This window comes from Gopherus evgoodei, unplaced genomic scaffold, assembly GCF_007399415.2.
Source record: "Gopherus evgoodei ecotype Sinaloan lineage unplaced genomic scaffold, rGopEvg1_v1.p scaffold_40_arrow_ctg1, whole genome shotgun sequence".
NCBI lineage: Eukaryota > Metazoa > Chordata > Testudines > Testudinidae > Gopherus > Gopherus evgoodei.
The window spans coordinates 283,715-417,517 of NW_022060061.1; the positions used below are offsets into that span (position 1 = coordinate 283,715).

General features: G+C 58.8%; 5 protein-coding genes across 6 annotated transcripts; 3 read left to right on the top strand and 2 right to left on the bottom strand.

Moving 5' to 3' along the window:
• Positions 1 to 24,660: 24,660 nt before the first annotated feature.
• On the top strand, positions 24,661 to 36,726 carry LOC115642398 (intercellular adhesion molecule 5-like). The gene is made up of 8 exons (XM_030545833.1): positions 24,661 to 24,734; positions 26,793 to 26,947; positions 29,165 to 29,437; positions 29,972 to 30,289; positions 31,742 to 32,023; positions 32,975 to 33,253; positions 33,918 to 34,160; positions 34,843 to 36,726. The coding sequence occupies exons 1-8, from the start codon at positions 24,661 to 24,663 to the stop codon at positions 35,058 to 35,060; spliced, it is 1,842 nt and encodes a 613-aa protein (XP_030401693.1). The 3' UTR covers positions 35,061 to 36,726.
• An 8,256-nt stretch (positions 36,727 to 44,982) lies between these two features.
• Positions 44,983 to 63,606, top strand: LOC115642422 (intercellular adhesion molecule 5-like). Of its 2 annotated transcripts, none has more exons than XM_030545880.1 (8): positions 44,983 to 45,086; positions 52,865 to 52,942; positions 53,281 to 53,553; positions 55,317 to 55,634; positions 55,957 to 56,238; positions 57,192 to 57,470; positions 61,377 to 61,619; positions 62,602 to 63,606. In XM_030545880.1, the coding sequence occupies exons 2-8, from the start codon at positions 52,867 to 52,869 to the stop codon at positions 62,817 to 62,819; spliced, it is 1,689 nt and encodes a 562-aa protein (XP_030401740.1). In that variant the 5' UTR covers positions 44,983 to 45,086; positions 52,865 to 52,866; the 3' UTR covers positions 62,820 to 63,606. The 2 variants fall into 2 exon arrangements, with proteins under 2 accessions (XP_030401740.1, XP_030401739.1); XM_030545879.1 differs by lacking the exon at positions 44,983 to 45,086 and adding an exon at positions 50,492 to 50,572.
• A 10,498-nt stretch (positions 63,607 to 74,104) lies between these two features.
• Positions 74,105 to 106,275, top strand: ICAM5 (intercellular adhesion molecule 5). The gene is made up of 12 exons (XM_030545881.1): positions 74,105 to 74,210; positions 74,870 to 74,947; positions 75,286 to 75,558; positions 77,128 to 77,445; positions 85,048 to 85,320; positions 85,964 to 86,278; positions 96,372 to 96,653; positions 97,372 to 97,647; positions 99,018 to 99,260; positions 102,319 to 102,561; positions 104,693 to 104,956; positions 105,428 to 106,275. Exons 2-12 carry the CDS (start codon positions 74,872 to 74,874, stop codon positions 105,625 to 105,627), a joined length of 2,763 nt encoding a protein of 920 aa, XP_030401741.1. The 5' UTR covers positions 74,105 to 74,210; positions 74,870 to 74,871; the 3' UTR covers positions 105,628 to 106,275.
• A 9,549-nt stretch (positions 106,276 to 115,824) lies between these two features.
• On the bottom strand, positions 115,825 to 122,666 carry ZGLP1 (zinc finger GATA like protein 1). The gene is made up of 5 exons (XM_030546102.1): positions 122,553 to 122,666; positions 120,277 to 120,389; positions 118,787 to 118,880; positions 117,796 to 117,927; positions 115,825 to 116,214 (listed from the first exon to the last, which is right to left on the bottom strand). Exons 1-5 carry the CDS (start codon positions 122,618 to 122,620, stop codon positions 116,166 to 116,168), a joined length of 456 nt encoding a protein of 151 aa, XP_030401962.1. The 5' UTR covers positions 122,621 to 122,666; the 3' UTR covers positions 115,825 to 116,165.
• A 4,655-nt stretch (positions 122,667 to 127,321) lies between these two features.
• On the bottom strand, positions 127,322 to 132,828 carry FDX2 (ferredoxin 2). The gene is made up of 5 exons (XM_030545834.1): positions 132,723 to 132,828; positions 130,196 to 130,247; positions 129,281 to 129,387; positions 128,610 to 128,697; positions 127,322 to 128,128 (listed from the first exon to the last, which is right to left on the bottom strand). Exons 1-5 carry the CDS (start codon positions 132,826 to 132,828, stop codon positions 127,972 to 127,974), a joined length of 510 nt encoding a protein of 169 aa, XP_030401694.1. The 3' UTR covers positions 127,322 to 127,971.
• Positions 132,829 to 133,803: the final 975 nt, after the last annotated feature.

The window sequence follows — 133,803 nt, forward strand, 5'->3', positions numbered from 1 at the left end:
CAGGCACCTGCTCCCCTACTTGGTGTAAACGTTGCTTGTACCAATCAGAAACGAACACACACAGTTTTTGGGCCCCGTTCCCTATGACACTTCTATGATGTCATAGTGGGTATCTTAGGCTGGTCTGCCATGTGCAGGCAGAAGAGGAGAAAGAAAAACGAATCCTGTGTACCTTGTGCACACCCGTAACCGAGCCTGGTCACCTCGAAGCCTCTCTCAGCTCACGTGTTTTAAGCAGAGTTTCTACGTTTGCCGGTCGTTCTGAGTTGGTTTGTATTCGTAAGTATTGGTTATTACTAAATGCTGCATCCGTGTTTATAAATGTTGTTTACTGCATCTTTGTTTATAAATATTGTTTAATAGTAAATACTTTAGCCATTGTATGTTTTAAGTTCCATTAACCCTATTAGCTAATCATATGCTGCTCCCCTACCCCTTGTAACTATCCCCAATAAAACTTTTAAATAATTAATTTTAGTTGTGTGCGTGCCTGCAGTTTGCATCGTGACCCAGACCCTCCTTGTATCCCTTACCTATACAGTCTATTGCCACGTGCAGCCTGGTAAATAACAGCTCTGCATTTTTCTTTCGCCCCTAAAAGTACGTGGCAATCTACATACCTAAGGTCACACAAGAAGTCCGTAGCAGAGCAAATAATTGAAGCCAGTTGCCCACCCAAGTCCCAGTCTAGGCCATCCTTTCCCAGCCCCTGGCTGCCTCCTTCCCCCCCCACCCCCCCGGGCCACTCCCCAGTGCCTCACAAGACACGTCCCCCCCCATTGCTGGGACACGCAGGGTCTGGTGGTAGGTGTGGAGCAGACTGCAAAGGCTGGGGCCTGGGTGGGTGGTGTTTGTCGAGGGTCTGCGAGAGGGCAGGTGCTAACAGCTCCTGGGAGTCTCGCTTCGGAGCCAGGCTGGGCCTGGAGTGGAGCAAACGTCAACGAGTTTTCAGCTCTGTTGCTAAATCAACATTTTATAAACACATGCGGCGAGGGAGGGGGGAGGAATTGTGCTGATCTGGACAAAAGCTGTGAGCAGCTTGGCAAGTCCCCAGTCAGTGCCCTGCGGGGGATGCAGCTCGGGAACTTGCTTCTTCCTGCTGTCGGAGGGTCACGGACAGCTGAGCTGGGAGGAAGGGGCAGGAGCCAAGCTCGTCTCATCCCCGAATGTCCCTCTGGGGCGCAAAGCCAGCTCGCCGAGCTCCGCGAGGCCGGGGGAGGAAGGCTGGCGCAGGCGGGTGCCTGTTATATACTGTGTCCTTTCTAGCAGGTTGCCCCCTTCGGCCCCAGCGTCTCAGCAGCCTCGGGGCCTTCCCAGGGTCCTTACCCCTCAGAGAAGAAACTGACCCTACAAGCCGGGTCTATTCCTGGGGAGCAGTGGTGCAAGTAGAAATCATTTCTTGCTGGTACTGCACTCATGGGAGGGACACAAAGGGGGGGCCACATGACCTCCCCACGTGACCCTCCATGTTACTCCTCCCTGCCCCCAGCCCGGGGCTCCCGCACTCTCCCCATTCCCTCCGACGCCCCCCTTTGTACATAAACACTTCAACATGCTCAGCTACTCACTTCCCGCCTCGTGTGTACTAGTCAGTCTGTTTCTGTGGGAGTTGGACTCCCATTCAGCCTATGTAGGACTTATTAAAAGACAATTTTTAAGTAGAACTGGATCCTAAACTGTATTATGGTATCGCACTCAAACACTGCATTTCAATGGGGGATTCAGCTTCCTTTATAGGAACAGAACAGACTCCTGAAACTCTTACTGGCCCACAAAAAATAGTCCAGACTCATGCAAATAGCTCCATTGTCTTCAATGGGATTGATCAAGTGATTGAGGATTTACAGGATTAGGTTCCAAATTTGTAAATTGTTCTGGATGAAACTGATAGTGCCTGCGCTGTCAGAGCAGAAGGAGCATCGTTCGAACAAAGGTGAGCAGATGTGTGATAAGTCTTAGCTCCGTTGCTAAGATGAGGAACACATTGTCAGCAAAGTTCTTGGCAGATTCCTGAGGCAGCTGGTTTAAGGCTGTCAGTGTCCGGCGTTATAATCTTCACTTCTAGTTCTCTCACCCACAAAGCTGGAAAACGAGGCATTTGTTTTCTTTGTTTTGCTGCTCCAGTTCCAGTTAACAAAATGCGTGTTAGACTAGTTTGGATGCAAAGACGAATTCTGTGTACACTGGGGACAAGACCTGATTCCTCTCAGGCTGCAGAACTGGGCTGACAACAGAATCCAAACATCCTCTGGTGCAAGCAGAGGCATTCCTCGAATGATTTGGACTTGATGTGATGCAGTATGGACGTCATGGATAATTCAGACCAATGGGGAGAAACAGAATCAAAACCATTGTTTAAACATCTTCCATCCCCTCTGTGGTTGCACTCCATAATGCTTTATAGAAATATGCTTTTGAGTGTAAATATGGCATAGCTGGAACGCGTTTTGTGCTGGATGTGCCGTGTAACAGATCTCTGCAAAGATTATGATCTACTGAATACGTTCATCCTGTCTGTACGCAGGTATCATTTTTGTACTCAAAGTTATGACTATTGGCTCTGTACTTGTTTGATTTTAACTAGCCCCAGTGAAGTGTCTGGTTGGCTTCTCGAGAGGAGACTGTTCTCAGGAAGTGCCCAATCAAGAAACACTTAACGGACAATGGACTTTGGGAGACGCCGACCCACCTCTGAGCTTTCCTGGGAACGTTCAGGCTAACATGTGGGCAATGGCATCGCCCTGTAGGGAACTGGGTCATGCATGGACATGTGACTTGCCCATGTGACTCCAAACTCCATCTTGGAGCTATGATTCTGCGTAGGAAAACACAGAGGGTTTCCACCCACAAGGGAGACTATATAGGGCCCTGGGAAACATCTCCATTTGGTCTTCAGCTGTCTCAAAAGAGAGCCTCTCCACCCCAAAGAGATGCCTGAAAGAAACTGGGAAAAGGGACAGTAACTACTGGGATGTGAGTGACTGCTGGCCCCAGACTAGGAAGGAGTCTAGTCTGTGAAAGAGGCTTATCGGAACATCTCTGAGGGTGACATTTACCTGCATTTAGTTTCTAAGGGTATGTCTACACTATGAAATTAGGTCAATTTTATAGAAGTTGATTTTTTAGAAATCTATTTTATACAGTCGATTGTGTGTGTCCCCACTAAGCACATTAAGTCGGCGGTGTGCGTCCACAGTACCAAGGCTAGTGTCAACTTTCGGAGTGTTGAACTGTGGGTAGCTATCCCACAGTTCCCGCAGTCTCCACCCCTCATGGAATTCTGGGTTGAGCTCCCAATGCCTGATGGGGCAAAAACATTGTCACGGGTGGTTTTGGGTACATGTCGTCAGGCCCCCCTCCCTCCCTCCCTCCCTCCATGAAAGCAACGGCAAGCAATCATTTCTCGCCTTTTTTTCCTGGGTTACCTGTGCAGACGACATACCATGGCAAGCATGGAGCCCACTCAGCTCTCCGTCACCGTACATCTCCTGGGTGCTACTGGCAGACATGGTACTGCATTGCTACACAGCAGCAGCTCCTTGTCTTCGTGGCAGCAGACGGTGCAATACGACTGCTAGCCACCATCTCCTGGGTGCTCCTGGCCAACCTCAGTGAGGTCGGACAGGGGCGCCTGGACAGACATGGGTGCTCCTGGCAGACCTCGGTGAGGTCAGTCAGGACTCCTGGACATAAATGGGGGTCACTCCAGGTCATTCTCTTCTTTAAATTTCATCTCATGGAGATTCAGTCCTGCCTGGAATATCATGGCAGCTGGAGGCTTCTGCCTCAGGCTGCTCTCCCACCGCGCGGTCACACCTACCCCAGCCTGCCCCTTGCTCCCATGGCTCATGAACCTGGAGAGGAGTAAGGAGCTGTTCAGCTCTAGGCTGAGCGAGTGCAGAATGGCGGTAGAATGTGCCTTTGGATGTTTAAAAGCGCACAGGTGCTGTTTGCTGACTAGGCTGTTTGCGATTAGAAGAGCACAGCAAGGCGCGCTGCGCATCACAGAGGCTTTGAAAACCAGTTTCATGACTGGCCAGGCTTCGTGTGACAGTTGTGTGTGTTTCTTCTTGATGCAAACCAGCCCCATTTGTTGATTTTAATTCCCTGTAAGCCATGTGGTCAGTCGCCCCTCCCTCCGTGAGAGCCACTGCAGACAATCGTTTCACACCTTTCTTCTGCGAAGACACCATACCATGGTAAGCACGCAGCCCACTCAGCTCAGCCGCCGCTGTTGTGTCCTGGGAGCTGCTGGCAGCAGACGGTGCAGTAAGGCTGCAAATTATCATCATCGAATGACCGCTTCTGCTGCCACTCTGCTCTCCTGAAGATGCCATACCACGGCAAGCATGGAGCCCGCTCAGATCACCGCGGCAGTTATGAGCACTGTAAACACCACATGCATTATCCTGCAGTATATGCAGCACCAGAAACTTCAAAAAAGAGGCGACAGCAGAGTGGTGAGGACATGGACGCAGGCTTCTCTCAAAGCACGGGCCCTGGCAATTTGAAGTGTAAACCAGCCCCTAGTCCTGGCAGGGGTGGCTGCAGGCACCAGCACGCCAAACACGTGCCTGGGGCGGCAAGCCAAGGGGGCGCTCTGCCGCCGACACGAGGGCGGCAGGCAGGTTGCCTTTGGCGGCTTGCCTGCGGAGGGTCTGCTGGTCCCGCAGCTTCGGCAGACCTCTTGCAGGCAAGCCGCCGAAGGCAGCCTGCCTGCCGTGCTTGGGGCAGCAAAACACCTAGAGTCGCCCCTGAGTCCTGGGTCTCTCCTGACCTTTACAGCTGTGGCTGAAGCTAGTTCTGAGGGCAGCCGCCGCTCGGCTCCTCCTTGCTTGGCTCGAGCCTGTCTTAATCCGCACGTGCCAGGACAGGCCCGGTCATTTCCAGGTACCCAGCGCCAGGCTGATAATCTCCATGGAGACACGGCGGTTTGCTTTGGCACTCTGGCTGATGTTAGTGGTGGAGGAAGAAAGGTCCTCGAGAACTTCCTCTTCTGCAGATCCAAGCCCGTCCCCACCCCAGAAAGAGCAGCAGAAACCTTGGTTTTGCACTGGTGCCAAGAGGGTGTTGTCATGTGTCATAAGCAGCAAAAGGAGTGGGAGCAGGACTCCTGGGTTCTATTCCCAGCTTTGGGGAGGGGAGGCTAGTGGTTAGAGTAGGCGATGCTGGGAGCAGGACTCCTGGGTTCTATTCCCAGCTTTGGGGAGGGGAGGCTAGTGGTTAGAGTAGGCGATGCTGGGAGCAGGACTCCTGGGTTCTATTCCCAGCTTTAGGGAGGGGAGGCTAGTGGTTAGAGTAGGCGATGCTGGGAGCAGGACTCCTGGGTTCTATTCCCAGCTTTGGGGAGGGGGGGCTAGTGGTTAGAGTAGGCAATGCTGGGAGCCAGGACTCCTGGGTTCTATTCCCAGCTTTGGGGAGTGGAGGGCTAGTGGTTAGAGTAGGCGATGCTGGGAGCCAGGACTCCTGGGTTCTATTCCCAGCTTTGGGGAGGGAGGGCTAGTGGTTAGAGTAGGCGATGCTGGGAGCAGGACTCCTGGGTTCTATTCCCAGCTTTGGGGAGGGGGGGCTAGTGGTTAGAATAGGCAGTGCTGGGAGCAGGACTCCTGGGTTCTATTCCCAGCTTTGGGGAGGGGGGGCTAGTGGTTAGAGTAGGCGATGCTGGGAACCAGGACTCCTGGGTTCTAGTCTCAGCTTTGGGGAGGGGGGGCTAGAGGTTAGAACAGTGTCTTTCAGGAGGTTATTTTGCATTTTAAAACCTGGGGGGTGTTCTTACAGCTTTAGCTGGGGGAGGGGGAAGCCCAGGGTTGTCTTTCTGGGCTGGTAACAGGAATTGTCTGTGCTGCTCCAAGTCCAGTGGGCAAAGGCACCCTGTGTCAGCCGGGAGGGTCGCTCCTTCGGGCAGCAGGGGCAGCTGGCAGTTCCAGCCCCAGCTCGGGGGAGCTCCCCGCTTTCCTGAGCCCTTCCGCTCAGCAGGCGCTAGAGCTGGCAGCACGTCAAGCCCCCGCCCCGCCCCGCTCTGCTGCAGGCCCTGGCTTGCTCTGCTGAAATTAGCTCCAGAGGCCCAAGGTCTTCACAGGAATGCAGGCTCATGCCATGCCCATCAGGATCATTGCTCCTTCCCGCTAGAAACAGCTGAAGTGATTCATACGGCAGAGGCAGAGCCGGGGACAGAACCCAGGAGTCCTGGCTCCCAGCCCCTCCCACTCTAACCCACCAGCCCCCACTCCCCTCCCAGGGCCAGGGAGAGAACCCAGGAGTCCTGGCTCCCAGACTCCTGCTCTAACCACTAGACACCACTCCCCTCCAGAGCCAGGGTGAGAACCCAGGAGTCCTGGCTCCCAGCCCCTCCCACTCTGACCCAGCGGCCCCCACTCCCCTCCCAGAGCCAGGATAGAACCCAGGAGTCCTGGCTCCATTGCTCTAACCCCTATGCCCCTGTAATGAAGGCCAGGCAGTGACCCCCCGGGGCTCAGGACTGGGACCTGCGAGAATAGGAGGCTTAAGTAGCTGCTCCTGGTGCCAAGCAGGAGACCTGAGAGGGGTGTGTGTCATGGAACTGTCTGGGTCACTGTGGATGGGCGGGCAGGACACGGGAACTGAGCCAGGCTCCGCAGGGGGAGACGATGGCCCGAGAGGTGTCAGGGTGAGGCCGGGTCTGTGGAGGGCTCAGCAGCTCTCACCGGGACTGACAGAGCCAGAGATCCAGCCCAGAGGGTGGCCGGGTGGAGTCCTGGCTTGGCCGCATGGCCCATGTCGGAGCCTTCGCTGCTCAGCGCCAACCAGGGGCCGTCCCAGGGCCGGGGGCTAAGGAGCCTGTCTCTGCTTGGGGAACGCGGCCGGGGGTCGCTGCCAGTCCTGGCTGAGCCGCGTTGGTCCCTGCAGAGGGGCCAGGGCTGGGTCCGGCGTCGGGCTCAGCCGGACCCACAGGGCAGAGCTCAGGGCGGGCAGCAGGAGGACTGGAGCCCAGAGGCTCAGCCTCGGAGGCGGTGAGGCGCGTGGCCAGGCCTGCGGGAAGAGCAGGTCCCTGGGGGCTCTGGCAGGCCGAGGGGCTCCTGCTCTCCGGCAGCCTCAGCTGGGGGCCAGCACCTTCCCCGCTGCCGCTTGGGCTTTATTCCTGCCCTGCGCCGGCGCTGCCCACAAGCAGCAATGTGGTTTCCCTGCTCCCTGTGGCGCCCGCCACCAGAAACCCCAGAGCTGCTGACTTCCTCCTGGCGGTGTGGGGAGCTGTGCGCAGAGGCCTCTGGACTTTCCCAGCACCAGCCCACCCGGAGAAAGTGCTGCGGCAACGGAGAGTCCTGCCCCTGCCCCCCCGGGGAATGGGAGGAGCTGGGTGCTCCGCGCTCGCCGTCGGGAGGGGCTGGGGGGCTTGAGGCATTTGACCTGTGGGAGTCCAAGCAGCGGTTTATGAGCTGCATTCCTGGCAGGGGTGCGGGAGCGCGCGAGGCCCGGGGTCCACGGGAACTGGACTTTGTGTGGGCGAGCGCCAGGACGAGGGTGTGTGGAAGCTGCAGGGAGAGGCAGAGCCCAGAGAAATGCCACCCGGGCAGCGCCTCGGCCAAAGGCAGCTGTCAGCGAAGCTCCCCCAGCCCCTGCCTTGTTTTCCCCCTCCCGGCTCTTCCCCGGCACAGACGGAGCCGTGGAACAACCCCCCACGCCCGGCAGGATCGTCTTCCCCATTCCAGAGCTTCCTGAGGAAGCCCCAGCTGGGAAAATGTGCAGCGAGGAGCCGAGCCCCGAGCCAGCCAAAGGACAAAGAGCTTGGGCTAAGGAACGTGCTGCAATTGCCGAGCCAGACTCCCAGGAGCCCATGCACAGGCTCTTGTGCAGCGCACCAGAGGTGCAGCGTGGCTGGCGTCCCGCTCCGGGAGGGGTCATGCCTGGTTCTGCACAGCCCGGCCAGCTGGAGCTGCGAAAGCAAACAGCCCTCTGCACCGCACACATCCACATGCTCACACTTACAAATGGACATGTTCACCCACATGCACACGTGCACACCAACGCACAGCCACACTCACCTTCACCCACACACACGCATGCACCAACACTCACCTTCACCCACACACACACGTGTGCATCAACACTCACCTTCACCCAAACACGTCTGCACACCAACGCATAGCCACACTCACCTTCACCCAAATGCATGAGCACACACCAACACACACCAATACTCACCTTCACCCAAACGCATGCACGTGCACCAACGCACACAATACTCACCTTCACCCAAACACACGCGCATGCACCAATGCACAGCCACACTCACCTTCAACCACACACACACACGCATGCACCAACACTCACCTTCACCCAAATGCACGTGTACACACCAATGGACAGCCACACTCATCTTCACCCAAACGCATGCGCACACACCAACACACACCAATACTCACCTTCACACAAACACATGCACAAGCACAGCTGCTTTCACACTTATCGGGGCACCATTTCAGATTTTGGTGGGGAGGGGCAACTTTGACCGAGATTCCAGGGGCTACAGAAGCATTTGAAAAAACTGGTGTTTTGACAGAGAACTTAGCAATTAGCTGACAGGAGCCCTGGGTCTAATTCCTATAGAAAAGAAAGAAAATTCAGTAACTATGAGACCCAATTGGCCCTAATGCGAACATGTTCTGACATCCTGTGGCAAGTCACTTCAGGGACGCTGGTGATATTTAAAACTGTAACATCTGTTCTTACTTTGTTACTAACTGCAGAGAGGGAGCCCCTGTCAGGACTCCTGGGTTCCATCTCAGCTCTGGGAGGGGAGGGGGAAGATACACCTGGGCTCTATATAAGAACATCAGAACGAGCTGGGTCAGAGAAAGGTCCAGCCAGGTGCCCCAGAGGGAATGAACAGAACAGGGAATCATCACCCATTAGACTGTGGCAAACAGAGGCTCAGGACCCCATCCCTGCCCATCCTGGCTGATAGCCATCGATGGGCCTGTCCTCCAGGAACTGATCTAGCTCTTTTCTGAACGCTGTTATACTCTTGGCCTTCACAACATCCTCTGGCACGGAGTTCCACAGGTTGACTGTGCGCTGTGGGAGAACTTCCTTTATTTGTTTTAAACCTGCTGCCCAGGTCTCATTTGGTGACCCCGGTTCTTGTGTTATGAGGAGGAGTAAATAACACGTCCTCCTTTACCTTCTCCACACCACTCATGATTTTATAGACCTCCACCGTATCCCCCTTAGTCGTCTCTTTTCCAAGCTGAAATGTCCCAGGTTTATGAATCTCACTCACATAGCAGCCGTTCCCTACAGGGCTGGCGAGTTGTATGGGCCCGTGGTGCCCGTGCCCCACCAGTATGAGAGCAGGGGGTCCCGGCTCCACCAGAGTTCAGGGCCGGGTCTCTCCCCCATCCCCGGCTGCGGCCTCCATGCACCTCCCCTAGCCGTCCCCCCCCGGTCTCACCTGCTGCCCCCAGGAGATTTAAAAGGGCCCAGAGCCCTCGCCACCATCACCGGTAGCATAACAGGGTACGGTGGCTTCCTGCCCACCTGCTCCACTTCCAGAAGCGGCCGGCATGTCCCTGCAGCCCCCCGGGGGGGGGGGGGATTTGTCTCTTTGCGCTGCCCCTGCCCCGAGCACCGACTCTGCCAACTGTGGCCATTGGGAGCTGTGGGGGTGGTGCCTGCGGGCACCAGAGTGTAGAGACGCCTCCAGCCCCCCGCCTAGGAGCTGCTGTCAGAGGAGAGTGCGCGTCACTTTCGGGAGCTGTCTGAGGTAAGCGCTGCACCCCTCACCCGCTCCTGCACCCCAACCCCCTTCCACAGCCCAGACCCCGAACCCAAACTTCCTCCCAGAGCCCACCACCTGCACCCCCTCCTGCACCCCAACCTCCTGCCCCAGCCCAGAGCCCTCCCCCTCCCCCCTCCTGCACCCCAACCCCCTTCCACAGCCCAGACCCCGCACCCAAACTTCCTCCCAGAGCCCACCACCTGCACCCCCTCCTGCACCCCAACCTCCTGCCCCAGCCCAGACCCCACACCCAAACTTCCTCCTGGAGACTCCTCCTCCCCCCTCCTGCACCCCAACCCCCTTCCACAGCCCAGACCCCGCACCCAAACTTCCTCCCAGAGCCCACCACCTGCACCCCCTCCTGCACCCCAACCTCCTGCCCCAGCAAAGACCCCACACCCAAACTTCCTCCTGGAGCCTCCCCCTCACCCGCTCCTGCACCCCAACCCCCTTCCACAGCCCAGACCCCGAACCCAAACTTCCTCCCAGAGCCCACCACCTGCACCCCCTCCTGCACCCCAACCTCCTGCCCCAGCCCAGGCCCCACACCCAAACTTCCTCCTGGAGCCTCCCCCTCACCCGCTCCTGCACCCCAACCCCCTTCCACAGCCCAGACCCCGCACCCAAACTTCCTCCTACAGCCCACCACCTGCACCCCCTCCTGCACCCCAACCTCCTGCCCCAGCCCAGACCCCGCACCCAAACTTCCTCCCAGAGCCCACCACCTGCACCCCCTCCTGCACCCCAACCTCCTGCCCCAGCCCAGACCCCACACCCAAACTTCCTCCCAGAGCCCACCACCTGCACCCCCTCCTTCACCCCAACCTCCTGCCCCAGCCCAGACCCCGCACCCAAACTTCCTCCTGGAGCCTCCCCCTCCCCCCTCCTGCACCCAAACTTCCTCTCATAATCCAACCCCTGCACCCCCTCCTGCACCCCCTTCTCCAGCCCAGACCCTGCACCCAAACTTGCTCCCAGAGCCCTCCACCTGCATCCCCTCCTCCACCCCAACCTCCTGCCCCAGCCCAGACCCTGCACCCAAACTTCCTTCCGGAGCCCACCACCTGCACCCCCTCCTGCACCCCAACCTCCTGCCCCAGCCCAGAGCCCTCCCCCTCCCCCCTCCTGCACCCAAACTTCCTCCCAGAGCCCACCACCTGCACCCCCTCCTGCACCCCAACCTCCTGCCCCAGCCCAGGCCCCACACCCAAACTTCCTCCTGGAGCCTCCCCCTCACCCGCTCCTGCACCCCAACCCCCTTCCACAGCCCAGACCCCGCACCCAAACTTCCTCCCAGAGCCCACCACCTGCACCCCCTCCTGCACCCCAACCTCCTGCCCCAGCCCAGAGCCCTCCCCCTCCCCCCTCCTGCACCCAAACTCCCTCCCAGAGCCTGACCCCTGCACACCCTCCTTCACCCCAACCTCCTGCCCCAGCCCAGACCCCACACCCAAACTTCCTCCTGGAGCCTCCCCCTCCCCCCTCCTGCACCCCAACCCCCTTCCACAGCCCAGACCCCGCACCCAAACTTCCTCCCAGAGCCCTCCACCTGCACCCCCTCCTGCACCCCAACCTCCTGCCCCAGCCCAGACCCCGCACCCAAACTTCCTCCTGGAGCCTCCCCCTCCCCCCTCCTGCACCCCAACCTCCTGCCCCAGCCCAGACCCCACACCCAAACTTCCTCCTGGAGCCTCCCCCTCCCCCCTCCTGCACCCCAACCCCCTTCCACAGCCCAGACCCCGAACCCAAACTTCCTCCCAGAGCCCACCACCTGCACCCCCTCCTGCACCCCAACCTCCTGCCCCAGCCCAGACCCCACACCCAAACGTCCTCCTGGAGCCTCCCCCTCACCCGCTCCTGCACCCCAACCCCCTTCCACAGCCCAGACCCCGAACCCAAACTTCCTCCCAGAGCCCACCACCTGCACCCCCTCCTGCACCCCAACCTCCTGCCCCAGCAAAGACCCCACACCCAAACGTCCTCTCAGAGCCACCCCCCTCCCCCCTCCTGCACCCCAACCCCCTTCCACAGCCCAGACCCCGAACCCAAACTTCCTCCCAGAGCCCACCACCTGCACCCCCTCCTGCACCCCAACCTCCTGCCCCAGCCCAGACCCCACACCCAAACTTCCTCCTGGAGCCTCCCCCTCCCCCCTCCTGCACCCCAACCCCCTTCCACAGCCCAGACCCCGCACCCAAACTTCCTCCCAGAGCCTCCCCCTCCCCCCTCCTGCACCCCAACCCCCTTCCACAGCCCAGACCCCGCACCCAAACTTCCTCCTGGAGCCTCCCCCTCCCCCCTCCTGCACCCCAACCTCCTGCCCCAGCCCAGAGCCCTCCCCTCCCCCCTCCTGCACCCAAACTCCCTCCCAGAGCCTGACCCCTGCACACCGTCCTGCACCCCAACCTCCTGCCCCAGCCCAGACCCCACACCCAAACTTCCTCTCAGAGCCCTCCCCCTCCCCCCTCCTGCACCTCAACCCCCTTCCACAGCCCAGACCCCGCACCCAAACTCTCTCCCAGAGCCTGACCCCTGCACCCCCTCCTGCACCCCAACTTCCTGCCCCAGCCCAGAGCCCTCCCCCTCCCCCCTCCTGCACCCAAACTCCCTCCCAGAGCCCAGCCCCTGCACCCCCTCCTGCACCCAAACTCCCTCCCAGAACCCGACCCCTCACCCCTCCTGCACCCCAACCCCCTTCTCCAGCCCAGACCCCACACCCAAACTTCCTCCCAGAGCCCTCCACCTGCACCCCCTCCTGCACCCCAACCTCCTGCCCCAGCCCAGAGCCCTCCCCCTCCCCCCTCCTGCACCCAAACTCCCTCCCAAAGCCCTCCCCCTCCTGCACCCAAACTCCCTCCCACAGCCCTCCCCTTCCCCCCTCCTGCACCCAAACTTCCTCTCATAATCCAACCCCTGCACCCCCTCCTGCACCCCCTTCTCCAGCCCAGACCCTGCACCCAAACTTGCTCCCAGAGCCCTCCACCTGCACCCCCTCCTCCACCTCAACCTCCTGCCCCAGCCCAGAGCCCGCACCCAAACTTCCTTCCGGAGCCCACCACCTGCACCCCCTCCTGCACCCCAACCTCCTGCCCCAGCCCAGAGCCCTCCCCCTCCCCCCTCCTGCACCCAAACTCCCTCCCAGAGCCTGACCCCTGCACCCCCTCCTGCACCCCAACCCCCTTCTCCAGCCCAGACCCCACACTCAAACTTCCTCCCAGAGTCCTCCCCCTCCCCCCTCCTGCACCCAAACCTCCTGCCCCAGCCCAGAGCCCTCCCCCTCCCCTTCTGCACCCAAACCTCCTGCACCCAAACTCCCTCCCAGAGCCCTCCCCCTCCCCCATCCTGCACCCAAACTTCCTCCCAAAACCCGACCCCTGCACCCCCTCCTGCACCCCAACCCCCTTCTCCAGCCCAGACCCTGCACCCAAACTTCCTTTGAGAGCCCACCCTCCACACACCCCCTGCACCCAAACTCCCTCCCAGAGCCCACCCTTCACACACACCCTGCACCCAAACTCCCTCACAGAGCACACCCCCCAGCACCCCCTCCTGCATCCAAACTCCCTCCCAGAGCCTGACCCCTGCACCTCCTCCTGCACCCAGACTCCCTCCCAGATCCTGCCTCCAGCATCCCCTCCTGCACCCCAACCCCCTTCTCCAGCCCAGACCCCACACCCGAACTTCCTTCCAGAGCCCACCCTCCTGCACCCAAACTCCCTCCCAAAGCCCACCCCCCGCACCCTCTCCTGCACCCAAACTCCCACCCAGAGCCTGCCTCCAGCATCCTCTCCTGCAGCCCAACCCCCTACCCCATCCCAGACCTTGCACCCAAACTCCGTCTCAGAGCCTGATCCCTCCCCCCTCCTGCACCCAAACTCCCTCCCAGAGCCTTAGGCAGGTCGGGGGTGTGGACTTGGATCCATTTTGGGCACCAGCAAAAATTATACAAACCTGCCTCCCCTGGTTCCATACCCCTAATCATTTTTGTTGCCTTTCTTGGTACCTTTTCCAAGTCCAATCTATCTTTTTTGACATGGGGCGATCACATCTGCAGACAGTATTCAAGGTGTGGGCGTCCCATGGATTTATATAGAGGCAATGTGATATTTTCTGGCTTATTAACTCTCCCTTTCTTAGTGATTCCCAACATTCTGTTTGCTTTTTTGACTGCGCTGCACATTGGGTGGATGTTTTCAGAGAACTATCCACAATGACTCCAAGATCTCTCTCGAGTGGTAACAGCTCATTTAGACCCCATCATTGTATATGTACAGTTGGGATGATGTTTCCCAATGTGCATTACTTTGCATTTATCAACACTGAATTTCATCTGCCATTTGGTTGCCCAGTTACCCAGTTTTGTGAGATCCCTTCTTAGCTCTTCGCAGTCTGCCTGGGACTTAACTATCTTGAGTAGTTTTGTATCATCAGCAAATGTTGCCATCTCACTGTTCACCCCTTTTTCCAGACCATTTATGAATATGTTGAACTGCCCAGGGCCCAGTACAGACCCCTGAGGGACACCACCATTTACCTGTCCCCATTGTGAACCCTGACCAGTTAGTCCTGCCCTGGGTTCCTAGCCTGTGCCTGGCACTGCTTTCAGGATCATCTAACCAGCCTTAATCTGCTTTAACAACAAGTCTTTTGTTATCTTAATCACCAGCCTCTGGTTATAAACAAACTCCTGCCCCAAAGGCTGTGCAGCTTCTGGACTCATCCCATGTCACACACACACACACACACACGCTCTGTTGCAGTTAAAAGCTCCGTCTGGGCTCTGGTGAGCTGATCTCTGGTACAAAACCCAGGGGAGGGGGGCGGGTGCTAGAGCCCCCTGTCCCCTAAATGGCCTCCTTTTACTGAGACTGACACACACCCTGAATTTCCCCAGCACCCGCCCCCAGTTTTGTGAACTAGTTACATGCCAATTTAGTGACTCTTTGGAAATTTGAATTGAAATTGAAACATTAATACACACTTTAAAAGCATATACAGTGTATGATAAAATACGTGTGTCTGAAAAAGCGTAATAGGTTTGAAAAGTATGAACATAGACTAGCTTCCTTATACAGCTGTTGTTTTTTATGACAATGCCAGTGCATTCATTGCGGTGATGTTGGCCAACCTAATAATTTCAAATGATTTGTAAACAAAGGCTAAATGAGCTCTCCCTGGCAGCTAGTGATGAGCTGGGGCTGCGGGGAAAGGCTTCAGGGCCAGATTGTATTTACATTCACACCTAATCTACCCAGGGATCCAGCAAACAGAGCTGTGTTGTCCAAGTGATAGATTTTGGCTGGGGTTGGGTTACAAGCCACTTGAATATATTGGGGCGAGGGGGGGATGAAATGTTGTTCTTGTTGTATGAGTAAAGGGCAGTAGAACTGTACTTGGCCTGTGCTGACTGAGGGCACCAAGAGAGAGGGTGGGGACCTGCCCCTCTCCACTGTTTAAAGACAGAGCTGATTAGGCTCCATAGAGAGTCTTTTGCTCTGTTAAGTGACCACTGCAGCTGAAATCACTGACAATCAGGTCTGAGTGCTTAGTCCTGTGGTGGGGCCAGTGTTCCTGTGGAAGAGACGGCCCCGTCTGCACTAGCAGCAGGACCAGCGCCAGGGTTTCTCCCACCCTAGGCACACGGCCATTTCGCCGCCCCGCGCGCTGCTCCCGCAGCTCCGGTGGAGATGCCCAGCCATTTCTGCGGAAGGTCCGTTGGTCCGTGGCTCCGGTGGAGATGCCCAGCCATTTCTGCGGAAGGTCCGTTGGTCCGTGGCTCCAGTGGAGATGCCCAGCCATTTCTGCGGAAGGTCCATTGGTCTGCGGCTCCAGTGGAGCTGCCCAGCCATTTCTGCGGAAGGTCCGTTGGTCCGCGGCTCCGGTGGAGCTGCCCAGCCATTTCTGCGGAAGGTCCGTTGGTCCGTGGCTCCAGTGGAGCTTCCCAGCCATTTCTGCGGAAGGTCCGTTGGTCTGCGGCTCCGGTGGAGCTGCCCAGCCATTTCTGCGGAAGGTCCGTTGGTCCGTGGCTCCAGTGGAGCTGCCCAGCCATTTCTGCGGAAGGTCCGTTGGTCTGCGGCTCCGGTGGAGCTGCCCAGCCATTTCTGCGGAAGGTCCGTTGGTCCGTGGCTCCAGTGGAGCTGCCCAGCCATTTCTGCGGAAGGTCCGTTGGTCCGCGGCTCCGGTGGAGCTTCCCAGCCATTTCTGCGGAAGGTCCGTTGGTCTGCGGCTCCGGTGGAGCTGCCCAGCCATTTCTGCGGAAGGTGCGTTGGTCCGTGGCTCCAGTGGAGCTGCCCAGCCATTTCTGCGGAAGGTCCGTTGGTCTGCGGCTCCGGTGGCGCTTCCCAGCCATTTCTGCGGAAGGTTCGTTGGTCTGCGGCTCTAGTGGAGCTGCCCAGCCATTTCTGCGGAAGGTCCATTGGTCCGTGGCTCTAGTGGAGCTGCCCAGCCATTTCTGCGGAAGGTCCGTTGGTCCGCGGCTCCGGTGGAGCTTCCCAGCCATTTCTGCGGAAGGTCCGTTGGTCCGTGGCTCCAGTGGAGCTGCCCAGCCATTTCTGCGGAAGGTCCATTAGTCTGCGGCTCCGGTGGCGCTTCCCAGCCATTTCTGTGGAAGGTCCGTTGGTCCGCGGCTCCGGTGGAGCTTCCCAGCCATTTCTGCGGAAGGTCCGTTGGTCCGTGGCTCCAGTGGAGCTTCCCAGCCATTTCTGCGGAAGGTCCGTTGGTCTGCGGCTCCGGTGGCGCTTCCCAGCCATTTCTGCGGAAGGTCCGTTAGTCTGCGGCTCCGGTGGAGCTTCCCAGCCATTTCTGCGGAAGGTCCGTTGGTCCGTGGCTCCAGTGGAGCTGCCCAGCCATTTCTGCGGAAGGTCCGTTGGTCCGCGGCTCCGGTGGAGCTTCCCAGCCATTTCTGCGGAAGGTCCGTTGGTCCGTGGCTCCAGTGGAGCTTCCCAGCCATTTCTGCGGAAGGTCCGTTGGTCTGCGGCTCCGGTGGCGCTTCCCAGCCATTTCTGCGGAAGGTCCGTTAGTCTGCGGCTCCGGTGGAGCTTCCCAGCCATTTCTGCGGAAGGTCCGTTGGTCCGTGGCTCCAGTGGAGCTGCCCAGCCATTTCTGCGGAAGGTCCGTTGGTCTGCGGCTCCGGTGGAGCTGCCCAGCCATTTCTGCGGAAGGTCCGTTGGTCCGTGGCTCCAGTGGAGCTGCCCAGCCATTTCTGCGGAAGGTCCGTTGGTCCGCGGCTCCGGTGGCGCTTCCCAGCCATTTCTGCGGAAGGTTCGTTGGTCTGCGGCTCTAGTGGAGCTGCCCAGCCATTTCTGCGGAAGGTCCATTGGTCCGTGGCTCTAGTGGAGCTGCCCAGCCATTTCTGCGGAAGGTCCGTTGGTCCGTGGCTCCGGTGGAGCTTCCCAGCCATTTCTGCGGAAGGTCCGTTGGTCCGTGGCTCCAGTGGAGCTGCCCAGCCATTTCTGCGGAAGGTCCGTTGGTCTGCGGCTCCGGTGGCGCTTCCCAGCCATTTCTGCGGAAGGTCCGTTGGTCCGCGGCTCCGGTGGAGCTTCCCAGCCATTTCTGCGGAAGGTCCGTTGGTCCGTGGCTCCAGTGGAGCTTCCCAGCCATTTCTGCGGAAGGTCCGTTGGTCTGCGGCTCCGGTGGCGCTTCCCAGCCATTTCTGCGGAAGGTCCGTTAGTCTGCGGCTCCGGTGGAGCTTTCCAGCCATTTCTGCGGAAGGTCCGTTGGTCCGTGGCTCCAGTGGAGCTTCCCAGCCATTTCTGCGGAAGGTCCGTTGGTCTGCGGCTCCGGTGGCGCTTCCCAGCCATTTCTGCGGAAGGTCCGTTAGTCTGCGGCTCCGGTGGAGCTGCCCAGCCATTTCTGCGGAAGGTCCGTTGGTCCGTGGCTCCAGTGGAGCTGCCCAGCCATTTCTGCGGAAGGTCCGTTGGTCTGCGGCTCCGGTGGAGCTGCCCAGCCATTTCTGCGGAAGGTCCGTTGGTCCGTGGCTCCGGTGGAGCTGCCGCAGCCGTGCCTGTGGCAGCTCCACCGGAGCTGCGGACCAATGGATCCTCTGCAGACACGACTGCGGCAGGTCCACCGGAGCCGCCTGCCACCCCTTCTGGCAAAATGCCGCCCCCTAATAATGCTGGCGCCCTAGGCGATTGCCTAAGCTGCCTAAATGCAAGTGCCGGCCCTGACTAGCAGTGAGGTTCCCCCACTGAGAGCTCAGCTGAGATCACTGAGAGCTGAGTGGAACCTCAAGAGACCAACTTGCAGAGATCACAGTGGCAGCAGAAGATGACTGCGCAGGGCCATTGGCAACAGAGTGGTGGAGTGAACAGTGGCACAACAAACAACAGTGGCCAGAGTGAACAGTGAGCAGCTGGAGGAATGAGCAAGGTGCCTCCCTGCCCCCCACCTGGGAGGTGTACTCATGTGAAAGCACCTCTGAACTCTTGAGTCTCCACTGACCAAGGACAACACGGGTGAGTGTTAATGAGGCTGTTGAGAATGCTGGAGACACAACACAGTTCATGCAAACAAACATGGCTGTGGCATCCTACTTTCTATTTAAGCAAGAGATACCACACACTACAAACTAGAGGCCAATGTTAAGTGCGTTGTCACTTATTCATCCTCAAGTTGAACACTGGTTCCGAACAAGACCAGCAAATGCAACAGTGAACCACTCAACAATTGAAAAAGTGAAGAACTCCCTCAACACATTTAAAAAATTTGCATATACGCCTGATGAATGCACCGATGCAGATGGGCATCAAGTATTAAGTCACTGTGTATGTTATCTTGATGTCAGGGGTAGGCCAGTAGATGCATTTCTAGATGTTCAAGTTATAGAAGACACATTGGCTGCATCTGTAACAACCCATATCTTAGAAGAATTAAATGCTTGTCAATTGGACCTGCAAACAGATTGCTGCTTGTGCATCTGATAGAGCTGCAAACTTCTCTGGAAGACATGGTGGAGTACAAGCTTTTTTCAGAGAAAAGTGTAACCCTAATCTCTCCTATACACACTGCAGAGGCCATCTACTCCAACTAGCACTAGCACTGCAGAATCTTCAAAAGACATTACAAAAGCTATAAATTTAATGTCTTCATTATATTCTTTTTTCAGCAAGAGTCCAAAAAGACTGAATATCTTGGAAAATATAGAAGATACACTGAGACTGAACTTCAAATTAGTCCAACTTGGGAAAACCTGCTGGCTTTCTCATGAGCGATCCTTGGCTGTTTCTTAAAATTACTCCAGCCGTTATTACTGGCTTTGGAAAGTATCTGCCAAGATGGGATGGATCTAAGCAGTGAGGCTGGTGGACTACTTTTGCTACTACGTTCAGAGAAGACTGTTGCCATTCTCTCTCTCATAAGTCTACTGTTGAAATCACTTGGGTCTTTAAATAATGCCATCCAGGCATCTGCTCCAACAGTAGTAGATCTTTGTCCAGCAATAGAAGCTACATTTGGCTCAATCAGAGAACTATCCATTGGAAAAGTACTGGAAGAGGCAAAGACTTCTGTCCAGAAGTTGACTAACGAAGGCATTTCTACTGAATCCTTAAGTGACGAGGACAAGGAGTGTTTGTTAAGACAACTGAAAAAGTACAGACTTGATTCTTAAACATCTATAACAGCGACTTCTAGATTCTACTCAACCTCTGTGTAGCTTTCACAGACCCCTGTCCTATAAAACACCAACATTCGAGCGGAGTGAAGCACTACCAGCAATGGGGCTGCTAGGTGTTCGGGACAGAATAGAGAATCTGAACACAGAGTGGAATATCATACAATGAACAAATGAAGATTTGACTTCAACTTCTTTTTTATCATCGCTAGTGGCTGGACCCGATCTCTGTGTTCTGTTTCCTGGGGTGAAAGAAGCAGGAATTCATCTCTTGCTACTCCCAGTCACAACGGCTACAGCTGAGCGTCTTTGTCCTCACTGAATAGAGTTTTGTGTCCTGAAAGAAGTCGTCTTCTGCCTGATCATGTGACTGAACTAATGAGCAGATCAATCGGAATGGAAGTACCGGAGGCACGAGAAGCCATCAAAGATGCATTCAAGCAGTTTATTAACAGAGCTGTGCTAAATTATAACAAGAAACCAAGAAGGACGTAGACGTCGTGCTTCATAGCAGGCTTGAGTAGCCAACTTTAATTTGTGTGATGATTTCAAAACATGAGTTAAATCTAATAAGATGGTCATAAAACATTTTTCAGTTTTACTATGGTGCCATATAGCCCGCCTTTGCCCTCACGGTCTGACACTCCCCTCGCCCTGAAAATTCAAACACCCCTCCATTTCAATTCCTGGGGAAAACACTGGATGGATGGATGGATGGATGGATGGATGGAGGAGGGATGAGGGGGAGGGAAGGATATAGGGAAAGAGGAGAGATAGGGAGGGAGAGAGGGATGGAGGGAGGGATATGGAGGGAGGGAGGGATATAGGGAAAGAGGAGGGATAGGGAGGGCTGGAGGAGGAGGAATAGGGAAGGCTGGATGGGTGGACGATGAGGGCTGGAGGAGGAGGGCTGGCCAGCTGGCGGGCTGGAATGAGGAGGGATAGGGATGGAGGACTGGATGGGTGGAGGGGGAGGGCTGGAGGAGGAGGGCTGGCCAGCTGGCTGGCTGGACAGAGGAGGGATAGGGATGGAGGACGGGATGGGTGGAGGGGGAGGGCTGGAGGAGGAGGGCTGGCCAGCTGGCTGGAATGAGGAGGGATAGGGATGGAGAACTGGATGGGTGGAGGGGGAGGGCTGGAGGAGGAGGGATAGGGATGGAGGACTGGATGGGTGGAGGGGAGGGCTGGGGGAGGAGGGCTGGCCAGCTGGCTGGCTGGACAGAGGAGGGATAGGGATGGAGGGACTGGATGGTGGAGGAGGAGGGCTGGCCAGCTGGCTGGAATGAGGAGGGATAGGGATGGAGGACTGGATGGGTGGAGGGGGAGGGCTGGAGGAGGAGGGATAGGGATGGAGGACTGGATGGGTGGAGGGGGAGGGCTGGAGGAGGAGGGCTGGCCAGCTGGCTGGAATGAGGAGGGATAGGGATGGAGAACTGGATGGGTGGAGGGGGAGGGCTGGAGGAGGAGGGATAGGGATGGAGGACTGGATGGGTGGAGGGGGAGGGCTGGAGGAGGAGGGCTGGCCAGCTGGCTGGCTGGACAGAGGAGGGATAGGGATGGAGGACTGGATGGGTGGAGGGGGAGGGCTGGAGGAGGAGGGCTGGCCAGCTGGCTGGCTGGACAGAGGAGGGATAGGGATGGAGGACGGGATGGGTGGAGGGGGAGGGCTGGGGGAGGAGGACTGGCCAGCTGGCTGGCTGGAAGGAGGAGGGATAGGGATGGAGAACTGGATGGGTGGAGCGGGAAGGCTGGGGGAGGAGGGCTGGCCAGCTGGCTGGCTGGACAGAGGAGGGATAGGGATGGAGGACGGGATGGGTGGAGCGGGAAGGCTGGAGGAGGAGGACTGGCCAGCTGGCTGGCTGGACAGAGGAGGGATAGGGATGGAGGACGGGATGGGTGGAGGGGGAGGGCTGGGGGAGGAGGGCTGGCCAGCTGGCGGGCTGGAGGAGGAGGGATAGGGATGGAGGATGGGATGGGTGGAGCAGGAAGGCTGGAGGGGGAGGGCTGGGGGAGGAGGGATAGGGATGGAGCACGGGATGGGTGGAGGGGGAGGGCTGGGGGAGGAGGACTGGCCAGCTGGCTGGAGGAGGAAGGATAGGGATGGAGGACGGGATGGGTGGACGATGAGGGCTGGAGGAGGAGGGCTGGCCAGCTGGCGGGCTGGAATGAGGAGGGATAGGGATGGAGGACTGGATGGGTGGAGGAGGAGGGCTGGAGGAGGAGGGATAGGGATGGAGGACGGGATGGGTGGAAGAGGAGGGCTGGGGGAGGAGGGCTGGCCAGCTGGCTGGCTGGACAGAGGAGGGATAGGGATGGAGGATGGGATGGGTGGAGCGGGAAGGCTGGAGGAGGAGGACTGGCCAGCTGGCTGGCTGGAATGAGGAGAGGCATAAGACTATCCACAGTTACCCTCAGCCAGGCCGGGTTTCACTCCCCAGAGCCGAAGGGGGTCTCCTCACTGCGTGACGCCCTTCTGCAGCCGGAGCTCCCCCAAAAGGGGCTGAGAGTCTCTGGTTTCTCTCTGGAAGTCGGGGAAGGGACGAGTCCCCCCTGGGACCGTGCAGCAAAGCCGAAGAGGAAGTGTCATTTCCCAGGCTCGCGTCTGTTTCTCGGTGTTGGCCAAAGCAGAAGCCCCGGACTTTCCTGCCTCCCCGTTCACACAGCTCCCCACCTCGCCTTGGCCATTGACAAAACCTCACACAACTCTCTGCTCTGCCAGGGCGGGGTGGGGGAGCCGAGCGCAGCCTCCCATGTGATGCTGACATCAGAGACAGTTAAACCACAAACCAGCCCCAAAATAACCCTGAGCACATGAGAATTTCCCACAACACCAGGCCTCCCTCTCGCCCTGACGCTGCAGCGGAGGCAGGGCCGACGTGCTCCGGAAGGGCACGGGGTGCTGCGACGTCACCCAAGGTGCAGCTTGGCCTCTGTGCAAAGGGAGCAGCAGGAAGCTGCAGGCTCCAGCGGGACTGCAGCTGGCACAGGGGGAGGGTGCGGGAGTGAGACTCTGGGGAGCTGGGTGCTTGTCCCAGCTCTGTCACTGGCCTGGGGCAGGTTCTGTCCCCTCGCTGTGCCTCAGAGCCCTTCAGCACAGGGCCCCCTGAGGGGAGGGATAGCTCCGTGGTTTGAGCATTGGCCTGCTAAACCCAGGGTGGGGAGTTCAATCCTTGAGGGGGCCATTTAGGGGTTTGGGGCTTGGTCCTGCTTTGAGCAGAGGTTGGACTAGATACCTCCTGAGGTCCCTTCCAACCCTACTATGCTATGACTGTCTCTCGCTCTGTGTCAGGGCAGCACCTGGCACAATGGGGCCCTGGTCTCAGTTGTGGCACTACTATAGCACAAATCATAATGAACCTAACGACTTGCATTGACATTAACTGTAACCACTGTTCTGTATTTGCAGCAAGTATCATACAACAGTTGTTGTGTGAGGTGTCTATGGAAAGGTTACGATGATGGGGTGTGTGTGTGTGTCATTTGTGTAGTTGAAGTTAGGAATATTGGCTCTGTACTTGGATCTCAATGTGCTTTGATTCTAAGTGGCCCCAGTGGAGCATTTGGTTGGCGTCTCGAGAAAAGGCTGTTCTCAGGAAGTGCCTGGTCAAGAAACACTTAACGGACAATGGACCTTGCGAGACGCCAACCCACCTCTGAGCTTTCCTGGGAACGTTCAAACTAACATGGAAACAGTGGCATTGGGCAATCTGAGCTTTCCTGGGAATGTTCAAACTAACATGGAAGCAATGGCATCGGGCTGTAAACTGAGTCATGCAGGGACATGAGACCTGCCCATGTGACTCCAGACACCATCTTGCTGCTGTGATTTTCCACAGGAGAACCAAGGGGTTTCCACTCACAAGCGAAAGACTATCAAATGGCCTGGAAACTCCTCCATTTTCTCTTCAGTCCTGCTTCTGACCTCTGGAGGGACCTTGCTACAAGCTGAAGCTCTGAACAAAGGACTGAATGACCCATCCCAGCGGGGGATGTTCCAGAGACGTGATTTAAACCTGCAGTTTACTCCATCACTGCTACAAGCCTGAACCAAGAACTTTGCCATTACGGGATGTAACTGATTCCATTTAACCAATTCTAGCTGTCAGCTAGATCTTTTCCCTTTTATGAATAAACTGTAGATTATAGATTCTAAGGGATTGGCACCAGCGTGATTTGTGGGTAAGATCTGACTTGTATGTTGACCTGGGTCTGGGGGTTGGCCTTTTGGGGTCGGGAGAGCCTTTTTCCTTTTAATGGGGTGTTGGTTTTCATAACCATTCGTCCCCATAACGAGTGGCACTGGTGGTGATACTGGGAGACTGGAGTGTCTGAGGGAATTACTTGTGTGACTTGTGGTTAGCCAGTTGGGTGAGACCCAAGGCCCCTCTGTCTGGCTGGTTTGGTGCCTTAGAAGTGGAGAACCCCCAGCCTGGGGCTGTGACTGCCCGGCTCTCAGGAATTCATCCTGAGTTGACACTCTCAGAGGTGTCCCGCCAAAGGCAGCATCGTTACACTTGCTTTGCCTAGTTAGTGGTAATCTTCATGCCAAGCTGGTGTCAGTTCGGAACCATTGGGCAGCCCTCACCCTAGGCAGCCAGCGCAAACTTCTGTAGGGTCTGAGCAGCCCAGGATATAGAATAGCAACAACCCCTCGAGTCCACCTGCAGCTTTCAACCTGGAGGATCCCAAAGTACCGGGCAGACCGAGTCCTGCCTTGGCTCCACCGCTGCAAACCCAGGGTAACTCACTGTCACCCGCGGAGTCACTGCGGATTTGGATTGATGGAGCAGAGGCAAATTTGGTGCATGAATGGCAGGATTTCAAAGCAGGTTCCCAAAGGCTCAGCAGCACCCCCAGACTGGGCCAAACTTTCCGAAACTCCATTGCCATTTAGCCACCTAAATGAGCGGCCAGATTTTCAGACCCAGCAGCCTTGGTCAGACCCCAGTGACCAGAGCACCGCAAGACTCCAGCAGTCGGTGCGCGCTCCTGAGCAGATCTTCTAGTTACGTGCCTAACTGGGCACTGCGCAGTCTGGAAAGTCTGCCCCGAACAGGAATGCAGCCACCTCTGGGGTGGAACACAGCAGCTGCTCAGCTCCAGTCCTGCTGCCCAACAGGAAGTGAAAACAAGCCCTGAAATGGCAGGAGGGGAGTTTAGCTATTTACCAGAACCTCGTTGGGGGGGGAGGGGGCTGGGGCTTGGTTTTAAGTGTGATCCTGAGCCCTGGTTTTTAGGTGCAGCATTTTGGAGAACTCCCCAGGGGCCGGGGGCTGGTTCCGTCTGTGTGGGAATGAGGCTGATGAGCATAGCCTGGAACGAGGAAGCGAAACCCCCAGTGCTAACGCCTGGGCTCGGCGTCCCCAGGCAAGGCTCTGACACTTCTCCATAAATGGAAGAAATGCTTGGCAGATACACAGGTCCAAAGATCTGCAGAGTGTCCCTGCCCTGCACTCCTGTGCCACACAGGTCAGCTCGACTAGGCCCCAGGAATATGATGGGCACTTTGGGGGAGGAGTGGGGCTTTCAAATGAGGGGAAGGGGCCCCTGAGACTGCCCAGGGCTGGGGGGGGGGGGTCCAACACCTGCCTTGCTCCCAGCCCCTGGTGTAGGCAGGTTGTGCTGACGGCACATGGTGCTGGGGAGTGGGGGAGTCAGGCTTTGCGCTGGGACTCTGTACACCTGGGTTTGATTCCCAGCTCTGCCACAGATGCCCTGTGTGACCTTGGGCAAATCCCTGCATTCCTCCAGGCTGAGATCCCCACCTCTGACTGGGGATAATGAACCTTCCCTTGTATCAAAGCGTGAGCTGTTGGGACAGGGGCTGGGCAGCACCGGGGCCCCGATCTGGGTCAGGCTCAGGGCAGGGCCTGGATCTGGTTCGGGTACCTTAACACAAACAATGAGCGAACAAGTCCCGCAATGTTTCCTCTCTTTAAAGGCTCTGCTATCTCCAGCAATGCTTGGTGCCCCAGAGGCCGAACAGGCGGCCTGTGTATGTCACAGCACCACTCTTGCCCTTGGGGTGTCCGGTGGGAGGGTGTTGTGGTGTCGTGTGCACTCAGACAGTCACGCAGCCCGGCCCTTTGGCCTCCCAGCATTGCAAAGGAAAAGAGCACCCGCAGACAGCCCCGTGTCTGCCTGCAGGGCTGTTCTAAGCCAGCGACGGGGCTGTCACACACTTCTGATGGGACAGCAGAACCAGAGCCAGGTGTCCTGGGACCCGACACAGTGCTCTGCCCACTGGGCAGCATGGACGTGTTTGTTTTATTACCCTGCTCTCCAGATGGGGAAACTGAGGCACAGAGTGACTCAGGGATGTGCCCAAGGTCACACGAGGAGTCAGTGGTGGAGCTGCAAATTGACCCCAGCTCTCCCAAGTCCCAGCCCAGCACCCTGACCATAAGGCCAATGCCCTCCCCCCCCTTTGGCAGCAGAGAGTTTTGACAAGAGTGGTTATTTATGCTGCACGCTCACCCCGGGATGTAGCAGCCTGGGAATGCAAAGGGGCTGCAAAGGGGGGTGGGTTAAAGGTGACCCCTGCGTGGGGGGGGTTAGATGCGTGCATGTGCAGCAGGATTTATTTTATTTTTGTTCATGCAGCATCCGGAATGGGCCCTAGTTCTGACGGGGCCTCTGGCTGCTGTTCTAAGAAATAAACAACAGCGACCACAGTGTCTTGCCCTCTGTACCATCTGTCCCCCGCCTGTCCACCCATCTGTCCGCCTGTCTGTCTGCCTGTCCCCCCGCCAGTCTGTCTGTTCCCTCGTCTGTCTGTCCGCCCATACACCTCCCCTCTATCTATCTATCTACACCCCCCCCCAGCCCTGATCACCCCAGCTGTGCGGGCAGACACTTTGGAAAAGCAGCTGTTGATTGTGGGTGCAGCCAGACACTTTGAAGGGTTCTCAGCCAGCGCCGAGCACTGGGCCTCTGGCAGTCAGAGCCCTTTACTCTGTCTCAAGCTGCGCTCCCTAGATCGTAAGGAGGCTCCGGCCCCCTGCTGCGGGGTGTGACCCCCCCGGAGCGAGAGCAGGGGTCGTTTCAGAGCCTGCGGGGCTGAGGAGCGTTGTGTCAGCGATGGGGGGAGGCGGAGAGACCCAAGGGCGGGCGGGGCGGTCCCCCCCGGTCCCATAGCCAAGGAGGCCCCTGGTGCGGGGGGGCGGGGATGACCCCGGCAGTGCGGGACGGGAAAGTCCCTGTGCTGTCCCTTTGCCACATAACCAAGTGCCAGGGCTCGTTCCAAGCCCCCCGCAGGCACCGGGCGGGGGGCGGGGGCCTTTCCCCGGGGAACCCCGCCTTGGAAAGCCTGAGAAAATCAAAAGTCCCTCTGGCAAAGCCGGGCTGGAAATCCCCCGCTCCGGCACAGCCCGGGGGGGCCGCGGCTTCCGGGAACGCGCTGGGAGGCCTCCCTCGAACTTAAAGCAGCGCCCGGCGGCTCATTCAGCGCCTGCCTCCCACACGGACGCTGCTGCCCAGGGAGCGGTCCGGCCCCGGAGGGGTCCCAGCAGCGCCATGGCGCAGCCTGTCCGGCTCCCGCTGCCGATCCTGGCCTGGTGCGCGCCTTGCAGCTCTGGCAGGTAGCCGGCGACCGAGCCCCGAGCCCGCAGCCCCCGGGGCCTGAGCGGCCCTGTCCCGCAGCCCCCGGCCTGAGCGCCCCTGTCCTCCCGCAGCCCCCCGGCCCCTGTCCCGGCAGCCCCCGGACTGAGCGGCCCCTGTCCCGCAGCCCCCGGCCTGAAGCGGCCCCTGTCCCCGCAGCCCCCCGGCCCTCTGTCCCGGCAGCCCCCGGCCTGAGCCCGGCCCCTGTCCCGCAGGCCCCCCGGCCCCTGTCCCGCAGTCCCCGGCCTGAGCGGCCCCTGTCCCGCAGCCCCCCGGCCCCTGTCCCGCAGCCCCCGGCCTGAGCGGCCCCTGTCCCGCAGCCCCCGGCCTGAGCGGCCCCTGTCCCGCAGCCCTGACCGGCGCTACCCGCCGCACCCTGGCACCACGGGTTTGGCTGAGTGGATCGTGGAGCAGAAGTGTGTGTGTGTGTGTGTGTGAGACACTCCCCAAGTTATACACTGTGTGTGCGCGTCTCCCAAAGTGATTCTCGTGCCGAGAAACAAAGTGTCCCTAGTGATCTACCCGCACTGTGTGTGAGTCCCCAGTGCGTATACAGTGTGTGTGTGTGTGTGGGGAGGGTGTCTCTGTGTCCCTAGTGCATACAGAGTGTGTGTGTGTGTGTGTGTGTGTGTGTGTGTGTGTGTGTGTGTGTGTGTGTGTGTGTGTGTGTGTGTGTGTGTGTAAAAGTCTCTAGACCCACAAGTCAGTTTCCACCCTCATGCACCCTGCTGTGACTATTCCCCCTCCCCTCCTCCGGAGTGACTCCGGATCGACGCTGGGGAGCTGAGATTGGGATCTGCCCCATGCCTGAGGCTGATGAAGGGGGCCTGCCTCCCAAGTGCGAGGGAAGCGCTGCCCCCATTGGCTCTAGGAGTGTTTCATGCTAACTTTGCATGGCGAGCCAGGGGTGGGGGGGCCGGGGGAAGGGATCAGCCCCTAAATGTCTGGGGGGAAGCTGGGGCCGGATTCTGCGGGGATCTCGCAGACTGGAGTGACCGCGCACTGCAGAGAGAGAACCTGCTTTTCCTTCTCCTGGCCCACACTGCACCCATTGCCCGGCTGCCCGGGGGCAGGGACCAGAGCAGGTCTCCCAGGGCTGGGACGCGACATGAATAATTTAGGATTGTTAATTCTGCTGCCAAACTCCGGTCCCTACTGGAGCAAAACTCCCCCTGGAATCAAGAGCCTTTTCGCTAGCGTGAGCCCCCGAGTTCGACCTGTGGAGTATTAAACCCAGCCCTGGGCCGGGCCAAGTTCTGCAGGGGGTTAGAACAGGGAGACGCTTGGCCCATGTTTATCTGTGTCATTGCCAAGTTCCTATTATGGGCTTGGTGCCCGGCTGGTGTTAATCAGCCTCACTCCACTGAGCCGAGGGAGCTGGGTTGGTTCCCGCTAGCTGAGGATCCGACCCTGCATTCTTTGCGGCAGGGGCTGGGGCTGGGGGAGCCCGTGAAAGGGGAGACCGGGCTCCTGCCCGGGGCTAAGTGTTTGGCTGGGGCAAGCGAGGGCAGAGTCCTCTGCGGACGCACTTTGGAATTCTTGTACCCAGCGGGCATGGCTGGCTGGGGACGAGGCCAGGAATCCCCCACCCCAATGACCTGGGAAAGCAAACGACTCAGTCCCAGGACTCGGCAGACTGGTGCAAAGCTGTGGGCCTCGCTCGGACCCCAGTGCAGCCGAGGGCAGAGTGCAGAGATGAGGGGGCACCTGGAAGGGTGCAGTATTCAGCCAGCTTCGCGGTAACCGAGAGAGAGAGAGGGCGCGTTGGGCGCCGGCGGCAAAGGGCTGCTGGGAGCAATGGGCTGGGTGGGGATATTCTCCTGGATCCCTGCAGAACCAGCCCCGGCCAAGCTCCTCCGGCCCTGGGAAAGGCACCTCCTTAGCACCACCTGGTTCTCTGGAGGGCCGGAGCCCCTTTCCACTGCGCCTGGGGCCAGGAGCAAACTGAACCCCGGACTTTCCAGAGCCAAGGTGACGCTGTGGCTGTCGCTTGCCCGGCGCCTGGCAAAGAGCAGCAGCAAGGTCCAGCCCCCCTCGGGCCGCAGTGCAGACCTCCCAGCCCCATCCAGCCAAAACACCCTGCGCCTCGGCAAGGGGTTTCCAGGGGCTGCGCTCACCCATGTGGGCTGTGTGTCTCGCACCCTGCTTTGCCGTGAGCATGTCTCGGGCCAGCGTGACAGGGGTGTTTGCTGTTTCAGGGGCTGCGCAGGGCTCGTTTGAGGTGACCGTTTCGCCGGAAGCTGCCATGGTGGAGCACGGAGGGTCCGTCTGGATAAACTGCAGCACCACGTGCCAGGATCCTGGAGCCAGGGGTGGCCTGGAGACCTCGCTCACCAAAGCCAATAGTAAAAGTGGACCCAGGTGGGCAGCCTTTCACCTCGTCGCTATCACGGAGTGGGTGTCGGCCCCTCAGTGCTACTTCATCTGCAGTAATGATACGAAGGTGGCGGCTGCAAACATCTCCTCTTACCGTAAGTGCCGCTGGCTCCCAGCTGCAGTGGGTCTGGGGCGGCTTTTGTGCCACTGACACTTTCTGGTGCAGTGTAGCGCTAGAGAAAGGGAAAAGTTGCTGACGGACAGCAGGGTACAAAGCTGGGCTCTGGCCCCAGGGCAGGGGACTGGCTGGCTCGGGAGGGGGGGCAGGGAACGGGACAGGGGCCTTTCCCCTCTGGGGACACTGACTCTGGTCCATTAAGCCAGGCAGCACCCGCGGGTAGTTATCCTCGGCAGCCGTTGGGTGGGAGGAGTTGCGGGGGCTCAGTCTGGCTCCTGGCAGGGCAGGAATTCACATCAACCCCCTGCCCCACATAGAGCCCTGGCTGGCCGGTCAGCGAGTCTGAGCCTGGCTCCTGCCGCCAGCAGGGTCCCCTCCGGGGCAGGGCTCAGCCAGCCTTGGGTGCAGGGATACAGCTTCCAGGCTCTTCCCCCAGCAGAGCCTTTCAGCAGCACCCGGGTCAATGGGATCTGATTAACTGACCTTCGGGTGCTTCCCCCTCTGGCTCCAGGGGTGCCGGAGCGAGTGGTGCTGGAGCCACTCCCCAAGATGGAGCTGGGACGGGCCTATAACCTGACGTGCTGGGTTCTGAACGTGGCTCCCGTCACGCACCTCACCGTGACTCTCCGCCAGGGGGCACGGACCCTGCACACGGAGACCTTCCAGAACCATACTGGGACTGGACCCAACGACATCCCAGTGACCCATGAGATCACCCCTCGGCGCTGGGACCACGGGCAGGAGATCACCTGCCACACAGCCCTGGACCTGACGCCACACGGGCCCCACTTCGAAAACAGCTCCTCTGCGGTGGAACTCAAGGTTTATGGTGAGTTTCCACACGCTCCATGTGCCAGACACACCATGCTGTGCACCAGAGACATCGTTCCTCTGTGCACCAGAGACACACTCCATGTGCTATGCCCACTGCTCCTCTGTGCACCAGAGACACGGTGCCATGCACCAGAGACACGGTGCCATGTGCTATGCCCACTGCTCCTCCATGCGCCAGAGACACGGTTCCATGTGCCATACACACTGAGCCATGCACCAGAGACACTACACTGTGCACCGGAGACACTGTGCACTAGAGACACCATTTCATGCACCATAGACACTACACTGTGCACCAGAGACACACTCCATGTGCCATGCCCACTGCTCCTCCATGCACTGCAGACTCGCTTTGGGTGCCAGACACACCGCTCTGGGTGCTGGCAGTTCAGGGGACACAGGGGCTTTGCCTGACTGCCCAGCTCCCTGCAGTCCCCACTGACTGGGCCTGTCGATGGTTGGGGGCTGAGATCTGTTCTCCGAGGTGGCCAAGATTCCAGAGCTACCCCTTTGGAGGCTCCCCTAACGCAGACCGATGTGTCTCCTGCCCTTTACACAATTGCGGCGTGAGTCCCACGCACCCTGTTTGCAAGTTCCCCCCAGCCCCACCAGGCCCAGCTCAGGCTGGCTTCTGACCCGCAGAACAGAGTGAGCACCCGCGGAGGGGTCACAGCTATTTAAAGCAGCAAAGAATCCTGTGGCACCTTATAGACTAACAGACGTTTTGGAGCATGAGCTTTCGTGGGTTTCGTGGAGCATGAGCTGTTTAAAGGGATGCCCTCCATCTCCCATGCCCTACGTAGAGGGGGGACGTGTAGTCACATTGCCCAAGTGCTGGGGTGGGAGCCAAGGGCCGAGGGTACTGTCTGAGCCCAGGGGGGCCTCCGCCCAGCCGTGAGAGGGGGGGTCCCTAGGGGGTGGGCTGTCTCACTCCTGCAACATGCAGTCGCTGTGGGGTTGTGCCTCGTGCGGCGTGAGGCTCCTGCTTCCCCTTTGGGGTGATGGTTCCTTCCCCTTTTTCAGCCTTCGGGGCCTGGCCTGGCCAGAGCAGAGGAGGGCAGAGCGCTCTCGGGGCTGCTACGGGGGAGTGGTGGAATGGGGCCAGGAACAGCAGCAATGGGTCCATCAGCTGGGGGCTGGGGGGTGGGGATGGAGGGAGAAGTGTGTGGGGGCAGTCTGGGGCTGGACAGGAAGATAGAGGGGTGAGTCTGGGCAGGGGATGGACAGACAGCTGGAGGGGACAGTGGGGGGATAGAGACACAAGATGGGGAGAAGACTGGGGGGGGGAGCACGGGGCTGGATAAACAGGTTGGTAGTTCGATCGGGAGCAAACTGCCTCTCAGCCCCCGTTGTCGCCGCCTCTCTGGATTTCCTCACTGGGTCCCAAGTGGTTCCCTTTGCTGATGTTGCCCTCATGCCCCGCGATGGTTTTTCTCGCCCGCTGCAGATCTCCCAGAGGAGCCCCAGCTCCTAACCTCCCTCTATATCGAGGTGGGCACCAGGGCACCCGCCCGCTGTGGGGTAGCCGGGGTCTTTCCAGCTGCAGGAGAGGCCCGGTTCACCCTGTCCTTTGGGGGAGAGAGTCTGAACTTCACCGTCACCACGTCGGGCGACACGGCCACCGCCCAGGGCGAGGTTTGGTCCCCGTTCCCGGGACAGCGCGAGCTGAACTGCACCGTGACCATGGGGCCCGTGTCCAGATCCGCAGGGCGGAGCGTTCACATTTACAGTGAGTGTCTGGGGGGCTCCCGGCCGCACCCAGAGCAGGGCCTGCCCAGATTTGAGGGCTCGAGGGGCTTGGCGGGTGACGTCTGCACTGTGGGCCGGGCTGGCACGGAGGCTGGGCAGATCTCTGTGGGTTCAGCTCCCGCGGGGCTGGTTTCAGTTCACATCGGTTCCTCCCCCTGGACTTTCCATTGGCGTTTTCAGGCTGAAACTCGCCCCAAGCCCAGAGCAGAACTCAGCCCCCCCCCCGGGCCCAATTTCCCACGGGTCCCTCGGCACCAGATCCCCTCCCTGCTCCCACGCCCAGTCCTAGCCTGGCCTGCGACTCGTCCCCCAACAGCCCCTCTGTGGGGCTCTGACCTGGCTCCCCTTCCACACAGGCACTCCACTGAGCCGGGGACGCTCCCAACAAACCATGCTGCCATCGCGGCCGAGCAGCTGCGTAGCCCAGGCCAGGGAATTCCTCCCAGCGGCTCCAGAGAGTCAGAGCTGCACTGGGCTGGAAGGGAGAGGGTGAGGCCATTGGGCCCCCCAGCCATGTGGAGACTGGGGTCAGTCTGCCCCTGGCCCGGCCTGCCCCGCTGGGGAGAGGCAGGTTCATACCCTGACGCAGGGCATGAGGAGCGGGCGCTGCCAGAGAAGGGAGCCCTCGCCGGCCGGAGCTGGAGGGGAGAGGTGGGGTAGGGGGGAGCCATGGGGATTTAGGTACCAGTCCATGCGTGGAGCAACCTGCGGGAGGAAGTAGGCGCCTAACTCCCATGGGATCTGGGCCTAACTCCATTCGGGATCTGGGGGTCAACTGGAAGGGGCCAGGTGTGTCCAGCCCCCAGCTGGCTTCGACCATCTCACCCGTCTGGTCTCGAGTGAAGCGTCCTGCCGGGGTGCCAGCATGCGGCCCCTCGGAGGGGGATCAGCAGCCCGGGCCAAGCAGCAGCTCTGTCCTGGTCCCTTGCAGGTCTCCCCAAGCCTGTCCTGGAGGTAACTGAGTCCCGGACCCTCGTTAACAGCAGCGTGACCGTTACGTGCCGTTCTCCTGAGGCCGAGCCCCTGGGCGTCCTGCTCCAGCTCAGAGATGCCAAGGGAGTCCTGGTCCCCAGCGCCCCCGCCCAGCCCCCTGTGCAGTTCCAGCTGACGGCTGGCGAGGAAGACGACGGGAGGGAGTTCACGTGTGAAGCAAGGCTTCACTCAGGCATCCCGGCTGTGAAACACACGTCCGCCAGGCTCACTGTCCTCTGTGAGTAGAGGGGCCGCGGCTCAGTCTGAGGTGCTGCTCCGGCCTGTCACCACCGGCTGCGCTCGAAGCAATTCCCCCTTTTCACATGTCCACTGAGCCCCCCAGAGCCTCGGCCAAGGACTCGAACCCAGGGCTCCCGGCCCATCCTCCCGCTCCACTCCCACAAGCTTTTCTTCAGACCCACTCGGCTGGGACAGTAACTTTCCTTGTGCCTGCAACCTGGGGCAGCCATTCCTGTGCAGCAGCAGTCAGAGAAATCCACTGGGTCCAATCGGTTCTTAGCATTAGGGTGTTAGGCCCCCATCGCACTGGGCACTGCCCAGACCCCGACCAAGATCAGGGCCCATTCGCACCCGGCGCTGCCCAGACCCCGACCCAGATCAGGGCCACATTGGCTCAGACCCAGGGTCACACCGGGCGGCCACAGCAGAGGCAGGGCTTGACCCCAGAGCTCCCAAGTCCAGGCTGTTGCCTTGCCCGCAGGGCCCCCTGTGCTGCCCCAGAGCAGGGCTGCTGGTGCCAGGCAGGGCAGTGGGGAGAGCCCAGCGAGGAGGCTCCTGTGGCAGGGAAGAGCCGCCGTCCTTGGCAGCAGCCCCAGGGGACGGCAGGAGATGTGGCTACACAGCACTGGGCAGCGTAACCGACCGCCCCTTCTCGCTTCCAGACGGGCCCAGGATGGACGACTCCGGCTGCCCCAGGGAGTGGATCTGGAAGGAGGGGACGGAGCAAAACTTCTCCTGCCTGGCCCGGGGGAACCCAGCGCCAGCCGTGGAGTGCACGAAGGACGGGGTGTCCATCAGCATCGGGGTGCAGCGGCAGGTCAGGAGAGAGGATGCTGGGACCTACCACTGCAAAGCATCCAATGCGCATGGCTCAGCCAGCCGGGATGTGACCGTCCAGGTGGAGTGTAAGTGGCCTTTGGTGGAGCCTCCAGCAGGCGACCCAGGGGGGGGGATTCCAGAGCACCAAGGGGATTTAGGAGCACAAGTGAATGGGTCTCAGGTAAAACCCCATTAACTTTCCATGGGATTTAGGATCCCAAGTGCCCCCCAAAGCTGTGGGGCTCAGTACGGGGATCCGGGCTGCCATTCTCTGGCCTGGTGTCCTGCTGGAGGTCAGACTGGCAGAGTCCTGCAGCCTGTCGATTTTCAGGTGCATCTCTGTCCTAACTCCTACTGCTACTAATTATGTGTAATATGACAGAACAGCAACTGAGACTAGGGCCCCTTCGCGCCAGGCGCTGCCCTGGCCCCAGCCGAGATCAGGGCCCCATAGGGCCGGGCGCTGCCCAAACCCCGGCCCAGATCGGGGCCCCGTCGGGCCGGGCGCTCTCCAGACCCTGGCCGAGATCGGAGCCCCATTGGGCTGGGTGCTGCACAGACACAGTGTGAGGGACAGTCCCTGCCCAGAGAGCTCACCATCTAAAAGGCAAAGAGTTGCAGGGGAAACTGAGGCACTTGCCCAAAGCCAGTGGCTGGGGGGGGGGGGGGAGAGAGTAGAACCCGGGTGTCCTGAGTCCCAGCCCACTGCCCACCCCACGAGGCTGAACCAGCTCTTTGTCCTTCTCAACCTCGCTCCTTCTTTAACAGACTTCCACATCCTGCCGTTGGTCCTGGGGCTGGTAGGTGCGGCTGCTGCTGGGGCCGGACTAGCCGTGTGGGGCTACATGTACTATCGCTCCAAGAGAATCCGCAAGTACCGCCTGAGACAGCAGCAGGCCAAGCTTGTCGAGCAGGGCAAGCCGGCCGAGCAGAGGAGCCTGAACGGGGCCGCCCAGAGCCCACCGGATGTGGAGCACAGTGTCTAGCCTGGAGTGCAGGACCCAGAGCCCTGGGGCTCCTGGCTGCTGCTTTACCCCTTCGCCCGAGGGGTGGCCCCGTTAACCCTTGGGATGCTGGGCAGTGCCAAGAGCCTGGCGGTTCATGGCCTCTGCGCTGGCAGCCCGGGGCCCTCCCTTGCACACACCAGCTGCTCTCTGGAGAGGGAGGGAGGTGCCCGGCGCTGGGAAGACACCCCAGGACGTCCAGGGCTGGAATCTCCCATGTCCTTGGCCAGAGGGACGTCTGGCTGCAGCTGAGCTCTGCCCCACTGGAGAAGCAGGTGGCTGGGAGACCCCAGGCCCAGCAGGAAACACTAAGTCGGAACAGTTGTGTCGGGAGAGGAACGGCGTTAACGGCCACCTCTAACCACTTCTCCTAGCAATGGGGAAGGTGCCTTCGAGCCGCACACGAGCTCTGCCCCAGCTGGGGAGGCGGCCGCCCGGGGCACGTGCGAATGGATCCACGGGACCACTGTGAAAACTGTTCAACACTAACCAGACGGGCTTTGGGATTGCCGGATCTGTGCAACTGAGACGGGCCGGGGGGTCCGTTCTCGGATCAGCTGAATTGCAAGACCCTACGTCCTCCCTCACCCCCCTGTATCCCCAGCCACGGAGCAGACTCAGAGATACCAGGTCTCCCTCTCCTGTGGGGATGAGCTGGGCACGGTGTGGCAGGGACCAGGATCTGTGCTCCTCAGGCTGGGATGGGAGGGGGCAGGGGGTCAATGATGTTAATAACTGGAAGCGAACCCCCCCGTCAGTGTGAAGAGAGTGTAAGGGAGAGACTCTGGCAGGGGGCGAAGGGAACTGTTTCTATGTTACAGGCAAACGGTGGTAAATTCCCCTGCGGGACTTTTCCGACCCTGCGGCTCGTTTGTTGTTGTCAGGGGGCTGGAGAGCAGCTGGCCCCGGAGCCATCAGAGTTAAAGGGCCGGTGGCGTTTGCAGAGCGTCTCGGGGCCGGGATTGCCAGCAGAGCCCCGGCGCGTTGTGGGGCATGAAGAAGCTGTCTGGCCAAACTGGCTGTTCTCGGGGTGCCTCGCTGGGGACTGGCTCTGGGGAACCCTCCTCCCCTGCGGGTGGGGGCTGAGCCCCTGGGACGGTCCAGCCTTTCAGCACATCACCCCTCTGCTGATCCCAGCAGGTCAGGCCCGGGGCAGAGAACAGGAACGACCAGCCCTGGAGACTCTGCCATGCAGGGAACTGATCAGGGGCCCTGTGCTGGGGTGATCCAGGCCCCACGCTGCAGAGGAGGGTGGAAAAGCCCCCAGGGCTCCAGCCACACTGAGCTGGGGGAAATTCCCTCCCTAGCCCCACTCTGACAGCCCTGAGCGTGAGTCAGCCTCGCCCATCGGCAGCTGGAGGAAGGAGCAGCTCAGAGCCTGGCCCAGCCCCGCCCCGCCTGCGTCCTGCCAGGTAATGCCCATTTTGCACGGCACACGCTGCAGGGCAGAGACCTGGCCCTGCAACGTCCTGGAGACCCGGGCGCCTGGCAGCTACCGCATGATGGATCACAGGCCACACAGAGGCTGGGGCGACAGGAGCATTGCCGACTGGGGAGATTGTCCACCCGGGTCGAGCCAGGAGCTAGAATCACGGAGAACCGAGTGCAGGCCGGCTAACGAGAAGGAGGCTGTGCAAATAAAGGATGAAAATCTTGTCAGTCTGACCCACCAGCTCCTGTGCGGTTACTGGGGCGTGTGGCTGGAGCTGCTCAGAACAATGCTCCTGGCACCCGCGCAAGAGTGACCCGTAGCAGGTCGCATTACACAGGGCCCACAGCCGAGAGCGGGGCCCCATCGGGCCGGGCGCTGCCCCAAACCCCAGCCGAGATCGGGGCCCCGTCACGCCGGGCGCTGCCCCAACCCCGGCCGAGATCGGGGCCCCGTCACGCCGGGCGCTGCCCCGACCCCGGCCGAGATCGGGGCCCCGTCACGCCGGGCGCTGCCCCGACCCCGGCCGAGATCGGGGCCCTGTCACGCCGGGGGCTGCCCCAACCCCGGCCGAGATCGGGGCCCTGTCACGCCGGGGGCTGCCCCAACCCCGGCCGAGATCGGGGCCCTGTCACGCCGGGCGCTGCCCCAACCCCGGCCGAGATCGGGGCCCCGTCACGCCGGGCGCTGCCCCAACCCCGGCCGAGATCGGGGCCCTGTCACGCCGGGCGCTGCCCCGACCCGGCCGAGATCAGGTGGCCCCGTCACGCCGGGCGCTGCACCGACCCCGGGCCGAGATCGGGGCCCCGTCACAGCCGGGGTCTGCCCGACCCCGGCCGAGATCGGGGCCCCGTCACGCCGGACGCTGCCCCGACCCAGGCCGAGATCGGGGCCCCGTTCACGCAGGGCGCTGCCCCGACCCCAGGCCAGAGATCGGGGCCCCGTCACGCGGGCCGTGCCCCGACCCCGGCGAGATCGGGGCCCGCGTCCACGCCGGTGCGCTGCCCCGGACCCCGGCCCGAGATCGCGGGGCCCCGTCACGCCGGGCGATGTCCACCGACCCCGCGCTGAGATCGGGGCCCGTCACGCCGGGGGCGCTGCCCGACCCCGGCACGAGATGGGGGCCCCGTCCCGCCGGGCGCTGCCCGACCACGGCCGAGATCGGGGCCCCGTCCGCCGGGCGCTGCCCGACCCCGGCCGAGATCGGGGCCCCGTCACGCCGGGCGCTGCCCCGACCCCGGCCGAGATCGGGGCCCTGTCACGCCGGGCGCTGCCCCGACCCCGGCCGAGATCGGGGCCCTGTCACGCCGGGCGCTGCCCCGACCCCGGCCGAGGTCGGGGCCCTGTCACGCCGGGCGCTGCCCCGACCCCGGCCGAGATCGGGGCCCTGTCACGCCGGGGGCTGCCCCGACCCCGGCCGAGATCGGGGCCCTGTCACGCCGGGGGCTGCCCCGACCCCGGCCGAGATCGGGGCCCTGTCACGCCGGGGGCTGCCCCGACCCCGGCCGAGATCGGGGCCCTGTCACGCCGGGGGCTGCCCCGACCCCGGCCGAGATCGGGGCCCTGTCACGCCGGGGGCTGCCCCGACCCCGGCCGAGATCGGGGCCCTGTCACGCCGGGGGCTGCCCCGACCCCGGCCGAGATCGGGGCCCTGTCACGCCGGGCGCTGCCCCGACCCCGGCCGAGATCGGGGCCCTGTCACGCCGGGCGCTGCCCCGACCCCGGCCGAGATCGGGGCCCTGTCACGCCGGGCGCTGCCCCGACCCCGGCCGAGATCGGGGCCCTGTCACGCCGGGGGCTGCCCCGACCCCGGCCGAGATCGGGGCCCTGTCACGCCGGGGGCTGCCCCAACCTCATTGATATTGAGGATCTGTTGTGCCCAGTTCCTCCCTGACCCCAACCAGGACCAGGGTCATGCTGTGCTGGGCGCTGCAGAAACACACCGTGCGGGACAGTCCCTGCTTCACAGGACTCACAATCTAACTAAAGAAGGGGCAGCAGGGGAAACTGAGGCACAGACAGGCACAGGTACTTGTCCAAGGTCTCCGGCAGAGCCGGGAATAGACCCTCCCTCCGCACTCAGTCACTTTTTGCTACCATACCACACTGTACATACCAGCAGCACCCCCTAGTGGTGACACGGGTGGCTGCACCCCATTCCCTCTTGTGTGGGGCCCGTTAGACTGAACACAGGGTGCCCATGGCTCACAGTACAGCTTCACCCAGCCCCATTCCATCCCTCCCCTGCAACCCGCACTGCCCCTTTCTCCTGGAGACCTGGCACCTGTCCTGGGAGTCTGGCAATACTCCAGCGTGACTCGTGTCCAGCGGGGCAGGAGGGCTCACGCCAGGCAGAGGGCTGCATCCATGGAGTCTGGCCACTGTAGCAGGAGCGGATTCACGCCAGTGTGTTTCACTCCCTGCCCTGCACCATTGGGCAGCGTAACTGTGCTGCTTGCAAACAGCTGCCACGTTCCAGCTCAGAGGTGGATGCATCTCAGTGGTGGGTGAAGTCACACCACCCTGGAAGGGTTGTCTAGCAGAACGACCTAGTAGTTAGAGCACTAGCCTGGGCCTCAGGACAGGTTCAGTTCCCGTCTCTGCCAGAGCTTCCTGGGTGGCCTGGGCCAAGTCTCTATGCCTCAGTCTCTGCATGGGCAGTAGTGGGATAACAGCTCTGCCCTGGCTCCCTGGGTCACTATGGGGAGAGTGGGGAGCTGCCAGACTCCCTGGGCAACAGGGGCTAGAGCAGGGCAGTAGCTCCGAGCCCAAATGGCATTGCCATAAAGGCGCTAAAAATGAAGGAATCCAGCAGCTTGGGTGAGATCCCGACCCACACAGAGCATTTGCTGGCACTCTCCCTCCCAGGCTAGCGGGGAGCTGGCCCCAGCACACACAGAGGTGCACACACACGTACGTACGCACAAACACATGTGCACACACGTGCAGCCGTTGCGGGGAGGAAGCAGCAGCTGGGGAGGAAATTAAAGTGAAAGGCGCATTGCCTGCCTGCTGGAGCCCTGGTGGAGCCAAGCTGGACAAAGTGTGTGTGGCGGGGGGTGTCTGGGCCATGAGACACACACTAGCCAGCACACCCAGCCCTGAGCCTCTCAGAGCCAGGACATGCCTGGCACATCCAAGCACTGGTGGGGAGGGCCAAGGCAGGGGAGTGACAACGGAGAGTGAAATGGGCTCTGGGCAGGGCCAGTTAGGAAACAGGCCCCCCCCCTGGTGGGAGCAGGTTTAAACCCCGCAGCTGAGCAGTTAAACCAGCCCTCGTGGTGCCAGTCTGTTTCAATAGAAGATAATAAGGTTCTTGGTCCGAATCAGGCTCCACAGAATTTACAAAGGGCCCTTGGAGGGACGACAGGAAGCTCCCACTGAGACAGAGAGAGCTGTAAAGACTTTTCATTAAGAGAAATGAAGTAGTAATTAAATGGTAAAACAACCAGTTACAAAGTTACGATTGTGTTGCTGCTCTTCAGAAGATACGGATGGTGTTATGGTGTTATATGCTACAAAGCTTTGGGTAACACTCACACCCTTCCTTGATAACCTGGTGGTGATTGACACAGGCCCAGCCTTCCCTCGGGGGTTCTTGAGGGAGGGGGCAGAGCTTAAAAGAAGCTGGAGCCAAGAGCTATTGGAGCGAACTTCAAGTTTACTTAACTAACTTAAACTGGAAATGAAAACCTAACTCACAAAACTCAGAGCAAAGGCTTTGGGAAAGCAGCTTCACCCAGTCCCCTTGGAACTTAGAACGTTCTAGGAAAAACCAGCCCATGCCCCCTCTAGCCAGGCCCTTTTTATAGGGGCCAGGTGCCTGGACCCTCCCCCTGTGCCCAACCTTCAGTTCTCACCCACAAAAATGTTAGGGTCTCGTACGCCATAGGCTGGTCTGTCTGTGCATATTGATGACATGTACAGACATATCAATGACATTAGATCACACACGCACACACACTATTTTTGTTCTCCCAGTTATTTCGGTTCTTTCCTGGTGGTGCACCAGTTAAGTCTGAGGGTACAACTTTGAGAACCCCCCCGTGCCATTCTACCGTTATCTGTCTCTCTGGGTGAAAGGCCCCAGACATAGATGCTAACTTTGCCTGAGCTCAACATACAGGATCTGGCCTGTAGGGCCCTTGTATTACAGCCAAATTCACCTTTATATAAATCTATAAACCTGTTACAATAAACCAAATACTTGAACGCTAAGAAAAGCTAGATCTATGCAAGCCAGCGGGTTAATCCTATAGGCTACATCCCCCCTTTGATGGGGTGGTTTGCAACAATGAACCTTGTCACATAGGTACGGATGCAGGTGGTTATCTGTGGGGACAGTTTTAATGCCAGTTTCCCTTGATCGGGTGGAGGAAGGTGATTATAAAGCTGGTATTCTGGACCCTGGCATGTTTCTGGAGTAGGCACCATGTAACCTATTCATTAGCCTTAACATTTGGTGCCCATGTAGGTCTCTGTTTGGGCTGGTTAGATATCAGGGGTTTGCATATTGACCTGCTAAGTGCAGGGTTGTGAGCTCAATCCTTGAAGGGCCATTTAGGCATCTTGGGCAAAAATCTGTCTGGGGATTGGGCCTGCTTTAAGCAGGGGGTGGGACTGGATGACCTCCTGAGGTCCCTTCCAACCCTGAGATTCTATGCTGCAGGCATCCTAAAACAGAGAAATTAATTGCACTTCCTTGGATAATATCCAGTCCTTTTAATCCAGGAGTCATTGCAGAGTCGTGACCCTCATTCATTAACTGGGTAAGAGCGTGTTTGGCTCTGTCCATATCGTTAGTAGTTTGTATGAGGTGGTTCTTCTTACGAGCCAGTAATGACTTTAACTGTAACCTAGTGGGGGAGTGTGGACAAGAAAGCTGGGTGTACGTTGGCTAGTTAAATTCTGATAGGCTGGGTTGGACTGGATAATGGTGAGGTTTTCAAAAGTGGGAATCGGGGGAATAGCTTGGTTGACTGGTGTCTTCAGTGCGTGCAAAGGCTCGGCTCAGTCCAGTAGAATGCGATTGTTAAGCTTTGTAACTTTTCAGTCCTCGCTAGTGTGATCATTAAGTTCTGTAACCTTTTGAAAACTTTGTAACATTTAGTCATTTTTAGCAGAGCCTTTTACATCTTGTAACTTTTGCAAGTTTTGTAACCTTTTCAGCTATCACTTGTATAACCTTCAAGCTTTGCAATATTCCACCAGGCGATCAGGGAGAGTGTGAACAAGGGAGTGGGACTGGGTGCAGAGGAACTGCAAGGAGAAAAGAGCCTGGAGCCAGGTGGGGCTGATGTAATCCACCCTGAGAAGGCAATCACAGGGCGCTGTGAAGAAAAGAAGAACCTCCTAGGGTGACCAGTTGTCATGATTTTATAGGGACGGTCCCAATTTTTGGGTCTTTTTCTTATATAGGCTCCTATTACCCTCCCACCTCCCATCCCGATTTTTCACACTTGCTCTCTGGTCACCCTAGAACCTCCCCACCGCGGCCCATGGAAACTTTTTTAAAAGTTCTTTCATCCAGCCCTCATGGCTGCCGGCCAAAGGTGGGGCCAGGAGGGGAGTGGGCAGGAGTGAGTCACATCTCCTCCCCCCAATGTTGCTCCAGCTTGCTGCTCCTGCGACCCTCCCTGGGCTTCACCTTGGGCAGCTTGGCTCCCTGCAAGCGATCCCCTACCCCTGCTGGCGGAGCCGTAGAGGAGAGACCCATGCAGCCACACTGCCGGCTGTCTGCTGCAGGTATCCCCCTCAGCAGCTCCCATTGGCTAGGGGAGAGGGACAGGGATACCATCACTAGTCGCCGGGCAGAGTCAGCCATGGAGGCAGCATCACTAGTCGTCGGCATGAGGCCAAGGGAGCGAGGGAAAAGGGTGATAAATGGGCCACGGGGTGGCGTGAACACCATCTTCAGCGATGTTATTGGCCTGCTGGGAGGATTCGAGGAAAGGCACTGGCCTAAGGTAAATTGAGTTTGAGACCCCTGGGTTAACCAAATCAAGAACATATCCCTGTTTGTACAGGAAATCAGTTCCCAATAGGCAATTCCTTGGTTCTGCTAATTTCATCAACACGAAGCTCTGAACCTTTCCTAGGTGACCTCTCTGTACTTCAATGGGTTTAGAAAGTGTGGTAACAACCTGATTGTTTGCAAAAATTGAAAGCGTTTTTGTACAACCTGATGACAGAGAAGAGGATCTAGGATCCTTGACATGGACAATGCTAATTGCTGCCCCAGTATCTATAATAAAATTCCTGGGGCGGCCCCCTACCACTGCAGAGACTGTGGGTCTCCCACTTGCATCCCGGCCTAACAGGGCTATGACTACGCTTGGGGCCAGTTGGCATCATGCCGAATAATCTGTAGCGTATGCAGACAAATAATCTATGGGTTCTCCTTCTATCTCTTCGGATGCAGCCAACTCTGGAGGAGGACAGGCTGTTACTAGAGAGAAGGAAATGGTTCAACAGAGGCCACTGGATGGTTCGAGGATGCTGAGTCTTGGCCTTCCATCATCGGCTCATTCACACATGCTTTGAGTTCCCGGATATCCCATCGCTGAACCTCGAGAGCCTGCTACATCATTACAATGGAGTCCCCATTTCTGTGACAAGGTGGTGACTTGGGTCTCTGCAGGCATGAATTGTTCTGGGCAGAATCTGAAAAGAAAGGAACACGCTCCCGGGCCCCTTCCTGGGGTCCAAACACATAACCCTGTCGTGGGGCACGTCCACTCGAAGGGCCAGGATTATTAAGTGGTTTAGGGTCATTTTGCCAATGGTGGTACCTAGGGAAGGTAGGAACACCTCGGCCTAACCCTGGGGGTCCCTCAAGCCTCACAGTGGGATCAGCTCATGGTTCCTGAAGGATTGCAACAAAGGCTCCTATTTTAGGGCCTCCTTGAGAATATGCCTTGGCCAGTAAGGCTACTGCCTCCTTCAAAGAAGTGCCATCAGTTATATGCATGTTAACCTTTGCCTGCAAATGGGGAAGAGAGTTATTGACCAACAAACTAACGTACAGTGGCTCGTCTGTTTCCTTTTTCATGTGACTGTGCCATGCTGCCCTTAACCACAGGTGAAATTGATGGGGGGACTCATTAGGTCTCTGCTTTAGATTAGACAGGATGGTCACTCCAGCTTGCCCCAGATGCTGATTATGTTCCAAGAGGGCTACTGTGTCTTTAAAAGATCTTTCTCCTACCCTAAACTCAGGTGGCAAAAGTACTCCCTAACGCTGGATTCACTGTGAGTTGTAAGATTTTAACCCAATCTTCCTTGGGAAGCCAAACATTTTTGCTGTTTCTTGTACATGTTGTGCATGCATTGCAACTGAAGAATCCTCCATCATCCCTACTTGCTTAGCTACCAGATCTAGGGTCTTAATATCTGTAACAACTGCTACAGGGCAATCAGAATTAGAATCTGAGGATCTTCTCTCCGGATCAGGATCTGGGCTTCTATCTGAGCTGGAATCTATAATTTCTATGTTTTGACTTCTCCTACCCAAATCCACATTTTCCTCATCAGAGTGATTAGAACTTTCCTCTGGAAATAATCCTGGATGAGCAGGGTAACTTTCCATAAAATCTGTAAGTCCTACAATCAAGGCATCTCCACACTGATGCAGGACATCTCTCAGTCCGTTAAGATCTGGTGTAGTAAGGTGTTCTACCGGTACACCAGGAGACCAGCATATACCAAGGAGGTGTAGAGAGTCCATTAAATCCTAGGAATGTAGGCAACCTTGATGATTGCCCATATGCCAATAAGTGTCCACAAGGGCCGGCTTTAGGCTAATTCCACCAATTCCCCGAATCGGGCCCCATGCCTAAGAGGGCCCCGTGCCCAGTGAAAATCTCTTCTCTGGCTAGAGGTGTCTTTTTAATTTTTACTCACCTGGCGGTGCTCCGGGTCTCCGGTGGTGGGTCCTTCGCTTGCTCTGGGTCTTCGGCAGCACTTTGGCGGTGGGTGCTTCTGTGCCGCCGAAGATCTGGAGCAAGTGAAGGACCTGCCGCTGAAGACCCAGAGCGCTGCCTGGTGAATACAAGCCCCATGTATTTTTTTACATTTTTTTTATAGTCATCCCTGCTGGGGCCCCATCAAAACTGTTCAAATTGGGCCCTGCACTTCCTAAAGCCGGCCCTGGTGTCCACCCAAAGGGGCTGGGTCTCCTGATCTATATGGTGCCAATGTAACATTGGGTGGAGGAGCAGGAATTGCATCCCTTGGCTGTTGTATCTCTCTCTGTTGTAACCTAGAGATTACTACATCACAGGCACTAGCTACTCGTGACACTGCCTCTTCTAGTCCCTGAACAATCGCAGTCTCTAAAGGCACTGCCTTTTCACTATCGGGGCAGACGCTAACAGAGGAGAGGATATCTCCTCCCCCTTTGCTCTGCTCATCTCATCCTTTACATCACTAGTGGCCTCCTCTACTTAACTTCACCTCTTGTGCTGCCACCCTGGGACTTCCTTTTCCTATCTGCAGACCGCTAGTAGCTTCTGCAGCGTCAGCTTCCTCTCCTGACTCCCAGTGGCTCCTGAGACTCAATCTCCAACTCCGCTCCTAAGGTACCGTATCAGCCTGAGCTAACTCTCCCGCCCTCCTTCTAGTAATTGGCCTGCAGGTTTCTCTATCTCCGTGGGTTCCACCATGCCAGTAGGGATGGGAACCGATTCTTTGTCCTCCTCTAATGCTTCTCCCATTGTTTCCAACTCTTTGATTCTTTCCAACAGCCGACCTCGGACTGATTTACAGCCATCCAGTGATTTCAGGCTGGCAGCCACTCGCTCTTGCCAACAATGTGCTTCCTCTCCTGCTGCCTGTACCTGGTACCTAGACCGTTCTAACGTTTTCTCTAACTGCTGCTTGTTTTGGAAAAGCACTGACCTCTCCTCTGACAATACATGGAGCCGATTCATTAAATCCTGAATAACTTTCCTCCCTCATCCAAAGTTTGCTGGGCTTTTCTGAGTAACTAATTTTTTATTCAATTACTTTCCCAGCGAACTACAAGCCACAAGTAGACATTCAAGAGCTATTTCTGTTACCAGTTTAGCCTTTTTTTCTGCTCTGTTTCTACATCAAACGCCTCACTCACAAAACCCCACGGGTTACAATGCTCAGAGATCATCCCACTGTTCGTCAGCTGTTTAAACCTTCTCCATCTTCCTGAAAGTCTTTTCTGGCAAAGTTTTCGGAAGCCAGACTGTGGGGAACTCCAACAAATTCTGCTCTCATGCTTGCTCCATTCACCTTAACGCATAACACAGAACTCATTTCAATTCTAAAACTTCACTGTTGACCTGCCTGTGTAATAAACTGTGTAATGAACACTCTGCTGTTCTTTACTCTGAAAACTGAGGGCTCCCTTCACAGAAACCACAGGAAACACCCCCCCCGCAAACCGGTTTTTACACTTAGTTCAATTAGTCCCAAGTAAATGATAGAGGGGAGGGGGCACGTTCCCCTCTCTTCGCTCGATGGCTCGTAGCTGATTGAAAGGTCTCTTTTCCCGTCGGGGCCTGCCAAAAAGCTGGGGGAAACTGAGGCAGAGAGCTCAGATATGCAGCCTGGGAGAGTTGAGGGGACTGAAATAAGGTAGCTCGAACTATACAAGTTCTGAGTTACTGCGGCCTCTTGGCGGCAATTAATACATAGATTTATCTTATGGGTAGCATTTGTTATAACTCAACCTTCAACAAAGCCCCTTAAACGCACGTATCACTTTAAATAACAACACGGTTACTCTTTATCTTGCAAGTTTAAATTCAAAACCTCTGAGCTAAAACACTAAGTCCGACCACGTAAACAGGAAACAGTCACCGGAAATCAGGTTCCTGTGCTCTTAAGAGTGAGCGAGCAAGACACAGAATCTTGCTCTAACTCTTTACTTATGCCTCAGGTGAGAGTCTCAGGGGTCTGAAGAGGCCTGGAATCCCGGGAAATCCCTGTCAGACATGCCTGGAGTTTCCTGCCTGGCTTGCTGGTCTGTTGCCTGATTGAGGAGGTTAATAATATGAATTTGGATTGTGTGGGGTTTCAGGCTCACCAGTCTGTTTCAACAGAAGATAATAAGGTTCTTGGTCCGAATCAGGCTCCACAGAATTTACAAAGGGCCCTTGGAGGGATGACAGGAAGCTCCCACTGAGACAGATAGAGCTGTAAAGACTTTTCATTAAGAGAAATGAAGTAGTAATTAAATGGTAAAACAACCAGTTACAAAGTTATGATTGTGTTGCTGCTCTGAGAATGGCACAGGGGGGTTTCCAAGTCTGTACTCTCAGACTTAACAGGTTGTATTACGGTGTTATATGCTACAAAGCTTTGGGTAACACTCACACCCTTCCTTGATAACCTGGTGGTGATTGACACAGGCCCAGCCTTGCCTCGGGGGTTCTTGAGGGAGGGGGCAGAGCTTAAAAGAAGCTGGAGCCAAGAGCTATTGGAGCGAACTTCAAGTTTACTTAACTAACTTAAACTGGAAATGAAAACCTAACACACACAACTCAGAGCAAAGGCTTCGGGAAAGCAGCTTCGTCCAGTCCCCTTGGAACTTAGAACGTTCTAGGAAAAACCAGCCCAGGCCCCCTCTAGCCAGGCCCCTTTTATAGGGGCCAGGTGCCTGGACTCTCCCCCTGGGCCCAACCTTCAGTTCTCACCCACAAAAACGTTAGAGTCTCCTACGCCATAGACTGGTCTGTCTGTGCGCATTGATGACATGTACAGACATGCTAATGACATTAGATTGCACGCGCGCGCACACACACACACACACACGTTATTTTTGTTCTCCCAGTTATTTCGGTTCTTTCCTGGTGGTGCACCTGTTAAGTCTGAGGGTACAGACTTGAGAACCCCCCCGTGCCATTCTACCGTTATCTGTCTCTCTGGGTGAAAGGCCCCAGACATAGATGCTAACTTTGCCTGAGCTCAACATACAGGATCTGGCCTGTAGGGCCCTTGCATTACAGCCAAACTCACCTTTATATAACTCTATAAACCTGTTACAATAAACCAAATACCTGAAGGCTAAGAAAAGCTAGATCTATGCAAGCCAGCGGGTTAATCCTATAGGCTACACAGGGTAACATGTGGCACCAGGGCTTGCAGGAACGTGTGGCGAGCTGAGCGTGGGCACCTGGAGCCACACAGCCAGGCCATGGGGAGGGGTTTACACACTGGCATGTACAGAAAACTGAGCTCAGACCCGGTCGCTCCCCCTCACAGCCGGGCACTGAGCAGTTACATGGGAGAGGCACCTCCCGAGCCAGGCGTCAAAGAATCAGCCAGCGGCCAGCCCAGGAGAAGGCAAGGCTGCCCGTCAGAGCGCCCAGCCGATGCCGACCGCCCCAGCCAGCCCAGGCAGAGGGAGGGTGTGATGGGTTGGACCCCGTTCTGGGATGTCACCTCACCTGATGGGATTTCACCGAGCCCCTCCTGCTCCCCCAGCCTGGGTTCCCTCGCTCTGCTTTGGCAATTAGGCTCTCTGGCCTCTTGCAGCCCACACAGGTAGGCCCACACCCCACTGCTGTTACCAGGTGTGCCCGTTACTTTGGGGCACGCTCATTTATTTCGTTACTCTTCGGGAGAGAGGGGGTTGTAATTCTCTCAATGTGCTGCTTGTGTCACTGTGTGTTCATTCGGAGCTCTGCTTCTCTCTGCTGCACGTCCCCTCCCAATGGAGCTACCCTGCAGGACCTGGCTTCCCCAGGGCTGGGCTTCTCCAGCCCCACTACCAGGTGAACGAACACACACAGGGCCAGCTTGAGGCCAATTCCCCCAAATAGGGCCCCACACCTAAGGGGGCCCCGCCCCCTAAAGAAGAGTGCCTAACTTAGGCGCCTTTCTACTTTTTACTCACCCAGCGGAGGTCCAGGTCTTCAGCAGCATATCAGCGGCGAGTCCTTCCGTACCACAAAAGACTTGGAGCAAGTGAAGGACCTGCTGCCAAAGACCTGGATTGCCACCAGGTATCCAGATCAGACCCTGCACTTCCTAAAGCTGGCCCTGCACACACGCGTGCACACACCCACACCCACACAAACACACTCTCTCTCTCTCTCTCTCTAACAGAGCAAGTCTGAGCGGACCAGGTCAATCAGTCTTCCAAGCTAACCCCCCCTTATATGCCCCTGGACTCAGTAGGCTGGGTCGAGCAGCCCTTTCAAGCTGCCACCCTCATATGCCCCAGGTTCAGCACGTCTCTATCTGCACTTTCACATTATAATTGTTCTGGTCATGACCCACTTGCAGGGCCGGCTCTGGCTTTTTTGCCACCCCAAGCAAAAAAACCAAACCTGTGGGGCGACCGGAGTGGCAAAGCAGAAAAAAAGGCAAAGTTTGGCTCCCTGCATCAGAACACTTCCCTGAATATGGGACGGGTTTTTGTAGAGAAACAATGGCTCATGGGAGAACACTAGATTTCTTTATAGGTAAACTGATGACTCAAGGATTTTCTTCAGGCTACACCATGGGAGCTGATCATAGAATAACAGGACTGGAAGGTATCTTGTCCAACCCCCTGCTCAAAGCAGGACCAATCCCTAGACAGATTTTTGCCCCAGATCCCTAAATGGGTGATGTTCCTTCCGGGGAGCTCACAATGCAATTAAGCGGCTTCACTATTTTGGATCACAATGAAGGATTTATTACTAGAATTGGTCTGATAACTGCTGAGCTGGATGGATTCATTAACATCTGGAGCAGAGGTCCCCCAGGATGCACTGCTTCCCTGCTCCTCTGGTCCCAGAGTTCAGTGCAGTTCTTGCCTTGGAATCTCTGGTCTCCATTCTGTAGCTAATGGCAATGCCGCCCTGTTCCATCTTCGATGCAGATGAGACTGGGGCAGTTGCCTTAATAGTTTCACCCTTGTCAGTGGGGTGTGGGTGAGTCTCCTATCGCCCTTCACTGCTCTCTGCAAGTCTTTTCTCTGATCTGTTCTGGTTCGGAGGGGGGGGGGAGGGTCCTTCATGATCAGACAGGCTGGATACTGCACCCTGGTTCCCCAAGAACACAGAGTTGCCTGGTATCACTGCAGACACAGACTGAGGTCAGCTCTGGGTGAGAGGACTCCCCCAGCACTCACGGGCATACTCCTTTGGGAGACAAACCCAAAATAATACTGTCTTGCACTGTATAGAAAAATCTGCACAGCGCAAGCATAACGCCCACAGACCCGGGCGCTGGGATCAAATCTGGAACTGCTGGAGGGTAGGGCATGAGCCGCTAGGGCAGAAGCTAGCTGTTAAGCAAACTCACTAATCTCTCTTGCTAAGTGGTCTCTGTGCCAGCAGCTGGGACAGATCCCCGCAGCCAGGCGGTGTGTGGGTCACACAAAATCCATCCTCTTCCTCAATGTGACACGAGATGATCCCGACTTCTTGCGCCCCCAGGTAGAAATTACATCAACTGGGTTTAATCAGAAACAAAACAAATGTATTAACAACCACAAGAGCAGATTTTAAGTGGTTCAAACAGAACAAAGCAGATCACTAAGCAACTGAAACAGAACATGCAAGTTCTCACCCTGAGTGACAAGCAGGCTGGCAGTGCTCCCCTCCCCCAGGCATTGGCCCTGGCTGGGCCTCAGCACTGCTGGTTGGTGGAAGCCCCCAGGGCACTCCCAAGGGCACTGCCCCGTGATGTCTGCTGCAGCCAGAGGTGCCAGTGCCATGTGGGCAGACGTCCCTGTGCCGGCTTTCACCAAGCGACGTGAGCGCCTGTCACTGTCACGCTGCAGCCCCACGGGCTAGAGCCGCCCCTGGAATTACCCAGGTCCCAGCGGGCACGGCCCTGCTGCCACGGCTTCCCCGCTGGGGCGTCCACAAAAGCTGCAGCAAAGCTGGCTCAGGTACGAGTCTGTGTCATGCGGACACACCCCTGGGGCAGGGCAGCTAGAGGCGGCTGCGAGGGACGGCGAGGTAGCTCCGTGCCCATGGCTGTCAGCTGGCTGAGGGCTTCCTGGGACGTCCCCTTATCTCAGACAGCTCTGCACACGCTCCCTCTGGGCTGCGCCCTCATTCCACCATTCCAGCCAGCACCACCATTGTCGGGGGTAGCTTCCTGGGTTCTCTCCTTGGCTCTGGGACGGGAGTAGGGGGCTGGTGGGTTAGAGCAGTGCGGACTGGGAGCCAGGACTCCTGGGTTCTCTCCCCAGCTCTGGGAGGAGAGTGGGGGCTGGTGGGTTAGATTGCGAGGGGGCTGGGATCCAGGACTCCTGGGTTCTCACTCTGGCAGGGGAGCGGGGGCTGGTGGTTAGAGCTGGCAGGTGGGGGCTGGGCTGATCTCTAACTAGCAGGGTGTGATGTTATTGATATAAACTGGGACCATATAGAACATGGTTTGCAACCAAGGTCCTGTAGTGGCACCAAATCTTATGTAAAGGGGGTCATATAAGGTGTGTAGGGCCAGATTCTGGGTTGCTGGTTATGATTATGCTGTCTGTATGTGTGCGTCATTTTGTAGTTGAAATTATGAGTATTGGCTCTTGTGATGGGGCAAGGCCAGATGGCTACAGTAAAGTACTGAGGAACAACTTTGTTAGCCCCAGGCTAAACAAATCTCTAGGACCATGGTAACCAAATGGCAGTTGCTCCAGGCTAATCAAGGCACCTGGGGCCAATTAAGATCTTTCCAGAAGGTAATGGAGAGAGCTACTTTGATTAGAACACCTGCAGCCAATCAAGGCAGGCTAATCAGGGCACCTGGGTTTAAAAAGGAGCTCACCATGGTCAGGTGGGGAGGAGCTGGGAGCAAGAGGCACAAGGAGCTGAGACAGAGGGTGTGCTGCTGGAGGATTGAGGAATTATCAGACAATCACGCATTATCGGACAGCAGGAGGAAGGTCCTGTGGTGAGGATAAAGAAGGTGTTTGGAGGAGGCCATGGGGAAGTAGCCCAGGGAGTTGTAGCTGTCATGCAGCTGTTACAGGAGGCACTATACACAGCTGCGATCCACAGGGCCCTGGGCTGGAACCTGGAGTAGAGGGTGGGTCTGGGTTCCTCCCAACTCCTGACCAGACACAAGAGGAGCTGACCCAGAGTGTGGGTTCCACCAGAGGGGAAGATCACTGAGGTGAGCAAATCCACCAATAAGCGCAGGACCCACCAAGGTAAAGGAGGAACTTTGTCACATTCTATACTGTTGTATTTCAAATTTGTGCTGTGCTTCTGGGTGATATCCCAGACAAGTTGGTGTTAGCTCCGCCCAGCCTGCTTGATGGCCCATTAAGGACCAGCAGCTACACAACTGACCCATTGAGAGGAGGCAGGTACGCCTTGTAACTCAGCAAAGGGCAGGGACTTGCCCATGTGACTCCACACTCCATTTTACTGTAATTTTCCACAGTAAGAACAAAGAGGTTCTTGCACCTGGAAGGTCCTATATAAGGCTGATGCCTCATCTCCATCTTGTCTTCAATCCTGCTTCTTACCTCTGGAGGGACTTTGCTACAAACTGAAGCTCTGAACAAAGGACTGAATGACCCATCCCAGCGGGGGATGTTCCAGAGACTTGATTTGAACCTGCTGTTTATTCCATCACTGCTACACACCTGAACTAAGAACGTTACCATTACAGGATGTAATTGATTTCATTTAACCAATTCTAGCTCTCATCTCTACCTGTTTCCCCTTTATGAATAAACCTTTAGATTTTAGATTCTAAAGGATTGGCAACAGCGTGATTTGTGGGTAAGATCTGATGTGTATATTGACCTGGGTTTGGGGCTTGGTCCTTTGGGATCGAGAGAACCATTTTTCTTTCATTGAGGCATTGGTTTTCATAACCATTCATCCCCAGGACGAGTGGGATTGGCGGTGATACTGGGAGACTGGAGTGTCTAAGGAAATTGCTTGTGTGACTTGTGGTTAGCCAGTGGGATGAAACCAAAGTCATTTTTGTCTGGCTGGTTTGGTTTGTCTTAGAGGTGAAAACCCCCCAGCCTTGGGCTGTAACTGCCCTGTTTGAGCAATTGATCCTGAATTGGCACTCTCAGTTGGGTCCCGCCAGAACCGCATCGTCACACAGGGATCAGGAGGGAACTGTCCCCACTGGGTTCCCATCACATCATCCTGCTGTCGGTCTCGCAGCTGAGGCTGGGCTCCGTTGCAGACCAGATACCAGGCTAGATGGGCCCTGGGCTGAGCTGCCCTGGCAGTGCCTGTGCACCATCCCCACATTTCCAGTGACAGTGACTCAGTCCCCACTGCCCCGGCCCAGGGTCTAGGCGGGGCCCCTGGCAAGACTCCCATTGACTTCAGTGGGCTTGGACCAGGCCCCATGGTACCGACAGAAAACCCAAGCCCGGCTCCCCAGACTCCTGCTCTCTCTGTCCCTCTCTCCTCAGCCATGAGACCCCAGCGGCTCCAGCATCCCTCTCCCGGGGGCTCCCTGGCGCGGCTGCTGCTTCTCCTGGTGCTGCCAGGTAAGTGCCCCCCCTTCCCCTCACTAGTTCAGGCTGCGTGTCCCCAGGGGAATGCTAGTGGGACCGGGCTGGGCTGGGAGCACCCCACTGGCCCAGCAGTGAGCTGGTGACATCAATTTGTTTTGCTCACGGTCAATGAAGGCACCTTCTTACAGAATCACTAGGAGGGGAGTGGTGTCTAGTGGTTAGAGCAGACGGGGGTCTGGGAGCCAGGACTGCTGGGTTCTCTCCCTGGCTGTGGGAAGGGAGTGGGGTTTGATGTTCTGCTTTCTCAGTTCCACTGGGCTGTATCCTCCAGAGGTGTAGCCACAGCGGGACAGATCCGTTTGCCATTTCAGGGGCTGCGCAGGGCTCGTTTGAGGTAAGCGTTTCGCCGGAAGCTCCCATGGTGGAGCACGGAGGGTCTGTCTGGATAAACTGCAGCACCACGTGTCAGGATCCTGGAGCCAGGGGTGGCCTGGAGACCTCGCTCATCAAAACCGGTAGTAAAAGTGGACCTGGGTGGGCGGCCTTTCTCCTCGTCGCTATCACAGAGTGGGTGTCGGCCCCTCAGTGCTACTTCACCTGCAAGGGAGATACGAAGGTGGCAGCTGCAAACATCTCCTCTTATTGTAAGTGCCGCTGGCTTAGGGTTACCACATGTCCAGATTATCCCGGACATGTCCAGATTTTGGGGTTTTCAATAGCTGTCCAGGAGGACTCTGTAAAAATCTCAAAACTCTGGGATGTCCCACCCAGTGCAGAGCGCGGCACGGCTGACAGAGTGGCCTGGCCGGATTGAGCCGCTTGCATAGGGGCCTCCAGCAGCCAGAGCCCCTCCCCTCTCCCCTGCAGCCTCAGCGCCCCACGCCGACAGCACTTGGTGGGGGGTGGGGGCGCTTCGTAGGGGAGCGCAGCAGCGTGTCTGGCTCCACATGGAGCCAGACACGCTGGTCTGAGCAGCACGGTACGGGGGCTGGGGAGCTAGATAGCGGGCGGGGGTACCAGGGGGCAGTCAGGGGACAGGGAGCAGTGGGGGTTGGATTGGTTGGGGGTTCCTGGGGGTGGGGGCTGTCAGGGTTTGGGGGTGTGGAGAGGGGTCGGGGCAGTCAGAGGACAGGGAGCGGGGGGGTTGGATGGGTCGGAGGTTCCGGGGGGGGCTGTCAGGGTTCGGGGGTGTGGAGAGGGGTCGGGGCAGTCAGAGGACAGGGAGCAGTGGGGGTTGGATTGGTTGGGGGTTCCTGGGGGTGGGGGCTGTCAGGGTTTGGGGATGTGGAGAGGGGTTGGGGCAGCCAGGGGACAGGGAGCAGGGGGGTTGGATGGGTCGGAGGTTCCGGGGGGGGCTGTCAGGGTTCGGGGGTGTGGAGAGGGGTCGGGGCAGTCAGAGGACAGGGAGCAGTGGGGGTTGGATGGGTCGGAGGTTCCGGGGGGGGGGCTGTCAGGGTTCGGGGGTGTGGAGAGGGGTCGGGGCAGTCAGGACAGGGAGCGGGGGGGGGGGTTGGGTTGGATGGGTCAGGGCATCTGGGGGAGGCTGTCAGGGGGCGGAGGTGTGGATAGGAGTCAGGGCATTCCGCAAACAGGCAGGGGATGGAGTTCTAGGAGGGAAGTTAGGGTGGGGGGGTCTCAGGAGAGGGCAGTCAGGGACAAGGAGAAGGGAAGCTTAGATATGGGGTGGAGTCCCAGGGGGCAGTTAGGGGCAGAGGTTCCAGAGGGGGAGATCAGGGGACAGGAAGCAGGGGGAGGGTTGGATGGGCTGGGGGCTCTGTGGGGGGCAGTCAGGGGGCAGGAAGTGGGAGGGAGTGGATAGGGGTGGGTCTGCCCCCCCGCAGAGCGTCCTCTTCTTTGAAAGTTCAGATACCAGTAACCCTACACTGGCTCCCAGCTGCAGTGGGTCTGGGGCGGCTTTTGTGCCACTGACACTTTCTGGTGCAGTGTAGCGCTAGAGAAAGGGAAAAGTTGCTGACGGACAGTAGGGTACAAAGCTGGGCTCTGGCCCCAGGGCAGGGGACTGGCTGGCTCGGGAGGGGGGGCAGGGAACGGGACAGGGGCCTTTCCCCTCTGGGGACACTGACTCTGGTCCATTAAGCCAGGCAGCACCCGCGGGTAGTTACCCTCGGCAGCCGTTGGGTGGGAGGAGTTGCGGGGGCTCAGTCTGGCTCCTGGCAGGGCAGGAATCCACATCAACCCCCTGCCCCACATAGAGCCCCTGCCGGCCGGTCAGCGAGTCTGAGCCTGGCTCTTGCCGCCAGCAGGGTCCCCTCTGGGGCAGGGCTCAGCCGGCCTTGGGCGCGGGGATACAGCTTCCAGGCTCTTCCCCCAGCAGAGCCTTTCAGCAGCACCCGGGTCAATGGGATCTGATTAACTGACCTTCGGTTGCTTCCCCCTCTGGCTCCAGGGGTGCCGGAGCGGGTGGTGCTGGAGCCACTCCCCAAGATGGAGCTGGGACGGGCCTATAACCTGACGTGCTGGGTTCTGAACGTGGCTCCCGTCACGCACCTCACCGTGACTCTCCGCCAGGGGGGACGGACCCTGCACACGGAGACCTTCCAGAACCATACCGGGACCGGACCCAACGACATCCCAGTGACCCATGAGATCACCCCTCGGCGCTGGGACCACGGGCAGGAGATCACCTGCCACGCAGCCCTAGACCTGACGCCGCACGGGCCCCACTTCGAAAACAGCTCCTCTGCGGTGGAACTCAAGGTTTATGGTGAGTTTCCACACGCTCCATGTGCCAGACACACCACGCTGTGCACCAGAGACACGCTCCTTGTGCCATGCCCACTGCTCCTCCATGCACCAGAGACACTCTCCATGTGCCATACACACTGAGCCATGCACCAGAGACACTGCACTGTGCACCAGAGACACGCTCCATGTGCCATGCCCACTGCTCCTCCATGCACTGGAAACTCACTTTGGGTGCCAAACACACCGTTCTGGGTGCTGGCAGTTCAGGAGATACAGGGGCTTTGCCTGACTGCCCAGCTCCCTGCAGTCCTCACTGACATGGTTTTTCTTGCCCACTGCAGATCTCCCAGAGGAGCCCCAGCTCCTAACCTCCCTCTATATCGAGGTGGGCACCAGGGCGACCGCCCGCTGTCGGGTAGCCGGGGTCTTCCCCAGTGCAGGAGAGGCCCGGTTCACCCTGTCCTTTGGGGGAGAGAGTCTGAACTTCACTGTCACCACGTCGGGCGACACGGCCACCGCCCAGGGCGAGGTTTGGTCCCCGTTCCTGGGACAGCGCGAGCTGAACTGCACCGTGACCATGGGGCCCGTGTTCAGATCCGCAGGACAGAGCGTTCGCATTTACAGTGAGTGTCTGGGGGGCTCCCAGCTGCACCCAGAGCAGGGCCTGCCCAGATTTGAGGGCTCGAGGGGCTTGGCGGGTGACGTCTGCACTGTGGGCCGGGCTGGCACGGAGGCTGGGCAGATCTCTGTGGGTTCAGCTCCCGCGGGGCTGGTTTCAGTTCACATCGGTTCCTCCCCCTGGACTTTCCATTGGCATTTTCAGGCTGAAACTCGCCCCAAGCCCAGAGCAGAACTCAGCCCCCCCCCCCGGGCCCAATTTCCCATGGGTCCCTCGGCACCAGATTCCCTCCCTGCTCCCATGCCCAGTCCTAGCCTGGCCTGCGACTCGTCCCCCAACAGCCCCTCTGTGGGGCTCTGACCTGGCTCCCCTTCCACACAGGCACTCCACTGAGCTGGGGACGCTCCCAACAAACCATGCTGCCATCGCGGCCGAGCAGCTGCGTAGCCCAGGCCAGGGAATTCCTCCCAGCGGCTCCAGAGAGTCAGAGCTGCACTGGGCTGGAAGGGAGAGGGTGAGGCCACTGGGCCCCCCCAGCCATGTGGAGACTGGGGTCAGTCTGCCCCTGGCCCGGCCTGCCCCGCTGGGGAGAGGCAGGTTCATACCCTGACGCAGGGCATGAGGAGCAGGCGCTGCCAGAGAACGGAGCCCTCGCCGGCCGGAGCTGGAGGGGAGAGGTGGGGTGGGGGGGAGCCATGGGGATTTAGGTACCAGTCCATGCGTGGAGCAACCTGCGGGAGGAAGTAGGCGCCTAACTCCCATGGGATCTGGGCCTAGCTCCATTCGGGATCTGGGGGTCAACTTGAAGGGGCCAGGTGTGTCCAGCCCCCAGCTGGCTTCGACCATCTCACCCGTCCGGTCTCGAGTGAAGCGTCCTGCCGGGGTGCCAGCATGCAGCCCCTCGGAGGGGGATCAGCAGCCCGGGCCAAGCAGCAGCTCTGTCCTGGTCCCTTGCAGGTCTCCCCAAGCCTGTCCTGGAGGTAACTGAGTCCCGGACCCTCGTTAACAGCAGCGTGACCGTTACGTGCCGTTCTCCTGAGGCCGAGCCCCTGGGCGTCCTGCTCCAGCTCAGAGATGCCAAGGGAGTCCTGGTCCCCAGCGCCCCCGCCCAGCCCCCTGTGCAGTTCCAGCTGACGGCTGGCGAGGAAGACGACGGGAGGGAGTTCACGTGTGAAGCAAGGCCTCACTCAGGCATCCCGGCTGTGAAACACACGTCCGCCAGGCTCACTGTCCTCTGTGAGTAGAGGGGCCGCGGCTCAGTCTGAGGTGCTGCTCCGGCCTGTCACCACCGGCTGCGCTCGAAGCAACTCCCCCTTTTCACATGTCCACTGAGCCCCCCAGAGCCTTGGCCAAGGACTCAAACCCAGGGCTCCCGGCCCATCCTCCTGCTCCACTCCCACAAGCTCTTCCTCAGACCCACTCGGCTGGGACAGTAACTTTCCTTGTGCCTGCGACCTGGGGCAGCCATTCCTGTGCAGCAGCAGCCAGAGAAATCCACTGGGTCACAGAGTCATAGAATATCAGAGTTGGAAGGGACCTCAGGAGGTATCTAATCCAGCCCCTTGCTCAAAGCAGGACCAACCCCAACTAAATCGTCCCAGCCAGGGCTTTGTCAAGCCTGACCTTAAAAACCTCTAAGGAAGGAGATTCCACCACCTCCCTAGGGAACCCATTCCAGTGCTTCACCACCCTCCTAGTGAAATTGTTTCCTAATATCCAACCTAAACCTCCCCCACTGTAACTTGAGACCATTGCTCCTTCTGTCATCAGCCACCACTGAGAACAGCCAAGCTCCATCCTCTTTGGAACCCCCCTTTCAGGTAGTTGAAAGCAGCTATCAAATCCCCCCTCATTCTTCTCTTCTGCAGACCAAACAATCCCAGTTCCATGAACCTCTCCTCATAAATCATATGCTCCAGCCCCGTAATCATTTTTGTTGCCCTCCGCTGGACTCTTTCCACATCCTTCTTGTGGTGTAGGGCCCAAAGCTCCAGATGAGGCTTCACCAATGCTGAATAGAAGGAAATGATCACGTCCCTTGATCTGCTGGCAATGCTCCTACGTATACAGCCCAAGATGCCATTAGCCTTCTTGGCAACAAGGGCACACTGCTGACTCCTATCCAGCTTCTTGTCCACTGTAACCCCCAGGTCCTTTTCTGCAGAACTGCTGCCTAGCCATTCGGTCCCTTGTCTGTAGCAGTGAATGGGATTCTTCCATCCTAAGTGCAGGACTCTGCACTTGTCCTTGTTGAACCTCATCAGGTTTCTTTTGGCCCAATCCTCTAATTTGTCCAGGTCCCTCTGTATCCTGTCCCTACCTCCAGCATATCTACTATTCCTCCCAGTTTAGCATCATCTGCAAACTTGCTGAGGGTGCAAATCATCCCATCCTCTAGATCATTAATGAAGATATTGAACAAAACCGGCCCTGAGACCGACTCTTGGGGCACTCGGCTTGATACTGGCTGCCAACTAGACATGGAGCCGTTGATCAATACCCATTGAACCCGACGATCTAGCCAGCTTTCTATCCACCTTATAGTCCATTCATCCAGCCCCATTCATTCTTTAAACTTGCTGGCAAGAACACTGTGGGAGACCGTATCAAAAGCTTTGCTGAAGTCAAGGAATAACACATCCACTGCTTTCCCCTCATCCACAGAGCCAGTTTATCCCCTCATAGAAGGCAATTAGGTTAGTCAGGCATGACTTGCCCTTGGTGAATCCATGATGACTGTTCCTGATCACTTTCCTCTAAGTGCTTCAGAACGGATTCCTTGAAAACCTGCTCCATGATTTTTTTAGGGACTGAGGTGAGGCTGACTGGCCTGTAGTTCCCCAGATCCTCCTCCTTCCCTTTTTTAAAGCTGGGCAGTACATTTGCCTTTTTCCAGTCATCCGGGACCTCCCCCAATCACCACGAGTTTTCAAAGATAATGGCCAATGGCTCTGCAATCACATCCGCCAAATCCTTTAGCACCCTCGGATGCAGTGCATCCAGCCCCATGGACTTGTGCTCGTCCAGCTTTTCTAAATAGTCTCGAACCACGTCTTTCTCCACAGCTGGCTGGTCACCTCCTCCCCATGCTGTGCTGCCCAGTGCAGCAGGCTGGGAGCTGATCTTGTCTGTGAAGACAGAGGCAAAAAAATCATTGAGTACACTGGCTTTTTCCACATTCTCTGTCACTAGGTTGCCTCCCTCATTCAGTAAGGGGCCCACACTTTCCTTGACTTTTGTTTTCTTGTTGCTAACAGACCTGAAGAAACCCTTCTTGTTACTCTTACCATCTCTTGCTAGCTGCAACTCCAAGTGTGATTTGGCCTTCCTGATTTCCCTCCTGCATGCCTGAGCAATATTTTTATACTCCTCCCTGGTGGTTTGTCCAACCTTCCACTTCTTGTAAGCTTCTTTTTTGTGTTTAAGATCAGCAAGGATTTCTCTGTTAAGCCAAGCTGGTCGCCTGCCATATTTACTATTCCTTCTACACATCGGGATGGTTTGTTCCTGCAACCTCAATAAGGATTCTTTAAAATACAGCCAGCTCTCCTGGACTCCTTTTCCCCCTCATGTTGTTCTCCCAGGAGATCCTGCCCGTCAGTTCCCTGAGGGAGTCGTCAGTCTGCTTTTCTGAAGTCCAGGGTCTGTATTCTGCTGCTCTCCTTTCTTCCTTGTGTCAGGGTCCTGAACTCAACCACCTCATGGTCACTGCCTCCCAGGTTCCCATCCAATTTTGCTTCCCCTACTGATTCTTCCCTGTTTGAGCAGCAGGTCAAGAAGAGCTCTGCTTCCTCCAGCACTTGGACCAGGCAATTGTCCCTGACACCTTCCAAAAACTTCCTGGATTGTCTGTGCACCACTGTACTGCTCTCCCAGCAGATATCAGGGTGATTGAAGTAACTCATGAGAACCAGGGCCTGCGATCTAGTAACTTGTGTTAGGTGCTGGAAGAAAACCTCATCCCCCCTGGTCTGGTGGTCTATAGCAGACTCCCACCACAACATCACCCTTGTTGCTCACACTTCTAAACTTAATCCAGAGACTCTCAGGTTTTTCTGCAGTTTCATACCGGAGCTCTGAGCAGTCAAACTGCTCTTACATACAATGCAACTCCCCCACCTTTTCTGCCCTGCCTGTCCTTCCTGAACAGTTTATATCCATCCATGACAGTGCTCCAGTCATGAGTTATCCCACCAAGTCTCTGTTGTTCCAATCACATCATAGTTCCTTGACAGTGCCAGGACTTCCAGTTCTCCCTGCTTGTTTCCCAGGCTTCTTGCATTTGTGTCTAGGCACTTAAGATAACTCGCTGATCATCCCGCTTTCTTGGTCTGAGACAGGAGTCCTCCCTTCTTGCGCTCTCCTGCTCATGCTTTCTCCTGGTATCCCATTTCCCCACTTACCTCAGCGCTTTGGTCTCCTTCCCCCGGTGAACCTAGTTTAAAGCCCTCCTCACTAGGTTAGCCAGCCTACTTGCGAGGATGCTCTACCCTCTCTCTTTCGATGGAGCCCATCTCTGCCTAGCACTCCTCCTCCTGCTTGGAACACCATCCCATGGTCAAAGAATCCAAAGCTTTCTCTCCGACACCACCTGCATAGCCATTTGTTGACTTCCACAATTCGACAATCCCTACCCAGGCCTTTTCCCTGCACGGGGAGGATGGACAAGAACACCACTTGCACCTCAAACTCCTTTATCCTTCTTCCCAGAGCCACGTAGTCTGCAGTGATCCGCTCAAGGCCATTCTCGCCAGTATCACTGGTGCCCATGTAGAGAAGCAGGAAGGGTCCAATCAGTTCTTAGCCTTAGAGTATCAGGGCCCCATCGGACCTGGCGCTGCCCAGACCCTGACCCAGATCAGGGCCCCACTGGCTCAGACCCAGGGTCACACCGGGCGGCCACAGCAGAGGCAGGGCTTGACCCCAGAGCTCCCAAGTCCAGGCTGTTGCCTTGCCCGCAGGGCCCCCTGTGCTGCCCCAGAGCAGGGCTGCTGGTGCCAGGCAGGGCAGTGGGGAGAGCCCAGCGAGGAGGCTCCTGTGGCAGGGAAGAGCCGCCGTCCTTGGCAGCAGCCCCAGGGGACGGCAGGAGATGTGGCTACACAGCACTGGGCAGCGTAACCGACCGCCCCTTCTCACTTCCAGATGGGCCCAGGATGGACGACTCCGGCTGCCCCAGGGAGTGGATCTGGAAGGAGGGGACGGAGCAAAACTTCTCCTGCCTGGCCCGGGGGAACCCAGCGCCAGCCGTGGAGTGCACGAAGGATGGGGTGTCCGTCTGCATCGGGGTGCAGCGGCAGGTCAGGAGAGAGGATGCTGGGACCTACCACTGCAAAGCATCCAACCAGCATGGCTCAGCCAGCCGGGATGTGACCGTCCAGGTGGAGTGTAAGTGGCCTTTGGTGGAGCCTCCAGCAGATGACCCGGAGGGTGGGATTCCAGAGCACCAAGGGGATTTAGGAGCACAAGTGAATGGGTCTCAGGTAAAACCCCACTGACTTTCCATGGGATTTAGGCAGGGGCAGCTCTAGGGATTTTGCTGCCCCAAGCACAGCACACCTGCGGGAGGTCCACCAAAGCCACGGGACCAGCAGAACCTCCACAGGCAAGCCACCAAAGACAGCCTGCCTGCCTCTCCACAACCAGCAGAGCGCCCCCCGTGGCTTGCCACCCCAAGCACATGCTTGGCGTGCTGAGGCCTGGAGCCGCCCCTTGATTTAGGAGCCCAAACACACACACACACCCCTCAAGCCGCAGGACTCGGTACGGGGATCTGGGCTGCCATTCTCTGGTCTGACGTCCTGCTGGAGGTCAGACGGGCAGACCCAATGATCCCGTCTGGCCGTTCCATCGGTGTGGCTTGTGCTCTGCAGGCTCGGCCAGGGCACAACCCCTGCCTCCAGGCTCAGGGGTGCGTCCTGGCATCACTCCCACCCAGGCGTGAGCAGAGATGGGTCCAGCGTCCTGCAGCCTGACGGTTTTCTGCTTCATCTCTGTCCCAACTCCTCCTACTAATCATGTGTAATATGACAGAACAGCAACCAAGATCAGGGCCCAATCATACTGGGCGCTGCCCAGGCCCCAGCAGAGACCAGGGCCCCGTTTGGGCTGGATGCTGCACAGACCCCAACCGAGATCAGGGGCCCATTGTTCCAGGTGCTGCCCAGACACAGCATGACAGTCCCTGCCCAGAGAGCTCACCATCTAAAAGGCAAAGAGTTGCAGGGGAAACTGAGGCACTTGCCCAAAGCCAGTGGCTGGGGGGCAGGGGAGGGAGTAGAACCCAGGTGTCCTGAGTCCCAGCCCACTGCCCACCCCATGAGGCTGAACCAGCTCTTTGTCCTTCTCAACCTCGCTCCTTCTTTAACAGACTTCCACGTCCTGCCGTTGGTCCTGGGGCTGGTAGGTGCGGCTGCTGCTGGGGCCGGACTAGCCGTGTGGGGCTACATGTACTATCGCTCCAAGAGAATCCGCAAGTACCGCCTGAGACAGCAGCAGGCCAAGCTTGTCGAGCAGGGCAAGCCGGCCGAGCAGAGGAGCCTGAACGGGGCTGCCCAGAGCCCACCGGATGTGGAGCACAGTGTCTAGCCTGGAGTGCAGGACCCAGAGCCCTGGGGCTCCTGGCTGCTGCTTTACCCCTTCGCCGGCGGGGCGGTCCCGTTAACCCTTGGGCTGCTGGGCAGTGCCAAGAGCCTGGCGGTTCATGGCATCTGCTCTGCCAGCCCGGGGCCCTCCCTTGCACACACCAGCTGCTCTCTGGAGAGGGAGGGAGGTGCCCGGCGCTGGGAAGACACCCCAGGACGTCCAGGGCTGGAATCTCCCATGTCCTTGGCCAGAGGGACGTCTGGCTGCAGCTGAGCTCTACCCTGCTGGGGAAGCAGGTGGCTGGGAGACCCCAGGCCCAGCAGGAAACACTAAGTCGGAACAGTTGTGCCGAGAGGGGAATGGTGTTAACAGCCACCTCTAACCACTTCTGCTAGTGATGGGGAAGGCGCCTCCGAGCCGCACACGAGCTCTGCCCCAGCTGGGGAGGCGGCCGCCCGGCGCACGTGCGAATGGATCCACAGGATCACTATGAAAACGGTTCGACACTAACCAGACGGGCTTTGGGATCGCCGGGTCTGTGCAACTGAGACGGGCCGGGGGGTCCGTTCTCGGATCAGCTGAATTGCAAGACCCTACGTCTTCCCTCACCCCCCTGTATCCCCAGCCACGGAGCAGACTCAGGGATACCAGGTCTCCCTCTCTTGTGGGGCTGAGCTGGGCACGGCATGACAAGGACCAGGATCTGTGCTCCTCGGGCCAGGAGAGGGGAGGGGGTCAATGACGTTGTGACAAAATGGGAATGTTCTTGATGTGTTTGAATGCTGAGTGGGGAGTATTGACCTGGGAAGGTTGCAGGGGAGTTTTGCTGGGACGGGCTGCACTGGGGAAGGGAGGACACCTGAGCATGTAACATGTCAACCCAGGAGGGGGGTTGGAGGCCAGGTGACACCTCTGCCCTGGAAACTGAACAAAGGACACACAGGCTGGGGGAGGAGCTGGGGGGAGGCTGAGTGAGAGGCTGGGGGGAGTTTCAGTTTGGAGCTGGCTGGGAAATGGAGAGGAGCCCTGATGGGGCTTGGGCTTCCCAATGGGGCTGTGGCCTGCCTTGGGCCCCCAGCTGGACCTAACTAAAGGGGGTCCTGTTGCTTGTACCGGCAAGACCTGTTTTAGACTCTGTTCCTGCCATCTACTAAACCTTCTGTGTTGCTGGCTGAGCTTCACAGTGAATCGCAGGAAGCAGGGGAGCCGGGCCCTGACTCCCCCACACTCTGTGACAGATGTTAATAACTGGAAGTGAAAGCCCCCCAATCAGTGTTAAGAGAAACAGTAAAAGAACTAAAGAAGAGCCACCGTGGCTTGGCTTTACCATGTAAAAGAAGCAGTGAGATGAAAAGACTTTCTTTAAAAAGTGGAAGTCAAATCCTAGTGAGGCAAATAGAAAGGAGCACAAACCACTGCCAGCTTAAGTGCAAGAGTGTAATAAGAAAAGCCAAAGAGGAGTTTGAAGAGCAGCTAGCCAAGAACTCCAAAGGTAATAACAATGTTTTTTAAGTACATCAGAAGCAGGAAGCTAAACAACCAGTGGGGCCCCCTGACGATCAAGATACAAAAGGAGCGCTTAAAGATAAAGTCATTGCAGAGAAACTAAATGGATTCTTTGCTTCAGTCTTCATGGCTGAGGATGTTAGGGAGATTTCCCAGACCTGAACTGGCTTTTGTAGGTGACATCTGAGGAACTGACACAGATTGAAGTGTCACTAGAGGAGGTTTTGGAATTAATTGATAAACTCAACATTAACAAGTCACCGGGACCAGATGGCATTCGCCCAAGAGTTCTGAAAGAACTCAAATGTGAAGTTGCGGAACTATTAACTATGGTTTGTAACCTGTCCTTTAAATCGGCTTCGGTGCCCAATGACTGGAAGAGAGCTAATGTAACGCCAATATTTAAAAAGGGCTCTAGCGGTGATCTTGGCAATTACAGACCAGTAAGTCTAACGTCGGTACCGGGCAAATTGGTTGAAACAATAGTAAAGAATAAAATTGTCAGACACGTAGAAAAACATAAACTGTTGAGCAATAGTCAACATGGTTTCTGTAAAGGGAAATCGTGTCTTACTAATCTATTAGAGTTCTTTGAAGGGGTCAGCAAACAGTGCACAAGGGGATCCAGTGGACATAGTGTACTTAGATTTCCAGAAAGCCTTTGACAATGTTCTCACCAAAGGCTCTTATATAAATTAAGCTGTCATGGGATTGTGACATTATTGATATAAACTGGGACCATATAGAACGTGGATGCAACCAAGGTCCTGTGGTGGCACCAAATCTTATGTAAAAGGGGGTCATATAAGGTGTTTAAGACCAGGTTATGGGTTGCTGGTTATGATTATGGTGTCTGTATGTCTGTGTCATTTTGTAGTTGAAGTTATGAGTATTGGCTCTATAGTGTCTGTATTTCAAATTTGTGCTGTGCTTTTGGGTGACACCCCAGACAATTAGCTCTGCCTAGCCTGCTTGATGGCCCATTAAGGACCAGCAGCTACACAATTGACCCATTGAGAGAAGGCAGATACGCCTTGTAACTCAGCAAAGTGCAGGGACTTGCCCATGTGACTCCAGACTCCATTTTTGCTGTAATTTTCCACAGTAAGAACAGAGAGGTGTTTTTACATCTGGAAAAGCCTATAAAAGGCTGATGCCTCATCTCCATCTTATCTTCAATCCTGCTTCTTACCTCTGGAGGGACTTTGCTACAAACTGAGGCTCTACACAAAGGCCTGATGACCCATCCCAGCGGGGGATGTTCTCCAGAGACTTGATTTAAATGTGCAGTTTACTCCATCACTGCTACAAGCCTGAACTAAGAACTTTGCCATTACTGTATGGAATTGATTCCATTTAACCAATTCTAGCTCTCATCTCTACCTTTTTCCCTTTTATGAATAAACCTCTAGATTTTAGATTCTAAAGGATTGGCAACAGCGTGATTTGTGGGTAAGATCTCATGTGTATATTGACCTGGGTCTGGGGCTTGGTCCTTTGGGATCGAGAGAACCTTTTTCTTTTACTGGGGTGTTGGTTTTCATAACCATTCATCCCCAGGACGGGTGGCACTGCTGGTGATACTGGGAAACTGAAGTGTTTAAGGAAATTGTTTGTGTGACTTGTAGTTAGCCAGTGGGGTGAAACCAAAGTCCTCTTTGTCTGGCTGGTTTGGTTTGCCTTAGAGGTGGAAAACCCCCAGCCTTGGGCTGTAACTGCCCTGTTTAAGCAATTGGTCCTGAATTGGCATTCTCAGTTGTGTCCCTCCAGAACTGCATCATCACAGGGATAAAAGGGAAGGTCCTGTCATGGATTGAGAACTGGTTAAACAGAACAAAGGGTAGCAATTAATGGTAAATTTTCAGAATGGAGAGGGGTAACTAGTGGTGTTTCCCAAGGGTTGATCCTAGGACCAATCCTATTCAACTTATTCATAAATGATCTGGAGAAAGGGATAAACAGTGAGGTGGCAAAGTTTGCAGATGATACTAAACTGCTCAAGATAGTTAAGACCAAAACAGATTGTGAAGAACTTCAAAAAATCTCACAAAACTAAGTGATTGGGCAACAAAATGGCAAATGAAATATAATGTGGATAAATTTAAAGTAATGCACATTGGGAAAAATAACCCCAACTATACATACAGTAGGATGGAGGCTAATTTAGCTACGAGTCAGGAAAATGATCTGGGAGTCATCGTGGATAGTGCTCTGAAGACTTCCATGCAGTGTGCAGCTGCAGTCAAAAAAGCAAACAGGATGTTAGGAATCATTAAAAAGGAGATGGAGGGTGGAAAAGCCCCCAGGGCTCCAGCCACACTGAGCTGGGGGAAATTCCCTCCCTAGCCCCACTCTGACAGCCCTGAGCATGAGTCAGCTTCACCTGCTGGTAGCTGGAGGAAGGAGCAGCTCAGAGCCTGGCCCAGCCCTGCCCCGCCGGCGTCCTGCCAGGTAATGCCCATTTTGCACTGGGGTAAGTAACGGCACACGCTGCAGGGCAGAGACCCGGCCCTGTGACGCCCTGGAGCCCTGGGCACCTGGCAGCTGCCGCATGACGGATCACAAGCTGCGCAGAGGTGTCACTTGAATAGACACGTGGACAGAGTTGGCACTGGGGTTTGTTGCAGGTTTGGTTCCTGGGTTAGTGTTTCTGTGGTGTGGTGTGTAGTTGCTGGTCAGTATTTGCTCCAGGTTGGGAGGTGTCTGTAAGCGAGGACTGGCCTGTGAGAGTGGGAGATCATCCTTCAGGATGGATTGTAGATCTTTGACGATGCCCTGGAGAGGTTTTAGCTGGAGGCTGAAGGTGACGGCCAGTGGCGCTCTGTTATTTTCACCATCAGACGATCCAATCACATCAACCATGCCATCAGGGGCTCGTTCACTTGCACATCTACCAACGTGATATAGACTCACAGACTTTAAGGTCAGAAGGGACCATTATGATCATCTAGTCTGACCTCCTGCGCAACATCATGTGCCAGCAATACCCTCTGCCATGTGCATTGGCCAAACCGGACAGTCTCTATGCAAAAGGATAAATGGACACAAATCTGACATCAGGAATCATAACATTCAAAAACCAGTGGGAGACATTTCAACCTCTCTGGCCACTCAGTGACAGGCCTGAAGGTGGCAATTTTGCAACAAAAAGCCTTTAAAAAGAGACTCCAAACAGAGACTGCTGAACTTGAATTAATATGCACATTAGATACAATTAACTTAGGTTTAAACAGAGACTGGAATGGTTGGGTCATTACACTAATTGAATCTATTTCCCCATGTTAAGTTCTCACACCTTCTATGGGTCATCTTGATTATCACTTCAAAGGTGTTTTTTTCCCTCCTGCTGCTGATAGGTCATCTCAATTGATTAGCCTCTTACAGTTGGTACGCATACTTCCACTTTTCATGTTCTCTGTATGTATAAATATCTCCTGTCTGTGTGTTCCATTCTGTGCATCCGAAGAAGTGAGCTGTAGCCCACGAAAGCTCATGCTGAAATAAATTTATTAGTCTCTAAGGTGCCACAAGAACTCCTGTTCTTTTTGCAGTTACAAAGTTACTATTGTGTTGCTGCTCTTCAGAAGATATGGATGGTGTTACGGTGTTATATGCTACAAAGCTTTGGGTAACACTCACACCCTTCCTTGATAACCTGGTGGTGATTGACACAGGCCCAGCCTCGCCTCGGGGGTTCTTGAGGGAGGGGGCAGAGCTTAAAAGAAGCTGGAGCCAAGAGCTATTGGAGTGAACTTCAAGTTTACTTAACTAACTTAAACTGAAAATGAAAACCTAACACAAAACTCAGAGCAAAGGCTTCGGGAAAGCAGCTTCACCCAGTCCCCTTGGAACTTAGAGCGTTCTAGGAAAAACCAGCCCAGGCCCCCTCTAGCCAGGCCCTTTTTATAGGGGCCAGGTGCCTGGACCCTCCCCCTGTGCCCAACCTTCAGTTCTCACCCACAAAAATGTTAGGGTCTTGTATGCCATAGGCTGGTCTGTCTGTATGCATTGATGACATGTACAGACATATTAATGAGATTAGATTGCGCGCACACACACACGCGCACACACACACACACACACACACACACACACACTATTTTTGTTCTCCCAGTTATTTCGGTTCTTTCCTGGTGGTTCACCTGTTAAGTCTGAGGGTACAGACTTGGAAACCCCCCTGTGCCATTATCTGTCTCTCTGGGTGAAAGACCCCAGACATAGATGCTAACTTTGCCTGAGCTCAACATACAGGATCTGGCCTGTAGGGCCCTTGTATTACAGCCAAACTCACCTTTATATAAATCTATAAACCTGTTACAATAAACCAAATACTTGAAGGCTAAGAAAAGCTAGATCTATGCAAGCCAGCGGGTTAATCCTATAGGCTACACAGGGTAACATGTGGCACCAGGGCTTGCAGGAAGGCGTGTGGCAAGCTGAGTGTGGGCACCTGGAGCCACATAGCCAGGCCATGGGGAGGGGTTTACACACTGGCACGTACAGAAAACTGGGCTCAGACCCGGTCGCTCCCCCTCACAGCCGGGCACTGAGCAGTTACATGGGGAGAGGCACGTCCCAAGCCAGGCATCAAAGAATCAGCCGGCGGCCAGCCCAGGAGAAGGCAAGGCTGGCCCGTCAGAGCGCCCGGCCAACGCCGACCAGCCCCAGCCAGCCCAGGCAGAGGGAGTGGTTTGTAGAACTGATTAATTAAATTGTTTTTAATTGTTTACTTTATTAATGTAACTTTATAAGTAAAGTTTTATGACTGAAACAACATTAATTCATAAAGCCAGTTACCCCAATAACAATTAAGATGCTTATTAAGAGCCATGGCTATTTAGTCAGCTGCCTTTGTAAATGTCACTATTCAATTTCTGCTTAAATCAGGGAGACTTGCACTGTTTCAGTATTGTAGCTTCTGTTCACCATTCACTGCACTTGCCTACGTTGTAAGTTCTGTTCACTGTTTGCCATATTGTAATTCAAACCCCATTTTAAAACACTCACTCATTTTGTAAAAGCTTCCTCCAACCTTCATTTTTGCAAACCCTGCTGTACTCTTATTAGTTCAGTTTAGATGTGTGACTGAGATATGGATGGACGATGGAATCAACCTCCAGCCCCAGCCTGTCCTGATGAAACAGACTTCAAACCCTACCAGCTGAAGATGCAGACAAGAGCCCTAACAAAATAAGAAGAGTCCACCCTAAAAAGAAAAGATACAATAGAAGGAAGATCAAAGCCAGGCCCCAGGCTGAAAGTCGCCTGCAATTGACGGGTGATCAGTCACCAAACCCAGAGGCAGCGTGACTCAGCAAGACCCATAGACTCTGGATTCAGACTAAAGCCTACAGAAAGGATGGGTGAGATGGGAGACTTTGGAGGGTAACATTCTGCTGCCGACATGGAAGGGCATCGGTGCCTGCCCAACAGAGACCCGGCTTGTCCTTGTGCCTGGCTTTCCTGGCCAGTTACCGCCACAAGCTACGAACCCAAGCTGCAAACTCAAGCCACGAACTCAAGCTATGTCCAGGACTGGTAACTATGCAGCAGCTGCAGAACAGCTGATGAATGTGTGTGTGTGTGTGTGTGTGTATTAGGTATAATGTGTGTGTATAAAAATTAAAATATTAGTTATTGGTCATAAATCAAATCATAATAAACGTGTCATCTTTGTCTTGCCCCCTAAAGAGATCCTGTGTAGTTTTGTCTGTACAACAGTGTGATGGGTTGCACTCCCCATCCGGAATGCCACCTCATGTACTGGATTTCACCGAGCCCCTCCTGCTCCCCCAGCCTGGATTCCCTCACCCTGCTCTGAGAATTAGGCTCTCTGGCCTCTTGCAGCACACCCAGGTAGGCCCACACCCCGCTGCAGACAGACTGAAGTCGGCTTGGGGTGAGATGACTCCCCCAGCGCTCACGTTGTGAAGGCTGAACCCCCACTCTGTCACCCCGAGTGCAGGAAGTGGGGGCCACAAGGATTCTAAAAATTCATACTGGCTACTCCCAGCTGTATTAAACTCCCAAGGTTACAGCTTCTCGCTGACCTTGGCTTGGTAAACACTGCCACCAGCCAAGTGCAAAAAACCCTTTTGAGAACCCAGGAAGAAGCACTTGGGAATTCCTCCTTGTGGGGCACTGTCATAAACAGATAAGTAAGAGTTAATAGAACAGAAGTACTTCATATCTCTTTTGCCTGGAAAGGGTTAACAAAATCAGTGAGCCTGCCTGTCACCTGACCAGAGGAGCAGTCAGGGGCAGGATACTTTCAAATCTTGAGGGAGGGAAGTTTGTGTGTGTGCTGTTAGTGTTTGGTTGTTGTTCACTCTGGATTCTGAGAGTGACCAGACGTGCAACCAGGTTTCTCTCCAATCTCCCTGATACAGGCTCTTATATGTCCAGAATAGTAAGTACTAGGTGATAAGGCGAGTTAGGCTTATGTTTGTTTTCTTTATTTGCAAATGTGTATTTGGCTGGAAGGAGTTCAAATTTGTATTTTGCTGAAAGGATTTTATTTTGTACTTGTATACTTAGGCTGGGAGGGTATTCCCAGTGTCTATAGCTGAAAGACCCTGTAAAATATTCCATTTTTAAATTTACAAAGATAATTTTTACTGTTTTTTCTTTCTTTAATTAAAAGTTTCTTGTTTAAGAACCTGATTGTTTTTTTATTCTGGTGAGACCCCAGGGGACGGGGTCTAGATCCGCCAGGGAATTGGTGGGGAGAAAGGAGGGAAGGGGGACAGAGAGGCTAATTTCTCTCTGTTAGGATTACTTTCTCTCTCAGGGAGAGTCTGGGAGGGAGAGAGAGAAGGAGGGGGGAAGGTGAATTTTCCTCTCTGTGTTAAGATTCAAGGAGTTTGAATCACAGTGATCTTCCAGGGTAACCCAGGGAGGGGAAGCCTGGGAGAGGCAACGGTGAGGGAAAGGGTTTCCTTTCCTTGTGTTAAGATCCAGAGGGTCTGGGTCTTGGGGGACCCCGGGCAAGGTTGTGGGGGGACCAGAGTGTACCAGGCACTGGAATTCCTGGTTGGTGGCAGCGCTACAGGTTCTAAGCTGGTAACTGAGCTTAGAGGAATTCATGCTGGTACCCCATCTTTTGGACGCTAAGGTTCAGAGTGGGGAATTATACCATGACAGGCACCCTCAGCCCTTTCACTCGCCCCCCTCTGGGGAACAGCTGAGAAAGAAAACAAAGAAAATTAGCTGTGGCTATCAGCTAATCGCACAACATGCACAAGCCTCTTAGGACACCAAAATTCCAATCCTATTCTTTAAAAAAGTAAATTTTATAAAAAACAAAAAGAAAGAAAACACATGTGGAACTTAGGCTTTGGCTAGATTTTAAAAGATCGGTTCCAAAAATGAAGCCCTCAAACTAGCTTTCTTGGGGGTTCAGCTTAAAGGTTACAAGCAAACGAAAGCATCAGGGTTAGCACAGAGGAGATCCACAAGCCAAAATAAGAAATAAACCTGAAAGCATCTGTCTAAACATTCCCTGTCCACATGATTCCTTCCAGGTCTGGAAAATACCTTTTCATACCTGGTCCAAGCCTTGCACAGCATTGCAGCTCCATCCCTGCAGCCCAGAGACCAGCCAAAGGGAAAGGTTTTTTCCCATTTTTAAAAAGTTCTACTTTCCCACTGGCTCCTTTGCTCAGGTGCCCACCTGTGGGCTTGTTAACCCTTTGCAGGTAAAACAAGCAGAGAACAGACCAGGAAGGATTTTACAGCTAACTGGCTGGCTGGGTGTCCATAAGGGAGTTGCCCTTCATTGATCACACACCTGCACACCCCTTTTGAGAGACAAACCCGAAATAAAGTCTTGCACTGTATAGAAAAATCTGCACAGCGCAAGCGTAATGCCCACAGACCTGGGCGTTGGGATCAAACCTGGGACCTCTGGAGCTTAGGGCATGAGCCATTAAGCAAACTCATTAAGATCTCTGGCTAGGTGGTCATGGTGCCCCCTCTCCAAAGATGCCAACTGAAGGTGTTAGAGACAAAGAGATCAGCAGCCCCCTGGCCGGGGAAAGTGACAAAGGCCAGAAGGGAGGAGCTGGAGGGGCTTTCAGTCTGAAGCTGGCTGGGGACAAGGAGTGAGGATGCTCGTCCCCAGCCAGTCCCAAACTGAAACCCCCTCCAGCCCCTCCTCCTCTGCCTTTGTCTCTTTCCCAAGCCAGGGGGCCCCGATCTCTTTGTCTCCAACACCTTCAGTTGGCACCTTTGCAGGGGAGGGGCCCAGGCCATTAGTTGCCAGGAGACAAAGGTTGGTGGCCCAGAACCTGGGGGCCCAGCTGGCCGTGAAGGCTGGACCCCCCCCCCCTCAGCAGGGGCCAGGCTGGGAGCTGCTCCTAGGCCCTGGGTAACTTGTCTTAGAAAAGGGCTTTTATCTGTGCTAGAGGCATACAGCCCACGGAGAGGAGGGTAGTGTCTGTCACTGGCCTGTGTGGCTCCCCCTCGCTGGCCCAGCTCTGGCTCTGGCTCTGGCTCAGCTAGTAACTAACGTTTGGGTTGGTTTTTACCCCAGGCAGGGCTCTGAGGCACACACCGGGGGGGCCAGGGTGAGCTGGTGTGACGAACTGGGAAAGTTCTTAATGTTTTCTCTGAATACTGTGTTGGTGCCTCAGTGTCCCCATGGCAGTTCTTAAGTCTCTGGCAGAGCAAAGGGCCAGTGCACCTAAATGCCTGACACTCTGTCTCCTAGCAACTGATGGCCTGGGCCCCTCCTCTGCAAAGGTGCCAGCTGAAGGTGTTGGAGACAAAGGGATCAGGTGACCTCCTGGCCCGGGAAAGGGGCTGAGGAGAGAGGAGGGGCTGGAGGGGGTTGTTAGTCTGGAGCTGGCTGAGGGCAAACGTGGGGGTCTGGCTCACTGACCCCCAGAATGGACCTGGCCGAGGGGTCCGGTTCGTGGTACCTACAAGCTCTGTTTTAGACCCTGTTCCTGTCATCGAATAAACCTCTGTTTTACTGGCTGGCTGAGAGTCACGTCTGACTGCAAAGTGGGGGTGCAGGACCCTGTGGCTTCCCCAGGACCCCACTGGGGCGGGCTCGCTGTAGGAAGCGCACAGAGGGGCAGAGGATGCTAAATGCTCCAAGGAGAGACCCAGGAGGTGAAGCCGTGTGAGCTTCTTGCCCTGAACAAGTCTGCTCCAAGGGAGAGGAGGCTCCCCAAACTCCTGCCTGGCTTGGTGGGGAGCAGTTCCAGAGCATCGCCCAGTGACTCCGTGACAGCTGGTAACAGGGGGCTGGTTTCACACGTTGGGGGGACGACCCAGAGGGCGATGGTGTGTGTCTGGTCGGTCAGAACTTGGGGGGGGGGAATGGAGTTGAGGCGACTTGGTCTGGGGAGTCCCTAGCTGGCGCACGGCACATAGTGCCAACCTCTGGTGTGTCCCCCTCCCCCAGGCATTGGCCCTGGCTGGGGCTCAGCGCTGCTGGTTGGTGGAAGCCCCCAGGGCACTCCCAAGGGCACTGCCCCGTGATGTCTGCTGCAGCCAGAGGTGCCAGTGCCATGTGGGCAGACGTCCCTGTGCCGGCTTTCACCAAGCGACGTGAGCGCCTGTCACTGTCACGCTGCAGCCCCACGGGCTAGAGCCGCCCCTGGAATTACCCAGGTCCCAGCGGGCACGGCCCTGCTGCCACGGCTTCCCCGCTGGGGCATCCACAAAAGCTGCAGCAAAGCTGGCTCAGGTATGAGTCTGTGTCATGCGGACACACCCCCAGGGCAGGGCAGCTAGAGGCGGCTGCCTCTGTGCCCAAGGGTGTCAGCTGGCTGAGGGCTTCCTGGGATGTCCCCTTATCTCACCCAGCAGACAGCTCCGCACACGCCCCCCGGCTGCGCCCTCATTCCGCCATTCCAGCCAGCACCACCATTGTCGGAGGTAAGGTCCTGGGTTCTCTCCCCAGCTCTGGGAGAAGAGTGGGGGGCTGGTGGGATAGAGCAGAGGGGACTGGGAGCCAGGACTCCTGGGTTCTCTCCCTGGCTCTGGGAGAGGAGTGGGGGGCTGGTGGGATAGAGCAGAGGGGACTGGGAGCCAGGACTCCTGGGTTCTCTCCCTGGCTCTGGCAGGGGAGCGGGGGCTGGTGGGATAGAGCAGAGGGGACTGGGAGCCAGGACTCCTGGGTTCTCTCCCTGGCTCTGGCAGGGGAGCGGGGGCTGGTGGTCAGAGCTGGCAGGTGGGGGCTGGACTGATCTCTAACTACCAGGGATCAGGAGGGAACTGTCCCCACTGGGTTCCCATCACATCATCCTGCTGTCGGTCTCGCAGCTGGGGCTGGAGCAGCTGAGGCTGGGCTCCGTTGCAGACCAGATACCAGGCTAGATGGGCCCTGGGCTGAGCTGCCCTGGCAGTGCCTGTGCACCATCCCCACATTTCCAGTGACAGTGACTCAGTCCCCACTGCCCCGGCCCAGGGTCAAGGCGGGGCCCCTGGCAAGACTCCCATTGACTTCAGTGGGCTTGGACCAGGCCCCATGGTACCGACAGAAAACCCAAGCCCGGCTCCCCAGACTCCTGCTCTCTCTGTCCCTCTCTCCTCAGCCATGAGACCCCAGCGGCTCCAGCATCCCTCTCCCGGGGGCTCCCTGGCGCGGCTGCTGCTTCTCCTGGCGCTGCCAGGTAAGTGCCCCCCCTTCCCCTCACTGGTTCAGGCTGCGTGTCCCCAGGGGAATGCTAGTGGGACCGGGCTGGGCTGGGAGCACCCCACTGGCCCAGCAGTGAGCTGGTGACCTCGATTTGTTTTGCTCACGGTCAATGAAGGCACCTTCTTACAGAATCACTAGGAGGGGAGTGGTGTCTAGTGGTTAGAGCAGATGGGGGTCTGGGAGCCAGGACTGCTGGGTTCTCTCCCTGGCTGTGGGAAGGGAGTGGGGTTTGATGTTCTGCTTTCTCAGTTCCACTGGGCTGTATCCTCCAAAGGTGTAGCCACAGCGGGACAGATCCGTTTGCCATTTCAGGGGCTGCGCAGGGCTCGTTTGAGGTAAGCGTTTCGCCGGAAGCTGCCATGGTGGAGCACGGAGGGTCTGTCTGGATAAACTGCAGCACCACGTGCCAGAATCCTGCTGCCAACGGCAGCCTGGAGACCTCGCTCACCAAAGCCGATAGTAAAAGAGGACCTGGGTGGGCGGCCTTTCTCCTCGTCGCTATCACGGAGTGGGTGTCGGCCCCTCAGTGCTACTTCACCTGCGATGGAGATACGAAGGTGGCGGCTGCAAACATCTCCTCTTACCGTAAGTGCCGCTGGCTCCCAGCTGCAGTGGGTCTGGGGCGGCTTTTGTGCCACTGACACTTTCTGGTGCAGTGTAGCGCTAGAGAAAGGGAAAAGTTGCTGACGGACAGCAGGGTACAAAGCTGGGCTCTGGCCCCAGGGCAGGGGACTGGCTGGCTCGGGAGGGGGGGCAGGGAACGGGACAGGGGCCTTTCCCCTCTGGGGACACTGACTCTGGTCCATTAAGCCAGGCAGCACCCGCGGGTAGTTACCCTCGGCAGCCGTTGGGTGGGAGGAGTTGCGGGGGCTCAGTCTGGCTCCTGGCAGGGCAGGAATCCACATCAACCGCCTGCCCCACATAGAGCCCCTGCCGGCCGGTCAGCGAGTCTGAGCCTGGCTCCTGCCGCCAGCAGGGTCCCCTCCGGGGCAGGGCTCAGCCGGCCTGGGGCGCGGGGATGCCCCTTCCAGCTCTTCCCCCAGCAGCACCCGGGTCGACGGGATCCGATTAACCGACCTTCGGCGTCAGTTCCTCAGTGCTACTCCCCCTGCCGTGGAGAGCGGCAAACCGCAAGTGACTCACAGAACCAGGCTGCTGGGCAGGGCCCGGGCTTGGATTCCTGGGGCACATCCCCTCGGCTGTGGGGAGTCCCGGGGTCCCTCATGGGAGAGGCCACCCCCAGAGGTAGATGAATTGCCTCTGCCGGACCCTCCCCAGCTCGGGTCCAGTGTGGCGACTGGTGCCCGGGGAAAGGGGCTGGTGACACAGGGCTCTGGCCGCCCCCCCGGGAAGAGGCAGGTGGCCCCCAGAGGGACGTGGTGGGAGGTTCTGCAAAGGCCCAGGGAACAAGCCAACCCAGGGACAAGCAGCGTTTGGCAGACGGATTTCGGCTGCATCCTCCCTCACAGCGAGGCAGGCGCAGGCTGCACTCTCCGCTCCGGGCCTGGGCTGCCCCTCGCCCTGCGCTGGCCCAGCTGCATGGCTCCGGGCGGTGCCGCTCTCGCGGAGCGGATGGCAGCTCCACAGGGAGCTGGGCGGCTCTATCTGGAGAGGAGAGATAAGAGCTGCCCGAAGGGCAGAGCCAGGGGCAGTTTGAAACGCAGCCCAGGCGGGCGCAGCTACCGAAGGCAGGAGGAGCCACCGCCCCAAGGCCGGGGGGCAGGGGGAGGGCAGGGCCAGCGGAGTGGGGAGCAGCCCAGGCGAGAGCAGCTACCGAAGTCAGGAGGAGCCATCGCCCCAAAGCCGGGGGAAGGCAGGGCCTGCAAAGGGCGAAGGGGGGAGCAGCCAGGGGAAGCAGATGAGGGGCTGAAGGAACAACCCGGGGCTCCCGGCCGGGCCTGGAGGCTTCTAGACTTTGAAGGTTGCTGCTCCCAACAGAAGGGGCCCGGGCAGGCGGTGCCTGGCTGGGGCAAGGCTGACGGACGAGGTGCTGCAGTGAAGATCCCCTGCCACTCTGCACGCAGGCACGAGGCGTGCCAGGCACTCACCGAACTCTGGGAGCTGGGCTCTTCTCCCCCTGGGGCCGGGGCTGGGACGGTCCCCATGTTGGATTCCTGCTTCAGGCTGCCCATGGCTCCATGTCTGTCATTCCAGGGGTGCCGGAGCGGGTGGTGCTGGAGCCACTCCCCGAGATGGAGCTGGGTCGGGCCTATAACCTGACGTGCTGGGTTCTGAACGTGGCTCCCGTCACGCACCTCACCGTGACCCTCCGCCAGGGGGGACGGACCCTGCACATGGAGACCTTCCAGAACCATACTGGGATCGGACCCAACGACATCCCAGTGACCCATGAGATCACCCCTCGGCGCTGGGACCATGGGCAGGAGATCACCTGCCACGCAGCCCTGGACCTGATGCCACACGGGCCCCACTTTGAAAACAGCTCCTCTGTGGTGGAGCTCCAGGAGGCCGGTGAGTTCAGGCTCACTCCGTGCCAGGGGGACCAACCCGGTGCTGGCAGCTCAAGTCACACATTTAATGGGATGGGGGTCAAGTGCTCCTGTCCCCCCAACCCCAGAACACTGAATGGATGGAGGGAGCCAGGCAGGGAATCCTGCTCTAAAGCCAGAGCCAGAGCCAGGGTCAGGCATTTATGGGTCTGTTGCACCTGGTTGCACAAAGCCAGGTGGTTTTCACAGGAAATGTGTGGAAAAATTCAGAGTCAGTTTGGTTTTATTTTCATCAAAATGTATGTTTAAAAGCAACACAAATGGAAAAACATTCCATCTCCGAGAGTGGGTATTGCCTGACCGCGCCCAAGGCCCAGCCACCTCTCTGGACTGGATCACAGCGGCTGGTGGAAACACCGAACAGCCCCGGCCGAGATCAGGGACCTGTTGTGCCGGGTGAAACCCCCGGCAAGAAAGGAGGAAGGGTCAGATTTTTAAAGGGATTTGGGCACCTAAAGATCCAGACAGGTGCATAGTGGGATTTTGAAAATTACCAGAACAGGGAGGCTCCTAACTCCCATTGGTTCTCTGGGTGCCCAGGAAAGTTGGGCACTTTGCACCTACTAGGTGCCTATCTGTATCTGTAGGCACCGAACTCTCTCTTCAATCCAGCCCTAAATCCATTGGTGCGAGGCAGGCTGGGTGCTTGGAGTTGGACTGGCTGCTAGATGGGGATAAACTCCACTTTCCCTTCGCATGGCCCAGGATCTGCCCCTGCAGCCCAGGGGAAGTGAGACTCCTCCTGAATTCCTGGGGTTTGATCCCGGCTGGTCTCGGTCCTGGCCGGGGGCCGCAGTGAAAACACCGGGGCCATATTTTCATTTTGTTTCTTTACCAACATTGTTTAGCGACACCACTGGAGAAATTCAGGGGGGAGTTATGGGAAGGGAATTTAACCCTTTTCTGTCTCCTTTTCCAGAGAGCCTGACGGCTAAAATAATCGCAATTTCTGCAATTGCCACCATATCGGCCACTCTGCTGAGCATTCTGGCCTGGGGGCTGGCTCAGCGGGACAGGTCCCGGAGAAAGGCCAGGCCAGAGCCCGGGGAAGCAACGTCGAGCCAGGCCAATTTCGAGATGGCCCAGGCCAGCACAGAAGATGCCCCAGAAGAAGGAGGCAGCTTGAATCCTGCTGAAGACACTTCCCCATAGAGCAGACGGCAGAGCTCAGGCAGGCAGCGAGCAGCTGTGTGGTGCCAAGCGGCAGCCGCTCAGACGGGAGATGAACAGAGACTATGGGACAGGGTCCATGTGCTGCAGGGCAGGTTGCAGTGCTTCTAGTGAATGTTGCCAAGCACTCCCCCGTTTCCCATGCGTCTACCTCTGCCAGACTTTGACCTTTCAGACTGAAATTCCTGGGCCAGGTCTGCTCCGGGCTGGGCTTTGAGGTGAAAGTCTCTGCAGAAGCGTTTGAGAGGGAGACTAGGCAGAAATACATTGCTTGCGCTGTGCTAAAACCTTTCTTGCAGCTGTTCAGTGGAGAAGCACTCACCCTCGGGCGGCCCGTGTGCTGCGGCTGTGAAAAACCACTCAGGTCTGGCCTGGTTCGGAGCCGCTGCGCACACGCTCAGCAGGGCACTGGGAGCTCACTCGGCTCCTAGCACAGCCTCAAAGGGCAGGCCCTGGGCGCTGGGAACCTAACGCCCGGCGAGGCGCTGCTGGCCAAGCACAGGCGGCTGCTCTGCCTAGAGGCTGCTTCCCCATCACTCCCCCCGTTGCCAGGGCGCGTGGTGAGGAATGTCCCAGGGCATCGAGTCAGCATGTCACCCACTCACCCTTTGTGGGGGAGAAGGGCTGGCAGATGCCCGGAAGGGGCACTGGGGACAGTTGGCATCACAAGATCCCTGCCAGCAGCCCCAGGAGAACCTGCCCTTCTGGGGGCAGAGGGCGGCACCCACCAGGGGACACTGGAGGGAACTCAGCTCGTTCCATGTGGTGCCAGAGCTGGGCTCACAAGGGAGGCAGCGTGGCCTAGTGGGTGCATCCTAGTCCTGGCGGACCTCAGACAAGGCACATCCCCGCCCACCCATGGGCTGTTTAGCCTGGGAGCTCTTTGGGGCAGGGGCTGTCTCGTCTTGCTGTGTCCGTAGAAGGCCCTGGCACCATATACCCCTTGGCTGCCTTCTCAGCTGACCCGGTCAGTGAACTCCCTCCCTTGCCCCTTCTGGGAAGGCACAGCCCAGCGCAGGCAGCCAAGGCAGAGCCCAGCCCTTCCTCTTGTAGCTTAGAGGCCCATGGTTCAGGCCAGCTGCGCAGGGAAGGGGGCGCGTCCTTGCTGAGCCTCTGGGGGGACGAGCGATGCAGCCACATTGTCTGCAAACATCAGGAAGCCGGTGTGATGGGCTGAATCACAGAAACCCCCGGGAGCTGCCACCGGATGTGCTTCTGTCCCTGCTTTCCTGCCCCTAAGTCAGCTTAGGACTTCAGTGCCCTGGCCTGCTGCAAACCCAGACCCAGGTCTGAACCACGTCCCCTGACAGTTGTAGGCTTAACTGAAAGCAGCTCACAGAAGTCTTCCTGTCTTTAACACTCAGATGCCCAACTCCCAATGAGGTCTAAACCCAACTCAATCCGTTTTACTCTGTACAACGCTTATGCAGGGTAAACTCATCAATGGTTCGCCCTCTGTAACACTGACAGAGAGAGATGCACAGCTGTTTGCACCCCCACCTCACTATTAACACACACTCTGGGTTAATTAATAAGTAAAAGTGCTGTTATTAAATACAGAAAGGAGGATTTAAGTGGTTCTGAGTAGTAACAGGCAGAACAAAGTGAATTACCAAGTAAAATAAAACAAAAGACGCAAGTCTGGGTCTAAGAAACCGAATACAAATAACACCTCCCCAGTTCCAGTGAGCTTCCTTTTACAGATTAGTCTCCTGCTAGTCTGGGCCCAGCAATCGCTCGCACCCCCTGTCCTTACTGTCCTTTGTTCCAGTCTCTTTCAGGTATCTTTGGGGGTGGAGCGACTCTCTTGAGCCAGCTGAAGACAAAATGGAGGGGTCTTCCACGGGCTTAAATAGCCTTTCTCTTGTGGGGGGAGACCCCCTTGTGACGAACTAGGAATGTTCTTAATGTTTGCTCTGAATACTGTATTGGTGCCGCAGTGTCCCCATGGCAGTTCTTAAGTATCTGGCAGAGCAATGGCCAGTGCACCTAAGTGCCTGACACTCTGTCTCCTAGCAACTGATGGCCTGGGCCCCCCCTCTGCAAAGATGCCAGCTGAAAGTGTTGGAGACAAAGGGATCAGGTGACCTCCTGGCCCGGGAAAGGAGCTGAGCAGAGAGGAGGGGCTGGGAGGGGTGGTTAGTCTGGAGCTGGCTGAGGGCAGACGTAGGGGTCTGGCTCACTGACCCCCAGAATGGATCCGGCCGAGGGGTCCGGTTCTCTGTACCTACAAGCTGTTTTAGACCCTGTTTCTGTCATTGAATAAACCTCTGTGTTACTGGCTGGCTAAGAGTCACGTCTGACTGCAAAGTGGGGGTCAGGACCCGGTGGCTTCCCCAGGACCCCGCTGGGGTGGACTCGCTGTGGGAAGCGCAAGGAGGGGCAGAGGATGCTGAATGCTCCAAGGAGAGACCCAGGAGGTGAAGCCGTGTGAGCTTCTTGCCCTGAACAAGTCTGCTCCAAGGGAGAGGAGGCTCCCCAAAGTCCTGACTGGCTTGGTGAGGAGCAGTTCCGGAGCATCCCCCGGGAACTCCGTGACACCCCTCCTCTCTCCTATGCAAAGTCCAGCTCCAAGATGGAGTCTGGAGTCACCTGGGCAAGTCAAATTCCCATGCAGGACTCACAGTCTTTACAGGTAGAAGCTATTGTTTACATGGTATCTTGTATGTCTCCAGGAAGACTTCTTACGTGGATTGGAGCCTTCTCAGATGCAGTGTTCCCCAAGTGCTTCCTGACCGGGTACTTAACTTTGGGAATTCCTTTCTCCAGGAATTGACCAAATGCTCTACCAAGGCTATTTAGCAATCAAGCCAGCACGCCAATATTCGTAACGCTGAATACAGGAATGATATATGCATACAAACAGGAGGAACACATCCCAGGGACACTTCCCAGCTTAGGTCACTCAGGGCCCAGCGCTGGGCCTGGCCAGAAACAAGAATTCCGGTTCACGAAAACTGTCACAGTTTCCAAATTGTGCTTCTGTCTGCACTGGCACGGCACGGAGCTGCACGAAACAACACAAGAAAGCAAGAGGAGTCAACAGCCCATGGGCAGGGACGCCCCGGGGCCAGGGGAGAGCAGGGTCCAGCCCCTGCACATCTGAATCAGACAGAGAAGTGTGCAGGGGGCTGGATGGACGGACAGAGGGGGGCATAGGGGGATAGGCAGACAGCCAGGTGTGTAGGGGCAAGGATGGACAGACATGTAGAGGGACAGATGGACAGAGGGGGCATAGGGGAACAGATAGTCCAGTGTGTAGGGGGATGTGTGGACAGAGAGGGGCGCATGGGGATAGACAGACAGGTGAATAGGGGGACGGACAGATGGACAGAGGGGGCGTAAGGGGATGGACGGAAAGAGGGGGAAGTAGAAGGATGGATGGACAGAGGGGGGGTGTTGGGGGACAGACAGACAGAGGGGGGTGTCGGAGGATGGAGGGACAGAGGGGGATGTGAAGGGACAGAAGAGGGGCATCAGGGGATGGCCGGAAGAGGGCGGTGTGGGGTTCTGGGCAGCGCCCGGCACGACCGGGCCCTGATCTCGGCCGGGGTCTGGGCAGCGCCCGGCCTGACGGGGCCCCGATCTCGGCCGGGGTCGGGCCCGGGTATGTGCAGCGCCCGGCCCGAAGGGGACTTGATCTCGGCCAGGGTCTGGGCAGCGCCCGGCCCCACAGGGCCCCGATCTCGGCCGGGGTCGGGGTCGGGCCAGGGTCTGGGCAGCGCCTGGCCCGGCAGGGCCCCGATCTCGGCCGGGGTCTGGGCAGCGCCCGGCCCCATGGGGCCCTGAACTCAGCCGCGGTCTGGGCAGCGCCCGGCCCCACGGGGCCCTGATCTCGGTCGGGGTCAGGCTGGGGTCTGGGCAGCGCCCGGCCCGACGGGACCCCGATCTCGGCCGGGGGTCTGCGCAGCGCCCGGCCCGACGGGGCCCCGATCTCGGCCAGGGTCTGCGCAGCGCCCGGCCCGACGGGGCCCCGATCTCGGCCGGGGTCTGCGCAGCGCCCGGCCCGACGGGGCCCCGATCTCGGCCGGGGTCTGCGCAGCGCCCGGCCCGACGGGGCCCCGATCTCGGCCGGGGTCTGCGCAGCGCCCGGCCCGACGGGGCCCGATCTCGGCCGGGGTCTGGGCAGCGCCCGGCCCCACGGGGCCCCGATCTCGGCCGGGGTCTGGGCAGCGCCGGCCCCACGGGGCCCGATCTCGGCCGGGGGCTGGGCAGCGCCGGCCCCACGGGGCCCCGATCTCGGCCGGGGTCTGGGCAGCGCCCGGCCCCACGGGGCCCCGATCTCGGCCGGGGTCGGGGCAGCGCCCGGCCCCACGGGGCCCCGATCTCGGCCGGGGTCGGGGCAGCGCCCGGCCCCACGGGGCCCCGATCTCGGCCGGGGTCGGGGCAGCGCCCGGCCCCACGGGGCCCCGATCTCGGCCGGGGTCGGGGCAGCGCCTGGCGCGGCGGGGCTCTGTGTCCCTCGGAGCCCTGACCCCAGAGGTGCCAGCACTGGGCAGGGGCGTTCCGTGGGCTGAGTTGCTGCAGGAAGCGGAGGAAACCCGGGCTCCGGCGCCGGCCAGTTCCCGGGAACTCAGGGGCGGGCGCCCGGGCTTCCGCGCTGCGCTGCGCCGCGCTGCCTCCTCCGCCTAGATACCGAGTCCCGGCGCCGCCACTCCCGAGCCCTGCGGCTCCCCCGCAGCCATGCGGCTCCGGCAGCTCGCATCCCTGCTGCTGCTGCTGGCGCTCCCAGGTACGTACCCCGCGGATCGGGGCCGGCGCGATGCCAGCGGGGAGGGGCTGCGAGCGCCGGGCAGGGTCGGGACCGGCCCACGTGCCGGACTCCCCGCCCCCAGCCCGTGCCCGGCTTGCGGGGGGCGGGGGGACCCCGAGAGGGAGCCAGTCCGGCCGCCGGGGGGTGGGGGGGGGTGGTTTGGCGTGCGGCTTCTTAAGAAAAGGCTCCTCCCGATACTGCGTGGGAGGTGTTGGGCACCAGTGGTTGCGGGGGCGTGGTCTGGGAGCCAGGACTCCTGGGTTCTCTCCCCAGCGCTGGGAGGGGAGTGGGGGTGCTGGGAGCCAGGGCTCCTGGGTTCTCTCCCCAACACTAGGAGGGGGCTGGGAGCCAGGACTCCTGGGTTCTCTCCCCAGCGCTGGGAGGGGAGTGGGGGGCTGGGAGCCAGGGCTCCTGGGTTCTCTCCCCAGCGCTGGGAGGGGAGTGGGGGGCTGGGAGCCAGGACGCCTGGGTTCTCTCCCCAGCGCTGGGAGGGGAGTGGGGGTGCTGGGAGCCAGGGCTCCTGGGTTCTCTCCCCAACACTAGGAGGGCGCTGGGAGCCAGGACTCCTGGGTTCTCTCCCCAGCGCTGGGAGGGGAGTGGGGGGCTGGGAGCCAGGGCTCCTGGGTTCTCTCCCCAGTGCTGGAAGGGGGCTGGGAGCCAGGACTCCTGGGTTCTCTCCCTAGCGCTGGGAGGGGAGTGGGGGGCTGGGAGCCAGGACTCCTGGGTTCTCTCCCCAGCGCTGGGAGGGGAGCGGGGGGCTGGGAACCAGGACTCCTGGGTTCTCTCCCCAGCGCTGGGAGGGGAGCGGGGGGCTGGAAGCCAGGACTCCTGAGTTCTCTCCCCAGCGCTGGGAGGGGAGCGGGGGGCTGGAAGCCAGGACTCCTGAGTTCTCTCCCCAGCGCTGGGAGGGGAGTGGGGGGCTGGGAGCCAGGACTCCTGGGTTCTCTCCCCAGCTTTGGAAGGGGAGTGGGGGGCTGGGAGCCAGGACTCCTGGGTTCTCTCCCCAGCGCTGGGAGGGGAGTGGGGGGCTGGGAGCCAGGACTCCTGGGTTCTCTCCCCAGCTTTGGAAGGGGAGTGGGGGGCTGGGAGCCAGGACTCCTGGGCATGCCATGCATCTGACGAAGTGGGGATTCACCCGTGAAAGCTCATGCTCCAATATGTCTGTTAGTCTACAAGGTGCCACAGGACTCTGTTGCTTTTTACAGATCCAGACTAACACGGCTACCCGTCTGATACAGGACTCCTGAGTTCTCTCCTCAGCCCTGGAAGGGGAGTGGGATCTAGTGGTTGGGGGTGGGGACTCCTGGGTTCTCTCCCCAGCTCTGGGAGGCAAGTGGGGATAGAGATGGGGTCACTGGGAGTCCAGGACTCTGAGCTGCCCTGGAACTTCAGGCAAGTCCCTTCGCTGCTCCCTGCCTCAGTTTCCCTGCTGGTGAAGTGGGAACAATAATGTTTGCAAAGTGCTTTGGGATCGTCGAATGGAGGGCATTGGACCCCCACAGTGTCGTTACTGTAACGAGGCTGAGCTGCCGCCCTGGGCATGGATTCGAAACGCCGGGGGAGGCTGCCCTGACCCCGGTGTCCTGCGGCACCTGGGAGCCCTCCTGAGGCTCAGCACAACAGGTGCGTTTGCCATTTCAGGGGCTGCAGAACAATCCTTTAACGTGAGCCTTTGGCCAGAAGACTCCGTGGTGGAGCATGGAGGCTCCATCTGGTTAAACTGCAGCCACACGTGCCGGGATCCTAGTGCCAGGGGTGGCCTTGAGACCTCGCTCACCAAAGCCCAAAATAAAAGTGGGCCCGGATGGATGGCCCAAGAGCTGGTTGATATCCAGGAGTGGGTGTCGGCCCCTCAGTGCTATTTCAACTGCTATGGAAACGTAACCTGTGCGGTTGCCCACATCACCACTTACCGTAAGTAACTCACTTAAGGAGGCTGCTGGGGGATGGTTACGGGGGTTCCAGGGGGTTGACCGAGTCCTGTGTGGGGAATCCCAGATTCTTTCCTGGGGAGGCAGGACATGAGCCATCAGAGTAGAGACCCTCCTGGAGCAGATGGGGATCCTTGTGTAGTTCTGGGGAAAGAAGCTGGGTCAGCTTCTCCAGAGACTCCGGACTCAGTTTAGCCTTGTAGCAGCACAAACTTTCCCCGAGTCCACAAACCCCATCGGATGGGACCCACCCCCAGGGCGAAAGGGGGGTTAGTCACAGAGGAGCATGCTGCCCTCAGTCTCAATATAGAGGTTGTCGATGGGATGCCTGCATTGTGCCCAGCATCATGGGGATCCATTCCGTTGGGAACCCATGTGGTCCCACCTTTCCCCTGCTACTGGAGTGACCTATGGGGCCAGCCAGCCAGCACAAAGGTCCTAGATCTGTCAGCTGGTGTGGGGGTGTGATCAGGGCAGAGAGATGCAGCCAGCTGCAGGTGCTGTCTCTTGAACAGTGCAGATGATGCGGTGGGACATGCTGCAGGATTTGGCCATGCCCTGGTGGATCCCACCGCAGCCACCATATTGGATTCCTGAAAGGTGCCTGTGTCTTTGTGTCACTCCAGGGCCGCCAGAGTGGGTGGTGCTGGAGCCGCTCCCAGAGATGGAGCTGGGCCAGGTCTATAACCTGACGTGCCGAGTTCTGAACGTGGCTCCCGTCACGCACCTCAGCGTGACCCTCCGCCAGGGGGGACGGACCCTGCACACGGAGACCTTCCAGAACCACACCGGGACCGGACCCGACGACGTCACAGTGACCCACGAGATCATCCCTCAGCGACGGGACCACGGGCAGGAGGTCACCTGCCACACAGCCCTGGACCTGAGGCTGCAAGGGCAGTTTTTCCAAAACTCCCCTGCAGTGGAGCTCAGGGTTTTTGGTGAGTGCCAATTCATTAGCCCCGGCCTCTCAGACGGGCCCTTTTGCGAGTGCCCAGTGCCGACACTCTGATCAAGAATCTAGCCCAAACCGCAGGGAAACAAGAACCAGACCCTTGGCTCGCCTGCCTCCCCTCTGAGCCGCCCGCTCATGCTCTGACAGCTGCCAGGTCTGCGAGAATTATAATCCCGTTAGCGGGAGTCTATTAATAACTCTGTGACGAATCCCCCAGCTCGCTCCTCGCCTTTGTCTCTGAGCTCCAGGCTTTGGTGGAGCTGCAGTGGCTGCTTGACTCACCTCGTTTCTCCCGTTGCCAGGGCGAGCGATCTTGGAGCTCACCTGGGCGTTTTCAATCTGCTGCAAACCCTCCTCTCAGTGGGAGAGAAGAAGTGCCAGCGCTTCCCGTGGGCAGGACAAGGCACTCTCAGGAGGTGTCATTAACCACTGTCTGCCCTGCTCAGCGGTGCAGTGAGTCCGTCCAGCCTGGGGTCCTGACGAGAACGGCTGCGCTGGGTCCCAGCAATGGTCCGTCCAGCCTGGGGTCCTGACGAGAACGGCCGCGCTGGGTCCCAGCAATGGTCCGTCCAGCTGGGGGTCCCTGACGAGAATGGCTACCCTGGGTCCCAGCAATGGTCCATCCAGCCCGGGTCCGTGACGAGAACGGCCATGCTGGGTCCCAGCAATGGTCCGTCCAGCCCGGGGTCCCTGACGAGTACGGCCGTGCTGGGTCCCAGCAATGGTCCGTCCAGCCCGGGGTCCCTGACGAGAACGGCCGCGCTGGGTCCCAGCAATGGTCCGTCCAACCCGGGGTCCTGACGAGAACGGCCGCGCTGGGTCCCAGCAATGGTCCGTCCAGCCGCGGGTCCCTGACGAGAACGGCCGCGCTGGGTCCCAGCAATGGTCCGTCCAGCCCGGGGTCCTGACGAGAACGGCCGCGCTGGGTCCCAGCAATGGTCCGTCCAGCCTGGGGTCCATGATGAGAACGGCCGCGCTGGGTCCCAGCAATGGTCCGACCAGCTGGGGGTCCCTGACGAAAACGGCCGCGCTGGGTCCCAGCAATGGTCCGTCCAGCCCGGGGTCCCTGACGAGAACGGCCGCGCTGGGTCCCAGCAATGGTCCGTCCAGCCAGGGGTCCTGACGAGAACGGCTGCGCTGGGTCCCAGCAATGGTCCGTCCAGCCCGGGTCCCTGACGAGAACGGCCGCGCTGGGACCCAGCAATGGTCCGTCCAGCCGGGGGTCCCTGACGAGAACGGCCGCGCTGGGTCCCAGCAATGGTCCGTCCAGCCGGGGGTCCCTGACGAGAACGGCCGCGCTGGGTCCCAGCAATGGTCCGTCCAGCCCGGGGTCCCTGACGAGAACGGCCGTGCTGGGTCCCAGCAATGGTCCGTCCAGCCCGGGGTCCCTGACGAGAACGGCCGCGCTGGGTCCCAGCAATGGTCCGTCCAGCCCGGGGTCCCGATGAGAACGGCCGCGCTGGGTCCCAGCAATGGTCCGTCCAGCCCGGGTCCGTGACGAGAACGGCCGCGCTGGGTCCCAGCAATGGTCCATCCAGCCCGGGTCCGTGACGAGAACGGCCGCGCTGGGTCCCAGCAATGGTCCGTCCAGCCGGGGGTCCCTGACGAGAACGGCCGCGCTGGGTCCCAGCAATGGTCCGTCCAGCCCGGGTCCGTGACGAGAACGGCCGCGCTGGGTCCCAGCAATGGTCCGTCCAGCCCGGGGTCCCTGACGAGAACGGCCGTGCTGGGTCCCAGCAATGGTCCATCCAGCCCGGAGTCCTGACGAGAATGGCTGCGCTGGGTCCCAGCAATGGTCCGTCCAGCCCGGAGTCCTGACGAGAACGGCCGCGCTGGGTCCCAGCAATGGTCCGTCCAGCCGGGGGTCCCTGATGAGAACGGCCGCGCTGGGTCCCAGCAATGGTCCGTCCAGCCCGGGTCCCTGACGAGAATGGCTGCGCTGGGTCCCAGCAATGGTCCGTCCAGCCGGGGGTCCGTGACGAGAATGGCCGCGCTGGGTCCCAGCAATGGTCCGTCCAGCCGGGGGTCCCTGACGAGAACGGCTGCGCTGGGTCCCAGCAATGGTCCGTCCAGCCGGGGGTCCCTGATGAGAACGGCCGCGCTGGGTCCCAGCAATGGTCCGTCCAGCCCGGGGTCCCTGACGAGAACGGCCGCGCTGGGTCCCAGCAATGGTCCGTCCAGCCAGGGGTCCCTGACGAGAACGGCCGCGCTGGGTCCCAGCAATGGTCCGTCCAGCCGGGGGTCCCTGACGAGAACGGCCGCGCTGAGTCCCAGCAATGGTCCGTCCAGCCCGGGTCCGTGACGAGAACGGCCGCGCTGGGTCCCAGCTATGGTCCGTCCAGCTGGGGGTCCCTGACGAGAACGGCCGCGCTGGGTCCCAGCAATGGTCCGTCCAGCCCGGGATCCTGACGAGAACGGCCGCGCTGGGTCCCAGCAATGGTCCGTCCAGCCGGGGGTCCCTGACGAGAACGGCCACGCTGGGTCCCAGCTATGGTCCGTCCAGCCGGGGGTCCCTGACGAGAACGGCCGCGCTGGGTCCCAGCAATGGTCCGTCCAGCCCGGGTCCCTGACGAGAATGGCTACCCTGGGTCCCAGCAATGATCTGTCCAGCCCGGGTCCGTGACGAGAACGGCCGCGCTCTGTCCCAGCAATGGTCCGTCCAGCCGGGGGTCCCTGACAAGAACGGCCGCACTGGGTCCCAGCAATGGTCCGTCCAGCCCTGGTCCCTGACGAGAATGGCTACCCTGGGTCCCAGCAATGGTCCGTCCAGCCGGGGGTCCCTGACGAGAACGGCCACGCTGGGTCCCAGCAATGGTCCGTCCAGCCCGGGATCCTGACGAGAACGGCCGCGCTGGGTCCCAGCAATGGTCCGTCCAGCCGGGGGTCCCTGACGAGAACGGCCGCGCTGGGTCCCAGCAATGGTCCGTCCAGCCCGGGTCCATGACGAGAATGGCTGCGCTGGGTCCCAGCAATGGTCCGTCCAGCCGGGGGTCCCTGACGAGAACGGCCGAACTGGGTCCCAGCTATGGTCCGTCCAGCCCGGGGTCCCTGACGAGTACGGCCGTGCTGGGTCCCAGCAATGGTCCGTCCAGCCCGGGGTCCCTGATGAGAACGGCCGCGCTGGGTCCCAGCAATGGTCCGTCCAGCCGGGGGTCCCTGATGAGAACGGCCGCGCTGGGTCCCAGCAATGGTCCGTCCAGCCCGGGTCCGTGACGAGAACGGCCGCGCTGGGTCCCAGCAATGGTCCGTCCAGCCGGGGGTCCCTGACGAGAGCGGCCGCGCTGGGTCCCAGGAATGGTCCGTCCAGCCCGGGTCCCTGACGAGAATGGCTACCCTGGGTCCCAGCAATGGTCCGTCCAGCCCGGGTCTGTGACGAGAACGGCCGCGCTGGGTCCCAGCAATGGTCCGTCCAGCCCGGGTCCGTGACGAGAACGGCCGCGCTGGGTCCCAGCAATGGTCCGTCCAGCCCGGGGTCCTGACGAGAATGGGTGCGCTGGGTCCCAGCTATGGTCCGTCCAGCCAGGGGTCCTGACGAGAACGGCCGCGCTGGGTCCCAGCAATGGTCCGTCCAGCCGGGGGTCCCTGACGAGAACGGCCGCGCTGGGTCCCAGCAATGGTCTGTCCAGCCGGGAGTCACTGACGAGAACGGCCGCGCTGGGTCCCAGCAATGGTCCGTCCAGCCCGGGTCCATGACGAGAATGGCTGCGCTGGGTCCCAGCAATGGTCCGTCCAGCTGGGGGTCCATGACGAGAACGGCCGCGCTGGGTCCCAGCAATGGTCCGTCCAGCCCGGGGTCCTGACGAGAACGGCCGCGCTGGGTCCCAGCAATGGTCTGTCCAGCCGGGAGTCACTGACGAGAACGGCCGCGCTGGGTCCCAGCAATGGTCCGTCCAGCCCGGGTCCATGACGAGAACGGCTGCGCTGGGTCCCAGCAATGGTCCGTCCAGCCAGGGGTCCCTGACGAGAACGGCCTCGCTGGGTCCCAGCAATGGTCCATCCAGCCCGGGGTCCATGATGAGAACGGCCGCGCTGGGTCCCAGCAATGGTCCGTCCAGCCGGGGGTCCCTGACGAGAACGGCCGCGCTGGGTCCCAGCAATGGTCCGTCCAGCCAGGGGTCCCTGACGAGAACGGCCGTGCTGGGTCCCAGCAATGGTCCATCCAGCCTGGGTCCCTGACGAGAACGGCCACGCTGGGTCCCAGCAATGGTCCGTCCAGCCCGGGTCCGTGACGAGAACGGCCGTGCTGGGTCCCAGCAATGGTCCGTCCAGCCCGGGTCCCTGACGAGAACGGCCACGCTGGGTCCCAGCAATGGTCCGTCCAGCCCGGGTCCGTGACGAGAATGGCCGCGCTGGGTCCCACCAATGGTCCGTCCAGCCAGGGGTCCCTGACGAGAACGGCCGCGCTGGGTCCCAGCAATGCTCCGTCCAGCCCGGGTCCGTGACGAGAACGGCCGCGCTGGGTCCCAGCAATGGTCCGTCCAGCCGGGGGTCCCTGACGAGAACGGCCGCGCTGGGTCCCAGCAATGGTCCGTCCAGCCGGGGGTCCCTGATGAGAACGGCCGCGCTGGGTCCCAGCAATGGTCCGTCCAGCCGGGGGTCCCTGATGAGAACGGCCGCGCTGGGTCCCAGCAATGGTCCGTCCAGCCCGGGTCCCTGACGAGAATGGCTGCGCTGGGTCCCAGCAATGGTCCGTCCAGCCAGGGGTCCGTGACGAGAATGGCCGCGCTGGGTCCCAGCAATGGTCCGTCCAGCCGGGGGTCCCTGACGAGAACGGCTGCGCTGGGTCCCAGCAATGGTCCGTCCAGCCGGGGGTCCCTGATGAGAACGGCCGCGCTGGGTCCCAGCAATGGTCCGTCCAGCCCGGGGTCCCTGACGAGAACGGCCGCGCTGGGTCCCAGCAATGGTCCGTCCAGCCAGGGGTCCCTGACGAGAACGGCCGCGCTGGGTCCCAGCAATGGTCCGTCCAGCCGGGGGTCCCTGACGAGAACGGCCGCGCTGAGTCCCAGCAATGGTCCGTCCAGCCCGGGTCCCTGACGAGATGGCTACCCTGGGTCCCAGCAATGGTCCGTCCAGCCGGGGGTCCCTGACGAGAACGGCCGCGCTGGGTCCCAGCAATGGTCCGTCCAGCCCGGGATCCTGACGAGACCGGCCGCGCTGGGTCCCAGCAATGGTCCGTCCAGCCGGGGGTCCCTGACGAGAATGGCCGTGCTGGGTCCCAGCAATGGTCCGTCCAGCCCGGGTCCGTGACGAGAACGGCCGCGCTGGGTCCCAGCTATGGTCCGTCCAGCTGGGGGTCCCTGACGAGAACGGCCGCGCTGGGTCCCAGCAATGGTCCGTCCAGCCCGGGATCCTGACGAGAACGGCCGCGCTGGGTCCCAGCAATGGTCCGTCCAGCCGGGGGTCCCTGACGAGAACGGCCACGCTGGGTCCCAGCAATGGTCCGTCCAGCCCGGGTCCCTGACGAGAATGGCTACCCTGGGTCCCAGCAATGATCCGTCCAGCCCGGGTCCGTGACGAGAACGGCCGTGCTCTGTCCCAGCAATGGTCCGTCCAGCCGGGGGTCCCTGACAAGAACGGCCGCACTGGGTCCCAGCAATGGTCCGTCCAGCCGGGGGTCCCTGACGAGAACGGCCGCGCTGGGTCCCAGCAATGGTCCGTCCAGCCCGGGTCCGTGACGAGAACGGCCGCGCTGGGTCCCAGCAATGGTCCGTCCAGCCGGGGGTCCCTGACGAGAACGGCCGCGCTGGGTCCCAGCAATGGTCCGTCCAGCCCGGGTCCATGACGAGAATGGCCGCGCTGGGTCCCAGCAATGGTCCGTCCAGCCGGGGGTCCCTGACGAGAACGGCCGAACTGGGTCCCAGCTATGGTCCGTCCAGCCCGGGGTCCCTGACGAGTACGGCCGTGCTGGGTCCCAGCAATGGTCCGTCCAGCCCGGGGTCCCTGATGAGAACGGCCGCGCTGGGTCCCAGGAATGGTCCGTCCAGCCCGGGTCCCTGACGAGAATGGCTACCCTGGGTCCCAGCAATGGTCCGTCCAGCCCGGGTCCGTGACGAGAACGGCCGCGCTGGGTCCCAGCAATGGTCCGTCCAGCCCGGGTCCGTGACGAGAACGGCCGCGCTGGGTCCCAGCAATGGTCCGTCCAGCCGGGGGTCCCTGACGAGAGCGGCCGCGCTGGGTCCCAGCAATGGTCCGTCCAGCCGGGGGTCCCTGACGAGAACGGCCGCGCTGGGTCCCAGCAATGGTCCGTCCAGACGGGGGTCCCTGACGAGAACGGCCGCGCTGGGTCCCAGCAATGGTCCGTCCAGCCGGGGGTCCCTGACGAGAACGGCCGCGCTGGGTCCCAGCTATGGTCCGTCCAGCCAGGGGTCCCTGACGAGAACGGCCGCGCTGGGTCCCAGCAATGGTCCGTCCAGCCCGGGGTCCATGACGAGAACGGCCGCACTGGGTTTCAGCAATGGTCCGTCCAGCCGGGGGTCCCTGACGAGAACGGCTGCGCTGGGTCCCAGCAATGGTCCGTCCAGCCGGGGGTCCCTGATGAGAACGGCCGCGCTGGGTCCCAGCAATGGTCCGTCCAGCCCGGGGTCCCTGACGAGAACGGCCGCGCTGGGTCCCAGCAATGGTCCGTCCAGCCAGGGGTCCCTGACGAGAACGGCCGCGCTGGGTCCCAGCAATGGTCCGTCCAGCCCGGGTCCCTGACGAGAACGGCCGCGCTGGGTCCCAGCAATGGTCCGTCCAGCCCGGGATCCTGACGAGACCGGCCGCGCTGGGTCCCAGCAATGGTCCGTCCAGCCGGGGTTCCCTGACGAGAATGGCCGTGCTGGGTCCCAGCAATGGTCCGTCCAGCCCGGGTCCGTGAGGAGAACGGCCGCGCTGGGTCCCAGCTATGGTCCGTCCAGCCGGGGGTCCCTGACGAGAACGTCCGCGCTGGGTCCCAGCAATGGTCCGTCCAGCCCGGGATCCTGACGAGAACGGCTGCGCTGGGTCCCAGCAATGGTCCGTCCAGCCGGGGGTCCCTGATGAGAACGGCCGCGCTGGGTCCCAGCAATGGTCCGTCCAGCCCGGGTCCCTGACGAGAACGGCCGCGCTGGGTCCCAGCAATGGTCCGTCCAGCCCGGGTCCGTGACGAGAATGGCTGCGCTGGGTCCCAGCAATGGTCCGTCCAGCCCGGGTCCCTGACGAGAACGGCCGCGCTGGGTCCCAGCAATGGTCCGTCCAGCCGGGGGTCCCTGACGAGAACGGCCGCGCTGGGTCCCAGCTATGGTCCGTCCAGCTGGGGGTCCCTGACGAGAACGGCCGCGCTGGGTCCCAGAAATGGTCCGTCCAGCCCGGGTCCCTGACGAGAATGGCTACCCTGGGTCCCAGCAATGATCCGTCCAGCCCGGGTCCGTGACGAGAACGGCCGCGCTCGGTCCCAGCAATGGTCCGTCCAGCCGGGGGTCCCTGACAAGAACGGCCGCACTGGGTCCCAGCAATGTCCGTCCAGCCCTGGTCCCTGACGAGAATGGCTACCCTGGGTCCCAGCAATGGTCCGTCCAGCCGGGGGTCCCTGACGAGAACGGCCACGCTGGGTCCCAGCAATGGTCCGTCCAGCCCGGGATCCTGACGAGAACGGCCGCGCTGGGTCCCAGCAATGGTCCGTCCAGCCGGGGGTTCCTGACGAGAACGGCCGCACTGGGTCCCAGCAATGGTCCGTCCAGCCCGGGTCCATGACGATAATGGCTGCGCTGGGTCCCAGCAATGGTCCGTCCAGCCGGGGGTCCCTGACGAGAACGGCCGTGCTGGGTCCCAGCTATGGTCCGTCCAGCCCGGGGTCCCTGACGAGTACGGCCGTGCTGGGTCCCAGCAATGGTCCGTCCAGCCCGGGGTCCCTGATGAGAATGGCTACCCTGGATCCCAGCAATGGTCCGTCCAGCCCGGGTCCGTGACGAGAACGGCCGCGCTGGGTCCCAGCAATGGTCCGTCCAGCCCGGGGTCCCTGACGAGAACGGCCGCGCTGGGTCCTAGCAATGGTCCGTCCAGCCCGGGGTCCCTGACGAGAACGGCCGCGCTGGGTCCCAGCAATCGTCTGTCCAGCCCGGGGTCCCGATGAGAACGGCCGTGCTGGGTCCCAGCAATGGTCCGTCCAGCCCGGGGTCCCTGACGAGAACGGCCGCGCTGGGTCCCAGCAATGGTCCGTCCAGCTGGGGGTCCCTGACGAGAACGGCCGCGCTGGGTCCCAGCAATGGTACGTCCAGCCCGGGGTCCCGATGAGAACGGCCGTGCTGGGTCCCAGCAATGGTCCGTCCAGCCCGGGGTCCCAACAAGAACGGCCGCGCTGGGTCAGTGCAATGGTCCGTCCAGCCCGGGATCCCGACGAGAACGGCCGTGCTGGGTCCCAGCAATGGTCCGTCCAGCCCGGGGTCCCGACGAGAACAGCCATGCTGGGTCCCAGCAATGATACGTCCAGCCCGGGGTCCCAATGAGAACGGCCGTGCTGGGTCCCAGCAATGGTCCGTCCAGCCCGGGGTCCCGATGAGAACGGCCGTGCTGGGTCCCAGCAATGGTCCGTCCAGCCCGGGGTCCCGACGAGAGCGGCCGTGCTGGGTCCCAGCAATGGTCCGTCCTGCCGGGGGTCCTGTCTCTGACAATGGCTGGTGCCAGGGGGCCTCAGAGGAAATGAACTGACCAGTGCAGTGCCCTGTCGTCCAGTCCCAGCTTGTGGCAGCTGGAGGTTTAGGGACCCCAGAGCATGGGGTTGTGTCCCTGCCCATCCTGGCTAACAGCCACTGCTGGACCCATCCCCAGGAACTTACCTGATTTTATTTTGATCCCAGTTATTCTTTTGGCCTTCCCGACATCCCGTGGCAGGGAGTTCCACGGGTTGTCTGTGCGTTGTGTGAAGTGGAACATCCCTGTGTCTGTTTTTAAACCTTCCGCACAAGAATGTCCTTGGGTGACCCCTGGCTCGTGTTACGTGACCGGCTGGAAGGTCTTGAGGCAGCCAGCTTTAGAGGAGGGGTCAGGTTTTCTCCATGGGACGATGTTGAAATTGGACGTTCTCAGGCCCAGATCCCAATCCCACTGCAGCTCTAAGAGCAGATCCTCAGCCGTTCTGTGACTCTCAGGCCCCTGGGTGGCCTCCCAAGTTGGGCACCCACAATCACTAGCGGTGGTTGAAAAGCCTGGCCTTAATGTGTGAAAGTGAGACGGGGGAGGAGGGCTGGGAGCCAGGATTCCTGGGTTCTCCCTGGCTCTGGGAGGGGAGTGGGGGCTGGTGGGTTACAGCAGGGGGAGCTGGAGCCAGGACTGCTGGGTTCTGTCCCCGGCTCTGGGAGGGGAGTGGGGGCTGGGAGCCAGGACTCCTGGGTTCTATCTTGGCTTTGGGAGGGGAGTGGGGGCTGGTGGGTTAGAGTGGGCGCAGGGGCTGGGAGCCAGGACTTCTGGGTTCTATCCCTGGCTCTGGGAGGGGAGTGGGGCTGGGAGCCAGGACTCCTGGGTTCTCTCCCGGCTCTGGGAGGGGAGTGGGGCTAGGAGCCAGGACTCCTGGGTTCTCTCTAGGAGGGGAGTGGAGGCCAGCGGTTAAAGCAGGACAGGAACTGGGTGTCAGGACTCCTAGGGTCAGTTCTCTGCTCTGCAACTCACTGACTGTGTGAGCTGGGGTAGGTCATTTCCCCTCTCTGCACATCCTGGGGCAGGGGCAAGGTGAGAATGGCGGAAGGTTTGTAGAGCACCGTGAGGCCCCGTGTCATTGTGTCCGGATTCGGAACTGGAGCCTGGGAGGGCGTGAGACACTCTCACAACAGCCACTGGCTGAATTACAACTGAGCCTATCCCGGTAGTGCCTGGAAACCCCGACCGAGATGGGGGGGGCCCCACAGGGCAGGCGCTGCCTCGCCCTGGAGAGTCCTCACCCCAAGGATTTCACAGTCCAACTAGACAGAGGGTGGGAGGGGAAAGAGAGGCAGAGAAAGGGAAGGATTTGCCCAAGGCTGGCGGCCAAGCCGGGACTAGAACCCAGGTGTCCTGAGTTCTGTGTACTTGGCCGCATGCCTCTGAATGCTTCCCTCATGCCCCGTGATGGTTTTTCTCGCCCGCTGCAGATCTCCCAGAGGAGCCCCAGCTCCTAACCTCCCTCTATATCGAGGTGGGCACCAGGGCACCCGCCCGCTGTCGGGTAGCCGGGGTCTTCCCCAGTGCAGGAGAGGCCCGGTTCACCCTGTCCTTTGGCGGGGAGAGCCTGAACTTCACCGTCGCCACGTCGGGCGACACGGCCACCGCCCAGGGCGAGGTTTGGTCCCAGTTCCCAGGACAGCGCGAGCTGAACTGCACCGTGACCATGGGGCCCGTGTCCAGATCCGCAGGGCAGAGCGTTCGCATTTACCGTGAGTGTCTGAATTATCCCCCCCGGGGTGTGGGCAGTGCTGGCGCCGAACCTGCAAAGAGCTGCGTGCTGGGCAGCCCTGGCCCTCCTCTGCCCCCTCTCTGCCGGTCAGCCCCGTGTCCAGATCCGAGCACAGCTGAGCTGAGCCAAGCCAGGGCTCTGTTCTGGAGAGGGGAGAGTCGCTGTGCCTGCCCGCCATGCGCTGGACTTTCCCTGGGCATGTTCCCTGGCTAATAGTAATTGCATTGATTGTCAGTTGATCCGGGGGGGAGCAAGGCTCTTGTCCTAGAACCAGTGGGGACCCGCCCGGTGCCTGGCACATGCTCACACCGAGGGAAGAGCCAAGCCTGGGTGATTTTTATTAGAACCAAGGATAATGTCCGAAAAGCTCCAACCCACACAACCAGCTGGGGCTTGCCCTGCCCCCTTTCCTGAAGGACCTGGTGGTGAGAGACGAAGGCCCAGGACAAACCGAATGAGTCCAATGGGGCAGGGTCCCAGCTCTCCCGCTCCAACCTGCTAGACCCTGTGCTCTCTCCTGGCGCTGGCAAGAGAACCCAGAAGTCTGGGTTTCCGGTCCCTGCTCACACCACACCAGCCTGGCGCTATAACCCTGCCTCCCCAGACTAGTGGAAATTGGGTTTCTCTGCAGCAGTGACGTCAGTCACGTGTTAATCACCCTGATTATTTCACAGCAGCTCTGCCTCTGTCCCCTGCAGGTTTCCCTCAGCCCGTCCTGCAGATCGACCAGCCACAGGCCCTTGTGAACAGGAACGTGAGCGTCACGTGCAGTGCCCCTGCCTCCCAGCCCCCCGGCACTACCCTACAGCTCAGAGACTCCGAGCGAACCCTGGCGTCCGGGCCCCAACCCCGCCTGCAGCTCACGCTGACCACCCACAAGGGAGACAACGGGAGACAATTCACGTGTGAAGGGAACCTCACTCTGGGCAGCCATTCCCTCGTAAAGAACATGTCCGCTCAGCTCATCGTCCTCTGTGAGTCGGGAGTGGGGCACAGACCCTGTCTCTTCCTGCCTTTGCACGTCCCATGGTTACTGACCCCAGGGTGTCTTACGCTCTCCTGCCGGGGTCCCTGGGATGGCAGCACTGGAACATTTCAAAACCTTCAGTGCCTTTATCCTCATGCTCCCCTCTGAGTCAGGGCTGTGCCATTATCACCATGGGGTAGGTGGGGAAACTGAGGCACGGGAAGCCTGGCAGAGGAGAGAGTTGGGTCCCTAACCATTGTGCCATCCAGCCGCCTGGTTTTCCGCCCATCTCTGCTCTGCCTGACTGGCAGCCTCAGCAGGGGAACCCAGCAAATCGCTGTGAAACGTAGCCGAGCCCGTTGCTGTTGCACCCCCCGGGCTTCGTTACAAACCCTCGTTAACAGAAATTAATAGGGACAGAGAGAGAGATGCTGCCAGACAAATCCATTTGCATTTTCCCATCAGCCAGTGAGGAGGGAGAGGACGCACGAGTTCTATTCCAGTTCTAGGAGAGGACTGGGCTCTGGTGGGTTAGAGGAAGGGGGCTGGGAGCCAGGATTCCTAGCCTGTTCCCAGCTCTGCTACAGATACTGGGTGGCCTCGGGCACATCTCTTCCCCTTTCTGTGCCTCGGTTTCCCTGTGTCGACTGCAGTCATTGAGGTGGCGTGTGCTTGGACCTAGGCCAGGCCTCCTGCAGAAAGCCCCGGCTGGAAGGTGGGAGCTGTGGCACGAGGACTCGCACCTGGGGTTGTTATTGGCCACAGCCCAGCATACGAGGCCTCTGTCTCTGCGAAGCACTTAAGGACGTGCTAAAGCTTTAGTGTGTGAGCAGGTCCCGTGGCCCAGGGCAGGTGCCAAGACAGGCGGGCGCTGACGTCCATCCCCGTGTGGCACGGTGCTAGAGCCTGTGCGTCACTTCTCAGCACGTGCTCCAAGGCTGTGCTGTGTGGGGGCTGCAGTCCCAGGCCTGGAGCTCTTGCCCTTCCACCCACCCCTGCCCTGCCGCTGGGGCCCTCCAGGCACAACCAGGCCAGTGACCCTGGTCATTGATCCTCCTGCCACCCCGGGAGAGAGCAGAGCGTCATGGGCAGCAACTTGAGTTCTGGCCCTGCACTTTCGGAGGAGCCCGAAACGGACGCGGCTCGAGGGGAGGCTGTGAACCTGGTCTGCAGGGCCGGTGGGAGCCCAGCACCAGCTGTGGTGTGCAACTGAGACGCGGGGCCTTTCCCCTCCAGGGGACGCGGCCCCGCGGCGAGCGGGGACTGGACAGATCAGGGCGTTCAGACGGAGTGAAGGTGTCCCAGGCATCTCGCTCAGCCCTTCCGATGGGTGTTTTAACCCTTCCCACACCAGCCTGATTCTTCTCTCTGTTCCAGACCAGCCTACACTGGACGAGTCTGGCTGCCCAAGTCACCGGACGTGGCTCGAGGGGACCCTGCAGCAGCTGGCCTGTGAAGCTGACGGAAACCCGACGCCGGAGGTCTCCTGCAGCAAGGACAGCCAGGTGTACGGCACCAGCGGCGTGCAGAACGTCACGAGAGGCCACGCGGGCATCTATCGCTGCAGCGCTGCCAATGCGCACGGGACGGCCGGCAGGAACGTGACCATCCACGTCGAATGTGAGGGCAGAGATCACAGCCGATGGGGAGCTGAGGGCCCCACAGAGCTGGGCTCCCCAATGACGGGTGCTGGCGGCTTCCGGTGCTTGACTAGAAGTGACGCAGCCCCAGCAAACGCAAGACGGGTCAGACGAAGGGGGAGTGTGTGATTGCCAAGATTCCCCTTTGCGTGGGGAACTGGCTGGCTTGGGGTGTGGAGAATGGGACACAGGTCCTTTCCCCTCCAGGCGTGCCGGCCCTGACCCACCCCAGGACCGGGAATGGGACATGAGGCCTTTCCCCTTGTCACGGAGTCCCCAGTCGATGCTCTGGAACTGCTCCCCACCAAGCCAGTCAGGACTTTGGGGAGCCTCCTCTCCCTTGGAGCAGACTGTCTGCAGGGCAAGAAGCTCACACGGCTTCACCTCCTGGGTCTGACCTTGGAGCATTCAGCATCCTCTGCCCCTCCGTGCGCTTCCCACAGCGAGCCCGCCCAGGTGGGGTCCTGGGGGGGGCCACAGGGTCCTGCACCCCCACTTTGCAGTCAGATGTGACTCTCAGCCAGCCAGTAACACAGAGGTTTATTCGATGACAGGAACAGTGTCTAAAACAGAGCTTGTAGATACAGCGAACCGGACCCCTCGGCTGGGTCCATTCTGGGGGGCAGTGAGCCAGACCCCCACATCTGCACTTTACTCCTCGTCCCCAGCCAGCTCCAGACTGAAACCCCCTCCAGCCCTTCCTCTCTGGCCTTTGTCCCCTTCCTGGGCCAGGGGGTCACCTGATCTCTTTGTTCTCCCCCAGCTTTAGCATCCCCTGGGAGGGGGGAAGGGCCTGGCCATTAGTTGCCAGGAGACAGAGGGTCGGCCAGAGCTGAGCCCCCCCCCCATAGTATTCAGAGGGAACATTAAAACAAGTCCCACTTCGTTACATCTCTCGCCCCTTCGAGACTGAACTGAGCGAGGTCACTCCAGCCGGTGACCTGGGGAAGTTCAAACCCACCAAGGTTCCCATGGATGCCCCAGCATCTCTCCCATTCCTTGGTGGGAGTTACACCAGGACCTTCCACTTTCACACCCTCCCGTGGGTCTGTTGTGCTTGATGGCCCTTGCAGGCAGCATGTGGGAAGGTTTATGCAGCCTATGCCCCTTTTGCCACCCCAATACCCCTGGGGTTTAAACTGGGATTGGGTCTTTCCCCAGCGGTCCAGTTTGGAGGGCTGCAATTCAGGCTCTCTGGGTTAAGAGCCCCCAGCTTGACCTTGGCCACCCTCTGAACAGGTGTCTCTGTCCCCCTCAGCTTGTCTAGAATCTCCCCAGGCCTAGGCGTGGGGTCGGCATCGGACACCATGATGGCTTTAAGCTTCCAATGGTCCCCACTAAACCAGATCATCCTGTCTCCCTTGGGGACCAGCCCCATGGGTGAGGCCCATGGGCTGTAAAATGGCTGGATCCCATCTAAAGCCAGGATGTCCCTGACCTCTCTCTCCAGGTTCTGGGCTGCTTTCCCAGTGACTCTGAATGGGGATGACATAACCTTATTCCCAGATTCTGGACCTTAGCGTCCAAAATTTGGGGGTTAGCATGAAAACCTCCAAGCTTAGTTACCAGCTTGGACCTGGTACTGCTGCCACCACCCAAAAAATTAGAGTGTTTTGGGGCACTCTGGTCCCCCTGAAAAACCTTCCCTGGGGACCACAAGACCCAAATCCCTTGAGTCTCACAACAAAGGGAAATAATCCTGATTCCCTTCCCCCCTCCAGGTGCTCCTGGAGAGATACACAGACACAAGCTCTGTGAAACTACGCAGAGTGAGTCCCCCTCTCCGTTCCCAATCCTGGAACAAAAGCACTTTCCTCTTCACCCAGAGGAAATGCCAAATCAGGCTAGCAATCCAACACACAGCTCTCCCCTTGATTTCTTCCTCCCACCAATTCCCTGGAGAGTACAGACTTAATTTCCCTGAAGTAAAGAAAAACTCCAACAGGTCTTAAAAGAAAGCTTTATATGAAAAGAAAGAAAAAATACAAATGTTCTCTCTGTATTCAGATGACACAACACAGGGCAATTGCTTAAAAGAATATTGAATAAACAGCCTTATTCAAAAAGAATACAAATCAAAGCACTCCAGCACTTACATTCATGCAAATACCAAAGAAAAGAAACCATAGAACTTACTATCTGATCTCTTTGTCCTTACACTTAGAAACAGAAGACTAGAAAATAAAAAGTACTTCTCCAAAGCTCAGAGAAGCAGGCAGACAAAAGACTCAGAGACACTTTTCCCTCCACCCAAAGTTGAAAAAATCCAGTTTCCTGATTGGTTCTCTGGTCAGGTGTTTCAGGTGAAAGAGACATTAACCCTTAGCTATCTGTTTATGACAGGGGAACACCGGATGGGGAGATTAGCTCCCACCTCAGGGAAGAGATCCCCCAGGGGGTCTTCCCCCTTCTCCATCCAATCCTCCCCTTTCAGGTCCAGGGGTCCCCTCACTCTTCCCCCATCCAGCAGCTCGAAAGGGAAGAACCCTCTGAATTCCTGGGGCACCCAGTTCTACTTTCCCTTGGGGAGCCCATTCCCGGTACAGGAATCCCTTCTCCCTGTAGCCGGTCCCAGGTCACCAGTCACTGGGGTCTCCATTCTCCCGGCCGGTCACGAGTCGCCGCCAGGGGTCCGTCCCAGGTGTCTCATTCCAGGCCGGTCGCTGGCCCTCTGTAACAACTAACTCCCTCTCCAACACCTCGTAAAACCAGTAACACCCAGGGACACTGAGTCCCACCCCCTCAGCATGCAAACCATTGAAAACAACAACTCCCCCCCCCCCCGCTTCGTCACAACTCTTCTGTGGCACTGAGAGAAGGAGAAGCCGAGGGCCCCTCGGTTACAAAAGCTTTGTGTCGGGGAGCTTGGCTCTGAGGGCGAGGCGCTGCACAGCCTCTCCCCAGCTACCCTGCTCCTGCCTGGACTAGGAGCTGGTGGTAAGAAAGGTGGCCCAGCATGAGTGCTCGGCTGTGGGTTGGGGGAGCCGCAGGGCTGTTTCATGGTTGTGACCAGTGGGCCCTTGTTCTCTGCCTTCCAGACAAGCCCACCATGGACGAGTCCAGCTGCCCCAGTACCCAGGCGTGGCTGAAGGGGACCCTGCACACCCTGGCCTGTGAGGCGGATGGGATCCCCGTCCCTCGCGTCCCGTGCACCAAGGAGGGAGCAGCTGACGAGTTTGGCGGCGAGCGGAACGTGAGCAGGAATGACTCTGGCACCTACCACTGCACGGCCACGAACCGCCTCGGGTCAATGAGCAGGAGGGTCACCGTGCAGGTGGAATGTGAGTCTCGATTGTGCGCCAGCCTTGCACTACGCTGCCCGGGCCTGGCTCACTCTGCGTGCAACTCTCAGGCTGTGCTGGCAGCATAGGGGGTGGGAACGGCTCCCGGAGAATCCCCCACTCAGACGGGTGCTGAACTGTCATAAAGGCCCTGCTCCCAGCAGGTTCCTGGCCTGTGCTCTGCAGGAGGTCAGACTAGGTGATCCCGTCTGGCCTTGGAATCTGTGAATCTGGCGCGTGGCTGGAGCTCACAGCCATACGGTCTCTGCTGCTCCCTAGGAGCCACAGGGTGCAGAGTGTGAGTTAGAGCAGCCCCAAGGCTGCTCTAATTCACCCTGTGGGCTGGGCGAGAGCCCTGCATGACCCCAGAAGACAGACAGCACAAATGGCTCCTGTTGCTGTTGCCACACTATTACAGCAGAGCCTACAGGCCCCAGCCATAGAGCAGGACCCCACCCCCGGGTGCTGGGAGCTGTACATTATTTGTTAGATGAATTACGGTAGTGCCCAGGTGCTCCAATCTTGGCTCAGGGCCCCACGGCGCTAGGCGCTGTACATTATTCATTAGATGAATTACAGCAGGGCCCCACGGCACTAGGGGCTGCACAGACACAGAACGGAGTAACAGCCACTGCCCCGGCAAGCTCACAGTCTGTCAGTCCCTGCTAGAAGCACAGGAACGGAGCCCAGCATGTGTAAAGTTCAGCTGATCTGATTTTGCGCTGGTCCAAGCACAGCTGGGGGAAGCTGACTCTGGACATTCCTAAACAAGCCCAGCCCCCGCGCCCTGCCCCGTGTTACTAATTGCACCGGAAATCACTGACCGTGAAAGAACATTCAGAGTCTCACGTACTCACCGCTGTTGGCTCCATTTACTGGCCCTCTCATCTGCTCTCCACCCGATTCACCTGCACCTGGCCTGGCCTGCGAACGTTAGCCAGGGGGTCCCCGTGGTGTTGTGCCGCTGGGTGCCTGGCTGCAAAGTGCTGCCCAGGGCGAGGCGGGAGGGCGAGCGCCGCCAGGACGCTCCCAAAATGACGTGATCGTGGCAGATTCCCCTCCCGCTCACCCGGCAGCCGTCACACGAGCTCCACCTGGAAACACTCAAATCCATCGCAGCCAGAGGGAGAAACGAACGGGCCGGGGAGACACGAGCTGGGGTCTGGGACGGAGGAGCTGGGGGGCCGCTGGTGCTGTGCAAATAGTCACAGAGCCACGGAGCCACAGCTCGGGCTGCAGCCTGCTCCCCACGGGAACTGTCAGAGCCCCAGCCGGATCCGCAGCGTCTACACAGCCGTTTCTGGGGCCGTAGCACGAGCCTGTCCCTGGCACTGGGTGCTGCACGCGCCTGCAGTGAGACGATTTCAGCTGCCAGGCACTGGTGCTTGTTCTGCCTCCCTCAGCGACGTTCCGGGGCCATTTGCCAGGATTTCTGCCCGGGATGGCGCCTCGCACGCCGGGACCAGCTCCCCTCGCAGGTTTCTGTCTGAGCAGCGAAGCACATTACGCTGCTTGCCGCCAGCCAGGTGTTTTCTCCCACCCTCGAACCTGCACTGGCTCCGCTCTTCCCACTCCCCTTACAAAGCCAGACCCGGCCGCAGCGTTCCCGTCTCGGTCTCACCGGGGTAAAATCGCCTCCCTGCGCCTGTTTGCCCAGCCAAGAAGCCGTTAGCCCCGACTGTCGCGGCATCGCTCCAGGCGCCGGCATCACTCCATGGCCAGCTGCTCAGCCAGCGTTAGCCTCATTTTAGGGCTGGGTAAATTGAGGCCCATTGCAATGGGGTGACAGGCCCAAGGTCACGCAGGGCATCTGTGGCGGAGCCAGGGGTCTGCCCTGCTGCTGAATGCAGGGAGGCTTTACCAGAGCTCAGAGGAGAAATCGCAGGGCAGTGTGGGGTCCGGAGCTAGCTGAGCAAAGGGAGCAGTGAGAGAGGTAGGATGGTGCAGTGGTTAGAGCACTAACCTGGGACTCAGGAGGCCTCAGTGTCATCCTGCACAGCCCAGGGCCTCCCTCGGTGCCGCCCTGTAGAACGGGGGTGCTGCTCCCCCGTAGCGGTGGCCAGTAATTGGGGGGGGCTGCAGAGGGACCTGGGGCCGCACAGCTGCTAAGTGTGTGACCTTTTCTCTCCAGACAGGCCCATCATCCTGCTCCTGGCCGTCAGCCCTTCTGACACAGTCCCACGTGGCACCAACTTCAACATCAGCTGCCGTGCCGAGGGCTCCCCGGCGCCCGCCTACCGCTGGACCGTGCCCCCGGCCCCCAACGTCCACTGCTCGGCCGATAACAGCACCGTGAGCGTGGCCGGCGCTGACCGGCACAATCGTGGCATTTACATCTGCAGAGTCTCCAATGCTCACGGGCAGCACCTGGGCCAGGTCCGAATCCAGGTGACAGGTACGGAGCAGGGGGCGAGGACGCCAGGGAAGGGCAAAGGGGGGGGGACAGACCCCTGTGGGGTTCCTGGGCATTCTGCAGCAGCCCTGGGGGGCCGAGTTCCCTGCCACGCGGCGGGCGAGGAGACAGGACACGAGCCCAGCCTGATTCAGCAGCACCACGCACCTGGGGCAAATCTCTGCTTGCTTCGTAACAGAGAAGCTGCCTGGCAGTGGGAGGGGCTGGGGCTCTGTGCCGGGACCCAGCCGACCTGCCGTCTAGTCCCAGCTCCACTACTGGGCTGCTGAGCGACCCTGGCAAGCCGCAGCCCTGCTCTGTGACTCGGTTTCCCTTCCCCCACCTCTGCCCTGCCGTGTGACCTTGGGCGTGTCCCTTCCCCTCTCGCTGCCTCTGTCTAGCCTGGAAGCTCTTTGGGGCAGGGTCTGTCTCTCCTCTTGGAGCCTCACCTGCGTGTCCCTGCCCCCCCGCCAGATCACAGACTCATCATCGCCGCCCTGATCGCGGGGGCAGCCGTGCTGCTGCTGGGTGGGACGGCCGGGCTCGTCTATTACCTCAAATCCACCGCCTGCAGGAAAGGCGAGTACAACGTGCAGGACGCCGAGAGCTCCTCCAAAGCCACCTGCCTCGGCCCCGACAGTGCCGTCTATGGGATACAGCTCACCCAGACCTGAGCCGGCCAGAGCCACCCATGCAAGGGCTGCTGGAGGGAACCCAGCAGTGCGTCCCTGCGGCCGGGGGGCTGGCTGGTTTGGTTGGTTGTTCGTTGTTGCATCCGTCCTCCGGTCACTTTGGAAGCTCCTGCCAAGCTGTGTTCTCTGTCCAAACCCGGCCTGTCTCCGTCCAACCACCTCCGCATGCAGCTTCTGTCCCTGGATCTTTCTGGCTTCGGATCTGCTCCTCCCTTTTTCCCTTCCACAGCCCTGCCCCGTGGCCCTGGTGGAACTTCGGGTACTTTGCCTTAAATATGGGAAATGGGTCATGAGCTGGCCCCGACCAGGCCATGATTGTACTGGAGCGCGCAGGGTGCAGGGGTGCCTAACCCAGTGCCTGGGTGGACTGGCACAGGCAGGGGACAATGGGTATGTGACCTGCTGGGATCTGAACATCTAGGTCCCAGATTCCAACCCAGGGGGAGGCAGGAGCCACCAAGCACAGTCAGGGGCCTGCGGGGAAATGAGTGAGCTGGGTCTCTGTCCCTGTGCTGGCAGGAATGGGCCAGTCTGTCCTCAGATATAAGAACATACGAACAGCCAGACTGGGTCAGACCAAATGTCCATCTAGCCCAGGATCCTGTCTGCCGCCATGGCCAATGCCACGTGCCCCAGGAGGAATGAACAGAACAGGGAATCAGCAAGTGACCCATCCCCTGTCACCCATCCCCAGCTTCTGGCAAACAGAGGCTTGGGACACCCTCCCTGCCTAGCCTGGCTAACAGCCACTGATGGACCTACCCTCCAGGATCTTATCGAGTTCTTCTTCGAACAGATGGAACAGCTGAGGGCCAGCATGAGTCATGTGGCCTGCTAGAAACTGCGCTGAGACCCAGCAAACTCGTTTCATCACAGGCCACTAAGTTTATGGTCTGAGCGCCCCGTCCCCCCTGTCAGTCAGCGTTTGGGTGCAGCTCACCCAGGCTGCTCCTGCTCCGGGGTAACGACAGCCGCGGCCTGTTAAACTTCCCCTCCTGCCTCAGAGACAGCCAGGGACCCACCCCACACACGTCTGCCCCCAGCTTGCAGTGGGCAGTGAATTCTAGTGTTTCTGGGCCCTCAGATGGTGCGAATCAGCATCGCTCCACTGGCCAAGCTCTGACTCTAGCATGAGTCGCATTTGCCGTGTGGTGCTGTCGCTTGCTCCAATGTCCGGGGCCCGGCGAGCTGTTCTTTAGCAACAATGTAACACCACAGCATGTTTGTGTGAGTGTTGTGGGGCAGAATTAAACAGCAGCCCCCCCAGTTCCCAGGGCAGAATGCCATAGGAAACTGCAAACACCAGAAAAAAAGCCTCCATCTGCTGGCTTTTCGCAATTTGTACCAGACCAGCCGCTGTGGCTGTCTCTCTCCAGGCAGACTTAATTACCAGCACAGGCTTTGTTCTCTAGCAACTGACAAATTTAGCACATCGGTGACAGCCTCACGGCTGAGCTGCAGAGAAAACCAGCTCCTTCTTGGCACGCGCCTGGCAAGTCATACGCGAAGCAGGTGGGAAAAGCAGCTTGCAGGGTAGCGTGCTGTAGGCTGCCGGCCTCGGGGCTCTGCACGCTCAGCGAAGATGTGGGACAGCCAGTCGGCACGGTGCTGGGACCTGTCGAGCGAGGGCCAGACCCGCTGCTGGCACCAGCGAATGGGTTTGGTGGGATCCCCGGTCATGGCCCAAGGCCCGATTGTGCTAGGCACTGTACATTATGTATTAAGATCCCACCGCTCCTGGGCCAGGACGCCCTTCACTAAGCTCTGTACAGACACGGATCTGCCGTGTTACATCATGGAGCCAGGCTGTGTTACACCAGCGGGCGATCTGGCCCGTAGACATAACCAGCCTCTCAAACGCCTGTGATTGTCTTTAACGGTCAAGGCAGGTTTTATAGAGACACCCGGGGCTTGATTTTCATCCTGTTACGTGAGCGGAATGTTTGTTTCTTTCGTTTAGTTTTCAGACTGGGCAGAGCAGCTCAAATGGGGGGGGGGTCCATCCAGCCTATCCCGGCTCATCCCACCCAGGGCATGGGAGTACCAGGAGGGGCCAGTGATGGACTATTCTGCTACCAGGGGATTCTCTCCCTGCCTGCCCTGGGGTCGATGCTGGCTCCTGCTTTGGAAGTGGAAGATTTGGGGACAGGTTCCACCCAAGCAGCTCTGCTGAGGACGTTCCCGCTGGAGCAGTGGGGCTCCTGGGCTAAGGATCTTACCAGCGTGGTGCTGACGTGAGCTGGTGCTAACCCACCGCCTTCACCAGGAGCTGCGTCCAGGCAGATTTCCAGCAGCAGCAGAGCTGGCTCTGGTTGAAACCCACTTTGTGCTGGCAGCAGTGGGAGAAGGAGCATGCCGCTAGCTTGAAGCCCCCTTTGCACTCTGCATTTTCCACCCACCCCTGGGTGCAAGTGATGCTCTGCGTCCCACGCCCACCTGGCACGCTGAGAATCCCCATGGAGCCCTTGTGGCTACGGCCAGATGCTCCATCTGTCCCCGGGGTCGAGCCCTTAGGCCATCTCTGCACCAGCCATCCCCCTGCCCCACGGGGGATTTCTAAAGGGCTGCTTCCACTCACCATGAGGCCCCTTTCTGCAGTGACCTGAGCATCCCAGAGAATCAGGCTGAGAGTCATCTGAGCTCCCCCCCCCCCACCCCCCAGTGGCACATTGTAGAGAGTTTACACAGGCTTAAAGATCCCAGTTCAGCCGCAAGCTGCACCTGGGATGTAACTAACGAAGGGGTTTGTTTGGGGCAGGTTTCACTAATGAATATGGGTCCTGCTCTGCCAGCTTTTCAAGGGGCACATTGCACTGGGGAAGAGCTGGGGCTTTGCACAGCCGGCTCCGCTGAGGGGCTGTTTTCCAGCCGTTTCTAACTGCTCGTGTATGTTCTGGCTCGCTCCCCCGCAGCACGGGCCTGCGTCATTGCAAGCTGCACTAGAATTAATGCTCCGTAAGGGCGGGCGGGGGCTCGCAGTGCACGATGTAATGAACGGGTCCCTTCCCACACATAACCCCGGAGCTCTGGGCAGTGCTGGCCTCGCAGCTTAGAAATGGCTTTAAAACATGCTTCCCCGAGGAATAAGAAGGGTAAAGTTGGGTTAAAGAAAAGGGCAAAAAAAGCTGTAAAAATAGTTCCCCAGTGCCACCCCCACACGCCCTGCAGGGCCGGCGCGCTCCCAGGGCTGCAGCAATGACTCATTCTGCACACCTACAACGTGCAGCAAACGCCACAATGAAAGCACCTTCTCCCCCTCCCCGGGGGCTGGTATACCTGGGGGGTAGCTGGGCTTTGCGACAATGTAGCTAGCACTAGCCACATGAGCAGGGATTTAGTCTGTTATAGAGGGGTGCAGCGTGTTTCGTTGTATTTACTAAAATGTCCCATAAACTACAGGCAAACGTGCTCAGTGGGCGTCACACCAGTCGTGTGAGAGTGACCGTGAGCGCCAGTGTTGCTGGTTGTGCGGCTGGACGCGGCCTAGCCCTGGTCTTCGCTAGGCTCCTATGGATGTGAGGGTGGGTTTGGTGCCAGCGTTAAGAAGTCGCATTGGGGTGAGTTTCTGTGCCAGTTCTCTAACAGATTGAACCTTCGCCTCTTTCCCCTGCCCGGCCGGCAGCATTTCACTGCCGAGAGCACGGGCAGCAGGTCGGCCTGCCTCTCCAGAATCGGCAGCTGGGAACGGGTGAAAGGGTGGAGCATGAGCCTTTCCCGAGCGCCTGAGGCTGCCTCTCACAGCGAGGACTGGAGCTGCACAGCAGCTGCCGGAAACCCAGCGTGTAGCCGCAGCCTATGCCAGCGAGAGGGGTTCGGCCCCTGGCACAAGAACATCACGTCCCCAAGCACAGGGAGCTCAGCCCCCAGAAGCCTTCGTCCCCTCCAGAGTTCTGTCTACAGCGGGGGTAGGCAACCTATGGCATGTGTGCCAAAGGCGGCACACGAGCTGATCTTCAGTGGCGCTCACACTGCCCCTGTCCTGGCCTCCGCTCCGGGGGGCTCTGCATTTTAATTTAATTTTAAATGAAGCTTCTTAAACATTTTAAAAACCTTATTTACTTTACATACAACAAGAGTTTAGTTCTGTATTATAGACATAGAGAGAGACCTTCTAAAAACGTTAAGATGCATGACTGGCCCGGGAAACCTTAAATCAGAGTGAATGAATGAAGACTCGGCCCAGCACGCCTGGAAGGTTGCTGAGCCCGGTCTACACCGAGGGGCCGGTTGGCAGAATTACATGGCTCTGGGGGCAAGCTCCAGCTGCAGCATTGTGCCATAGCAGGGACATTTCCTGCCTCCCTGGAGAGGGAGTTTCCAGCGCTGTGGTTACTCCACCTCGCTGAGGGGCTGGAGCTGGGGCGAGGGAGCGGTTCTTCCATCACCCCAGCTGCAGTTACAGCCGAGGAGGAGGTCGGTCACACAACACAACATTTTTCACAGCCCTGGGCCGTGCAGCGAGGGCGAGGTCAGCGCCTGAGGGCTGTGGCGATTTAACCGGACCCGTCTCGTTACAGCAGCACACGCCGCCCCTCCTGTGGATGCGGTTACACCGGCGTAAAGGGGTTTATCTCAGGGCAGCTCTGCCGAGCACGGGTACTAGGCCCGACTGATAGAACAGGGCCATACTCGCTGAGCCAACTAATGTTGGCAATAAAAGTCACACCCCCACCTGACGCAGTTCTGTTGCTACGGAAACTGCGCAGAGCAGCCCATAGGCGCGCATGTTTAGTCGCCTTACACTTCGGCCAGTGCCCTACAGCCCTGGAGAGAGTCCAGCTCCACCCGAGGGGCGGGCTGGGCCTGGGCAATGACCCACAAAGCACGTAGTCAAAGGGACCTGCATACACAAGGGATGGAGCGTGGGCCTGGGAGTCGGGGTTCCTGGGCTCTGCCACTGGCACTGCTGTGCCTCAGTTTCCCCACCTGTAAAGTGAGGCCACTGCCATTGCCCTCCTATGCAAAGCACTCTGGAGAGGAGAGGTGCTGATAGTGCTTTGCCGCATCAGAGGCAGGCATGGCATCTGTCGGCCTCCTCGTGTGCTGACGGTTAAGCACGGGAGCAGGGAGTGGAAGCTCCCTGCCAATAGGAGGGGGAGCACTGAGACTGGCCGGGGACAGGCAGCCCCAGGCTGGGAAGGAGCTTTCCAGTTCTTTCTACAGCCGCTCCCATGTCAGTTCCTCGAGCCCTACGCTCCCCACACCTGCAGTACCGGGTGCCTGGGGCACTGCTGACCCCTCCATCCCATCCTGGTGGTGGACACAGGCTCCTGCCCCCTCCTCAGTGGACAGTGGGCCAAAGAGTCACAGCTGCTCCCCCACGGCTGGACCCATCCCAGGGGCTGCTCAAGCCCATCCGCTACAACCCCTCTCCCAGCCCCAGCATCCCCCCCCCCCACACACACACTCCTCGGAGCTCGCAGTGTCCTGCTTCCGGGGCCATGTAGATCCTTCTGACTGCCCGGGAAACATTCCTGCGTTTTGCTCAGGGGGGAGCCAAATAAAGACATCATTGCCTTTTAACAAGTGCCAGCGCCCGCCCCAGCGTAGCCTGCACCCAAGCCAGCACATGGGCCAAAGTGGTTCCCCACCGCCTGGGCTAGAAACCTGGAATGTCCTGACTCCACTACCCCTCCCCAGCCTGCACTGTGCTTAACCTCCCAACGCCCTGGGAAATGCCAACCCCGCTGTCGAGATGGGAAACAGGCACAGGCAGACCCCACCAAGGCGCAGAGCTCTGTGTCAGCACCAAAGATGGGCCCATGCGAGATAGTCCCTCCTCTGCCTTGGCCCAGGTCCTGGCACAGCAGCGAATTAAACCCAGGTCAGCAACCCAACCCCAGCACTGGGAGTTCGGCTCCACTGCTAACCAGACCATTCACGTTCATCCTCTGGCACGCGGAGTCTTTTTAAAGGCCTGAGCTGCCGTAATCTCCTCTTTTGGAACCAGCTCCCTTGGCTGTCGGGGCCACATTCTCAGCTGGGGTACGGCGATGTCCCTCCAGCAAAGTCAGCAGCACAAGACCATTTGCCACTAATGGATCCTAAATGTTAACAGCCTCCCAGCCTCAAACCCCTGCCCTGCACAGAGACAGCACGAGGCCAAGGCACCACTCCCGCCCACTCACCCCCCTGGACCCCAGCCATTGACCAGCCCCCCGCACGGGGCTGTGCTTGGCCTCAAAGGCATAGACCTGGGGCTCAGGTCTAAGCAGCTAAAATCGCCGCTGCAGAAAGAATAGGCCCGGGGCGGAGTCGGGGTCGTCGTGAACTGATCTCTCACGGCTCCCAACCATGGGACGGGAAAACAGCAAGGACCCAACCTTGGGTTCACTGCCCCCCCCCTCCGTTGGGACAAACAGCCACTCCCCTCCAGCAGCTGTTCAGGAAACGGCACAGGCTGTGGGAAGGGACGGTGGAAAATTTTCCCGAAAAATGGGAGTGGGGGAGGGTTGATACGTGGGGGGGGGCAAACGGCTTTTTGACAAAAACGCAAATCTTCACAGGAAAATGTTTTCTGTCAAAATTTCCAGGTTTTCAGTGAAAAATAGAAAACCAGAAAAGTTCCAATTTTCTGTTTTTTTTAAACAAAAAAAATCAATTGTTTCAATTTTGCATGGGGGGGGGGATGACCTCCCAGCCACTCTCGGCTCAGGACAGCTGCCAGTGGCAAGTGTCAGCGTCGCTAACATGGCCTCGGCAGAGGGGACAGCTGGATTCTGGCCCAGGTAAATAAATGTCGCTCCTTCAACGTCAACAGCGCAAGGCCAGTTCACACAGCTGAGAATCTGACCCTTACATGTGAATAGGGCCACAGTCTTCTCTACCTTGTCTCCTATAACAGCGTGTGGGGCCATGGCCCCAAGACCTCTGTGCTAGACTTTCGTTGTAGAGTTTCTTTCATCTTACCATCCTCAAATGAGCCAATCTTTGCAGTCCTCTCACTGCCTTCCACTTTGCAACACTTCTCGTGAGAAGGCCCAGGACTGCGCCCCTCTGGGAAGCTCTCCCCTAACCCCAGCGTAGTTCTGGGCTTGCCAGATTGGGTTTGATCGAGCTGGGTCTCCTGCGCACCCTTATCCTTCCTCCCCTAGCGCACGCGGGTGGGTGGAGGACTCGCTGGGAAATGTAGAACGTAAACAGATTGGACCAAATTCTCTGAAGAGCCTGGAGCCTCATTTCCAAGTTCATCTGCGGTCAGGTTTTTGGCAGATCCCATCCCATGTGCTGAGCACTTTTGGACACCTGACCCCTTGTTATGGTTCCTCAACAGGAGCTGAATTGTCTTGAAAATTCAGCCCCGATCTCAGAATCATAGGACTGGAAGGGATCTCAGGGAGCATCTAGTCCAGTCCCCTGCACTCCTAGCAGGGCTAAGGATTATCTAGCTCATCTCTGACAGGTGTGTTTGTCCTACCTGCTCTTAAAAATTCCCAGTGGCAGAGATTCCACAACCTACCTGAGCAATTTATTCCAGATCTTAACCAATGATGGTAGGTGCTGGGCCCTTGTCAACCTGGTCCTGAGCTCTGCAAACTTTGGTCCTCAAGCCCAGACTAGTGGAGCTCCCAGGAAGCACCAGCGATGTCTGTGCACAGGAGAAACATGGGGAAAACCCCCATGCCCACACATGGATGGATCCAAAGCAAAAGGCCAAGCACATCCTTGCTAACAGAATTGTGCGGATTAGAACAAGGGAAAGATTTGTGAGGCTCACGGTTGTTCCGATCCTCCACAATCCAAGCAGGAGTGTTACTATTTACTAGCTAGCTGCTAACAGGGTGTGCTCCCATACCCTGGCGATTGTGCCCTACGATATGTTAACGGAAAGGCCAACACACCGGGCATTGGACCTGGGACTGGCAGGATTAAAAGCATGAGCTACTAGTGCCTGACCTAAAGAATCAGGGATCCCCTAGCCCCTGTGGCTTACAGAGAGCAGGGCATGTGACACGCATTCGCCAGGGAGTTACATCCAGTTTATTATACAACATCATAAATCATCCCATAATAAATCACGAAACCCCTGGACTCTGTATCCCGCATAGGCCTCAGTGCACTGCACGTCAGAAGCTTTTCAGTCAATTCAGCCCAGCACCTGAGCATTCGTTTGGCTTTATTTTGCCTTCAATGGAGTTAAACCCATTGTTAAAGAAAGCCACAAGTCCAACTGCTTTGCTGAATCGGAGCCTTAAGAGTTAGCAGGAGCAACAGCACCACCAAGCCACTGAAATGAAAACAGCATAAACAGGAATCCCCAGGCTGGATCAGACCCAAGGTCCCTTCGACCAGCATCTCATCTCCTACAGTGCCCAGTCCAGGTGCTGGACGGGAAGGTATAAGAACCACACCCACCTCAGTAGCAGATGTGGGATAATCTGCTCCTGGTGTCTACTAGTTAGATTGGCTTAAACCCTGAAGCACAAGGGTTAAAATCCCTCCCAAAATCTGTATACCTCATTAGGAGAACTCTGGATACTGTTGCTATCCATCTAAATTTCCAACTCCCCTTTGAATCTTGCTAAATTTTTTTGCCTTCCTTGACTTTCAGTGGCAGTGAGTTCCACAGACTAATCACACAGTATGAAAACGCATTTGCTTCCATCAGTTTTGAAGCGGCCATCTTTTAACTGCACATCCCCTGGCCCTTGCATGATGAGACATGAGACCAGGAACTCCCGCTCTCCTTTCTCTGCCCAGTCTTTATTTTATGTACTGACCTCACTTCCTCGCCTTTCCGAGGTCAACACTTCTAAGCTTTCCACTCTCTTTTCACAGGGCGGCTTTTCTGTGCAAAAGCAGGGACCAGTCTGTTCTCAGGGGTTTCACTGTTTTGAGAAGTTCATCGGCAGAATAAACCAAGCCCATAGTCACTGGCCAGAGACAGGAAAATAATGCCCCTGAGATGGGTTTCTCCAGCAATATACTGAATCCAGCCACGGAACATCTGAATTCACCGCCTCTAGGCTTCCTATTTAGTCCCCAATAAGGCAAAGACCTTGACTTTAAGCACATGATTAAATGCTGTGTTGAACAGAGATGGGATTGCTCATGGGTAAAGCTCCTGGAAGCAGCTAAGCCCCCAAGTCACTTAGGTCTGGCTCTGCTATGGTGTTTAGGCATCTAACACCCATTGATTTCAAGACTCCTTTTGCTGCTTGCAAACCACTGAGACAGGACTGACCCAGTTGTGAATGGGGGAGGCCTGGCTTTATATCTCCCGGGAGAAACCAACACGTCACATCGAAACTCAAAACGGACGCACGAGTAGAGTCTTGTCATACACAGCAACAAGAAGTCAGTTTTATTCTAAAGTGCAACCATCACATTCACTCCTGAATGAAAGCCAAAAAACCCAACAGCACCCGATCATCTTAAACCACATCTCTTCCCCACATTGTCACCACGTTGGAGTGTTTGAACATTGGTACAGAAAGGAGAAAATGTGGCAATTTTCATCCAAGTTCACAACTTGGCACATAAAGTGTGTGTGTGTGTGTAAACAGTGCTGTACTGCAAAAATAAATATATTATTTACACATATAAATAGATCGAGATAATAATTTTGTACAAGAATGCCCCATCAGTACTATTTTAAGTAGCAAACTAATTGAGAATTGAATAAGTTTCTGAAATGCATAACAAGCTAACGAAGGAGATAATCCCACTATTCAAAAAGTGCAACCCTTACTAAGTTTAGTGCAACAAAACAAATGAGGTTCCATATTAATTATCCCCAACTCACTTGATGTTATTTAGTTTTTTAAATTAGCAAATATAAAAGCCTTGAAGCCTGAGCCCTGCAAGTTTACAAGTCTTGGTGTCTGTCCTTGGAAAGACCTCAGCACGCTAACAGGAAAGCTCTTCTTTGGGGCCATGAACGAATATTGATCTACAACATTCTTAAACCCTTAACAATGCTTCATTTCATTTTGAGCAGGTTTTTTAAGCATTGCCAGAATCTACATGTTCAGCTCATGTCCATAGCAGTGATTGTTGCTGCCACAGGTGCAAGTTACTATCTGAATGGAGCTAACATTTTATTTTCTTTAACATCCAGAATTATCTCAATTTCTTCTGGAGTCTGCACTTGCCCCATAACAAGGCCTGCTAGAGAGAGCCTCCCTGCAGCGATCTGTTCTACAGTCAAGCCAGGTTAGACCCAGGGCATAGCACTGCAGGCCAGTGTATCCTGGGGTCTGAACAAGCAGCCACCCACACTCACACCCACCCAGCGAGCCAGGAGCAAGCTTAAGATTCCAACTCTTATTTTCCCACCCCTCATTCAGGCTCTGTAACAACTTCACCTGTGCAAAAACCTGGGTTCATTTTCCCGTCCACTTCGCACAAACCAAAGGCAGGAGTGAACGTTAATTTTACAGAACACAACAACACGAGAGGAAGGGGGAAACGCAACAACTGGTCCGACTGAGCCAACGCTTCTCGCATCCCTCCGTTCAGCCCGCAGGGCAGCGCTGGTCCCCTGCTCACTCCAGCAGGTACCAGAGCCCGCTGTCCGGCTAATAGCAAAGAGCCCTTGCTTGAGATTTAAGGAAGTCGTCGCATTTTCTAGAAAATAAAACAAAAGGAGCCTAATTCAATGATGCCCTTTAAAGCTACAGTTACTATGATCGTTCCCCCGCTGGAGCTGCAGTGGGGAGAAGGCCTGGATCAGAGGCAGGCCTCCATCATCACTCTGAAGTGGGGTATTATAGTGGCATGAGAAGACCCCGAGTGAGACTGGGGCCCTGTTGGGCCGGGTGCTGGACAAACACAGGGCAAGAGACACTCCCAGCCCCAAAGAGCAGGAAACAGAGGCCTCGAGCGGCAACTCACCGGAAGTCGGTGCAGAGCCAGTGCCGCGGCTGGAAGCCAGAGCTCCTGACTCGCCAGCCAGGGCGGGATCCACTGGACCACCCAGCACCCAGCTGACTCTTGGTAAAGATGCACCGAGAGTGCAGAGAGACAGAGGTGCCGGATGGAAACATTTCAGAGCAGCCGACCTCCAAAATATTTGAGACCAGGCCAGAGTGGGGAGCTGGGGGAAGAGGGGGCAACAAATCACTCTGGAACCAGTGCTACTTGCACTTAACTACAATCAGCCACTTGCCTCTTGCTAATTTGAGCCCCCAGCATGTCCCGTCTCTTTTCAGCTCTGTCACTTTGCTAACCTAATGCAGGTGAACGCTGCAGCAGGAAGCACATGCACCAGAGAGAAGAGCCAGTGACAATGAAAGGAGGCTGGTAACATGTTTAAATACCTGCTGCATAAGCCAGCTTCTGGCTGCAGACAGGTCCAGCTGTGTCAGGTCAGGTGTGTGCTGTTTTACTTGAGGGCAGTTCCTTCCTGCCTCACAACACGCATCCAGGGCAGGACTTCTCTCCTCCAGCAGGGCCAGGGAGGGAGACAAACGCGCACACCCCCAGAGTACAGAGAGGAGGAAAATGTTTCTACTGCAAAATAACTTCTTGTGGCAAAATAATACCTGTTTTCCAGGGGAAAGTATCTCCAGTAGGTGAAACTGAATATGTGGGAAGAGCAGGGGCAGCTCCAGGCCCCAGCATGCCAAGCACGTGCTTGGGGAGGCAAGTCACTGGGGGCGCTCTGCCGGGAGGGCGACAGGCAGGCAGCCTTCGGCGGCATGCCTGCGGAGGGTCCGCTGGTCCCACAGCTTCGGTGGAGCCACAGGACCAGCAGACCATCGCAGGCACACCTGCAGGAGGTCCACCAAAGCCGCGGGACCGGCGACCGGCAGAGCGCCCCCCATGGCATGCCGCCATGCTTGGGGCAGCGAAATGTCTAGAGCCACCCCTGGGGAAGAGGCAGCACAAGGCTCCTGGCTTAAATGGGACAAGAGGGCCCAGATTTTGTTCTGACTCCCTGCAGAAGGGTAAATTTCAGCCTCTAAGCACCATCTAACTTCACTGTAACCAAGAACTGATACATTTAAACAATTCGCTCCTTCCACTCCCCTTCGCTAGTGTGAACAATTTCACAGGATCAAGTCTGTGGCTTCCACTGCCCAGCCTGCCTGAGCAAAGGCTTTGGAAGAGCTGTGGGGTGTGGGTGTGTGTTAATTTTAAAAGAAGGATGTTGTGACTCAGCCAAAGCTGCTCCTTTTTTAAACAAATCAATCAAATGGGAATAACCTTTTCACGGTTCTCTGCTGGGTCGCGGCCATGCGCAGTCTGTCTCCACAGTTCGAGCAGCGGGAGTAAGGTTTGCCACTTTTCTTCGGGATATTCCAGCAGCGGAAACATCGTATCCTGTACTTTTTGTACCTGTGGAGGGGCGGGGGGAGTCAGTTGGTTCAGATAAATACAAACACATTCTTTTTAAATGTTCTCCTTGCTTAGAAGGGGGATATTTAGGGTGGAATTTATTTAGGGAAATGGCTTGGGCCAAGACTTTTGGAAATGGGGCCCAGATTCTCAAAGGTGTTTAGGTGCCTTGAAATCAAGAGGAGTTAGTCACCTTTGAGAACCTGGGCCTGGGTTCAGCTCCTAAATCCATATTTCGTGGCCTTGCCAGCACCAAGGGTTCTAAAACCATGAGGCAGTGTCCCTCAAAAAAATCAAGGGGTTAGCTTAGACACCAAACCAAAAAAATAATGAACTGTTGATTTCTTTGTCATTGCTGTCTGGCTTCAGAGCCTTCATGTGGTCAGCTAGGGTGACGGGTCGTGTTTTCAGCTCTGTGACCATTGTTCAAAGTTTCAAGCTTTTTTCTGAACCATTTTTCAAAAATTAATGCTCAGTGTTTTGGGTAATCACATGATTCTGGGAGCTGGAGCTTCCAGAAAAACGCCAATTATTGCAGGATTCCCAGTAAGACCACGAGAGCCGGCAATATTGATTTGGGCACCTAAATAAGGGCATGGCGTCACTGTCATCTTATGCCAGGCACCTACCCGGTTTTAACCCACGTGTGGCTTAATTTTTCAAAACTGCTGCATCAGTGGGAACTGCTGGGTGCTCAGAACGTGGAAACAAGATGTTTGTTTAGGTGCCTGACTACAGGAATCCAAAAGCCTCCATCCTGCAGACACTCACCCACATATTTAATTTTGCACAGACCTTGGCCTGGCCCTTTTGTGCACAGTTTCAGAAAGCAACACTGGCAGCACTGTATCACCGGTACCTGATGCCACAAGCATTGCAGAGTAGGGTGCCGTCCTCAGCAATCCTCCACAGGGGAGTTTTCCTCGTCTGGCAGGAAGCACAACACTTACCACCTAAGGAAAAGACAAGCGTCAGATGTGGGCTGCGTGGTGGCTTTATAGCACAGTTTCATGGAGTTCAAGCATCATGCACTGAATGCAGGGGACCTATTGACATCCCTTCCAGCCCTACCCTGCTATGATTAGATCATCTACCCTGACCTCCTACCTGCCACAGGCCAGTACATTTCACCTGGTTATTTACCCCTGTATTGCTAAAACACCTCCCCAGTCTGCATATAAAGACCTCACGAGATGAACCCACCACTTCCCTTGGTAGCTTTTTTCCCATGGTGAGTCACCCTCACCCTTAAAAATTGGTGCCCAATTTCTGATGTTCCTTATGTCACAGGAAGACAAATCAACAGCTGTGGGTTTATTAAAACCACAATCCCCAGGTATTGGAAAATGAGGAAAGGGCTTTGAGATCTATTTCCTTGCTGATGGATAAATAGGATTTGAGTTTGTGGTGTGGCAGAAAAAAAGAAAGAGGAAGTCGCAATAGGCCCAGTACGGTTGCAGCTTTATTTTGTCATAGCTTTTCTTATCAACTGTGTCTCCAAAACTAATCCTAGAATTAAATAACACAATGACCAAAGCAGTGTCCAGCCATACAAGTACCTGTAACGCTTACAACCATGAGCATTGCCTGTTGAAGCTAAGGGAACTGCTCACAGAAGTGCCACACCCGGTAGTAAGTACGTGTGAGAGGAAGCACTTCAGTTATAAAAGCCCAGATCCTCAGTTGATGTAAACCAGGCAGGGACGCTTCAGGAGGTTGTGGAAGCTCCTTCACCTGAGGTTTCAAAAGGAGACTGGAGCCACCTGTCTTGGGTGGTTTAGACTCAACAAATCCTGCATCTTGGCAGGAGTGAAACCAAGGACAGCTCCAGGCACCAGCATGCCAAGCGAGTTCCTGGGGCGGCAAGCCACAGGGGGGCTCTGCCAGTCGCCATGAGGGCGGCAGGCAGGTTGCCTTTGGCGGCATGTCTGCGGAGGGTCTGCTGGTCCTGCGGCTTTGGCGGACCTCCCGCAGGCATACCGCCAAATCCACGGGACTGAGGACCTCCCACAGGCAAGCCGCCGAAGGCAGCCTGCCTGCCGTGCGTGGGGCAGCAAAATACCTAGAGCCGCCCCTGAGTGAGACTAGATGACCCTTGTGGTCCCTTCTAACCCTGTGGTTCTGTGAGTCTATGGCTGCTCCTTGGAGCGCTGTCTGATTTCCACCAGCTAGGCTCTGGCTAGAGAGGAATTGAAGTGGAGTACAGATCTTAAGCTGGTCTCCACACAGGACTGAATTTCTCCCAGCAGTAGGAGAATCGGGCCCTATACAGGTATTTATAGCTGCCCCAATTGTTTCCGAGTGTTACCATTTGATTGTAACAGTTTTTGTTTCTGAAAAGCAACATACTCTGGACAGAGAGGGAGCCTTGATCCTCCTCAGAACTGCTGGCTCTGCAAAATTCTCTTGTTAAAGAGACGTGACTTGGATTTGGGTTACGGCTTCTTTTCCCACATGTTGCACTGCAGACAGATTAGATGAGACAAATCTTACCAGGTTGTGACATTACAAAAACAAAGAGCAAAAACCAGTGGATCAGCATTAAAAAAATCTTCCTCCCAAACCAACAACAATCAGCTACCGAGGGTCAGATTTTTCATCCCTCTTCTTGCTGGGCAATCACGGATACCCAGCAAAGTGGGCACAAAATGCTCCCAGATCAGCCTGTCGTGTTTCACAGCCTCTTTCCACTGGTGTCAATGAGAGTTCAAGGTGCAGGACAGAGCAGCTGCCATAGTGGATCTGACCTATGGGCCAACTAGTCAGGGGACAGCACAATGGATTCAGAGATTATCAAACCAGAAGGGATTGTTGTGACCACTGACCTCCCGTACAATGCAGGCCCTAGGACTTCCCAACTCACCAGCTCCTTCAGAGGAAGGGCCAAGAAACTCCACAGCAGGCGGATGTGTGGTGATCTTCCCCCCGTGTAGGTCTCATCCCAACCCCTAGTAGTTAGCGATTGATTTAAGACCTAAGGCAGAAGGTTTAATGCCCCTTCCAAAATGGTTATTAGCACTAGTGGTTAGAACTGTGCAGATCCTTGTTATCCACATCATGTCCGATCCCTCTAGGCCTCTGTGACCTCCCGCTGCAATACGTTCCATGGCCTAGTTACACACTGCATTTAAAAAGGATTTCCTGTACTCTGTTTGAATTTGCCAATTTCTGTTTTCCTTGAACGTGGCAACGGCAAATCAGGCCCCACTGTCTAAGGACTGGGGGAGTTTTTCAAAAATATCTTAAGGGATTTAGGCACAAACGTCTCTTTCAAAAGTCAATGGAACGTGTGCTCCTAAAACACTTAGGTGGCTAAAAAACACCTCCCACCACCATCCCAATTCCTGTCCAAATGTGAATTTTCAACATTTCCACGTATCTCTCCAGGCTAAAGGCTGAAAACAGAACCAAAGTGAAGTCTCTTTTCTTCTGCTCTGTAACTTTAAAAGGCATTTGGGGGTTGTCATGTATTTTGACGGACAAGTTAGAGAGTGGGAGAAGACCAGGCTGTAGTAGGAGATATTACAGGAAGAGACAGTAAACCCCAGGCTCCAGGGCTTAAACCAGACTTCAAGTGGGGAGCAGATTATCCCACAGCTGCTACTGCAGGGCTCTTACACCTGCCTTTGAAAGAGCTGGGGCTGGCCACTGACAGAGGCTGGATCCTGGACTAGATGGGTGTCGGGGCTGAGCTGGTCTGCCAATGCCTCTGCTCCTAAGTCTGTTTGAACCGGCTGCAGTTTAAAGTGCCAGAGAACAAACGATCCCTTCCCACCCCCGCATCCCCCCCAAATCCAATCATTATGTGAGCGGAAAGCACTAGTGGAGAGACAATGGAGCCGGGGATGGGGAAATGACGTAACTTGTGTTATGATTACACACTGTCACATTGTATCTTCAAGGACAAATCCCAGCTCAGGATCTCTGACCCCCCTGCAGAAAGGGGATCCCTACACAGAGCTCTGTACAGTCCCCCAGTAGCCCAAGGCTTGGGGGGGGGGGGAAGCTTGGAGGAGAGATGGCAGGAGCTGGGGCTGGCAGTTCCTTTAGCACCTGGAGAAGGCACAGACACATACATGATAAACAATCATAAAGCAGGGACCCTGCCCTCTTTGGTGTGATTCACACTTTCCTGTTGCTTTCAGCACGCAGATAGCACAGTGACAGCTACGCCACAACACGGTCACTGGAGAGAGCTCCGTAGGTGGGCAGGGTGCAAGGGGCTGGATGGCTAAATAATGGGCATGTGTGGGGATAGATAGATAGATAGATAGATAGATAGATAGATAGATAGATAGATAGATAGATAGATAGATAGATAGATAGAGGGGGTGGATGGGGATAGATAGATAGATAGATAGATAGATAGATAGATAGATAGATAGATAGATAGATAGATAGATAGATAGATAGATAGATAGATAGGGGTGTATGGGGATCAATCGATCGATCAATCCTGGGTGTGTTTGGTAAGTGGATGGACGGATGGATAAATACTGGGTGTGCATAGGCATAGCTAGCAAGCCAGCTCTGGGTGCCTATGGGGGTAGTTCAGACAGACAGAAAAGTCCAGTCTCCCTTAGCAGAGAGTGACCAGTGCCCGCGCTGTAACAGGAGCCCTGTACCTGCTGTACTGGGGGCGGATGAGGAGCTGGTACCCATCGGAGCTGCCTTGGCAAAGACACAGGCACATGCAGAGGGTCACCCCCTGGAAAGAGGGGTCTCGGGCCTCAGCGCTCCGGCTGGGTGCGGGCTGCTTGCGGGGCTTTCTCCTGCAGCTCGGCTCAGGCTGGCTGGGGCCGCCGGCCCCTGGCTCCCAGCTCCGCCCCTCCTGCCCTGCTGCCCCGGCCTCTCTGGAAGGGCTGCCGTTGCAGTCTTTGGGGAGGAGGCAGGGGGACGTCGTTTGGGCCCCTGCCCTAGTCTCGGGTAGGCTGGCTGGGGCCGCTGCGCCCGACACCAGATGAGAACAGTGCAGGCTGATGAGACTCAGGGTGTCCATGGGGCTGCAGGTGCCCAGGGAAGCGAGGGGGCTGGCCCCGAGCTGCGGCTGCGGGGCGCTGCGCCCTGGGCGCACGGCTGGCTCCGCCGGCGGCTGCTGGTGCTGCGCCCTGGGCGCACGGCTCGGCTCCTCCTGGCCCCCCGGCGCCTGGGGCAGCCTCTGGGCGGACTCCTGCAGGAAGCTCAGGGCGCTGCTGTCCGGAACCTGCAGGCAGCAGGCCATGCTGGGGGGGGACTCCGGGCGGGGGCGCCCCGCGGGCCTGGGGGAGGAGAGCACAAGGGCGTTAGGCGGGCGGAGCACCAAGGGGTCCGGGGCAGCTCCCCACTCACCTCCCCGGGGGCACCTCCCCCTCCCACTCCCCCGGGGCATCTCCCCCCCCGGGGACCTGATCACCCTCCCCCTCCCCCCCGGGGCAGCTCCCCACTCACCCCCCCTCGTGCGCACCCCCCCCCCGGGGCCTGATCCCCTCCCACTCCCCCGGGGCATCTCCCCCCCGGGGACCTGATCACCCTCCCCCTCCCCCCGGGGCAGCTCCCCCCCGGAGACCTGATCACCCTCCCCCTCCCCCCCGGGGCAGCTCCCCACTCATCCCACCTCGTGCGCACCCCCCCCCGGGGCCTGATCCCCTCCCACTCCCCCGGGGCATCTGCCCCCCTCGGACCTGATCACCCTCCCCCTCCCTCCCCGGGGCAGCTCTCCACTCACCCCCCCTCGTGCGCACCCCCCCGGGGCCTGCTCCCCTCCCACTCCCCCGGGGCATCTGCCCCCCTCGGACCTGATCACCCTCCCCCTCCCCCAGAGCAGCTCCCCACTCACCCCCCTCGTGCGCACCTCCCCCCCCCGGACCTGATCACCCTCCCCCTCGGCCCCTCCTCCTTCCCCCGGGGCCTGATCACCCTCCCCCTCCCCCGGGGCAGCTCCCCACACACTCCCCGTGGGCACCTCCCCCTCGGCAGCTCCCCACTCACCCCCTCGGGGGCACCTCCCCCACCCCTGGGGCATCTCCCCCACCCCGGGGCCTGATCACTCTCCCCCCACCGGGGCAGCTCCCCACACACTCCCCGTGGGCACCTCCCCCTCCCCGGGGGCACCTCCCCCACCCCTGGGCCTGATCACTCTCCCCCCACCGGGGCAGCTCCCCACTCACCCCTTCGGGGGCACCCCCCGGGGCCTGATCACCCTCCCCCTCCCCACTCACCCCCCCTCCTTCTCCCCCCCAGGGCGGCCTCCTCCCCCACTCATCCCCAGGGGCGGCTCCCTCAGCCCCCCCAGCAGCTCCCCACCTCCCCTCAGCCCCCAGGCTCAGCCCCGGGATCCCGCCCGCAGCCCCCGGCCAATGACAGCTGGAGGCTGCGGCTCGCGAGCTGCCCGCCCAAACCAGCCCCGGAGCTCGCGCCCGGCTCGAGGGCAAGTGCGTGGGGCTGACCCGGATCCTGCCCTCCCTGCCCGGGGCCAGGGCGTGGGGCTGATCCGGATCCTGCCCTCCCCTCCCTCCCGGGGCAAGTGCGTGGGGCTGACCCGGATCCTGCCCTCCCCTCCCCGGGGCCAGGGTGTGGGGCTGATCCGGATCCTCCCCTCCCTCCCCGGGGCCAGGGCGTGGGGCTGACCCGGATCCTGCCCTCCCTCCCCGGGGCCAGAGCGTGGGGCTGATCCGGATCCTCCCCTCCCCGGGGCAAGTGCGTGGGGCTGATCCGGATCCTCCCCCGCCCCCGGGGCCAGGGTGTGGGGCTGATCCGGATGCTCCCCCCCACCCCCGGGGCCAGGGTGTGGGGCTGATCCGGATGCTCCCCCGCCCCCGGGGCCAGGGTGTGGGGCTGATCCGGATGCTCCCCCCCACCCCCGGGGCAAGTGCGTGGGGCTGATCCGGATCCTCCCCTCCCTCCCCAGGGCAAGTGCGTGGGGCTGATCCGGATCCTCCCCCGCCCCCGGGGCCAGGGTGTGGGGCTGATCCGGATGCTCCCCCCACCCCCGGGGCAAGTGCGTGGGGCTGATCCGGATCCTCCCCTCCCTCCCCAGGGCAAGTGCATGGGGCTGATCCGGATTCCCTCCCTACGGGCAGGTGCATGGGGAGGAATCGGATCTCCCCTCGGGGGAGGGGCGGCGGGACATATGCTTGGAGCTGATCCCGATTCCTCGTTTCTTCCCCCGCTCCCCCAGGGCAGGTCCATGGGGCGATCCGGATCCCCCCCGGCGCTGACCTGGCTGCCCCTCCCGGGCTGGCCGGGCCCCGGGCTGGGCTGCCGGGCTCTGGCTCCAGGCAGGGCGGGAAGAGCAGCTGCTGCAGGAGGGAGAAGTCGGGGGGGTGCCCGTCCAGGAACAGCTCCCCCTCCATGCGCGGGGCCGGCAGCCTCGCTGCGGGGAGCGGCCGGAGCAAGGGCCAGGCCCCAGCTGGGGGGCGGGGGGGACTTAACCGGACACACCTGGGCAGCCGGGGCCTCGCCCTATAAGAGCCTGGAGGGCCGGGGCCGGGCGGCTGCAGCAGGGGGGAGGGAGCCTGGCCAGGTCGCGGGGCTGGCCGGTGTCTCGCTGTGCTGGTACCTGGGGGGTTGTTTGATGTCCACCTGCCCCAGCAGTGGGGTGTTTGCCCCCCTCGTATGGCTCTGCCAAGCCCTGGAGCATTTGAGGACCCCAGAGCGGTTCACCCAGGGGCAGGAGCTCTCAGCCCAGTCGGGCTGGGAGAGACACGGACACCCCCCCCCCCTTTGCCTGGGCTGTGGATGGTGAGCACCACCTAGGGGTGATTCTCCCCCTCCCCGCCTGTCAGTGGGGCAGAGTGAATGCCTCGTGGAACCCAGAGCTGTGAGCACTGGGTGGGGTGGAGACCCCCCACCCCGGTACTGCTGTGGTTATGCCAAGGGTGCATTTGCTCAGACTTCCCTCCCCTGCCCCTCTGGCCTGTTCAGGGGGGCAAACTAGGTGCTCTCAGGGCCCCCTTCTGGCCTGGGGATCTGTGTGTGCAGCCATGGCCCAGCTGGGCCTGGGAGCCTCTCGGGCACACGGTGCTGCACGTGGCAGAGGGAAGTGGCAGGCAGAGTGGCTGAATAGTCCAGAGGCTACGGCAATGGAGCTGGGGCTTGGTTTAATCCCTGGCTGGGCCAGTGCTGCCTGTACCTGGGGGTGTGGGTCCCCATTCCCTGTCCTGGCTCTGCGGAGAACTTTGGGGGTGGGTCTGTGCTGTACCCAGCACAATGGGCTCAGCGGACCTACCGGAATACCCCCAATGAACAAGCCTGGGGGGAGAGCTGCCCTGGGGCTGGGTTTCAGGTTTCTTGGAGGCTCTGGGGACTGGATGTGGCAGAGCTGGGCAGGTGAATCCCCCAGGCCTGGCTCTGGCATCCCATCCTGTGCCAGGGCGCCCTAGCAGGCTGAGCACCTAGCAGCAGTCCTGGGACTCAGCTCAGTTCCTGCTGGGTGAGTGACCTTGGGCTCAAGAATCCAGACCCTTCATAGAGCGAGTCTGTCAGGTCTCAGGCCACCTGCCCTCAGCCGTCCTACCACTGCCAAACCATGCAGGGTGCTCCCTGCCCAGACAGACCAGCCATGGAGCTACGGGGGGCTGGAGCGTTCCCACCTCCCCAGGCAGGAGAAAGTGACACTGCACATGCCACCAAAGCTAGAAGACTTCAGGTCAGAACCCCACCTCCACCCCCCGCAATGATTCACTAAGCCGCTGTGGCTGTTCCCAACCCTTCCTCCCCCCACACCCAGTGGGGGCTGGCGGGTAAGATGGTGCAGAGAAACACACTTGACCAGTTGCACACATCTCATGGGAGGGTGGAGGCTGTTCCAAAGGGCAGGGGCACAGCCCCACCAGTATAATGCAGCCACCTCTGGGGTGGGACACAACAGCTGTTTGTCAACCAGACAGCAACAGTTCAGCAGAGGGGTGTGTGCGTGTCTGGGGGTAGATGCAGTGTCTCCCTTTGCAGAAAGATAGAACAGTCAGCACCTGGACAGGTGTTTGGCTGGCAAAGCCGGTTCCTGGCTTTCAATGGGATCTGGCCCCCAGGATACTGGGGCTCCCCCTAAACACCCTGCTCAGTCTAGCACCGATTCCAGGGGAGGAGCGCAGTAGCCAGCTGTCCTGGGGCTCTCCCCAGCACCAGCCCAGCCTGCTCCTGTGTGTCGTGGTAAGACACATGCTAGGAGCGTGTGTAATTCGGTAACCCCCTCGCCTTCCCTGGCTGATGTTCAGCCACCTCCCGTGCTCCATGGGGGGCTGCAGAAGGGTTTGGGTTCTGCAGCTTCCTGGGAGGGGTAAATCTTGTACCACTGACTCTCAGGCCAGCTGTAACTAGTGCCTGGCTCCAGCTGGAGAGCGAGCGACTCTCTGCTCCCTACGATGCCCGTGCGGACAGTCCCAGGTGTGGGGGCCGGGGAGGAGAGCAGGCAGTGTGTTGTACAAACGTGAGCTTTAATAACCGAATGTGGCTGCGGGAGGGGCAGCGGCCCTGAACCTGAGGTTACAGAGTGACACAGGGTGAACGACTGTGACCAGCCCAGCGAATATGCGGCTTCGGTCCCTGCCATCCCTGTCAAGTGGCACAGGGAATGCACCAAGGCCCCACTGTATATTAAAGCACGCCATCAGGCACCGACCGCCAGGCAGGGAGAATGCAGAGCCCCCCAGCCTCCTTCCTCTCCTCCGGATGGGCTGCAGGGTTTGTCAACCAACACCAATAAATACCCGTTCCCTGGACAGAAAATGTAGGGCTGTTGTACGGCCCCCTCTCCTCCTCCATCCCACGTCACCTCTGGGGCTGTGAGCACAGGTGCTGGGGAGAGGGTGGCAGAGCTGGAATGGATTTTTGGTGTGGGGGTGTTATTCTAGCATCCTTGCTGCTGCCATCTTCCTCCTTTCGCCCCCAAGGCCTGTAGGAAGCTCAGCGCTTCACCCTGGGCCTATAAAACTAACAACCTCTCCCCGCACCTCTCCATGTCACCAGCAGGCCCCCAGGGGAGCCTTCTCCGACCAGCTCCCCTTGCTTTGGGCTCTATAAGGCCCAGTCCCAGAGCCGCGGGCAGCCCAGAGACTCCTCCAGCCTTCAGTGGGGCTTGGGAACATGGCCATCCACGTAGAAGTTCCTGGTGATTTTGGGCAGGGTGAACTCTGCCCCCTCCAGCTCTTTGGTGAGGATGATCTGACAGCCGAGCCGGGAGTTCTCCTGCAGCTGCGGGGCCAGGTCCAGCATGTCTTCCTCCCTAGGGAGCCGAAGAGTCAAGGGTGAGTCCACAAGGCAGGGGGATGTTAGCTGGTGGGCAGCTATTTCCAGGCTGAATGCAGGCGACTGTTTCACTGAAATGCAGCCGCTGCTCGGGGGGGAGGGCAGCAGCTGAATAGCCCCCACGCAGTATTGCAAAGGGAAAGAACAGGCTTGGGGCTAAAACACTGGGCCCCAGGAGCCCTGGGTTCGAGTCACAGCTTTGGCAATGCTCGTGGTGACTGGGCGGGCACTTACTGGCTCTGGGCCTCAGTTTCCCTCACCTGTAAAATGGAGAAAATTCTTCACTGGTCTGTTTAGACGGTGAGGGGCAGGGACCCCGCTGCTGCACCCAGCACAGGGGGGGGCCGCTCTCGCTCACCCAGCACAACAGGGAGAGGAATACAGCGTTAGGCTCTCACAGAGCCCTGCCCTCCTGGTGATGGGGGGGCAGCAGGGCCCAGACACCCAGAGGCCGTTACCTTTCATCAGGGACAGGCAGCTTGTCCAGCAACTCCTGGCTCACGTAGACGTGGCACGTGGAGCAAGCCAGAGAGGCTTCGCAGGCGCCTGGGAGCACAAGAGCAGAGAGTCAGGGGGCGGACAAGGCCCCTGCAGTGGAAAGGAGCAGGGGGGCTGAGTTGCCCCCAGGGAGAAGGGGGAGCCCAGCCACGTGTCTGTACAGGGAGGGCAGATTACATGAGTCCCTCGCCTCTGACCCCTCCCACCGGCAGCTCCCCTCTCCTGCCCCCTGGGTCCAGCTCTGGGACACCCTCCAGCGGCCTGACGGCCTCAGTGCCCTCACCCCAAAGGGACCCACTCTGGATTCTTGGGACTCCCTCTCAGCCTCATCCTCGGCTCCTGGGGGGGAAGTGGAGTCTGGCTACAGGGAGGGACGTGTGGGGACCATGAGCTTGACCCCGCCCTGCCCCTTCCCTGCACCATGGCCCCCTCTGGGGACTTGGAAAATCCCCTGAAATGCGGAGGGGTGGGGGGAGCACTGAAGAGATTCCAAGGGCTCCTGTAGTCACACCAGTCACTGGCAGCTGCTGGGGCCCAGGGAGAGCCTGGCTCCTGCCGGCCCATGGAGCTGTCTGCATCCCCGATCGTCTACCACCCAGCACGGGGCAGGGGAGGGCAGGGCGGCACAGACCTTCCAGTTCGATGTCGTGCCGCTGGGCCAGGCGCAGCACATCCTCCCCCACGCGCCCCTGCACGGGGATCCGGCGCCCGGAACGGTCAATGAAAACCACGTTCACACTAGAGGAGGGAAGGGGGGTGTTGGGGAAACACAGTCAGACCCGGTGACCTCCTGCCACCACTGGAAGATGGGGGCTAGCAGGATTATATAGAGTGAATGGAGCCAGGGCTGCTGACGGGGGTTCTCGGGGCACATACAGCAGACCTCCAAGTCAGGGCAGCCTGCAAGCCAGCTGGAATGGGACCACACGGCAATCCTGGTGCTTCTCTCTTCCGCCAGGGCGACTGACAGGCATTAGCCACACGCCAGACACAGCACCTCCCAGCCACAGATTGCATAGTGCGTTACAGAGCAAAGTCAGGGTCATCCTAGTCACATCACAGGTGGGGAAACTGAGGCACAGAGCAAGCCAGAGACTTGCCCAAGGGGCAGAGCTGGGAACAGAACCCTGGTCTCCCGAATTCCAGTCCAGCACTGCACCCACGGGGCCATGCTGCCACTCTTGCAGGGCTGTAGAGCCCCCCAGGACCCCATTCTCTGAGCCCCTCTACAGAGGGGCAGGATCTGGAAATATCATCCACCTGGTGAGGGAGGCAGTTATGATCCTTGTTTTACTGACCAGGGACGAAGAGGGGCAGTGACTTGCCAGAGGTCACACACGGAGTTGGTGTTAGCTCTGAGATTAGAACCCAGGCATCCTGCACCCCAGTGCTGTGCTCAGCCCACTACTGCCCACATCCTTCTGGACCATGTCTGGCAGCCTCTGAGCACAGACACCGTCCTGGCTGAGGAGGCAGCGTCAATCCTCCAATGCGACGCTGCAAAAAGGGCCTGAGCTTAGTCCCATGCGCGGACCCTGGTACTCACACGTCGCCCGCGGGCTCCGCTGTGCAGGTCTCGTCTTCCACCTGGAGCCCCCCTGGGACAAACACATGGCAGCTCAGCTAGCAGCAGAGCTCCCCGGGCCGTTGGCCCAGCCTGAGCGGGGCAGGAGCTTGAAAGCGCACGGGACGAACGGTGTCCTGGGCCGGTATGTGCGGAGGTGGCGCAGCCACTGCCCTCGTCCCCACCCCGGCCAGGCCCCTGCTGCTGGGGATGCCCCAAGGGGTCAGGGGGCAGCGGGCGGGATGGGAACGGCCGGTTCGAACAGGCCATGGACAGAAGGAGCCTCAGGCCCAAGCCCATGTCTAGGGCAGGCCCAGGAACCCCAGCCGGGCCGGGCCGGGCCGGGCCCTTGGGAAGGTGCCGAAGAGAGTTAGGAGCCCAGTTCGGCCCGGAAGGCAGCGGGAGGGATGGGAACGGCCGGTTCGAACAGGCCATGGACAGAAGGAGCCTCAGGCCCAAGCCCATGTCTAGGGCAGGCCCAGGAACCCCAGCCGGGCCGGGCCCTTGGGAAGGTGCCGAAGGGAGTTAGGAGCCCAGTTCAGCCCGGAAGGCAGCGGGCGGGATGGGAACGGCCGGTTCGAACAGGCCATGGACAGAAGGCGCCTCAGGCCCAAGCCCATGTCTAGGGCAGGCCCAGGAACCCCAGCCGGGCCGGGCCGGGCCGGGCCCTTGGGAAGGTGCCGAAGGGAGTTAGGAGCCCAGTTCAGCCCGGAAGGCAGCGGGCAGGATGGGAACGGCCGGTTCGAACAGGCCATGGACAGAAGGAGCCTCAGGCCCAAGCCCATATCTAGGGCAGGCCCAGGAACCCCAGCCGGGCGGGGCCCTTGGGAAGGTGCCGAAGGGAGTTAGGAGCCCAGTTCGGCCCGGAAGGCAGCGGGCGGGATGGGAACGGCCGGTTCGAACAGGCCATGGACAGAAGGAGCCTCAGGCCCAAGCCCATGTCTAGGGCAGGCCCAGGAACCCCAGCCGGGCCGGGCCGGGCCCTTGGGAAGGTGCCGAAGGGAGTTAGGAGCCCAGTTCAGCCCGGAAGGCAGCGGGCAGGATGGGAACGGCCGGTTCGAACAGGCCATGGACAGAAGGAGCCTCAGGCCCAAGCCCATGTCTAGGGCAGGCCCAGGAACCCCAGCCGGGCGGGGCCCTTGGGAAGGTGCCGAAGGGAGTTAGGAGCCCAGTTCGGCCCGGAAGGCAGCGGGCGGGATGGGAACGGCCGGTTCGAACAGGCCATGGACAGAAGGAGCCTCAGGCCCAAGCCCATGTCTAGGGCAGGCCCAGGAACCCCAGCCGGGCCGGGCCCTTGGGAAGGTGCCGAAGGGAGTTAGGAGCCCAGTTCAGCCCGGAAGGCAGCGGGCGGGATGGGAACGGCCGGTTCGAACAGGCCATGGACAGAAGGCGCCTCAGGCCCAAGCCCATGTCTAGGGCAGGCCCAGGAACCCCAGCCGGGCTGGGCCGGGCCCTTGGGAAGGGGCCGAAGGGAGTTAGGAGCCCAGTTCAGCCCGGAAGGCAGCGGGCGGGATGGGAACGGCCGGTTCGAACAGGCCATGGACAGAAGGAGCCTCAGGCCCAAGCCCATGTCTAGGGCAGGCCCAGGAACCCCAGCCGGGCCGGGTCCTTGGGAAGGTGCCGAAGGGAGTTAGGAGCCCAGTTCAGCCCGGAAGGCAGCGGGCGGGATGGGAACGGCCGGTTCGAACAGGCCATGGACAGAAGGCGCCTCAGGCCCAAGCCCATGTCTAGGGCAGGCCCAGGAACCCCAGCCGGGCCGGGCCGGGCCGGGCCCTTGGGAAGGTGCCGAAGGGAGTTAGGAGCCCAGTTCAGCCCGGAAGGCAGCGGGCGGGATGGGAACGGCCGGTTCGAACAGGCCATGGACAGAAGGAGCCTCAGGCCCAAGCCCATGTCTAGGGCAGGCCCAGGAACCCCAGGCCGGGCCGGGCCGGGCCAGGCCGGCCCTTGGGAAGGTGCCGAAGGGAGTTAGGAGCCCAGTTCAGCCCGGAAGGCAGCGGGCGGGATGGGAACGGCCGGTTCGAACAGGCCATGGACAGAAGGCGCCTCAGGCCCAAGCCCATGTCTAGGGCAGGCCCAGGAACCCCAGCCGGGCCGGGCCCTTGGGAAGGTGCCGAAGGGAGTTAGGAGCCCAGTTCAGCCCGGAAGGCAGCGGGCGGGATGGGAACGGCCGGTTCGAACAGGCCATGGACAGAAGGAGCCTCAGGCCCAAGCCCATGTCTAGGGCAGGCCCAGGAACCCCAGCCGGGCCGGGCCGGGCCCTTGGGAAGGTGCCGAAGGGAGTTAGGAGCCCAGTTCGGCCCGGAAGGCAGCGGGAAGTGGGGAGCCCCCAGACCCCGCAGCCGGGCGGGACACGCGGGACACACCCCTCCGCACGAGCGCCTTGCACGGGGGGGTCACCCCGGGGCCCCCCCCGCCCCGCGGCTGGTCAGGCCAGCGCCGAGCCCGCCCGTGGCCGTGGGGGTCCCACGCGCGGCCCTGCCCGAGCTCGGGCGGCCCGGCCCCGCCCCACCTGCCGTGCGGAAGCCCCGCGCCGGGCGGAGCCGCAGCCCCCCGGCCGCCCCCAGCAGCAGCCGCCGAGTCACCGTCCCGCCGCCTGCCGCCACGGGGGCCGCCATGACAGGCGTCACGTGACCCAGGCGGGGTCAGGGGTCACCGGCAGCGGGTGAGTCCGGGAGACAGGAGGGGGCGGGGCCATGCCGAGGGGCGGGGCTGGGACCAGCGGGGGGGGCGTTGGGGGGTGAGGGGGAGGGGCAGGGGCAGGCCCAGGAGAGGGGCTGGGGTCCTGGGGCCATGCTGCGGGGGGGGGGGGGGGCCCGGGCCATGCGCGGGGCAGGGAGGACCAGGACCAGGAGAAGGGCTGGGGGCCTGGGGCCATGCTGCGGGGGGGGTGGGGGCCCGGGGCCATGCGGGGGGGGGGGGGGTGGGGGCCCGGGGCAGGACCAGGAGAGGGGCTGGGGGCCTGGGGCCATGCTGGGGGGGGAGGGGGCAGGGGCAGGACCAGGGGAGGGGCTGGGGGCCTGGGGCCATGCTGCGGGGGGGGGGTGGGGGCCCGGGTCATGCGGGGAGGACCAGGACCAGAAGGGCTGGGGGCCTGGGGCCATGCTGCGGGGGGGGGGGCATGACCAGGACCAGGAGAGGGGCTGGGGGCCTGGGGCCATGCTGCCCGGGGCCATGCGGGGAGGACCAGGAGAAGGGCTGGGGGCCTGGGGCCATGCTGCGGGGGGGGGGAGGGGGCATGACCAGGACCAGGAGAGGGGCTGGGGGCCTGGGGCCATACTGTGGAGGGGGGCAGGACCAGGAGAGGGGGTAGGGGCCTGGGGCCATGCTGGGGGGGGGGAGGACCAGGACTGGGGGTGGGGGCCCAGGGCCATGCTGGGGTGGGGTGGGGCAGGACCGGGGGTGGGGGCCCGAGTCCATGTTGAGGGGCAGGACCAAGAGGGAGGCAGGGTGGGGCTAGAGCTATGCTTGGGGGGGGTGGTGAGGAGCAGGGCAGGACCAGGACAAGTCTGGGGCCATGCTTGGGGGGACAGGCAGGACTAGGACCAGGAGAGCGGGTGGGGGCCCGAGTCCATGCTGAGGGGCAGGACCAA

Bases quoted from the DNA above. Each gene is read 5' to 3' on its own strand.
- LOC115642398 (XM_030545833.1), top strand. From the start codon at position 24,661: ATGAGGCTGATGAGCATAGCCTGGAACGAGGAAGCGAAACCCCCAGTG. The intron at 30,290-31,741 runs GTGAGTTTCCAC...CGCCCGCTGCAG, and splicing joins GGTGGAACTCAAGGTTTATG to ATCTCCCAGAGGAGCCCCAG. The intron at 32,024-32,974 runs GTGAGTGTCTGG...GGTCCCTTGCAG, and splicing joins GCGGAGCGTTCACATTTACA to GTCTCCCCAAGCCTGTCCTG.
- ZGLP1 (XM_030546102.1), bottom strand. From the start codon at position 122,620: ATGTGCCTGTGTCTTTGCCAAGGCAGCTCCGATGGGTACCAGCTCCTC. The intron at 118,881-120,276 runs GTATGTTGCTTT...TCTTTTCCTTAG, and splicing joins AGGCTCCCTCTCTGTCCAGA to GTGGTAAGTGTTGTGCTTCC. The intron at 116,215-117,795 runs GTTATTCCCATT...TTTATTTTCTAG, and splicing joins CAGCAGAGAACCGTGAAAAG to AAAATGCGACGACTTCCTTA.
- ICAM5 (XM_030545881.1), top strand. From the start codon at position 74,872: ATGAGACCCCAGCGGCTCCAGCATCCCTCTCCCGGGGGCTCCCTGGCG. The intron at 74,948-75,285 runs GTAAGTGCCCCC...TTGCCATTTCAG, and splicing joins GCTTCTCCTGGCGCTGCCAG to GGGCTGCGCAGGGCTCGTTT. The intron at 97,648-99,017 runs GTGAGTCGGGAG...TCTCTGTTCCAG, and splicing joins CGCTCAGCTCATCGTCCTCT to ACCAGCCTACACTGGACGAG.
- LOC115642422 (XM_030545880.1), top strand. From the start codon at position 52,867: ATGAGACCCCAGCGGCTCCAGCATCCCTCTCCCGGGGGCTCCCTGGCG. The intron at 53,554-55,316 runs GTAAGTGCCGCT...CTCTGGCTCCAG, and splicing joins TGCAAACATCTCCTCTTATT to GGGTGCCGGAGCGGGTGGTG. The intron at 55,635-55,956 runs GTGAGTTTCCAC...TGCCCACTGCAG, and splicing joins GGTGGAACTCAAGGTTTATG to ATCTCCCAGAGGAGCCCCAG.
- FDX2 (XM_030545834.1), bottom strand. From the start codon at position 132,828: ATGGCGGCCCCCGTGGCGGCAGGCGGCGGGACGGTGACTCGGCGGCTG. The intron at 130,248-132,722 runs GTGGGGCGGGGC...TGTTTGTCCCAG, and splicing joins GCGGGGCTTCCGCACGGCAG to GGGGGCTCCAGGTGGAAGAC. The intron at 128,129-128,609 runs GTAACGGCCTCT...TCGGCTCCCTAG, and splicing joins CTGCCTGTCCCTGATGAAAG to GGAGGAAGACATGCTGGACC.